General features: G+C 50.6%; 1 protein-coding gene and 1 long non-coding RNA gene across 2 annotated transcripts; both read right to left on the bottom strand.

Annotated features, from left to right (window-relative positions):
- Positions 1–35411: 35411 nt before the first annotated feature.
- LOC139038230 (uncharacterized) lies at positions 35412–42487 on the bottom strand. The gene is made up of 3 exons (XR_011491169.1): positions 42092–42487; positions 37989–38135; positions 35412–37578 (listed from the first exon to the last, which is right to left on the bottom strand). It is a non-coding gene; the product is annotated as an uncharacterized lncRNA (long non-coding RNA).
- Positions 42488–85842: 43355 nt separating this feature from the next.
- Positions 85843–125232, bottom strand: TENT4A (terminal nucleotidyltransferase 4A). Its single transcript, XM_020900305.2, has 13 exons — positions 124422–125232; positions 100087–100210; positions 99274–99320; positions 98298–98418; positions 97313–97420; positions 96082–96210; positions 93735–93948; positions 91755–91881; positions 90735–90835; positions 90017–90189; positions 89610–89768; positions 87101–87265; positions 85843–86451 (listed from the first exon to the last, which is right to left on the bottom strand). Exons 1-13 carry the CDS (start codon positions 125177–125179, stop codon positions 86257–86259), a joined length of 2421 nt encoding a protein of 806 aa, XP_020755964.2. The 5' UTR covers positions 125180–125232; the 3' UTR covers positions 85843–86256.
- Between the last annotated feature and the right edge of the window lie 18638 nt (positions 125233–143870).

Genomic DNA, 143870 nt, shown 5'->3' with positions numbered 1-143870 from the left:
AGCCTAGAGCTGGGGGGGTTGGGAGGGAAGCGGGAGTGGTGGCTGGGGGGGTGGGGGGGGGGTGGGGGGGGGTATGGGGGGGGTGGGAGGGGGAGGGGGTGACCCCTCTGGTCCCGGCTAGCTCTCCACGCCTTTTCCCCGCACGCACACGAGAGAGGACGTCGGTAGGGCCGTTCCAGGCTCCACCTACCAACAGCCTGCCCAAGGGGGGAGTCCCCTCCCGGGTGCCTGGCAGACTGGCATCACCACCAGATGGGAGACTGGCATCACCACCAGGATGGGAGGTGAGACGGGGGAGGCGGTGGTCATGACCTTGTGGCGAAACAGACAGCCGCCCTCCCCCGCCCCCCAGACCCCACGGGCTTCACATGGTACCTGGTAAGGTTCCAGCATGAAACCAAAAGAACAGTAATGTAACAGTAGTACATTTGCATGTGCACACGCACGCACATGCACACACACACACACGCATGCGCGCACGCACACACACACACACACACACAGCCTAACTTCGATGATCACGGGGATCAGAAACAGCACAGCCGTCCTGCGTGCCCGGCAAGAATGAGAAGCCGCAGGAGAGGAAGCAGCCAGCGCAGGCCCACCTGGTGATCCCTCCGCAGAAGTGGGTCAGCCCCGCGCAGGGGAGAGCGCGGCGTGGCCTCCGGCCTGAAAACAGCAGCGCCTCCACTGGAGCGGCCCCAGGCAGCCTCTCAGCCCTGCCGTGAAGGTCAGCGCTCCGGGCCGCAGGGGCCAAGGCCAGCCAGGCGGGTACGCCGCTGTCTTGGGCCCAGCCGGACGCCCGCCCCAGTAACGCATCTGCAGCTCGGTTCTTCGTTGTTCAGTCACTCTCCCTGTCCGGCTCTTTGCGACCCCATGGATTGCAGCATGCCAGGCTTCCCTGTCTTTCACCACCTCCGGGAGTTTGCTCAAACTCATGTCTATCGAGTCCGTGATGCCATCGAACCATCTCATCCTCTGTCATCTTGGTTCTACTTTTTCCTTTCTCCATGCGACAAAATTAAGTCTCAAAAAAAATCAACCCCTTGTGCTAGAGCCTGTATAAATGCCTCAAGCTTTGAAAGAGTGATGAACTTAGTCCCTCCCAATTCCAGTGGAGCAGAGAGCAGACACACACACTCACACACACACACTCACACATGTGCACACTACTCACACATATATAGACCCTTGCATGAACACACATTCTGACACACCTCGACATGTGCAACAGACATGCTTACACATATACATGTGGGTGTTCACCTACATGCACCCTAGAGAAACAGCCAGACAATAGCCAAGAAGTGGAGAAGATCTCCAAGAGCAGGAACCAGGCTGTAGATGAATCAAGGTGTCAGATGGATTAACTGCATTCTAGCATCGCTGTGCTCAAGAGCAGAGTTTCCCACAAAGCTTAGGTCCTGTGCATATTCTTGACTGGCTTTGCCCATCAAGAATGTCTCTGGCATACTCTCGTACCCAAGTCCTGAGAAACTGCTCTCTGTAGACCTCATTAGAGCCACTCCATATTCCAGACAGAATACAGAGGGAGACGTGCACCACATCAATATCACACCCTGACTCAGCCCCAGGGCTTCCAATTCCCTCAGCCTCTCCATCCAAAATTGCAAATTCCCTCTTGGGAGAATCTCACTGGCACTGCTGTCTGGCCCTAGTAAATCAGCAGCGGCTGTGGGCCAGGATCACACATCACAGACCCAGGGTGGACGTTGTGGCTGGACGGTGGCATGTGGGATTGAGCTTGCACTCAACAGAGCTTGCACAGTTGGGGGTTTGGGGGACAGACCCAGAAATTTAGACACCTCCTTACAACATTTGCTGTTGTTGTTCGGTCACTAAGTCATGTCTGACCTCACAGACTATATAGCCCACCAGGTTCCAGGGATTCTCCAGGTAAGAATACTGGAGTGGGTTGCCATTTCTTTCTCCAGGGGATCTTCCCAGACCAGGGATGGAACCTGCATCTCCTGCATTCACAGGCAAGTTATTTACCACTGGACATCAGGGAAGCTCTTCTTACAACCAACCATTGGTATTTCTGCAGGGTCTTTCCCATTACTTCTCTGAGGTCCTTGAGTCGCAGTCCTCACAACTTTTCCATGTTCTCCTGTCTCCTAGAAACCTTGGTGACATATCATCCTCATCATTTTGGAAGGAGGAAGAATACATAACAGTAGGGACGAGGCTCCATTCTTCAAGCCCTTGGCCCTGGGAACAGACAAGTAAATGGCAACACCTCTGTGATGAGGACACCAAAGTTCTCAGCCAGACGCCAGGAGAGCACAGAGAGATATGCCTGAGCAAGAGTCAGACAGGAGGCTCCCCAAAGGAGGCCAGGGCCAGCCGGTGCCCCAGAGAGCTCAGAGTCACTCAGCGGAAGGATGCATGAGCTCTATATTGGGTGGCAGAGGTGTATTGGTTAGCTATCACTGCGTAACAAATTCCCCCCAAACTTAGCAACTTAACATCACAAACATGTATTGTCTTTCGGTTTTCATGAGTTAGGAATCCAGGTGCAGGTAAGCTGAGTCTCCTCCATCAGGGTCTCTCACAGGCTATGGACCTCTCAAGGCTCAGCTGGGGATGATTTCCCCCACTCACGTGATTGCTGGAAGGATTCATTTCCTCCTGGGCTGCGGGTCGCAAGCTACACTCAGGTCCCGGCCACTCAGGCTCTTCCAACACGGCAGCTGTTCTCCTCAAAGCAGGAGATGAGAAGAGCCAGAGAGAACAAGACGGAAGTCATCCTCTTGGGAAGCCTGTCCTCCTGCACAGGGTCATCCAGCTGGAAAGAGGACTGAGTTGTGAGCAGCTGCACGGCTAGCCCTCAGGCTGAAGAAGCAGAAACAGTCCCTCACTCTGCAAAATTACTAAGATAGAATGTGAATCTAGTGATAAGTACTGCTATTATGAAGAATGTGGTACAGACAAGGATATATTTATTATTCATCACACACTAACTTATATTATTGAATTTAAACACCATTAATAAGATGCAGGAGCCATTTCCCAGCCTCCAAGATTCCTTACCATGTGCCTTAAATGTTATTCATAAATATCCTGAATTTAACATATGGAGAATAAAAGTTGAGCTTAATTCTTATCAAACAGATAGAAAAAGTGCAGACACGCTTTTCTGCAATTCAAAACCAGAGAGAAATCAGCAATTAATTTGGAAATAATGTTTGGTTCTGCAAAGGTGAAAGGCTGTACAATATGTGTTCTTGAAAAGTACATTTTCCCAAACTGATGCTTTATTTGTCGATAAAGCTGAGTTCAATGATACTCACCACTGGCTGTTTTAAGTCAAGTATAATCCGCTACAGTTTAATCAAATTATTATGGAAGCAAAAGATTAAAATATTAAGAATCACAATATGAATGGATTAAAAGCTCTTTCTACCTAATTATTCAAGAACTAACCAAATTTTTCTACATTATTTTCTCTATCATTCAGCCTCTCTTCAGCCTACTTCAATTATTTGCCAAAATCACTGTCAAAACTGGTAGTAAAGAGTGAAGCTAAGAATCAGAATTCAATTCAGGCTACTTTAACATAAAGTAGTTCTGTTTATGGTGCTTCAGATGAGATGGTAAAGATAGTGATTTAAACTGTGTTTATAAACTTATAAATTACAAATCTTTATTACTTCTAAACCCTGGCTTACACAATGTTTTTCTAATTCCACTGGAAAAGGAAAATGGTTTTTATGCAAAGCAAATGACCTCATATCTTGTTGAATCCCATATAAAAATAAGAGGTCTTCAACCCAGGAGACATAAAAAACAGATTAACACACTACTAAAAGCAAAAAATAATTCCAAGCAGTAGAAAAAAAAAGACCAAAGTTATAAAACAAATGGAGAGCTAAAAGAAATATTTGCAACTAACTTCAAACATAAGAGTTTATTTTCTTAACACATAATAAGTTCCAATAAATCTTTAAGAAAGAGGCTAACAGTGCAATAGGAGAAACTGGGTGCAGTATATAGCAAGAGAGTTTAAGGAATAAGAAATGTAAATGGCTCTAAAGCATGAAAAAATTCTCCAACTTGTACTTTCCAAAGCGTGGAGTCATCCTGGATCTTTCTCTGCCATGCCCCCATATCTAATATGTTAACGCTTCCTATTAGGGCTTCCCTGGTGGTTCAGACAGTAAAGAATCTGTCAGTAGAGAGATGGCATCATCGACTCAATGGACATGAGCTTGAGCAAACTCCGACCTCAGGTAGGGTTAGGGTTAGCTATCCAAGCAAACTCTTGAAAGACGGGGAAGCCTGGTGTGCTGCAGCCCATAGGGTCATAAAAAGCTGGACGCGACTTAGCAACTGAGCAGCAATAACGGTGCATCCTATTGGCTGTGCCTTCTGAGAAGATCCAGGACCTCACCCACTCCTCAGCACCTCACCTTTGCTTGGAGTCTTGTGAGTCCTCGCTGAACCCTCTGCTTTCACCCTGTTCTCTATGCCATTCTCCACAGGCAGGCAAGGTAACCCCTTTGAAACATAACCCTACATTGGTTTCCCACCTCAGGTCAAAGCCTGCAGTCCAGTGGCCCCGGAGCCCAGGCCTCTGGTCCCGTGAAACCTCTCTACCCTCCTTTCCTATTGCACTGCCCCCCTCTCCACCCATTCCGGCAGCACTGGCCTCCTTCTTCTCCAGCTCCCCAAAGATGACAGCCTCAGTGTTGCCTGTGATAATTAATTTTGTCTGTCAACCTGGCCAAGCCATGTACACAGAAGTGAAGTGAAGTCGCTCAGTCATGTCTGACTGTTTGTGACCCCGTGGACTATAGCCCACCAGGCTCCTCTGTCCATGGGATTTTCCAGGCAAGAGTACTGGAGTGGATTGTCATTCCCTTCTCCAGGGGATCTTCCTGACCCAGGGATCAAACCCAGGTCTCCCTCATTGTAAGCATACTCTTTTATGGTCTAAGTCACCAGGGAATGTCCATGGTGGGGGTTGGCGGGGGGTTGGGGGTGCTCATCCATTCAGCCGAATAGCTTAAAATAAAAATGGTACACAGATATTTGCTCAAACACCAGATTAGATGTGGTTGTGAAATTATTTTTTAGATGACATTAACCTTTAAGTCAATGGACTTAACATAAAACCAACTACTTTCCGTAGTTGGGGGGGTGAAAGTGAAAGCTGCTCAGCTGTGTCTGACTCTTTGAGACCCCATGGGTTGTAGCCCGCCAGGCTCCTCTGTCCGTATGATTTCCCAGGCAAGAATACTGGAGTGGGTTGCCATTTTCTTCTCCAGGAGATCTTTCCAACCCAGGGATTGAACCCACATCTCCTGCATTGCAGGCAGATTCTTAACCATCTGAGTCACCAGGGAACCACTGGCAGAGTGGGGGTTGGTGGGGGCGGTGGTCATCCAATCAGTTGAATACCTTAAAATAAAGATTGGGATCCCTAGAGGAAGAGAAAATTGATGCTTTCAGACTTGAGCTGGAACACTAAATCTTTCCTGGGTCTTCAGACTACCAGCCTACCCAGAAAGATTTTGGACTTAGCCCCCACAATTGTATGGGCCAATTCTTTTAAAAAAACATATCTCTTTCCCCTCCTCTTACTCTATGTATCTATAAAGGCATGTATAGAGAGATAGATAAAAGATATAGGTAGGTAGATAGATCCAGATAAATAGATAGACAGATAGGGAGATAGATGATGATAGATAGATCCTATTGCTTCTGTTTCTCTGGAGAACCATTACTAACACATTGCCCAGTAATGTGACTTCATTTCTCCCCTGAAGAGGTTGCATTCATGCCCCTCCCCTGGGAGTGTGTCTGTTTTGATCAACGGACTGTGAATTCTGAGTTTAGGTCATAAAAAGCCCTTCAGCTTCCACTTGGTGCTCTTGGAACACTCGCTCTCAGAATGCCCCCGTTCAGAAACTGCTCAGTAAGCCAGAAGAAGCCCCGCTGTCCAGGAGGAATGAAATGGGGACTCTGTGTGACAGTCCCAGCTGACCCGGCCTTCAAACCACCCCAGCCCGGGGCCAGCATGTGAGCAGAGGCCTCCGTGTGATCTCGGCTTCTGACCTCTAGTTAGACCTAGCTCTGCTCCCAGGTGAGGCCCCAGCACCACGGAGCAAGGGGGCATCCCCATGGTGGCCATCCCAGTCCCCGACCCACAGAACCCCCAGTGTAACCGAGTGACGCTCTGCTTGGTTTGGGTTGGTTATGCAGCAACTGATAGGCAGCGTGGGTGCCAAGCGTGGCTCCAAACTTTCACGCCTGCCGTGCCATCCTCCCGGAACTCCTCCTGGAAGCTCACCTGGCTCTCTTTCTCACCCCCATCACGGCTTTGCCCTAATGCCCACCACCGTCCCCATCAACACAACCCTGCACCCCGCACTATAGCTCCCTCCCTCGGTTTCTTTGACTTCACAGAACTTATTACCACCTGACATTTTCCTCTGCCGGTCTGCTCTGACTAAAATGTCCACTCTCTGAGAATCAGGTGGCATTTGGGGTTCATTCTGTTCCAGGCTGCGTAACTAGTGAATAGCAAGGTATCAGCAAACAGCAAGCACAGTCAACTAATATTAGCAGAAGGAGCAAGCAAATGAGCAAACCTCGCTTCAAGAGGCCCACAAATGGAGGGAGATCCAAGAGGGCGGGGATATATGTAGACGGAAGGCTGACTCATGTTGAGGTCTGACACAAAACAGCAAAATTCTGTAAAGCAATTATCCTTCAATTAAAAAATTAATAAATTTTAAAAAATAAGATGTAAGGATATAATATACAGCACAGGGAGTATACTCAACATTTTATAATAACTTTAAATGGAATTTAATCTATAAAAATATTACATCACTATGTTGTACACCTGAAGTCAATTAAAAATTTAATAAATTGTTAAAAATAAGATACAAGGATATAATATACAGCACAGGAAGTATAATCAACATTTTATAATAACTTTGAATGGATGGGATGGACAGGGAGGCGGGAGGGGGGATTGGGATGGAGAACACATGTAAATCCATGGCTGATTCATGTCAATGTATGACAAAAACCACTACAATATTGTAAAGTAATTAGCCTCCAAGTAATAAAAATAAATGGAAAAAAAATGGAATTTAATCTATAAAAATATTGCATCACTATGTTGTACACCTGAAATAATACCATAAATCAACTAATTTTAATTTAAAAAATAAAGAACATTTAATACAAAAAAGAAAAAGAGGGCCACAAATTAAAACTTGGCAGACATACAATTTTGTACATACTTGATTCACAAAAGCCTGACCGTCTGGTAGTGCACTGTGCTGGTAAACTCCTGGGGAAACAGGTCCTGTTGTACTTTGTTGGTGAAGAACAAACTGGTGTCATCTTTTCCAAGGATGATTTGCCAAGCCTTGAGGTACACATCAACTTTGACTCGGCAGACTGTTTTTAGAATATATCCTACAGAAATGCTCACACTCGCGTGAGATGGTATATCCTCATGGATTTTTATGGCAACGCTTGTTTGTATGAACAGACGGTTCAAAAACCAAATGTTCTTCAGTGTGAACTATTAAATAAATGTTAGTTCATTCCTGCTAAGAGACTTGAACTGAACTGAACTGAAGTCGCTCAGTCGTGTCCAACTCTTTGCGACCCCATGAACTGTGGCCTACCAGGCTCCTCCCTCCATGGGATTCTCCAGGCAAGAATACTGGAGTGGGTTGCCATTTCCTTCTCCAGGGGATCTTCCTGACTCAGGGATTGACCTCGGGTCTCCTGCATTGCAGCCAGACGCTTTAACCTCTGAGCCACTTAGGCCGATATAAAAGAGAATGTGGCAGCTCCATACTTAAACAGAACTTAGGTAGAAGAAGCTCCTAGATATATTGTTAGATATATGTTAAAGCACCTCCAGAACAGTATGTGTAGTAAGTCACCAGTTTAGTTATAACAGGCAGAATATTTCCCGAAGGATAGAAAAGAATTGAAATGCAGGCATGTCATGCGACTTGCATTTAGTATCAGCTGGAAAAAAATGAATATATTTCTAAAACAAAGATAAAATGCTGGAAATCAGAAAGCTTAAGAATATATACATAAACATATACACATATGTATACACATACACACATACATATATATGTGTGTGATCTACGTATATATATCTACAGAGAGATATGGAGATCTGAAACAGTTTGCTGTATACCAGCACAAAATTGTAAACAGTTAAACTTAAGCTTTTTAAAAAAGCTTGAAATACTTTCTCCCTTATCTTTTCTGCAAAAAGCAATCACTTGCTTCCCCTCTGCTTGTTTCAGAGACAGACAGGTGACACGTCTGGTGGACAAACAAGAGGAAGGGAGAACTTTGGCCATTGCTCCAGAGAAAAGCATCTGACGTACTGTTCAGAAATGCTCACAGCCATCCCAACCAGTGCCAAGGACTTAGTCAAACAGGAAATAAGCCATAAATGCTCTAGTAAAACTTGTAGCAACAGATGTAGCTGATAAGACTGAAGGAAATGTTCTCAATATAAAGAAATTACAGGACAAACTGCTATTTATCTTTGCACATCAGGTGATTTGTGGGTCATCACACTTACAGATGGGTACTTAAAACATGTAGAAATGACCAGGCAGAAGGCTGAACCAGAATATATATTCATGGATATTCCCTTTGTGGCTTTTCTTCATTAACACTGTTAAGCTGAATAAAGAAGATTCATTTAAAGCACATTACATTCAAGACATTTTAACAAAGTGGCCTAACTGTATCGAAGAGCAAAGATTGTTACTGTTCAGTTACTCATTCCTGTCTGACTCTCTGCGACCCCATGGACTGCAGCACACCAGGCTTCCCTGTCCATCACCATCTCCCAGAGCTTGCTCAAACTCATGTCCATTGACTCCAAGATGCCATCCAACCATCTCATCCTCTGCTGTCCCCTTCTCCTCCTGCCCTCAATCTTTCCCAGCATCAGGGTCTTTTCTAATGAAAAGCTCTTCACATCAGGTGGCCAAAGAATTGGAGTTTCAGCTTCAGCATCAGTCCTTCCAATGAATATTCAGGATTGTCCTTTAGGATTGACTGGTTGGATCTCCTTGCAGTCCAAGGAACTCTCAAGAGTTCTCCAACACCACAGTTCAAAAGCATCAATTCTTCAGTGCTCAGACCCTCTTTATTGTCCAAATCTCACATGCATACATGACTACTGGAAAAACCAAAGCTTTGACTAGACATACCTTTGTCAACAAAGTAATGTCTCTGCTTTTCAATAAGCTGTCTAGGTTGGTCATAGCTTGTCTTCCAAGGAGCAAAAGATATATTAGCTTTAAAAAAGAAACATGATACATTACTTAGTAACAAAATATTTTATGTCTTTCTCTTCCTCAGAAACCTTTCCAGGGTTAAGACAGTTAATGAGGACCATTCATGCAACTGGATTTAATCAACATCTGATCTGCATTTTTAGTCAAAATGAAAAAAAAAATCTACATTGAAAAATTTGCAAAAGTGTCATCTTCAGATGGAGTCCCATTCCATTCAGCATTCACTGAGCACACACCACCTAAAAAATGCTGTTCCTTGGATACCCCCTGTCTTTAAGCAGGTCTTAGGAGCAAACTCCTGGGCGGGTAATCCCAGTGCAAGCTCTGTGGATGCGGGACAAAGAAGGAAAAGAACCCAGGAGGCAAAGCTTTGTGGAGGTGCCAGTATCTGATCTATGCCTTGAAAAAAGAATGATGAAAAAATAAATACTCTTCCAGCAAGGGAGCCAGTCTGATGAGGCAGCATGGCTGACATGCCTAACTTCTAACCCCCAAGAATGGAGAACTGAAAATAATATTCTGACTGTGGAAAGTTGAACTGTGTCCTAAATCCTAGCATTCTGAATGAGACCTTATTTGGAAATAAGTGTGAAAGTGTTGGTCATGTCTGACTCTGCGAACCCTTGGACTGTAGCCCGCCAGGCTCCTCTGTCCATGAGATTCTCCAGGCAAGAATACTGGAGTGAGTTGCCCTTTCCTTCTCTAGGGAATCTTGCCAACCCAGGGCTTGAACCCACATCTCTTAAGTATCCTGCGCTGGCAGGCAGGTTCTTTACCACTAGCACCACCTGGGTCTTTACAAATGTGATGAAGTGAAGGATGATCTCTGAATGAAACCACCTTAGGTTTAAGGTGGGTTCAAAATTCACTGAACTGTGTCCTTGTAAGTATAAGGAGAGGGAGATTCCACACACAGAGACAGGGGCAGGGGAGTGGGTGGTAGCGAAGACCAAGGCAGAGGGTGGAGGGATGGGGCCACCAGCCAAGGAGAGAGCCGGCAGCTGCCCAAAGCTGGGGGAGACCTGGGCCAGATTCTCCCTTGGCACCTCCAGAAGGAACCAACCCTGCCCACACCTTGACGTTGAACTTCTGGCCTCCAGATGGCAAGAGAACCAGTGAATCCTGTTTTAAGCCACCGAGTTCGTGGTGATCTTTTAGAGCAGCCCAGGTGCCTGATGCCCTGCCCTTGTCTCCTGAGCTGGCTTACCCTCAGCATCAACCAGGGCCTGCCCTGGAGGGTGCTCCGGGAAGACTGGCTGAATCAGTGAGTCACGCGGGACAACACTAAAGAAAATGTCAAGGCAGACCGGGAGGGATCAGAGACACCCTTTGAGGTCGTTCTGCAAGCTGGAGGGGAATCAGGGGCTTTGGAGGAAGAGGATGACTTATCCAACAGGTGGGAGACGTTAGGCCAACAGCAGTGAGCGAGTTGGAAAGTAGGGAGTCGGGGCCAGCGACAGAGAGGAGGTGGAGGAGTTTTGAGCTAGGGTGACATCATGGCAATGGGTCCCAGAGCCCCTGAAACTACAGCTGACCAGGATGGACCGAGAAGGGAAGAGGGAGGAGGTGTCTGCAGGGGATTGCTAGATTTGGAAGCCTAGATCAAAGACTGGACCAGTTTCCTGGAAAGCAGAACCAAGACCAGGCTGAGAGATTCCTGGACTGGGGGAGTTGCAGGCCCAGGCCCAGGTGATGAGCGTGAGGGAAAGGGGAGAGGGGGGAAAGCCCCCGCAGGACGGGGCAGGATGGGGCCAGGCCTGCTGCTCTGCAGAGGGACAGTCACCTGGGGCTTCCATGGACAGGCTGGCCAGAGTGGTGGCTGGAAAGAGAGGAGGTTTCCCCAGGCCCCTTCCCTCCCCTGCTTGTCTTGGCCAGGGGCATCCCTGGGAACACGGGCCCCTGTGTTCCACAATGTGTCCCTGGTCCCCTCCAGCCTGCTGTGGTGACACCAGATCCCTCCCCCAGGATGCTTCTGGGCTGCAGGGTCACTCCAGAGTTAGGACGTGAGGGGTGGAGCTGAGGCGAGGGTCAGGCCCGCAAAAGAGCTGGAATCCGTGGTGGCGGCCCTGGGGTTGGAGGCAGCCTGGGCACTCCAGGAGCCCAGATCTGGGCAGGACACAGGGGGCCAGCGGAGGTGAGGTGGTGCAGAGACCGACAGGATAACATGATGCTCGTGCGTCCTACTCGCCTGAATAATTTTTATATCTTTGAGGCTCCACGGGTAACTTGACAATTAACTTGTCTGACCCATAGATTTCTAACATAAACAAATTTAATCACTGGATTTAAAAAAGCCAGAACTGTCTCAAATCCAGCGGTGGAATTGTGCAGCGATTTTTGTTTATTTAGCAAACATTGTAGAGCATTAGGGGCTCCCCAGGTGGCACCACCGGCAAAGAACCCACCTGCCAACGCAGGAATCATCAGAGACGTGGCTTCAATCCCTGGGTCGGGAAGATCCCCTAGAGGAGGGCATGGCAACCCAATCCAGTGTTCTTACCTGGAGAATCCCATGGACAGAGAAGCGTGGTGGGCTACAGTCCACGGGGTCACAGAGTCAGACACGACTGATGTGACTTAGTACACATAAAGCGTTAACTATGGGCCTGACTCTCCCCTATGGACACTGCAAATGTTAACTCATTGAATCCACATAACAAAGTTTTGGGGTAGAAATTATCGTTGTTCCCATTTCCCAGAGGAGAAAACTGAGGCACAGAGAGGTTGAGTGACAGGCCTGCAGGGCTCCATCCCTCCTGACTGCAAGGCTCATTGTCTCAGTCTTCAGTTACTGTGAGCTCTGTGCTTAAGGGGTGTTTTTATCTTACGAGCTTTCCACGGGAGTGAGATTAAAACACATGTGAGTCTCACGTCCCATCTGAGACAAAGGCCATCTGCTTCAATGTCTCCCCTTTTTCTTTCACCAGATGCTCAACCAGGAGCAGAGAGCTTGTTTACCCTCGGACCTTTAAGAGCTCATGATTAATAAGCCAAACAGCAAGCTTCCTGGCATCATCTGTGAATTCAGCTTCCCAGCCAGTCTTCAGGCTGAACCTGAACAAACATCACAATCGTGCCTTGGAGGAATCCAGAGCGGTCCTGTGTCAGGAATATCACAGGAGAGACCGCGGACCCCCTGCTCACTGTCAGCTCTGCCAGCTACCAGCCTGTGCCCTGGAAAGGCGTGTAACCTGCCCTGGGCCAAGCTGCTTGGTCCCCTCGTCTGCAAGACGGAGCAGACGCACACCTGCCCCTTAGGATCACTGAGCACCAAGCGGGTGAGAACATACAAAATGCTCAGAAGGCTGCTTAGTATGTAGCAGGCCCTTAGAGAAGCGTCGGATGCAATCACAGCATCCTCACAGGAGCCCCTCTGTAGGTCGGCAGGTCTGGACAGGTTCTGACGGTCAGCTGTGTGCTGTCATCCCAACCCCGACACCTGAAGTCACCTGTGTCTCCTCCTGCCCACTGTACCTTACGTCTTTGTTCCGACGCGATGGATCGAGCCCCGCAGCCACAGTTCACCCCCAAAAAGAACCTGGGTTCTGCTATTTCAGATTTCCGATCTCGACGGCCAGTGTGGGCTGGAGGACAGGCAGAGGAGGAAGTCCAAGGAGGGGAGGGTATTTGTCTCCCTGTCGACATATTCAGGCACCACCATCTCTGTGACCAGGATGCCAACTGGAGGCTCCCTGCTTCTTTCTCAGGGTCCCCACGCCCAGTAACGTGATGGATTCGTCTTTCCTAAGCGGTTCTGTCTCCACAGGTGACCACCCCTCCTGAGGTTCTCTGAGTCTTGACCAGGCAGGGGAGGGGGGTCTTATCAGCTTCTTGACACAAATGGAACACAAGCCCCAAAAGACCAAACGCTAGGGCCGGCACGGCACAGCACCCTCTCCCCGATGCTGCTGTCCTGCTCACATTTGCCGCTCACCTCGGATGCCTTATCCTATGGTCAGCAGCAATTTCTACCAGATGGCATATCGACAGACTAATAAAAACACATCACATAAGTGGAAAGAGCTGGCACCCCCTTCTGGGTATTCAGGCTGACATCGTGTGATTGGGCCATGCACAGACTCTGCTCAGAAAAGAGGGAAAGCACAAATTAAATATTTGTGTTAAAAATGGAATTGGTGAGACAAGATGAAGGGTTTCATGGCTTATATTCCCTCTGGGCTAAGCAAAACATCCCAGATTTTAAGGCATATAAGGATCTTCTGGAAATTGCTTTTTCCCAAACATTAATAAGAGTAAGGGGCATTCATTTGCTTATTGTTTCAAGGGAACTTCAGGCAAAAGACTTGGGAGCATAGACAAAAAAGATGGAGAGAGGAGAGTTTGGGAGGGTCTGCAAGAGTTAGAACAAGGGGTGGTCCTCTGGGCTGGGGTGAGGAACAGAAAAGAGGACATCTCTGGGATCCTACTCATTTGAGACCTTGAAGAACATTAAATGTGAGGGAATAAAGTGAAGAAAGTGTTCTTCTTCAAAGCTGCCTAAATCTTTTCCTATCATTTTAAAGAAGCCACAGAATTTATCTTTGGAAGAAATACGGGCCGTTCACTGGGTTTATGTGGGGGGTGGGGGTGGTAGGAGGAGGTTACTGTCTGTGTCTGCAGATCAGGAAAACTTCTGCTTTTGTAATTGCTATGGGCTGAGTGTTTGTGTCCCCTACATTCAAGTGTTGAAGCCTAATCCCCAGTGTGATCATAATTGGAGGCGGGACTTTTGGGAAGTGATTGGGTCATGAGGGTGGGGGCCCCATGAATGGGATTAGTGCCCTTATAAGAACAGACACAACAGAGGTAAGCTCTGTGTCTCTCACCCTCTGCCAGCTGCAACCAGGGACGTGGACACCAGGAGCTACACCCAAAAGGCTGTGGGGTGGGCAGCACTGCAGAAGAAAAGGCTCCTCTCCTTTGGGGGCAACTCTGAATTCAAGGCAAGCCAGCACTAGGAAAAGCCCATCAGGGTCCCTCCTGCAGGGTTTCAGAGTCTAAATTAACATGGAGACAAACAGACATAGCCCCCTCTGTTACTCACTTCCTCTATTTTTTATTTTCTGTCGGGGTACAGTTGATAAACTATATTGTGATAGCTTCCAGTGAACAGTGAAGGGGTTCAAGCCATACGCAGCCATGTATCCATTCTCCCCCAGACTCCCCTCCCATCCAGGCTGCCCCATAACATTGAACAGAGTTCCCTGCACTTACAGTAGGTCCTTGTTGGTGATCCATTTTAAATAGAGCTGGTGTACACGCCCATCCCAAACTCTCTCACTGTCCTTTCCTCTGGTGACTAGAAGCTCATTCTCTGTCTGTCGCTCTCTCCATCTTATAAGAAAGTTCATTCATAGCCTTTCTTTTAGATTCCTCATATAGGGGGTGTCATACCGTATTTCTTCTCTGTCTGACATGCTTCACTCGGTATGACACTCCAGATCTATCCATGTTACTGCAAATGGCATTATTTCATTCTTTTCACTGGCTGAGTAATATTCCATTGTGTTATTTTCTTGACTGTAAAATATATTTAACATCCAAGCCAGGCCCTAGCTGCTAAGAGTATGCAAGTATGAGAAAAAGTATGCTCCTAAAATCCTCCATGTGCCAAAGGAGGCTCTCAGTATACAACAGACGGACCCATCTCAGCGGCTCCGCTGTCCCTGCTGATGTCCTGGGTCACAGACGCCACCAGAGCTTCTAGGGGAACCTCCGCCTCCTCCTCAGCATGTCTTCACCGAGGCAGGGAGAGACAATAGGAGACAAAGAGTGTCAGAGTCTGGGAGCGCACGTTTGACACTTTGCAGGGTCACCTGAAGACTGGAACATCAAGGAGGATAAAAAAAAAATCCATCCAACCCGTGTACAGCTTGCAGAGAGAACTATTTTGGATCCCAAATGGACATTACGACACTCAGTGGAAATGAAGACAAGTCTCTTTCTCAAGTGAACTGATTCACTCCAAGATATATAAATATAGGACTCATGTACTATTTTAAACAAGCTATGAGATTTTTAAGCAAATATTCACACAGATATGTTTCATAGCTCTTGATTTTAATTTCTAAAGTACATGTGATTATAAAAACAGAAATATCCTTGTATTATTGTTCTGCACCAGGAAATTCCAAATGAGTGGGCGTTTTTATTAAAACATAAAAACACTAAATCTTGGGCTCCAACCCCTAAAATTCTGAATCAGTGTTCTAAGTAGAACCCAAGAATACACATTTCTAACACATTCACAGTAGATAGAGACCACACTTTAAGAACCAGTAATTTAAGCTTTTTTGCCTGGCTTAAAGCTGGGAATGGGAGTCTCATGAGGCTCACAATTTGGGGAACTGCTGAAAGATCACTTGGTTATGATCCTTGATTCTGTGTTTTCAATAGTTGATTTAAGGTAAGAGAACAACTTGTTACCTCCAAATGTATGCTTTTTAATCTAAAATAGCTCAAGGCAGTTTAGCCATACACATGTGTCAATAACTTTTAAAAAAATCAGTTTCCTGGTCTTCAAAGAGATGGGAATAACAGACCACTTTAACTGCCTCCTGAATTTGTATGCAGGTCAAGAAGCAACAGTTAGAACTGGACATGGAACAACAGACTGTTTCCAAATTGGGAAAGGAATATGTCAAGGCTGTATATTGTCACCCTGCTTATTTAACTTATATGCAGAGTACATCATAAGAAATGCCAGGCTGGATGAAGCACAAGCTGGAATCAAGATTGCCAGGAGAAATATCAGTAACCTCAGATATGCAGATGATATCACCCTTATGGCAGAAAGTGAAGAAGAACTAAAGAACCTCTTGATGAAAGTGAAAGAGGAGAGTGAAAAAGTTTCCTTAAAATTCAACATTCAGAAAACTAAGATCATAGCATCCGGTCCCATCACTTCATGGCAAATAAATGGGGAAACAATGGAAACAGTGACAGACTTTATTTTGGGGGACTCCAAAATCACTGCAGTTGGTGACTGAAGCCATGAAATTAAAAGAAAATTGCTCCTTGGAAGGAATGTTATGACCAACCTAGACAGCATATTAAAAAGCAGAGACATTACTTTGCCAACAAAGGTCTGTCTAGTCAAAGCTATGGTTTTTCCAGTAGTCATAAATGGATGGGAAAGTTGGACTGTAAAGAAAGCTGAGTGTGGAAGAATTGATGCTTTTGAACTGTGGTGTTGGAGAAGACTCTTGAGAGTCCCTTGGACTGCAAGGAGATCAAACCAGTCCATCCTAAAGGAAATCAGTCCTGAATATTCATTGGAAGGACTGATGCTGAAGCTTAAAGTCCAATACTTTGGCCACCTGATGGGAGGAACTGACTCATTAGAAAAGACCCTGATGCTGGGAAAGATTGAAGGCAGGAGGAGAAGGCGATGACAGAGGATGAGATGGTTGGATGGCATCACCCATTTGAGGACATGAGTTTGAGCAAGCGCCAGGAGTTGGTGATGGACAGGGAGGCCTGGCATGCTCCAGTCCATGGGGTCACAAAGAGTCAGATACAACTGAGCAACTGAACTGAACTGAAGTGTGCCAACAATGTATCTGTTAATATTCTTGCTCGTGGGCTGAAAGCTAGTGAGTGGTATTACTACACACCAGAGCTCTGCTGTTTTTTATGCAGTCCCTATGTTTTAATGTCACAAATAAAATTTTCATTAGCATGTAGGGCTGAGTACATTTGTAAAAGGAGAAAAGGAATAAATCCAATTTATTGGTATGTAGGGGAAAAAAAAGATAACCTTGCCTCTCATTTTCATCATAAGGAAAAATTCAAATCTTTTTACTCATCATTTGAATTTCCTGAAACTGCCATTTCCATTAAAGCACTAAGGAAAAAAAGAATAAGAAGTTTGGTGTGTTATGACCTCAGCGGCTTGGTACTTTCCAACCCAGAATGAATCTTCTCTGCAGGCTTTTCTGTTCCCAACCGTACAAGTTCACTAGGACCACTGTAACAAAGTGCCACAAACAGCGTTTGAGAACAGAATTCTATTTGCTCACAGCTCCAGAGGCCAGTGTGTGCCCAGCTGCCGAGTCACGCCTGACTCTGCAACCCATGGGCTGCAGCCCGCCAGACTCCTCTGTCCATGGGATCTCCCAGGCAAGAATACTGGAGCGGGCTGCCATTGCCTTCTCCGGGGGATCTTCCCAACCCAGGGATCGAACCCACGTCTCCATGTCTGCATCTCCTGCAGACAGATACCTTACCTCTGAGCCACCTGGGAAGCCCAGAGACCAGAAGTCTGAGATCCAGGTGTCAGCAGGTCGGTTCCATCTGAGATTTGAGGGAGTTTCTGATCCATGCCTCTCACCTACCACCCAGCAGCGTGTTGCATCTTCATCTTCTCAGGCTGCCATATGAAAAAAAACCACAGACAGGGCATCTTAAACGACAGACATTTATTTTCCCACAGATCTGGAGGCTAGAAGCCCATGATCAAGGTATCAGCACATTTAGCTTCTGGCTTCCAGACCACTGCCTTCTCTCTGTGTCTTCACAGGGCGGGAAGAGAGAACTGCAGTGTCTCTCCCTATTCTCATCAGGACAGCAGTCCTACCAGATTAAAGCAACCTCATTTAACCCTCATTACCTGCTTTTAGGGGGCTTCCCTGGGAGTTTAGCTGGTAAAGAATCCACCTGCAGTGCAGGAGACCCTGGTTCGATTCCTGGATCGGGAAGACCTGCTGGAGAAGGGACAGGCCACCCACGGCGGTATTCTTGGGCTTTGCTGGTGGCTCAGACAGTAAAGAATCGGCCTGCAATGTAGGAGTCCTGGGTTCAATCCCTGGGTTTGGAAGATACCCTGGAGAAGGAAAAGGCTACCCACTCCAGTATTCTGGCCTGGAGAATTCCATAGACTATGTAGTCCATGGGGTCGCAAAGAGTCAGACACGACTGAGTGACTTTCACTTTCACTTTTCACGTTTCCCTCCTTGTAGACCCCCATCTCCAAATACAGTAAGTGCCCTACACGCCCAGCTTCCCTGGAGGCTCAGACGGTAAAGAATCTGCCCGCAATGCAGGAGCCCTGGGTCCAGTCCTCGGGTAAGGAAGACCCCTTGGAGAAGGGAACGGCAACCCGCTCCAGCATTCTTGCCTGGAGAATCCCAAGGACAGAGGAGCCTGGTGGGCTACAGTCCATGAGGTCACAAAGAGCTGTACACGCCTGAGTGACTAACACTTTCACTTTCCCTACATACAAACAAGTTCGGTTTTGAAAGCACATCATAAGTCCAACAAGAGTACCCTATGTACCCAGCTGACACAATCAGCCACGTAGTACCATACTGAGATAGGTTTATAATATTTTTCACCCAAATAATCCATACACAGCAAACACAAAAATAAAGAAAGCATCTTTAACCTTACAGTACAGGACCTTGAGAAGTACAGTAGTACCGCACAGCAGCGGGCACGCAGGGGCTGGCATCCGTGAACAGGCAAGAAGAGTGACTGCCTGGGGAGGCAGAGGAGGGGGGGATGGCAGAGCTGAAGGGTCGTCAGCAACGGGAGACGCAGGGCCGGCTGCAGCGTCACTCACGCCTGACGCGGGGGACCGCACCTGTGCACCTTTGAGAGTTCACAGCTCGAAGGTCTGGGTGTAGGGGCTTACAGTGGAGTCACATTGAGGGGTAGGGCTTCCGTACATGGATATGAGGGAGACGCCGCTCAACTGAAACAGCCTTCTGTGACTTGCGTAAGCTCTCACCATCTCTGCCTGCACACTCCCGTTCATTCTCCCTCCCTGTCTGTGTCCACCTTCCTTTCATAAGGACTCCAGCCACGTGGGGTGAAGACCCCTCCCAGTGACCTCAGTGCCATGTGACCACCCACCAAGGCCCTATTTCCAAATGAAATCACATCCTGGGGTCCTGGGGACTAGGGCTGGATTTGGGGGGGAACCAGTACAACCCACAACATCGTGAGCTTGAGGCTGGCGCACGCGGTAACTCCCTTTCCCACCCTCAGACCCTTAGCCCCGCTGCTGCCCACCTGCCTAGAATTCCACCTTGCGCCGGTGGCTCCTACTCAGAAACCTTGGGCGGCTCTTAGAACATCCGGAATGAGCCGAGACCCTCAGCTGCGGCATCAGCGTTCCCTCTGGGGCCCCTCCAGAGGACAGGAGTCGGCACAGATGCCCCTCCCGCCACCCTGGGCGCCTCCACCGGACACGTGCCTGCGGAGCTCAGCCTGGCCCGACGCTCACATCCGCTGCCTCGGGAGGCTCACTGCCGGGGGCGTGTCGGTGGCCGCTTTGGGAAAACAGCAGATTGGCCTGGGATGGGGGGAGGGTGGGCGTTCAGGCCCCGGCCCCACCACCTGCCAGCCGTGGGCTCCGAGGGGCGGTGGAGGGGGCATCTCTCAGCCTCAGGGTCCTGGCCTGCCCCCCATTCCTGCCCTCACCCCCGAGCAGGACGCGCGGAAATGCTTAGGACTGTGCTCAGTGCCCCGCGAAGGGCGCCCGCCTCCCGAACACGCCGTGCACCTCCCGACCCCCACCAATGGCACCTCAGAGACCCTCTCCCGGCTGCCTGACCCGTCCCCCAGCAGCAGGGTCTACGCCCCCGGAGGCCTTCCGGGGTGACCCAGCCAACCAGCGCGTCCCCCATCATCACCCCTTAACACTACCCAGCTCTGCTTTCCTTCTCAGCATCTGGGGATGCATTATTTACTCTTTTTTTTTTAATTTATTTATTTTTAATTGGTGGATAGTTGCTTTACAATGTGTTGGTTTCTGCTGTACATCCAAGTGAATCAGCCGTAGGTGTATATATATATTTCCTCCCCTCTTGAACTTCCCTCCCCACCTCATCCTACCCCTCTAGGTTGTCATAGAGCATCGGGATTGAGCTCCCTGCATCATAAAGCAAATTCCCACTGGCTGCCTATTTTACAGTTGGGAAAGTATGGGATCATCTTATTTGCTCTTTACATGTCTGTGGTCGGTCTCCCCAGTGAAGTTTCAGGTTTCCTGAGATTTGGCGGCTTATCTGCAGCCCCCACCGCAGCCCGCTGGCACCCAGAAAGTTCAGGGCTGAACAAGCAGAGAAACGAACCAGGGCACCCTGACTCCATGACCCTCCGGCCTTGACTCTTCAGGGACGCAGCCCGGGTCTGACTCCAGGTCCGGTTACCCTGGCTCCCCTGAAGCCCTGTGATGTTCAGCCTCAGCACGTCCCAGGCAGCTCTCTTTCCTACCTGACGGCAGGCTGTGAGCTGAAATCTCTGATCTCGATTGCTTGGCTCATCAGGCCCTGGAAGGAGCGGGGAAGAGCCAGAAATGAGGCTGCCACGTGGCTTCCATGTTCCCAGCATCTCGTGTGGGGCCTACCCGACTCAGAAAGGAGTGGATGTCTGTGCTCCCTGCAGGGGCACCCCTATGGAGGACAGAGCTTAGTGGGAATTCCCTGGCGGTCCAGTGGTTACGAATCGGTGCTTTCACTCACCAGGGCTGAGTTTCGATCCCTGGTCAGGGAACTAAGATCCCGCATGGCATATGGCTTGGCCGCCAAATAAAGGCGGCAGAGCGTGGGCACTGCAGCAGGGCTCCCGGGGCCCCCGTGAGGTCACTCTGGTCCATGATGAGGTGGGGAGACCCTGACCCTAACCGTGGTCTTCCTATGCCCGCCCTGGTGTCTACCACCTTCCTACGAAAGGCATTTTTCCCGGCTAGTCACCCTGTTCACTCCACACAGTTCGAGTCATTGCTACGCTTTGCCTCCTGGTACCCAACCCAGGCACCCCTGGTACCCAACCCAGGCACCCCCGGCCTGCCAGTCCCACCGTGGGCCTCTTCCCTCCAGGTCTGGCTGAAGAGCCGCCTTCTACAACAACCTCACACACACGAACACACCACCTCCACCTTCACACCCCACAGCGTCCTGGCCACCTCCCATCCATGGATGGATGGCCTGCCGGCTGATGTCCGTGTCTCCTCTCCCCCAGGACCAGAAGCCCCGGAGACCTCACCAGGCTGCACAGCCAACAGGGATGCCAGCCACAAGGCGGGCCGGCTTCCTGCCCCGTGCCCAGGTTTCTGGATCATGGCAGCTGCTTGCCTGCAAGTTAAGATCACTCCCATCCTCCCAGTCCCTCCTGTCTGCGGGGTCATTCTCACCAGCGAGTCACACCTCAGGGAGGCTCCGAGTTCCATAGCCTGATGGGTGCACCTCCATGATGAATATGCAAAAGGCCTCGGGACTAATGAGCAGGCAGAGGGGGAGACTTCCCACGGCACGCAGGAAAGATGAATCAGCAGTTGCAGGCCTGCGGGTGCAGCCTCCGAGCATGTGTTCCACGCCCCCTCTGACCCCTCCGTTACTTCAGGGGCTCTGTAATTCATGTTGTGCCGCAGCTCGCAAACCTTCCCTTGACCTTCACGTACATCAGAGAACCATAAAACTCCCTTCGGAGAAGAAAAGGGGAAAGTGATTGAAACGCTTTTGCAGGAAGGGCTGAAAACCAGAAAGCTCCTGAATTAAACATAACGCAGGAACCATGCGGCCCTTCATCCTCCTTTCACTTGGGAACCATATCTTTACAAAAGGAAAAAAAAAAAAATGCTGGTTTGATTTCAAGAAGGTCATTTCCCAACTGGCTTTGACCAAAAATAAAGAGAGACCACTCTGCATTCATGTTTGTTTTACTTCAAGACATTGCAACTAAAGGCAGCCAGGATACACCTGGATGGAAGATTTATGCAATGCAGGAGACCTGGGTTTGATCCCTGGGCTGGGAAGATCCCCTGGAGAAGGGAAAGGCTACCCACGCCAGTGTTCTGGCCTGGAGAATTCCATGGACTGTATACTCCAGGGATGGCAGAGTCGGACACGACTGAGCGACTTTCACTCACTCATTCAAGCATCTCTTGGGGCTTCCCAGGTGGTGCTAGTCGTAAAGAATCCTCCCACCAGTGCAGGAGACTCAAGAGGCTGGGGTTCAATCCCTGGGTCAGGAAGATCCCCTGGAGAAGGGAATAGTGACCCACTCCAGTTTCTTGCCTGGAGAATCCCATGGACAAAGGAGCCTGGCAGGCTATGGTCCACGGAGTCGCAAACTTTCGGACATAGGTGAGCACAAGCATCTCTTGAGCAAGTATCTTAGAAGCCACGTAACAGGAGGTGTGTTATTCTTTCTGTATGATCCAAAAACACCTAGTCCGGGGTCCGCTCTCTCTGCCCTCTCTGCCCCTTCCTCTCTCCCAAGATCTTCTGTCCTGTGCACTGTTTCCCTCACCTAACTACTGTGTACCTCGCTTCCCCTTCCTCTCTGCTTCCCTTCTGACCATCCCTCTAGCCAGGACCAGCCGACTCCTCATTTGAAAATGTGTGAAGCGCTTCAGGCAGGCAGCAGCCCAGACCCGGCCCCCGCCCATGACCCTGCTGCCTGGGACCCGGACTTTCCCCTTCTGTCCCCCTCCCTCCCCCTCCTCCCCCTCCTCCCCCTCCTCCCCCTCCCTCCCCTTCCCTCCCCTTTCCTGAAGGCGTGCACTTCCCAACCCCCCCCACCTGGGACATGAACTTCTTGCCTGAGGACTGTAAGGTGAAAATGGACCAAGAACCAACAGATTCTTCTCCGAATGTTTGTTGTTGGTTGTTGTTTAGTTGTTCAGTCGTTTCTGACTCTTTGGGACCCCATGGAGGGTAACCCACCAGGCTTCTCTGTCCATGGGATTCTCCAGGCAAGAATACTGGGGTGGGTAGCCATTCCCTTTTCCAGGGGATCTTCCCAACCCAGGGATCGAACTCCTGTCCCCTGCATTGGCAGGCGGATTCTTTACCGCTGAGTCACCAAGGAAGCCCCTTCTCAAAATGCCCGTATTTCAGAGGAGTTAATTTAGAAGCAAAATGGGTCAAGCTTTAAAAAAGATGTAATACATTACAGAGGGCCACCAATTAAAACAAGAAGCTGAGAGACTGTAAAGCAGACGCAGGGAAGGCCGGTGGCTGATGGCGTAGCGGTCAGGCCCCTGCCGCAAGAACCCTTCACCCTGAGTGCACGGTTCTGGTGGAGCAGTCCTGACCACCAGCGGGGGCTGCTGCCTAGAACCCCCACCTCCGATCTCATAACGGCAGAGAAAGCCCGGAAGAAACCAGCTACACATGCGACCTTGTGAACGCCCCCCAGCTGTCTCTGTGAACCCAGATGCGTCAAACTGTACCGCACGCATCGTGACCCAAACTGTCCGTGGAGACGATGCTGAAAACGTGAGGCCTGAGCCAAAGCCTGCAGGTGGAGAGTTTGCGGGAGTAATTTCATCACCAAAAATGACCTGCTGCAGAGAGTGACGCTCTAGGGGCTGAAGAATGTCTGCCAGTGGACGCTGGAGTCTGTCCCTTCCTGCAGTTTTAAGGCCAGAGGACAGCGGCTATGCTTTTGTAATCAGGACACCAGGCCTCCTTCACTGAGCCTTTGTATTCAGCTGAGTTTTCATGGAGACTTGAAATGAGCTTTTTCATAAAATAAAAGCAATGCAGAATGGGAAAAAAAAAGAATTTCAAACCAGCGGCAGCAGAGAATAATCTCAGGGTGGGGCCTCTGCGTGGAGACTTTGAGACGGCACAGGTCACAGGTCACAGGCCCCGAGCCCTGCCAGGCTGTAGCTCCTATTTCTAATATCCGTGGTCTCCATCACTAGACTTCTGCTCCTTCACTCAGGCTCCCTGCTGCTACCCAAGTTCTGCCAAGAGTCCAAAAAGCAGTATCACTCATCAGCAGGTTATGATTCCCTTCTCCCTTCCAACCAGGTCCTCAAGGGCTCAGAATCCATATATTTGCTCCCCAGAGGAGAACGCACTTCTCCCCTGATACCTTCTTAAGGACAAAAGAAAATCATATCAGTGCATTTGTTGTTCTCTGTCCTTTTAAACCAATGTTAGCCTTTCAGTGACTCGGCAGGTGGCTCAGTGGGTAAAGAATCCACCTGCAATGCCGGAGATGCTGGTTCGATCTCTGGGTCAGGAAGATGCCCTGGAGAAGGGAATGGCAACCCACTCCAGTCCTCTGGACGGAGGAACCGGGTGGGAGACAGCCTCTGGGGTTGCAACTGAAGCGACTGACCACATATGAGCCGCTTTTCAACATCTGATTCTATCGTAACTCAGGAAAAGCAAACCAGCCCCTGAATGGGAAATGAGAAGTAGGTCCCGTGAGTCTAGATGTTTTGTGGAGACCTGCGCTTGGAGTCATGGCCACGTGCTGTTCTGTTGGTCACACTGTTTGAGGACAGGCAGCAGCTTGCCTCGCTGCATAGCTCCGCTTCCCAGCTGATCCTCAGATCCAAAAGCCAGGTTTTAAAGACGACGTTCCCTGTGTTGGGGGAGGGGGGAATGGCCTTTTAAAGTTCAGGGCTAACGCTGCCTTCAAGATAAATGTCTTTAGACTCTGTTCTTGGCAAATTGAACTTCTAAAATTCCTAAGACTGGCATTTCCCCTAGAAGAGCTTCATGTTACTTTATTGGCAGAGACAGAAGGATCCCAATGCCTAGGTGAGGCCCCCCTTACCCACCCTCTGGCCCCTCCCCCATCAACCGGACTCCGGGCACAGGACTCAGGGAAGGATGGGAAGGGGAGAGGGGAGCACAGGACACAGTTGAGACAGGAGCCGTCCGGAGCAGGAAGGGATCCCCACTGGAACACACAGCAGGGCTGACTCAGAGCAATAAAGGGGGCCTTGAATCTGAAAGGCAGGGGCTCCTGCCCTAAGCTCTACCTCAGAGAGGACGGACGAACATGTACACTCAGGCAGGGACTGAAAGTCCTCAAGGTGGCCGCTGCTTTGGGCTCACCGCCATCTAAATGAAAGATGTGGGCATTTCCTCTGAATCAAAATTGCCCAGCACCATATGCCATCTTCCAGCGGAGCCCGCTTTAATTGCCTCTTTTATAGAATCATCTTAAACGGATGCCCTTCCCACCTCCCTCCGCACTGGCCATTCTCCTGTAACAAAACAGCGCTGCCAATGCAAAGAAAATGCAAGTGAACTGCCACCAGTGTCCTGGGTTGTCTGTTTGCGGGAGGACAAGAAAGCAGTGCTCTTCTCCCTGAATAAGTAGTGACTTAGCAAACGTCTTTCTCGATCACAAACATTTGGGTGATTGCATGAAGGATGCAGAACAGCTATTTTTAACTAACAAATGAGAACCCTTGCGGCATCTGATTTTGGATGACTGCTCAGCCTTCGTGCCTGGAGCTGACTCTGTGAATGAAGGGAAATGCAGACAGGAATTTCTTTCTAGCCTGGCCCCTGTCAGCGACTATAACACACTCAGAGATAGCCAGTTCTGAGTCGCGGAGCCGTGGTCATTTGTCCCCCTTCCACGAGGTCGTCAGTTGAGGCAGCACTGCTATTGAAGAGCCCCCTACCCACCCACCTTGGTCCCCAGGTGACCTGGAAAGGGGAGTACATATTTGAGGGGACACTGTGTGGAGACAGCCAGAGCATCCACAGAAGGGACCCTGCAGGGGAGAAGGGGAAGGGCTAGGAGACCAGACTTCCTAGGAAAAAACCAACAATGAGCCTACGTAATGAGAAACTAGACCTTCAAAAGCTTTAACATAATTATCTGATGTTGCTTTAAAAACATAAATAGAGGGCATTGCTAGTGCTGAAAATAATGACAACCATTAGTCCCCAGAGGAAGCCCCCAGGTCAGCAGTTGTCCCAGAAAGCACTGTCAATACACAGCTCATGGCATCAGACAAATGCCTGGCTTCCTCCTTCCGGCTGCATGAAGCCTTTCTCCTTTGCGGAGGAAGCTTCAAGTCCTGGCCCTTTAGTCTCTTCACTGAAGCAAGAGGGACAAGATCAAGAACAGAAGGAACCAAGATCTAGGCTAAAAGAAACACTTTCCAGGATGAGTCCCCTGCTAAATTTCTCTTTTAAAATATTCAGACCACTTCAATGGCATAAGCTCTGTGATCTGCTAACTGCAGACCTAAGAAGAATGCCCTCTGGAATGTGGCAGGATATCTCTCCATGAGCTTCTGCTGTTTCTGCAAATGCTGATGACTCTTCTGGGTCAGTTGTCTGTTCTGCAGACTGGACGGCCTTGGAGGATGGAGGCGTGTCTCCCGCCAGAGAAAAGGACAGGTATGCCTAGTGCTTATTGTTAAAAATTCAGGTTCCCTAAGCTCAGCACTGCTCCCCTTTAATAACACAGCCGACTGTGCGTGCCGGTGTCACTGGGCCCTCTTTACATCCCTCTGTGGGAACTGGGGCTTAGGCATGAGCAAAAGTGCTGATATTCTGACAGTTGAAGAAGAAATTGTCCTTTTCTTTCTGATCCAAGGATTCTATGTCTTTTACTGGCACCCATAATGTTATAACAAACTAACATTTTAGCTTGCAAGTAGAGCCAATGCCAAAGAATGTTCAAATTACCACACAATTGCACTCATCTCACACTCTAGAAAGTAATGCTCAAAATTCTCCAAGCTAGGCTTCAACAGTACATGAACCGAGAACTTCCAGATGTTCAAGCTGGATTTAGAAAAGGCAGAGGAACAAGAGGCCAAATCGCGAACATCCATTGGATCATAGGAAAAGCAAGAGAGTTCCAGAAAAATATCTATTTCTGCTTTACTGTCTATGCCAAAGCCTTTGACCATGTGGATCACAATAAACTGTGGAAAATTCTCAAAGAGATGGGAATACCAGACCACCTGACCTTCCTCCTAAGAATCTGTATGCAGGTCAAGAAGCAACAGTTAGAACTGGACATGGAACAATGGACTGGTTCCAAATTGGGAAAGGAGTTCGGCAAGGCTGTATATTGTCACCCTGCTTATTTAACTTATATGCAGAGCACATCATGCAGAAATGCCAGCCTAGATGAAGCACAAGCTGGAATCAAGATTTCCAGGAGAAATATCAATAACCTCAGGTATGCAGATGACACCACACTTATGGCAGAAAGTGAAGAGGAACTGAAGAACCTCTTGATGAAAGTGAAAGAGGAGAGTGAAAAAACTGGCTTATAGCTCAACATTCAAAAAATGAAGATCATGGCATTACTTCATGGCAAATTGATGGGGAAACAATGAAAACAGTGACAGACCTGATTTTGGGGGGCTCCAAAATTGCTGTAGATGGTGACTGCAGCCATGAAATTAAAAAACGCTTACTCCTTGGAAGGAAAGCTATGACCAACCTGGACAGCATATTAAAAAGCAGAGAAATTATTTCAGTGACAAAGGTCTATCTAGTCAAAGCTATGGTTTTTTCCAGTGGTCATGTATGGATGTGAGAGTTGGACTATAAAGAAAGCTGAGTGCCAAAGAATTGATGCTTTTGAACTGTGGTGTTGGAGAAGACTCTTGAGAGTCCCTTGGACTGCAAGGAGATCCACCCAGTCAATTCTAAAGGAAATCAGTCCTCAATATTCACTGAAAGAACTGATACTGAAACTGAAGCTCCAATACTTTGGCCACCTGATGTGAAGAACCGACTCATTAGAAAAGACCGTGATACTGGGAAAGATTGAAGGTGGGAAGGGAAGGGGACGACAGAGGATGAGATGGTTGGATGGCATCACCAATTCAATGGAAATGAGTTTGAGCAAGCTCTGGGAGCTGGTGATGGACAGGGAAGCCTGGTGTGCTGCAGTCCACGGGGTCGCCAAGAGTCAGACACGACTGACTGTCTCACAAATTGAGCTGACTGAGAGAAAAATCTTGGGCCACAGCAGTGTGAGCTTGGACTCGGTAATGGATTGAGCAAAATGTATTCTTACCCCTGAATTTAGATGACTGTGGCTGACAGTTTTGGAGAATATCTCTCGGGTGTGTAAATAATGCTTCAGGCAGAGGCCACCGGTGGCCCTCCTTCAAATCTGTTTTCTCCTCTTTTCTACAGAAATAGAGTCAGGCATGGGATATCCAGAATAAAAGCTGCATTTTCCAGCCCCCTGTAGATAGGTGTGATCATGTGACTACAATTTGTCCAATGGGATGTAAGTGAAGTATTGAGATGCTTCCAGTAGCATTCCTTAGCAGAGTTGGTGCTCCACTGGGCACCTTTTCCAACCACTTTCTCCATCTTTTGGGTTTGACTATGGATGTCATAGATGATGCCACATCCTTGCTCCTGATAATGAAGACCATGTTTGGCAGCACGAAAAAGTAGGGGTCCAGATCTCCAATATCTTAAAGTATCGTTTACTTAAGAAAATTTACTTGTGAAATGGAAATGAATTTTGCTCAAGCTGTTACTGAGTCCAAGTTCATACTGCTGGAGCAAGAAACAGCAAGTTTATTTGGAAAGCCAGCAGTTTGAGAAGATGATGGACTACTGTCCCAAAGAACCATCCCATCTGAGTTAGAATTCAGACTTCTCTCATACTAAAAGGAGAGCGCTGTGGTTGGTTGTTGCAAACTTTTGGTGCTGGAGTCCTTTGTTCTCACAGCTCTCCACTGAGATGGAGTCAGTGTTCCTATAAACCTCCAACAAGACAAATGTCATTCTCTGTTCTGAAATTTTTTTATCTCTATACAAATGGAAAAGTGTTATACCTTTAAAGTTTCAAGCCTTGAAAATGGGCTGTTCTGTATATTTTGAGTGATAGGCAACATTCTTAACATCTAACAAAAGCAGAATAAAAAAAACAGTTAAAGTAAAAGAAACAGATGCAATATGGAATCAAATTTGTTGTTCCCTATTGGTGTACTCAAAGCCACCATCACTTTGAGCCGTGCTGACTCATCCCTAACTGATGCACCCAAAAGTGGATGCTCCAAGGAAAAGACCCAAACAATGGGTCTTTTGGCATCGAACTATAGATGCCATTCAGACTGACTCAGGTCCAACAGAGAGACATGCAATGTCTTCAAAAGCCCCCAGCCCTGGCACCTGCGCCATCTCTCTCCCAGTGCTCACCTGCCTTCTCGCTCCTCCACACCGAGGTCCCTGGACCCCCATGCCTCCCACTATAGGGTTCTCCCCACCCTGCTCCAGCTTCAGGTCCTCCTCCACAGAGACAGCCTCATCCCCATGAGATTTATTTCAGTGTCCCTTTCCAGAAGACTGGCTCCCAGTTTTGCATTGCTGCTTTGAAAGGGCCTAAAACTAAACCAATCTAGAACCCATTTGCATGGGTCTTTCGTTTGTGGCATGGGTCTTTCGTTTGTGGCATGACCCTTAGTAGTGGAAGGTGAAGTATCAGTCATACTTGGGTGGGAGACATGGGTTAGGGTGGAGGCCCCCCCAGTGCCTCTCAGAACCCCCACAAAGATAATTAGTAGGCAGCCCATGGCCAACATGGACAGGTACACAAAGGCCTGATGGATCAACCCCCACCCCAGCACAGTCACTCCACCTTGGGAAGTAAAATAGGCAATTAATCACCCAAAGGGAAAGTCTAGAGTCTTAGGAGTGAGTTTTATTAGATGATATCACACTGGTGACATCAGGGTGGGACCTGTCTTCTCATCTGCCCACTCACCCACATCACCTGAAGGTGAGGCCACTTTGCATTGAAATCCCCTCATTTATTCACTTGTTCGCTTAATGCACTCTTACTGAGGGCCTACCCTATGCCAGGCCCTGCTGCACGTGAGAAATGGAAGCTGAATTTAGCAGGAACCACAGCTGCATGCATGCAGAATCGAGACAGCCGGAACTCCCCCTGGCAGAGACTCAAACAGGATTATTTGGAGACCATTGTTTACATTGCAGCAAAGAAGGCAGGAGTGAAGGTGAACCCTAATTAACTCAGAGGAGAGATTTCTAAGACTAGTAGCTTAGACATGTCCTGTTCCAGGATGTACATGTAGCATATCCTATCATCTGTGACAACCTCCAAAACAAATCCGTTTCTGTGCTCTGCCGGCCAGGCAGAAACTCCCATCAAATCCTTGAAACAGCCAGCATTCCCAAGTGTCTGTCTGCTAACCAGCCAATCAGAAGATCAAAAATGGTCCATCCGTATGTTTTTATACTTACAGTTTCATAATGCATCAGCTATGAATGCTTTAGGCTGCAAACTAGAGACAGATTCAGTCAACCATGCTGTTCAAAAATAGAAATTTATGGTGAGAGCTGAATTAGGTTGTAGTTGAGCTGATGGCATTGTGCCAGGGTCGGCTTCCTGTGAGGTTCTGTGGTTATGTAAGGTCATACACATGATAGATGGAAATTTCTGTACTATCTTTGCAACTTCTTGTGAGTCTCGTGTGTGTTAGTCACTCAGTTGTGTCCGATTCTTTGTGATTCTAAGGACTGTAGCCCACCAGGCTCCTCTGTCCATGGAATTCTCCAGGCAAGAATACTGGAGTGGTTTGCCATGCCCTTCTCCAGAGATTGAACTCAGGTTTCCTGCATTGCAGGCGGATTCTTTACCATCTGAGCCGTCAGGGAAGTCCCTTGTGAGTCCTAGACCATTTCAAAATAAATGATGTTTTTGAAAAAGCTTTCATCATACTCACAATGAGAAAGCCAGAGGTCACCAGTTGGCTGATGTGGGTTCAGATGTTTCACAATACTGTCGATGACTGTGGCCCTTTCTACCTTATTTCCCCACCTGCAGTTCTTGGCCCTTTGTCCCCTCCCTGCGGTCCTGTGGATACTGCATAGCGGCTGCAGCTCCGGCTGCAATCAGCTGTACAGCTAAGAAGGCTGAAGGAGAAGAGCCAAGCACATGTGCTGTCTCTGTCAAGAAAGCAAGGACTTGAAAATGTGCCCATCAATTGTCTGACTCTCTCCCCTTGAAATGTGAAGCCTCATCCCCTCCCTTGCATTCAGGCCAGACTTAGTGGCTCACTCTGCCTGAAAACTGTGGGACTTCCCACGTGGTGCTAGTGGTAAAGAATCTGCCTGCCAGTGCAGGCGACGTCAGAGACCCGGGTTCGATCCCTGCGTGGGGAAGATCTCCCGGAGAAGGGAATGGCGACCCACTCCAGCATTCTTGCCTGGAGAATTCCTTGGACAGAGGAGCCTCTGCAGGCTATAGGGCCACAGAGTCGGACACGACTGAGCAAGTCAGCACGCAGTATGTGAACAGAGTAGAAGGCACAGCGGGAGGACGGTGGAGGCAGCCTTCCCGCTGCCCCAGGGCGCCCCACAATCCCACCTCCTGACTTTCGTGCCCCTGCACAGTCCCCTCCCCGACTTGCTTCTAACCCCAGAACACGCAAAGGTGAAGAAGGTCAGCGCTGTGCTTTTGATACACAGGATGTTGGCTTCTGTCTGGCTAGAAGACTCTCACTGGCCCCTCTCCCCATGACTTTGATAAAGTGACCTGGCTATGAGGCCCACAGGGTAAAGGATGAGGGGCCCAGAGCCAACCACCAGTGAAAAGCTCAGTCTTGTTGACTGAACTTGGAAGCTCCTTCCCCATCCAGCCTGAAACCCAGGCTGGATGACACCCTGACTGCAGCCTCCCAAGAGACCTTGAGACGGGGGAACCCACCGAGAGTCCTGACCCAGAGAAGCTGGGAGATGAGGAGTGTGTTTTCCTAAGCTGCTACATTAGGGGAATTTGTTACAGACCGACACGTAATAGTACAGCACTGCTACGGGCCTGCGAAGCCAGGTCATTAAATGGGTAGTCTCTCTCTCTCTCTCTCCCTTCTCCCCACCTCTCCCACTCCCTGACTCACCTTGCCTGCTCTGGGGGAAGCCAGGCGCCATGTCCTAAAGACCCTGTAGAAGAAGCCCAGGGGCAGGGCACGGAAGCCTCCAGCCAGCGGCCAGCACCAACTTGAGAATTAGACCCCTGGATCCTACAGCCCCAGCAAGTCCTCAGGGAACCACAGCCCTGGTCAGCATCAGGGCTGAAAGCTCTCAAGAGATCCTCAGTCAGAACCCCCACCACCCTCACCCCACACCCCGCCCAGCCACTCTCAGATTCCCTCCCCGCAGAAACTGGAAGAATAACGCCCATCGTCACGCATGCCACCATGGTGTCGGGCGAGTTATCAGGCAGGAATGATGACTAATACAAGTCCACGGGCCGGAACCGGGTCTCATGCCCACAGTCACTGGCAAAGAGGAGTGGGGTGACAATGGCTAGCTTAAGCCAGTCACGGTCCTTTTCCTGGGACCAGCCTTCCCACAGACCAAGGGTCTTCACCCATTTCAGATTGGGGTTTTATTAGCAGAGGAGAAGTAAGAGGCAGCAGGGAGAAATGGCTTTTGATAGACAAAAACTGTCTACCTGACACATGCAAGTGCTTACTTGAGGGTTAAAGATACAGCTTTAGACACAAATTTGCCCAATAAACTTTAAAAAAATAAAAACAGAACTCAACAACAAATTCTGGAGGAAGATAAACTTGAGGGGAAAAAAAAGGAGCTTCTGAATTAGGAAGATAAGTTAGAACCATACTCTCCTCCCTAGCTACCACCCCATCCAAGGCACCATGGAAATACATTCCCTTAAATAAAGTTTAAGAAGGAAGGCTATGACAAACCTGGACAGCATATTAAAAAGCTGAGACATCACTTTGCTGACAAAGGTCCGTAAAATCAAAGCTATGGTTTTTCCAGTGTCATGTATGGATGTGAGAGTTGGACTATAAAGAAAGCTGAGAGCACAAAAATTGATGTTTTTGAACTGTGGTTCTGGAGAAGACTCTTAAGAGTCCCTTGGACTGCAAGGAGATCAAACCAGCCCATCCTAAAGGAAATCAACTCTGAATATTCATTGGAAGGACTGATGCTGAAGCTGAAGCTCCAATACCTTGGCCACTTGATGCAAAGAGCTGACTCATTGGAAAAGACCCTGTTGCTGGGAAAGATTGAAGGCAGGAGGCGAAGGGGACAACAGAGGATGAGATGGTTGGATGGCATCACTGACTCGATGAACATGAGTTTGAGCGAGTTCTGGGAATCAGTGAAGGATGGGGGAGCCTGGCGTCCTACAGTCCATGGGGTAGCAAAGAGCTGGACTCGACTGAGCTTCTGAACAAGAGCAAGAGCAAAATTAAGTTGGTGACATCACTTGGGAGCCTCACCCAGCAGACTAAAACGCGAGCCCATCCTAACGGGGTGTCTTGGTTGTTAATAAACATGCCTCTGTTTGCCACGACTGACTCAGGACCCCAAAAAGCCAGAGTGAAAGGAAAGTGAATCTGCAGAGAGGCCCCCAGGGCACAGTAGGACTCCCCCACTCCGCTCAAGCCACTTGGTGAAAGGCATGAAATAAAACATAAGAGTCATCATTTATAAGGTGAAGAATTGTAGCACCTGAGTTTCAATGAATAGGCTTCTCGTAGACTTTTATATGACAATCTTGGTCACCAAGGCTACAGACAGCTTGGAAAGAGAATGAGGGGAAAAGCTTTCTTTTTCTGAAGCCTGGCTGGCGGGGCGCTAGAACAATGGAAAGAGGCTGAAGTGAGAGACCCCAAGTCTCAGCCCAAACGTGCTTGGAGGATTCAGCTTCAGGGACTGTTCACATCAACTGTTGCCGCATCAGCGATCAAGAGCCCAAGGTCATAGCCAATGTCAGTGAAGAATGTACTTCCAGGCACATTTATTAAAATCCCTCGTCACCCCTCCTCACTCACTGCCTTCATCCAAGCCCCTGTGAATATGAACACACTCCGAATTCCTTCACCAGAGACCAACTCCTCTGACTTTTCGCAGCTTTAAGAATATGCATCGAATGCAAGTCATACAAATGCTTACTTGAGGATTAAAGATACAGGTTTAGCTACACAGTCACCCAATAAACATAGTTTGGGTTCACAAGCATGTTTTTAAGCCTTCTTTATGAAAAAAAAGAAAATCTTTCTTTAAAAACCAAGTTATTTGGTAATGAAAATTATTTTTCAAAAGTTGATAGTATGGTATGATATTTTTTAAAGGCAATTATTTAAAAGGGAGGAAAAATAAAAATCAACCAGCAGAGAACAGATTTAATAAAGTATCTAAAAGCTGAGCTCTTGTATTTGCTGCTGATCCTAACCCCTTATTCCTAAGAGAAATGAACACTCGGGGACCACTTTTCAGAAAAGTCTTTCTGAACAGTCATTTTGCTGGAGGGTCTGTGTTCATTTCAAGCCAGTGACAGTCATAAAACCTCCCCCCACCCTGAGGACCTTGCAGGGCAGGACATAGCTCAGCAGGACCGCAGGCAGTGCATTTAATCATTGCCAACTGCAGCCACGCTAAACCTGCTAAGACTAGTAGCTTTAGGAGCGCAAATGTCAGGCTGTGAAAATCCCCAGCTCCCAGAACAAGAGGATTAAATATTTCTTATGCTTTTATCAGCTCTAATTAATAGTGGCTCTTAGCTTCAGTGATTAAGAGTCTTAACACATGAAGAATCTTCATTAGGCAGGAAAGTCAAAACGCTTTTCTTTCAATCCACCCTGAGCCAGCCAGACTCTACCAAGCTGCGTGCATGCAAAGGCACTTCAGTCATGCGCAACTCTCTATGACCCCATGGCCCGGAGCCCACCAGGATCCTCTGTCCATGGGATTCTCCAGGCAAGAGTACTGGAGGACGGTGCCCTTGCCTACTCCTGGGGGTCTTCCTGACCCGGGGATTGAACTGACGTCTCTTCTGTCTCCTGCACTGGCAGGCGGGTTCTTTACCACTAGTGCCACCTATCAAGGTGAGCTGCACTGAAATCATAAGGAGATTCAACATACTTTGGCGAAGGCCCCCTTCACCCCCGGCCACCAGTGTGGTGGCTGCTGGAGCTTCTAGAGCTGAGTTGATGCTGCTGGTCACTCCAATGACTCCCAGAGGCCCTTATACAAGGAAAATATCTCCTTACCACAGAAGGGACCTGGGTCATGAGCAGACATCCAAAACAAGATGAGTGACATCGCTTGGGTCATCTGCGAGACCAGAGATCCTCCTTAGAATGCAGGAGCCTGGAGGACTCCTCTGGGAAGGAATAAATGGCACTCTTGTGGTCTTAGGACATTAACAAGCTTTCTGAGCTGTTTTTTTTTTTAAACATGCATTTAAGTGTTGCCAATTTTCAATTATCTCTGCTAATGCTGGTGAGGAGAGGCATAGATAATTCAAAATTGTAGATGCTAAAGGTTGCTTGTATTCGGCCTGGAAAGTCAACTTGCAGTGACATTCTTAGGAGTTTTTAAAACTTTTTATTGGAATATAGCTGATCGACAAAGTTGAGTTAGTTTCCGCAGTACAGCAAACTGAATCAGTTATGCATACACACATATCCCCTCTTTTTTAAGATTCCCTTCCCATTTAGGTCCCCACAGAGCACTGAGTATCAGGTTCTCGTTCATTAGTCACCTGTTTTATACACAGCGGTGTGTATACGTCAATCCCAATCTCCCAGTTCACCCGCTCCCCCACCCCCTCTTGGTGTCCACTCTTTTGTTCTCTGTATCTGTGACTCTATATCTGCTTTGCAAATAAGTTTATTTGTACTCTCTCTCTAGATTCCCCACATAAGTGATATTATATGCTGTCTTTTTCATACTTCACTCAGTAGGACAGTCCCTAGATCTATCCACGTCACAGCAAATGGCACTATTCATTCTTTTCATGGCTAAGTAGTATTCCATTGGGCACATGTGCCACATCTTCTTGTCCGTCCTTCTGTCGATGGACATTTATGTTGCAGTGACATTTGAATGTCACTGAGCTCTTCATCCTGAGCAGGTCAGCGATCCTGATATGATGGCAAAACCCTCGCTGGAGGAGGACAGCCTGCTGCCTTGCAGTCCTCAGCTGAGCCCCACAGCCTGGCCGTGGACCACACTGTCCGGACACATTGTAAGCGCTGCTCTGCACATCTGCCCTCTTCTCCCCGTGTCCTTCCCTCTGCACCCTCTCTTCCCAGCAACCCTCACCCTCTGCCCGCAGAGGTTCGGAGACCTTCAACAAGTGGCTTCCATTCTCCGAGTTTCCCTGTGTCATCTGTGAATAAGGGAATGGTTGTAAAACCATTCTCAAAAGTCATTTTCAACTCTGAGGATGGTGTGATTCCATGTGGTGCTAAGGAGTTTGTGTTTCACATGTCCAGAAGCTTCCCTTGCTCTGCAGCTGAGAAAAAGAGCCTCCCAGGGAACAATATGAGACATTCAAGATGCCAAGAAGGTTTTCAGTAATTTAGAGACAAGACATAGGGTACAGTCAAGACAGGTGCAACGCCAAAGTCAAATGGTCAGATTTCTCTTCATGTCACAAACGGATGTAATCACACAAAGCATTGAGAAATCTAAGAAACAGCTAACCATGGTGTTTCAGAATTCTTCAGTGAAAGTGAATCCAACTGTACCCTTCTCAGAAGGAAGGAATAATTCGGTCCTTTAGCTTTCTCTACATGGTGTCTTGCTCGGTCCATTCTTCTCAGCCCGTCATGCAGAGACTTGCTCACGGCCATAAGCGTCTTTGGTCTCACTTAACGGCACCTCTGTCATTGTGCTCTTACGTCTGAGCCCCAGTAAATTGATTTTTAGGTCGAGCATACTATCACACGTAAAACGTTAGAGAAGGATGCTTAGAGGAAACAGTGCCTCTGGGGCTCTAGCAATTCGTAAATGAGATTTCACAACATCCCTTTGAAGAAAATCTTCTAGCAGCCGAACAGCCCAGGGACCACTTATGGAGAAAGCGGCAGGTGAGAAGTTGAGAGTGTTCCAGGGGGTCCAGGGGCCCACACAAGGCTGCATCCCACAGCATCTTCATCAGGTGATGATGTGGAAGCAGCTCTGTCTATCTCAAGGGATCCTGAAAGACAGTCTCTGAAGGCTATCTTTTGTACAAATGTGGGAAGTCAAGTTCAGACTGACATAGCACGCTGAAGTGTCTCCTGCCAGGTCTTCGCTTAACAAAGACTCACAGGCAAGCACGCATCACCAGCACTCAGTACCCGGCAGGTACGATCAGTGCAGAAGCCAAGAGGCCGATTAAATACCCTCTCCCTGGTGGCTCAGATGGTAAAGAATCCGCCTGCCATGCAGGAGACCCAGGTTCAATCCCTGGGTCGGGAAGCTCCCCTGGAGAAGGGAATGGTCAGCCCACTCCAGCACTCTTGCCTGGGGAATCCCAGGGACAGAGGAGGCTGGCGGGCCACAGTCCTGGTGGCAAAGATTGACATGACCGAGCGACTAACACAAATATGATAAAGGAAATTAAGTGACACTGACGAGCAAACTTGACTCATTAAAAGGGAGGAGCAGCCAGTTGCGAAAAGAAAAGGAAACGGTCAGCTTTCCTCTTCTCAAAGCTTAAAGCTTCTGCTCATAATCGGCTTCATCTTTCCCTGACTCTTGGCAGCCGACCTTGACAGCAGCTGTTGGTAGGAAAAGTTATATGTTGATGTCCCTGGAATGCTGCCATAAATACCAGGACTTCTGGAGAGTGACAGAGACCCAAGACCAACTAGCCAAAGCCACAGAAGGGCCACATCTGCTCAGCTAAGTGGGAAATCTATGGTGCATTTCCAGTGAATCCAGAGAGGCAAACCATGCCGTCAGGACACACTCCCCATCCTTCCTGCCTCACAGCCTTGCTGTCCCTTCCATTCTGTGTGTCGGTCTCTCTGTTTGCAGTGAAACAGCATCCATGCAGGTGGGAAGATTGCTCTGACAGCCCAGCCTACATGCCTGGGTCACGTTTCTAGGTTAAGGGCTACCCCTGCCCATCCAACCCCAGGAAGCTAGACAGAGGCTCCAGTGAGTCTGGCTTTGATAGAATACCTACCCAGAGTGAACACTGTGGATGCTGTCATTTTATTTTTCCAGGTTATCATGCAGTCAGCACAATACTGGAGAGAGGGGGGGTGACTTCCAGTCCCACAGGTTATGTGGGTTAGGATGAGGATTCCCCAAGGAAGGAATTCCAGGTGGACTAAAGCAAGAAATTAAAAGACCATTAAATTAATAGCAGCCACGAAATTAAAAGATGCTTGCTCCTTGGAAGAAAAGTTATGACCAACCTAGACATCATATTAAAAAGCAGAGGCATTTTTTTGCCAACCAAGGTCTGTCTAGTCAAAGTTATGGCTTTTCCATGTATGGATGTGAGAGCTGGACCATAAAGAAAGCTGAGCACTGAAGAATTGATGCTTTTGAACTGTGGTGTTGGAGAAGACTCTTGAGAGTCCCTTGGACAGCAAGGAGATCCAACCACTCATTCTAAAGGAAATCAGTCCTCAATATTCATTGGAAGGACTGATGCCGAAGCTAAAACTCCAATACTTTGGCCACCTGATGTAAAGAACCAGCTCATTGGAAAAGACCCTGATGCTGGGCAAGATTGAAGGCAGGCGGAGAAGGGGATGACAGAGGATGAGACGGTTGGATGGCATCACCGACACAATGGAATGAGTTTGAGCAAGCTTCGGGAGTTGGTGATGGACAGGGAGGCCTGGCGTGCTGCAGTCAATGGGGTCGCAAAGAATCAGACACAACTGAGCAACTGAACTGAACTGAAAGCAAGAAGGAGCTTCAGGGTGGGTGTTGCTGGCCTCCAGAGACAGTGAGAATGGACCCAGATGAGTCAGGGACAATACTCGTTGCATTCAGCATGGGAAAGAACTGACCTGGAGAGACGAGCTCTAGAAACTCGTCAGAATCAATGAGGGAAGATGTGGAACAGGGGCTTTCACCAGCATGAGCATCAGTGTATAGGGTGGTGCTGGCTGAGCTCTAGCACACAGGTCTTCTAATCAACTTGCCACAAACACACGCAGAGACACACAGAGGCACCCTTAGACACAGACACACAGCCGGGGTCAGAATGGAACAGCTGTGCCTTGAAATGTCAGTGGCTTAGCACAACAAGAATTTATTTCTTACTCAAGTAGGCAGAAGGAGAAGGCAATGGCACCCCACTCCACTACTCTTGCCTGGAGAATCCCAGGGACGGGGGAGCCTAGTGGGCTGCCGTCTATGCGGTCACACAGAGTTGGATACGACTGAAGCGACTCAGCATCAGCGGCACGTAGGCAGAAGACTCCAGAAGCTTCAATCGAGTAATTTTGCTTTGTTCATAATCCCCGATCACCAAGGCAAGGAAACAGTGACTGAGGAGGAGCGCTGATGCTGACGTGCTTCACGTGGAAGAGATGCTTGCTGAACTGCAAGGGGGCTAGGAACATAGGGGCCCATAGATAGCCAGTGAGCAGGGTCTCTACTGTGGAGTTCCCGAGCTTGTTCTGTGCTCCCAAGCAAGGATATGATGGTTCATTTTACCCGTCAACTTTTCTGACCCAAGGTGCCCAGATATTCTGGAGATTTCTCTGAGAGTGTTTATTGGATGAAATTAACATTTAAATCAGGGGACATTGAGTAAAAGCAGATTGCCATCCATAATGTAGACAGGTCTCATCCAATCAGCTGAAGGCCTGACTAGAACAAAGACAGACCTCACCCCAGCAAGGAGGGAATTTTGCCAGCAGATGGCCTGTGAACGTGAACAGCTGAACCACCACATTCCCCTGATTCTCCAGGAAATCCACAATCATGTGGCCAAATTTCTGAATAAAAATCACACCATTGGTTCTGTGTCTCTGGAGTATACTGACTGATACTCAGACGAAGGACAAAAAGGCAATTTTGAGAAGCACCTTTGCTAGAAGTATTCTCATAAGAGCAGAAGAAGTAAGAGCAAATTTTTCCGAAGCTCTCCCTCAAGATGTGGGTAGCATCTTTCTCAAAATCAAGAGCCTGACAATGAGCAGCCTTTCATTTCCTCGCTTGTATCCATCTCGCTGTCACGAGTTAAATGAATCCTGGACCACTTGAGTGAGTCCAGCACATCAGTCCAGTCTATACTTCAGGCACCATCTTTGGGTCATTTTTTTTCAGCACTCCACACTAAACAAATTGACCAGTGTCTTATCTTATGCTTTTTCAAAGAAAAAAAAATCTTTGATACAAAATTCTTCTCTTTTTAGCCCTCTTCCCACACTCTATTTGTCTAGTTGCATAAAAAGAAATAGTTGATGCCAAGTGAATTTCCTTAAATGGGGACATTAATTTATTCTGCATATACACCAACCCAGCTCTAAGAAAGGAAAAGTTGCTACTCTGATTTAATTGCAGGGATCATCACCAAAAACATCAAACCAAAACTAACCCTGGTCTTATCTGATACATGAAATGGCCAAGAATCCTCTGAAATTCAGGAGATTCTAGACAATAAGGAACACCTGCTGCCAGGACCCAGAGTTTCTTGTTCAGCCAGTTTGCAATGACCCTGTGGCATCCTATGGTGAGCAGATAATAACACCAAGCCTGAAGACAGCTTTGACTCCATTTCTTTAAAAACTAGGAATAAAACTACCATATGGCCCAGCAATCCCACTACTAGGTATACAGCCTGAACGTGAAAGTCGCTCAGTTGTGTCCAACTCTTTGCAACCCCATGGACTATATGGTCCATGGAATTCTCCAAGCCAGAATCCTGGAGTGGGTAGCCTTTCCCTTCTCCAGGGGATCTTCCTAACCCAGGGATCGAACCCAACATACCCTGAGAAAACCATAATTCAAAAAGACACAGGTAGCCCAATGTTCATTGCAGCACTCCTTACAATAGCCAGGACGTGGAAGCACCCTAGATGTCCACAGACAGATGAATGGATAAAAAAGATGTGGTACATACATACAATGGAGTACTCCTCAGTCATAAAGAGGAATGACTCTGAGCCAGTTCTAGAGAGGTGGGTGAAGCTAGAAGCTATTTTACAGAGTGAAGTAATTCAGAAAGAGAAAAACAAATATATAGTAACGCATATGACAGAAGACTACATGGCTGGATGGCATCACTGACTCGATGGACATGAGTTTGAGTAAACTCCCAGAGTTGGTGATGGACAGGGAGGCCTGGCGTGCTGCGATTCATGGGGTCACAAAAAGTCAGACACGACTGAGCGACTGAACTGAACTGAACTGATAGAATCTAGAAAAATGGTACTAATGAACCTCTTTGCAGGGCAGGAATAGAGATGCAGACAGAAAACAGACTTGTGGGCACAGGAGTGGGGGGAGGGGGGAGGGACAAGCTGGAAGAGTAACGTTGAAACATACGTCAGCACGTGTGAAACAGACAGACAGTGGGAGGCTGCTGCGTAACACGGGGAGATCAGCCCTCTGCTCTGTGACAACCTAAAGGGCTGGGACGGGCGGGCGGCGGGGAGGCCGGGACGGGGGCGAGGGGGGCGGCGGGGAGGATGGGATGGGGTGAGGGGATTGGGAGGTTCAAGAGCGAGGAGATATATGTATATTTATGGTGGATTCATGCTGTTGTAAGGCAGAAATCAACACAACATTGTAAAGCAATTATCCTCCAACTTAAAAAAAGAAAAAGAAAAAAAAGATAGCTTTGACTTCTATCCTGGCCCATCAAGGCTCAGGTTCCCCATCTTTACATAAACATAAGACAAAATTTTTCTCCAGTTGCTCATAAGGATGGGTGTAAGCAGCGACAAAGCACTCAGTATATGCAAAGTGTCTTACATCACATAACACGAAGTCGATAAGCAAAGTCGTCCCAGAGAATGAGCACCTTCACTAACGAGAACCTGCTTTTTACTTGCAGCCGTCCTCTTCCAACTGAGGACCCTGGTGTTTTGCAAAGGCTGCCTGTGGCCCTCTTCTGTTATTACAGCTGAATGCCTTCAGAAACCCTTCTGTGCCACTAAAAATAAAACCCTCGTAGGACCCAGAAGAACCACTGCCAATTCGCTAGAGCCAAATTTGGGATTTTTTTTTACAGGAGTGCCTATAAAATCATCTATAAATAGAAAAGTCTTTCCTGTTATTTTTAATTACTGCGTTTTCATGCAAACACACTCTGCTCACCAGGATTGGAGAATCGTGTGCGGGGCTCACAGCCTGGGTCCCACAGATCAGCAGAGGGCCCTCTCTTCCTGCCAGGGAAGATCCAGGGCAGGAGGAGAAGACAGCAGCAGAGGATGCGATGCTTGGATGGCATCACCGACTCGATGGACATGAACTTGGGCAAACTCCGGGAGAGGGTGATGGACAGGGAGGCCTGGCGTGCTGCAGTCCGTGGGGTCGCAAAGAATCGGACACGACTGAATGACTGAGGAACAGCATCAGCTCCCTTCCGATGGGAAGCCTGGCTCCAGCTACAGGAATCCTGGGGATGGGGGAGGCGTGGACGTGCCCCCAAGTGACCTCGGCTGTTTCTCATTCTGGGTCCCGAAGCTGCCTTTGGAGGCTTCCCAGAGTGTTTCCAGCCCTTTAAATCATGTGCGGATTTCTAGAAATCGAGTGGAGACTTACTGTGCGCGTGTGTAAGGTGACTGTGGACCACAAAGCGCTTCTCTGTAGCCGGTGGAGGGCACATGCATGACAGGCACCAGCTGGATGCCCCAGCTCCAGAGTCGGTTGGCAGACTGGGGTCTGAAAGGGGGTGAGTGGGCCCAGCCCCTGAGAGCCGGGGAGGGGTCTCCTGCTCTACCCCAGCCCCCCAGGCAGAGGGCTGGCTCCCACCTCGTCTGTCCAGGCTCAGGAAGGACGGGCATTGAGACCTGCATGGGATGCCAAGGTCTGGGGGAGTCCTGCTGGGTCCCCTGGGGCTGCCTGGAGACCTCACGTGCTGCAGGAAATAAGCCCACCTCAGGCAGGCGGGGGAGTCAGGCCCGAGGACTCCCTTCTGCTCACTGTTGTGAACCCAGCGAACCCAGCCCCCGTGGCTCCATCCTCCGATGGGAACGGGGTCCAGTCGCCCCAGCCAGCCGGCCAGCAATTGCACAGAGCGCCATCCGTGCCCCCTGCTTCCTGCTGGGTCACTAACGCCCAACGCCCTGAGGGGCAGGAACCGCTGGTCCAGCAGCAGCTACCCTGCCAGGTGTGGCCATGGGAGCCAAAGCTGTTTCTTCACTCCTTCTGAGCCTCAGTTTCCTCATCTGTAAAATGGGGAGGGAAGGAAGCATATCTACCAGAAGGGGCTTGTGGGGACTAAGTTATGTAAGGTGCTGGAACAGATCCTGATACCTGGTTGATTCTGGGTTTTGTTCTGGAGGCTGTGGGATTGCAGTTCTTGCATCTCTATCTGCCCTCTAATGGATGAGAATGAGAGGGCTTGTGGAAGCTTCCAGATGGGAGGGACTGGCCGTGGGGAAAACCCGGGTCTTGCTCCAGTGAGTAAACCTTTAATCCAATTTTCTGCTGACGGGTGGGGCTGTGGTCCCTCCCTGTAGTTTGGTCTGAGGCGGCTCAGTCCTGGAGTCTGCAGCCTCCATGGCAGGGCTACCATATGGTACCCTCTATGGTAGGGCTAATGGCAAGCTCCTCCAAGAGGACTTACACCACATGCCATGCCTCCTGGGACAGCTGCTGCTAATGCCCCTGAGCCCGAGGAGGGCCACTGTCAATCCATGCCTCCACAGGAGACTCCCAAATGCTCACAGGCAAGTCTGTCTCAGTCTCTTGTGGGGTCACTGATGCTTGGAAAGACTGAAGGCAGGAGGAGAAGGGGACGACAGAGGATAAGACAGTTGGATGGCATCACTGACTCAATGGACATGAGTTTGAACAAACTCTGGGAGATGGTGAAGGACAGGGAAGCCTAGCATGCTGCAGTCCATGGGGTTGCAAAGAGTGAGACGTGACTTAGCAATTGATCAACAAAAAGTCAGTCCTATGTAAGTGTTTAACTAATATAGTCATTAGGATACAAATTAAAATAATAGTGACTATCATGGATCCATAGTATTGTTTGATCTACATAAACCTTATGAATCTACTCTAATCAACTATGCCCTATCCATTATGTTTTCATTTTCACTGCAGCATTAATTATAACAGCTGAGATGTGGAAGCACTCTAAGTGTCCATCAGTGGATGAGTGGATAGAGAAGGTGCAATATGTATGTACAACAGGATATTATTCAGCCATAAAAAGGGAAGTAAATCTTACCATTTGAAACAGGGGTGACATTGAGAGCACTGTGATAAGTGAAATAATTTGGTTTGGCCAAAACCTGAGCAAACTTTTTGGCCAACCCAATAAGTCAAAAAGAGAAAAACAAGTACCATATGAACTCATTTATAAGGGGAATCTAAACAAGCAAAAATCTCAACCTCGTAGATACACAGAGAATAGACTGGTGGTTGCCAGAGTGGGGCTTGGGGGGTGTGCAACATGGACAATGGTGGTCAAAAGATCCAAAGTTCCTGTTATAAGAGAAGTAAGTCCCAGGGGTGGAATGTGCATCATGGTGACTGTGGTTAGTAAGACTGTAAGGCATGTTAGAACACTGCTGAGAGAGTAGCTCCTACAAGTTCTCACCGTAAAACCATGTGTGAAGACCCTGGTAGCTCAGGCAGTAAAGAATCCGCCTACAATGCCAGAGACCTAGGATGGATCCCTGGGTCGGGAAGATCCCCTGGAGAAGGACATGGCAACCCCCTCCAGTATTCTTGCCTGGGGAATCCCATGGACGGGGGAGCCTGGCGGGCTACAGTCTGCGGGGTTGCAAAGAGTCGGACGTGACTGAGTGACTAACACACAAATGTGCGGAGACAGGCGTTACCTAGGCTTATTGGGGTGATCAGTTCACAATAAACAGGTATCAAATCACTATGTTCCACACCTGAAACTAATACAGTGTTACATGTCAAATTGTACCGCAATTAGAAATCAAGTCCTGTTCTGATAGAAATGAGAGGTCAGAGCCTCGACAAAATATAAACGTGTAGACACGTGCATCCCTGTTTACACAGTAAACGTTAAATAACTTTCAAGTATGATGATTCACTTCATTTGTTCCCAGGATGGTGATTTTGTCATTTCCCTGTCTATCTCACAAGAAACAGGTAACCAAGAGATTCACTGGTTTGTGCGATAAAAGACCTACCAACCATGAATGTTTCCACTCTCACGCCTGGGGCCATGTGGCTCAAAGAAGACTCACTCTGGTTCTCTGCCAGTGGGGAGGGGGAGCTAGCCTGGCCACCAGCTCAAAATAAATATTCTGACTAAGATTAACTCTGCAGCCCAGCATTTTCTTCCAAAGTTTGTACTGCAGAAAGAACATTGGTCAGGGGGGAAAAAAGGAACAGACAGGAAAAGAAAAAACGGGTCACCAAACAATGATGTTCATGTCTGGGTGACATAAAAACATAACTCAAAGGAAGACCGATGAGTAGAATTTCTTAAACGTTATGGGCCAGCTGCTCCCAGGTTTGTGTGTTGTCTGCTTCAGTTCAGTTCAGTTCAGTTCAGTCGCTCAGTCGTGTCCGACTCTTTGCGACCCCATGGACCGCAGCACGCCAGGCCTCCCTGTCCATCACCAACTCTCAGAGTTTACTCAGACTCATGTCCATCGAGTCAGTGATGCCATCCAGCCATCTCATCCTCTGTCGTCCCCTTTTTCTCCTGCCCTCAATCTTTCCCAGCATCAGGGTCTTTTCAAATGAGTCAGCTCTTCATATCAGGTGGCAAAGTATTGGAGCTTCAGCTTCAACATCAGTCCTTCCAATGAACACCCAGGACCAATTTTCTTTAGGATGGACTGGTTGGATCTCCTTGCAGTCCAAGGGACTCTCAAGAGTCTTCTCCAACACCACAGTTCAAAAGCATCAATTCTTCAGTGCTCATCTTTATTCACAGTCCAACTCTCACATCCATACATGACTACTGGAAAAACCATAGTCTTGACTAGACGGACTAGTTGTCTGCTTAGATGAGAAGAAAAACGCTGCGCAGTCCCATTTGGAGTTGTTGCTTTTGTTGTTGCTGAGTCGTGTCCCCTTTAGAGTGCTGACCAGTCATTTTACAAAAAGCAAAATTCTTCTCTGAATCAGTCACGGGTGACTCTGCTGGAGCGACAGACGCCTTCCTCGGGTTGTCATCTCCCTGCTCTCTTTTTCCAGGGTGAGCTGTTGCAGGAGCGTGTCCTCCTCTGTAAAGCCGTGGGTCAGCACAGCCTGGGACCTGCCCACCTGAGCAGGCAGAGGTGCCACCACTCAGACCATGTGACCTTGAGCAGGTCAGTGAACTCCCAGCCCCCCAGCGACAGAGTCAGGGCCTTTCTCATGCATTTGCTGTGAGGGTTCATTGAACTGATGCTGAGAAGCAGCCCAGATAGTCCCAGAACCACAGTGAGTTTACTCCGTTATTAGCTGCTGTAATCGTGGTTACTGCCAAAACACACCATCTGACCATCAGGTATTCAGTCTTGGCTTGCCTGGGTTGCATGAGCCGAGTAAATAGACCAGGCTGTTCCAATTAAGGCTTCAAAGCTTAAAGAGGGAGACGTAGGTCGCTAATCAAAAGTAAAAGTGTTCCCTAAACAAAAGATGAATTTACTTTCCATTTTTGACGATGTACATGTTAGAACTCTCAAGGTGCACAGGGTATGATTTCTTACCCCTTCTGTGATTAGGTTATAAAAGACACAGATTTCTTTCTCCATAGCCTCCTCTGCTCTGTCTCAGCCTGCGCGCCTTAATGAAGCGAGCTGCCGTGGGGCAGAGGACCAGAGCAGGGAGCAGACTCCAGCCAACGGTCAGCATGGGAGGGTCCAAGACCCACAAGCCAAGAAGGGTCCGACTGCTGCCAACAGCCTCCAAGTGAGCGTGGCAGCCGGTCCATCCCCAGCGGAGCCTTCAGATGACCACAGACCCCGGGTCAGTGCCAGGACTTCAGCCTCGGGGACCACACGAAACATGTAGCCACCTGCACTCCGCCCACACGCCTGACCACACAGACCGTGAGACGAGATGACCATGTGCTAAGGTTGGGGTGACCTGTTACACAGCAGAGATAACTGAGACTCTGGCTAAGCTGCTGCCATGTCAAAAATAAGTAATGCAATCTTCAGGGAAAAGTGAATCAGTGCTAAGGATTTATTTTAACATGGCTAACTTGATTCTCCATAGCAGTATTTGACACCAAAGGAGAATGGAGGGAATGTTTGTAAAGTAATGAGGGGAAGAAAAGGTGAGCCTAGAACAGTAAATCCAGTTAGATGCTGCTCAAGCAACAACACTGTAAAACAATTAAAAAAAACTTAACAAAATATACAACTGCTGATTTTGTTGTATGCAAATTACACTTCAATAAAGATATTTTTAAAGAACTGAAAAATAATAATAAATGTGTTTGAGGGAATGTTAAAAGTAAGCTGGGTCAAGAATGTGATTTTGTACGAAGTCAGCAAACAATCCAGTCCATCGTCTGTTTTAAGATCCCCTGGAGAAAGGCATGACAACCCACTCCAGTATTCTTGCCTGGAAAATCTCATGAACAGAGGAGCCTGGTGAGTTATAGTCCATGGGGCCGCAAAGAGTCAGACATGAGTGAGCAAGTAACACTTCCACTTCATAGGCTGACAATAGCTCTTACATTTTAAGAGGATTTTAAGAGTCAAACAACGATTAGTATTTCAGGGCATGTGAAAATTACATGAAATTGAAACCTAAAAATAAGGTTTCATTAGCACACAGCCGCACCCAATCTTTTACTCCTTGTCTGTGGGGGTTTTCAAATTATTTTTAATTGACAAATAAAATTATAAAATATTTAAAGTACAGAATGTGATGATTTCATGTACGAATACACTATAAAAGGATTCTTCCTGCCGTCTAGAGTAACAGCAGCAAAGTTGAGAAGAAAAAAGATCATCAGCTTCAAAAAACGAAAAATACTGACTTTCTGGCTCCTTATGCAAAAGTCCGCTGACCCCTGATTTGTCCCTTCTCAACCTGATTCTTAATTTTCCTTTATCCATCTTGCCAACAATTCCATACACCGAAAGGCTGAAGGGTAGACTCGAGAGACGCAGGTTTGAGGTGGGAACACTGCGCAATACCAGTTTCCAAAAAAGACATTCAAGCAAACTCATGAACCGCACTCACTTAACTTCTCAGAAAAACTGATTTCCAGTGGAAGCCAGAAAGGGAAATATTAAGCTATAAATTTTTCTGAGAAAGAAAAAAACATGGACTAAAAGGGACTTCCTTCCTCTACCCTCACCTGTTCTAGGAGTATTTCAGATTTTTAATCTCTTCCATCCAGGTATATACTCATGAAATCTCAGCAAGAGCCACGGTCAAATGTAAAATTTTTAAAAAACATAAAAACGTTCCTTGGATTTGTTATATATTTTTCAAGCCCAGTACCTAGAGGGTTGTTTTGATTTTTCTTTCAGTTTGAATTATTGACATCACTCTTCTAAAAGAATATGATCTCCTGCTTTCCTTACTTCAAAACATCCTCTGGAGGAACCACACATGACAAGACAAGCTCTTTATCGTCAGGCTGATTTACATAAAAAATATACAGCGTGCATGTGTTGTGTTTTTTTTTTTAATGAATTACTTTATTTGCTTTGGCTGTGCTGGGTCTTTGCTGCTGTGTGTGGGCTTGCTCCAGCCGTGGGCTTGCTCTGGCTGTGTCTTGCTCTGGCTGTGGCTTTCTCCAGCCGTGGCTTGCTCCGGCTGTGGGCTTGCTCCGGCTGTGGGCTTGCTCCGGCCGTGGCTTGCTCCGGCCGTGGGCTTGCTCCGGCCGTGGGCTTGCTCCGGCCGTGGCTTGCTCCGGCCGTGGGCTTGCTCCGGCCGTGGGCTTGCTCCGGCCGTGGGCTTGCTCCGGCCGTGGCTTGCTCCGGCCGTGGGCTTGCTCCAACTGTGGGCTTGCTCCAGCCGTGGCTTGCTCCGGCCGTGGCTTGCTCCGGCCGTGGGCTTGCTCCGGCCGTGGGCTTGCTCCGGCCGTGGGCTTGCTCTGGCCGTGGGCTTGCTCCGGCCGTGGGCTTGCTCTGGCTGTGGGCTTGCTCCGGCCGTGGGCTTGCTCTGGCCGTGGGCTTGCTTCGACCATGGCTTGCTCCGGCCGTGGGCTTGCTCCGGCCGTGGCTTGCTCTGGCTGTGGGCTTGCTCCGGCTGTGGGCTTGCTCTGGCCGTGGCAGTGGCTCCTCCTGCTGCCCAGCAGGTGTTCCAGGGCGCTCCAACTGCAGTAGTGGCCACACGCGGGCTTAAGTGCTCCGCAGCGTGTGGGATCTTCCCAGTCCAGGGATCGAACCCGTGTCTCCTGCGTTGGTGGGTGGATTCTTAACCACCGGAGCACCAGGGAAGTCCCACGGGTGTTTTTATACACTGTTTTCCACAGAGTGTGTTGTTTGTGTCACTGCAAACTCCTAGGTCTCTGAACTGCATGAGGAAGGAATGATTCCTACCATAACCTCCAAGAGTCTGCATTCACACAATGTATCTTGTGGACAAGGATGTCGTGGCCGGAGGCTCTTGTGGGTGACGGGTAGAACCACAGGCAATATGCACTCGACAACTATCCGTCTCTGAAGGACAGGAGTCGGCAGCCTGGAGGGCGAGGGGACGAGTGGGGACAGGACAAGCACGGGACGCCCCGGGGGTGACAGGTACCAGGGGTCAGGCCTGCATCTGTCGCCCAGCCCCGGTGGGAAAAGCTGGCAGATTCCAGCGGGCTGGATTGGGGTGGTGGGGAGGGAGGTCTAGAAGGAGGGGGCATATGTATACCTGCGGCTGATTCATGCTGAGATGTGGCAGAAACCAACACCACACTGTAAAGCAATTATCCTCCAATTAAAAATAAACACATTTTTTTAAAAAACAAGTGGGCTGGGGTCAGCCTATCACATAGCAGAACACGACTGGGAGGCAAATAAGAAGAATCTAGTCCTTCCCTCATAGCTCAGTTAGTAAAAAATCTGCCTGCAATGCAGGAGACCTGGGTTCAACCCCTGGGTCAGGAAGATCCTCTGGAGAAGGAAATGGGAACCCACTGCAGTATTTTTGCCTGGAGAATCCCATGGGCAGAGGAGCCTGGCAGGCTCAGTCCACAGGGTCGCAAGAGTCAGACACGACTGAGCAACTAAACCACCACCAGTCCTTCCAACTGGGGCAGAGCAGCTGGTGAGGGACTGGGGTAGGAGTAGGAAACCTAAACATGTCATTTCAGGTCTTCCTGGGTTTCCCATTCAAGCTGGGAACACGATGCTGAGGGGACCAGCGAGCAGGTATAGTTATTCCAGCTCACAGCAGGTAAGTAAGGTTGGAAAAGCTGATGTACTTCCTGCCTGATAAACAATGTCCAAGGACTCAAAAGCTGGAGGGGCCAGGGACATGGAGCTTTCTGCTGGGCATCACATTTTAAATGTGATAAAAAACCAATTCACAGGAAAGTAGTAGATCAAAGAGGTGGACTAAATGAGGTACGACTCTCTCCCCTTGCCCTTGCCCCACATACTTAGAAATGACAAAGGAAAAACACGTCTCAAAACAGATCAAATTCACTACACCTACAACATGAGAAAGAAACACAGCTTCAAGGGACAAAGCCACTCCTCTTTTTATATTGTTACATCAGCTCACTCTAATTATCCTGATACAAAACTGACTTGAAAGAGAATTCTTGAAATTCAAAAAAGCAATAAAATCTAAAATACATAGCACTGTTTTAGTAACTGGATGGCGAGAGGTAAGAAAACTGATATTCAAAACTAGAAGATGAGTCAGCATTATCTCATGGCGAGATACTTGGTAAAATTCTTAGCTTTCAGTTTTTGGAAGTCAGATCACAAGCCAGAGGATCTTGTAGTTCTGAAGATGAAGATGATCAGAGAGCGTTAATGGAGAGTCGTGGCAATAGCTTCACTTGGAAAGCAATTACAAGAAAGAGATGAGTTCAGAAGAGGAGGGGCTGGTGTCCTCATGGTAATCGTAGGAAATAGAGCCCAGAAATCCCCAGCCTTGCATGATTGGAATGGAAAGACCTTGGCGCGCTGAACACTGCTTGGATGAAGGTGACCCGACTTGTATCAGATTGCTCATCAGCAAAAAGCAGAACTTTCTGGTGCTAAATCACTGAAATGTTGCGCTATTTATTACAGCAGCTAGCATGAATTACCCCCAAGACAATTTTGTATGTACTATCGCAAGCAATTAGAAAGTCTAATAGGGGAGAAAAGATCCCAGTCACAATAACAGTAGGGGAAAAAACCCCTAGATATGCCTCTAACAAGAAATATGCAAGAGCAGGACTTCCCTGGTGGTGCAGTGAGTAGAAATCTGCCTGCCAATGCAGGGAACAGGGGTTCAATCCCGGACTCAGGAAGATTCCACGTGCCTGGGGCAGGGAGGAAACCCTCAAGCACCATCTGAGGGGGGAAATGGCAATGTTTATGCTTTATTATAAAGTCTCTGTATGGTTTTTTTTAATTATACAGAGAAATTTTACATGTATTTATGTTTTAGTAAACTTTATATTTTAGAACACCAAAATGAGTGGGAAGGGCAGTGAGTTTCTATTACCTCCCCTCATCCCCACACATTCACAGGCTTCTGCACTTTCAACATCCCCACCAGAGGGCACATTTGTTCCAACTGATGGATTCACCCCCACACCTCATAATCATGCAAAGTCCCAGGTTTGAATCAAAGTTCACTCTTGTGTTGTACAATCCGTGAAGAAGTTAAGTGAAAGTTGTCCTGCTATGTCCAACTCTTGATGACCCCATGGACTGCAGCCCGCCGGGCTCCTCTGCCCATGGGATTCTCCAGGCAAGAATATTGGGTGGGCTGCCACGCCCTCCTCCAGGGGATCTTCCTGACGCAGGGATCAAACCAGTGTCTCTTAAGTGTCCTGCATTGGCAGATGGGTTCTTTACCACTAGCGCCACCTGGGAAACCCTTTATTATTATTGTGCAATCACAAAGGACAAAGTGGCTGAAATTCTGTAACTGTGCTTTCATCTTTCTTGTTAAATACTAACAGCTCATTATTTCCTGGACACCAAACTAGGGTGAAAGTGAAAGTGAAATTGAAGTTGCTCAGTCGTGTCTGACTCTTTGCAACCCCATGGACTGTGGCCTATCAGACTCCTCTGTCCTTGGGGACTCTCCAGACAAGAATACTGGAGTGGGTTGCCATGCCCTCCTCCAGAAGACCTTCCCGACCCAGGGATTGAACTCGGGTCTCCCGCACTGTAGGCAGATGCTTTACCATCTGAGCCACGAGGGAAGTAATAAGTCCTAAAATGAGGGTAGGTCACCCAACCTCAGTTACTTTTCAGACTTCATCTGCATCTTTCCGGCACCCTACCTGCAAACGTGAGATACTTTTCTATCAGCACACAGCGCGCCTGGTCCTGTTCACTCTGCGTCGCTGGCTGAGGCAGCTGCTTAGGTCCAGCCCCTGTGTTTTCCACCACCAGGAGGCTAAGCCAGCACACATTTGCGAAGCTGTAGACTCGTTTTCTCTGCCCAGCAGCCGTTTTCTCAGACCCCTTACCTCTCAATGTGCCATGCTGTTTCCATCACCCAGCCTCTTCACTCAAATCCCGCCTAACACACCTGGTCACGACACGCACACCCTCCTTTGGGACACCACCCGTGTAGCACAATAGCAAACCCCGAGACATCCCTCCGAAAGCTGGTCTTGGGGCACCTTGCACCACGTACGGTGTCTGCGTGTCTCCGTCTTACACGTCAAGGCAAACACAGCTGTGCGGTCAGCTCCCCCGGGCTGATGACAGGGTTAAAGCAGAAGCTGGGGGAAAGCTCGAGGCTGTGTTCCATTCCCAAACCTCTCACGCTTGATATGATTCGAACCTTTCCAGCACATCCTGCTTCCTGCTTCCCTCAGGGCACAGGACAGTCTGCATCCTAACGAGATGCCCCAAGGAGATGAAAACAATAACTCTAATAATCCTGCAACTCTAGAACCCAGGTGAATAGATAACGCTTCACCTCTGTAGTTCTCAGGCTCTTAAAAACTTTCTAAAGGAGAGCTCTTACCCCAGAAACACAGCTTTAATGTTCCCCACTGGTGGCTCAGGCGGTAAAGAATCTGCCTGCAATGAGGGAGACCTGGGCTCGATCCCTGGGTTGGGAAGAACCCCGGGAGGATGGCATGGCAACCCACTCCAGTATTCTCGCCTGGAGAACTCCATGGGCAGAGGAGCCTGGCGGGCTACAGTCCATGGCGTCGCAAAGAGTCAGACATGACTGAGCGACTACGCACAGCACAGCACTGTTTAAAAGAAGCAAACTTGTTTTGAAATAAACACATATGTACATCATACATGTGCCTGTATCCTAGTTAATGTCAAGATGTTTCAAAGGAACTTTTTGGAAAAAAAAAAGTTTTATAGCACATGAATATTTGGCAACCTTTACCTAGAAAGTATTTAGCACCCACGATGCTTGCATAACGGCTTCCCTGGTGGCTCAGATGGCGAAGAATCTGCCTGCAATGATGAAGACCTGGATTCCATCCCTGGGCCAAGAAGATCCACTGGAGAAGGGACTGGCTAACCATCCCAGTTTTCTTGCCTGGAAAATTCCATGGACAAAGGAGCCTGGTGGGCTATGGCCCATGGGGTCGCAAAGAGTCGTACATGACTGAACGACTAACACAATGCTTGCATAATGAGCAAGAAAAATTTCCAAAGTTGCATTAACAAAAGCTGCCTCTGGGAAGTCACCCAACAATTATTTCCTATTATATTATGACTGTGGAGAGTCTGCTGAATTCAGAACACTTAAGGTGAATGAGGCTTGTGCTATGAGCATATGCTTCGCCTTCTTAAATAAATCTACTTCTAAAATGTTGATACAAAAAAGTTATTATACATTTATCAAATGAAGTATGAAGGTTACCACTCAACAATATTCTGATGCAAATTATTTTCTAAATCATACAGTCATTCCCTGATTTGTGTTTTGCACATACTTTGGGGTTTTATTGGGAAAGGAAATATCTTACTTTAGAAGAGAATTTAAACTGTATTCTCTAACTTTAATGCTTAAAACTCCTATGTAAAAGAGTTATTTCCAGACTGTAAAAATGACAACAACTTCAGATATTCAGGTTCTTCTATTCAAACAGACCAGTCCTATAGTCACCCTCACCTATCCTGAGATGCCCACAACTAAGCTGTGCTAGGGTGACGGCGCCCTCTTGAGGCTGTTACGGAGAACTAACTTTAGGTCAGTTCAACATCTCCGGGATCTTTAGAAGCATCATGGATTGCGACTGGAACAATAAATTAGACAGAGATTTTGTTTCCTCTTCTGTTACTGCTTAAACCCAAGGTATTTCCATCTAAGGCAATCATTTAATCACATTTTCATACTCTAGGGAGAATAATTTTTCCTTTCCTCTCTACTTATGAATGAAAATATGAAAATGACTAATTATGCTTGGAATCTGCATTGAGGTAAAAAAAAAATTAGAAAATCATTATACACTTTTCTAATATGTTAGAAATTTTCAATTGGTTATACATTTGAAGTGAAATCAAACAGCACCAATAACTGCTAGCCCTTGATTCTCCCCTAAGAAACTCCTTCCAAGAAACTTCACAAATTACATTCCCTAAGCACCAGGATTTCAACTTTGTGAATGGTTATTAAATCATTGATCACCCCTTTTGTTTACACACTGTTTCATTTGTTATTTATTGCAGAAAATGTCTTATTTTCTAACATTTGAATGCTTCATATGTTAGCCAGAATTGAGTAGGTTATCACGCCATAATAAGCTAACCTGGAAATCTCATGGGCTTTATATGCAAAGGTTCGTTTGCCTCCCTCACAAAGCCTTCTGTGATTTTGGCCACTTTATACGGACTCTTACTCTGAACAGTAACTCCGAGATCCAGGCAAATTGCTTCTTAGAGCTGCATCATCTGAGCCCCCTGGTTTCTAGTTCAGTGCATCAGTGAAGAGAAGTGTAGGCTCATAAACCCTCCCTCAAAGGGCCTAAAGGTCTAGAAGTGATCCTTCATAATTCTGGCCCATTGCCCAGACCTTGCCTCATGGACCCACCTAGCCCCAAGGGGCTGGGAAATGTGGCTATCATAAGGATAATCCCAGAACAGTAAATGTCTTTGCCACATATTTCAAAAGTTTTCTAGCTTGATATTTTTGAGGAGCAAGTGGATCTAGCCCAGAATTTCAACCCACTTGTACCATGACCCATGAGAAAATGCAACCTTAATCAGTTGTTAACTTCTGTGTTCCTTGAATAAATACAGAAACAGAGAGGGAAAAGCAGCTTCCTTTGAAACCAAGTCCTAGAAAAGTAATGCTTGGTACCACTTCTCAGATAAAGAGATCATTCTGGACATGTGAAGCCAGGGGCAACCCAGAGGAAAAGCAACAGGCTTTAACAATCCAGCAGGCGGGAACCCCAACAGTGCTTCATGAACTGCAAACAGTGTAACAGACTCATGAACAGAGAGGAGCGAAAGCCAAGAGTCGGATGGCTCAGCCTCTTCCAGGCTCAGTGGAGAAACAGCACCTCCTAGTGATGCTTCCTCAGAAAACTGGCCGTTCCCTTAAAAATACGGGAGCTCCGATCTTGGCTTCATAGCAGTGTTTGAACTCTAATATGTTTCTGGGCGATTTAGGTCGCTTCCAGAAGAACCGGTGAACTGTGATCTTACCTAACTGTCCATCAGAGATGCTTTTCTAAGTAACTTTCGGAGCTAATTGGTGCCACTAAAAAAAAGCTGCCGTGAAACCATGTGAGAATCTGTACTGTCGAGATACTCCACAAGGGAGCCAAAAGCAGGGCAGAGGACGGAAGGGAGGTGATGGGTGATGCAGAAAGCATAGTTCGTGGGGATGGCTCGGAAGAAAACTGCTCATGTCCAGACCTGGATGGTGTCAAGTGAAAGTGCTAGTCGCTCAGTCGTGTCCGATTCTTTGAGATCCTGCGGAGTCCAGCCTCTGTCCATGGGATTCTCCAGGCCAGAATTCTGGAGTGGGTAGCCATTCCATTCTCCAGGGGACCTTCTGGACCCAGGGATAGAACCCGGGTCTCCTGCATTGCAGGTGGATTCTTTACCATCTGAGCCACCAGGAAAGCCCCCCAAACAGTGAGCAAATAGAAGTATAATGGAGTGAGTGTGAAGCTTTACCTCCTGGGGGTTTACATGAGACATGAAATGAGTTCTTATTTCCTTCTTTCTTGCAGCTTTTGTAGACATGCACACACACTCGCACACAAACACACACTACTCGGGAGAGTGGGCATGTGTTTGGGAATAAAAAACTGAATTCCACTTCCTGTCTGGTGATCCTGAGTGCAGGATCTACCAGTGTATCCAGCCAGGGCAGGGGAAGGTTGGAAAGGAGTAGAGGAGAGGCAGAAGCAAGGGGGGATGTAAACATGAAGGACGTTAACTCTGGCCCAATGTGGTGGGAAGAACACATCAGAGAGATGGAAAAATGAGTCAAGGTCCCAACACCTCCAGGGGCAGGAAAATGAGGGGAGAGTCCTTTCATCAGAGGCTGCCTCCTGCTGGGAAGAGGCTGTATCCCCCTGGGCTCATTCAAGCCAGGCAGCTGTGAGGGACAGACTAGATTCCCAGCAAACAGGACTAGTCCCTGGTGCTGGTGGAGCCAAGAAAGCAACAGGGGCAAAGAAAAGAAATGAAAAGAAAAACAGGTCAAGTATTAAGCATAATTGCAGTCACATCAGTGGACTAAACCCTCCACTGAAAAGGCAGAGATGATCAGAATGACAAGCTGGGTCCAACTCTATACTGTCCACAACAGACACCATTTAGACTTAAAGATGCAGATCAAAAGTAAAAAGAGGATCATATATATGCCATGAAAACAATAACCATAAAAGAGCTCAAGAGGTTATGGTAATATGAGACAAAATAGACTTTAAGATGAGATATATTAGTGGAGCCAAAGAAGGATGTTTCATAAAGACGTCAGTTCATTAGAAAGATGCAGCAATTAATAACAAAGCCCCAAAATGGTTGAAGCAAAAACTGTCAGAGTTGAAAGAAAAAACAGACAATTCTACAATTATAATTGGAGATTTCAATACTTCTTTCAGTAACTGATAAAAAAATTTTTTAAACAAAAATTCAGCAGATTATAGAACTGAATAGTGCCATCAATAATACAGGATAGAATAGAATAAACAGAAAGCAGAATGCATATCCTTTTGGAAAATATATGATTTCATTTCAAGGATAGACCATAACCTAGGTAATGAACTAATTTCAGCAATTTAAAAAGATTGAAACTATACAAAACTTTTTCTCCAAACACAATGAAATTAGAAATCAACATACAAAATGTGGGAAGTCCCCAAACTTTTAGAAATTACACAACAAATACTACATCTCCAGGAGGCCAAAGAAAAAAATCACGAAAGAAAATGAAAATATCTTGAACTGAATGAAAATAATGGATGTAAAACTCCTTAAAGAAAAAGCTACAAACCAAATACAGCAACACACAAAAGGAATCGTATACTACAACCAAGTGGGGCTTGTTTCAGGAGTGCAAGAATAGTCTGCCATTTGAAAATCACTTAATGTGTTACTAGCAAACCTTATTAAGAGAACAAAGAACAAAAACATGGTCATCTCAATTCATGCTGAAAGAAAATTTTAGAAAAATTTCAACACCATCCATAGTACAAACTCTAAAAACTAGGAATACAAGGGAACTTCCTCAGTTTGGTAAGGAGAACCTACAGAAGCCTACAGTTAACAAGGTAGATAAAGATACCTAATTCTGAAGACTGAATGCTCCCCCCATAAGGTCAAGAATGAGGCAACAAGATCTGCTCTCACCATTTGCCATCAGTGTTGTACTGGATATTCTGCCTAGTCCTGAAAGGCAAGAAAAGAAAATTAAATGCATATTGGGAAAAAAGTAAAATTGTCTTTATTCTCAAGAGAAGCTGATCTTCTGTGTAGGCAATTCCAAGAAATCTTAAAAAAAAAAAAAAAACTACTAGATCTCATAAATGAGTTTAACAAGGTCACAGAACACAAGATCAATATATACAAATCAACTGTATTTCTATATACTGGTCACAAACAATAAAAAGTGAAATTAAGAAAACAACACTTCTAGTCAGTTCTTCTAGCTAATTCAATAGCATCAAAAAAAGAATAAGATCTGTGTCTCTTTTTCTGTCTTGCATATAGAGTTATCATTACCATCTTTCTAAATTCCATATATATGCATTAGTATACTGTATTGGTGTTTATCTTTCTGGCTTACTTCACTCTGTATAACGGGCTCCAGTTTTATCCATCTCATTAGAACTGATTCAAATGTATTCTTTTTAATGGCTGAGTAATATTCCATTGTGTATATGTACCATAGCTTCCTTATCCATTCGCCTGCTGATGGGCATCTAGGTTGCTTCCATGTCCTGGCTATTATAAACAGTGCTGCGATGAACATTGGGGTGCACGTGTCTCTTTCAGATCTGATTTCCTTGGTGTGTATGCCCAGGAGTGGGATTGCTGGGTCATATGGCAGTTCTATTTCCAGTTTTTTAAGGAATCTCCACACTGTTCTCCATAGTGGCTGTACTAGTTTGCATTCCCACCAGCAGTGTAAGAGGGTTCCCTTTTCTCCACACCCTCTCCAGCATTTATTGCTTGTAGACTTTTGGATAGCAGCCATCCTGACTGGCGTGTAATGGTACCTCATTGTGGTTTTGATTTGCATTTCTCTGATAATGAGTGATGTTGAGCATCTTTTCATGTGTTTGTTAGCCATCTGTATGTCTTCCTTGGAGAAATGTCTGTTTAGATCTTTGACCCATTTTTTGAAATTTAAAAACAGGAGCAGAAGAACTGTACATTGAGAACTACAAAACACTGTGGACAGAAATTAAAGATCTAAGTATATGTAAAAATATATCCTTTTCATGGATTGAAAGGCTTAATACTGTGAATATGGCAGAGGAACCAGAGATCAAATGGCCAACATCTGTTGGATCATCGAAAAAGCAAGAGAGTTCCAGAACAAACATCTACTTCTGCTTTATTGACTACGTCAAAGCCTTTGACTGTGTGGATCCCAACAAACTGTGGAAAATTCTTCAAGAGATGGGAATACCAGACCACCTGACCTGCCTCCTGAGAAACCTGTATGGACATCAAGAAGCAACAGTTAGAACTGGACATGGAACAACAGACTGGTTCCAAATTGGGAAAGGAGTACGTCAAGGGTATATATATTGTCACCCTGCTTATTTAACTTATATGCAGAGTATATCATGTGAAATGCCAGGCTGGATGAAGCATAAGCTGGAATCAAGATTGCCGGGAGAAATATCAATAACCTCAGATTCACAGATGACATCACCCTTATGGCAGAAAGTGAAGAAGAACTAAAGAGCCTCTTGATGAAAGTGAAAGAGGAAAATGAAAAAGCTGGCTTAAAACCCAACTGCCAAAAAACTAAGATCATGGCATCCAATCCCGTCACTTCATGGCAAATAGACGGAGAAACAATGCAAACAGTGACAGACTTTCTTTTCTTGGGCTCCAAAATCACTGCAGATGGTGACTGCAGCCATGAAATTAAAAGAAGCTTGCTCCTCGGAAGAAAAGCTATGACCAACCTAGACAGCATATTAAAAAGCAGAGAGAACTGATGGCAATATTTCCCAAAATAACTTACAAGTACAAAGTCACACCTATAAAAATTTCACCAGGATTTTTTTCAGAACTAGAAAAAAAGATAAGAAAAATCCTTGGTGACCTTAAGTTAGGCAAAGTTTTTTTAGATATGACACTAACATCATCTTTGAAAGAAAAAATGATAAATTGAACTTCATCAAAATTAAGAACTTTTACTCTTTTTAGAGCATATCAATAAGAAAATAAAAAGATGAGCCACAAACTGAGAGAAAATATTTGCAAATCACATATCTGATAAAGGATTTTTTCAGACTATATAAAGAACTATTTCAACTTGATAATATGATAAGTAGCCCAATTAAAAACGGGCAAAGGTTTGAGTAACTATTTCACTGAAGATAACATACACCATTAGTCATTAGAGAGGTCAAAATCACAATGAGACACTACATATAATCACTAGAATGATTGTAATCACTCAGTCATGTCTGACTCTTTGAGACCCCATGGACTGTAGAACCAGGCTCCTCTGCCCATGGAATTTTCCAGGCAAGAATACTGGAGTGGGTCGCATTTCCTTCTCCAGGAGATCTTCTCCAGGAGACCCAGAGATCAAACCTGAATCTCTTATGTCTCCTGCATTAGCAGTTCCTCCAGGAAACTCAAAACAGGCAAGTCTATCAATGAGCACTCACACCCCTTTAGACCTGCGGACCTCCGGCTCATAGTTCATGAGTAAGATCCATGTGAATCTGTAAGCCTAACCATCATTTACAAAGTTCCCTTTGATATTTTCTCTGGGATTCTGGAGGGCTTCCCGGGTGTCTCAGTGGTAAAGAATCTCCTGTCAATGCAGGAGATGCAGGAGACTCAGGTTTGATACCTGGGTTGGGAAGATCCCCTGGAGATGAGAGTGGCAACCCACTCCAGCGTTCTTGGCTGGACAGAGGACCTGGTGGGCCATACATCCATGGGGTCACAAAGAGTCTGACACAACTGAGCACAGACAAGCAAGCAAGCAGGGATCCTGGAGACTCTTTTACAAAGATGCTCTTAGTGGCCTTATTAGCAGTCCAGCATAAGGGTGGCCACTGTGGTGCCCTTCACTACTGTTCTGTTGAGACGATCTCTGTAACCAAAGAGCTGACAATCAGGTAAGGAAGGTGACATTTATTTAAAGGGTAATGTATTCTCAATGCTCTGTGTGTATTAATTCAATGGAAATGGTAAGAAAAGGAGCAGCTGGCATTATTGAGTGATCAGTGCATTCCAAGTGCTGTGTACATGTTAATTAATTACATAATGGTTTGTTAACCCTAACAAAATTTATTGAAGTCGCTACCGAGATCTGGTCCACTTGACAAACAGGAAAAGTTGACTTGTCCTAGGTACTAGCTTGTGAGAGTAGATGCAGGGATCTGTACTTAGGAAATCTGAATCTGGAACTCATCCTTATAACCACTAAAACACATAACCCTCTTGACGCTATTGTTGTTTTTCAGTCGCTAAGTTGTGTTCGACTCTTTGTGACCCCGTGGACTGTGGCATCCCAGGCTCCTCTGTTCTCCACTATCTCCCAGAGTTTGCTCAGATTCATGTCCATTGAGTCGGTGATGCCATCCAACCATCTCATCATCTGTTGTCCTCTTCTCCTCCTGCCTTCAATCTTTCCCAGCATTAGGGTCTTTTCCAATGAGTTGACTCCTCTTATCAGGTGGCCAAAGTATCAGAGCTTCAACTTCAGTATTAGTCCTTCCAATGAATATTCAGGGATGGTTTCCTTTAGGATTGACTGATTTGATCTCCTTGCAGTCAAGGGTAGATAGGATTTTTCCCCGTGACTACAGTGACAGCAAGTTTGATACATAAATTCTGCCATGTGCTTCAGGAGCAAAAAAGTGGGAGCAATGTCCGCCAATAGGGCAATCGGAAGATATTGTGATGTGGGGTCATTCACGCCAAACGTGAGAGATCTCAGTAAAGGAATCATTTTTGTCTAGTTGGATGGCATGTGCAAAGGACTGGAGATGAAGTCTCAGCACTTGGAACTCCCTCAGTGACCTACAACTGCCTTCCGGTCATAGGGGAGAGCATTCCATGAGCACTTACTCCTCCAATCTTCATAAATTGCACAGACCAAAAGCTCAAACCCCAGGATGTCTCTGGTGATCCAGTGGCTAAGACTCTGAGCTCCCAATGCAGGGGGCCTGAGTTCAATCCCCATCAGGGAACTAGATCCCACATGCTGCAACTAAGAGTTCACACGCCGCAACTCAGGTTCCCGCATGCTGCAATGAAGATCAAAGATCCTGTGTGTTGCAATTAGGACACGGTGCAGCCAAACTAATTAATTGATTAAGAAAAAAAAGCTCCAAAACCTAGTCACATCCCTCCTCCATCTCCATGCCTTAAAAGGAAGAACTCCAAAAGGAGATAACTCCAGGCAGTGATCAAAGGGCACAACCCTGATGGGATACTTCAGCCATGTCATGACTTTACAGTGATGTGGAGAATCTTCCACTTCAGGCCCCAATATGAGATAGAGGACTTAAAAGTTCAGAATGATGTCATAATTCTTATAAAGCTAGTTTCAAAGTTTCCAGTCTTTTAAGGACTATTCAGCTTCACAAAGAAAAAAAAATCCTAGTCTGTGACCACTGAAAATGCCTCCAATGCAGTAGTTTTGCAAGTGAAATTATGGAATCTCAGGAATAAGGCAGAGTGTAGAGTGTACTGATCTGTAATCAAGTCACCAAACTATGGAAAGTCAAACCTTGTGCCCTAAACTTCCACTTCTAATTAGGATATGGTAGGTCATAGCCAATGCTCCTGCTCTTAACACTTTTCTTTTAAGGGATAAGAAATTAAAAGATGCTTGCTTCTTGGAAGAAAAGCTCTGACCAACATAGACAGCATATTAAAAAGCAGAGATCTCACTTTGCTGACAAATGTCCCTATTGTCAAAGCTATGGTTTTTCCAGTAGTCATGTATGGACGTGAAAGCTGGACCATAAAGAAGGCTGAGAACCAAAGAATTGATGCTGGAGAAGACTCTTGAGAGTCCCTTGGACTGCAAGGAGATCAAACCACCCAATCCTAAAGGAAATCAACCCTGAATACTCATTGGAAGGACTGATGCTGAAGCTGAAGCTCCAATATTTTGGTCACCTGATGAGAAAAGCTGACTCATTGGAAAAGACCATGATGCTGGGAAAGATTGAGGGCAGGAGGAGAAGGGGGCAACAGAGGATGAGATGGTGGGATGGCATCACTGACTCAATGGACAAGAGTTTGAGCAAACTCCAGGAAATAGTGAAGGACAGGGAAGCCCGGCATGCTATAGTTCATGGAGTCACAAAGAGTTGGACACAACTTTGTGACAAAATAACAAGTTGCAAAAATCATTTTAAAGCATTCAAGAGCTGTGGAATTAATGAGGACTAAATGAACTAAAATTCCAGAGAGAGAAAAGTAGGTGACTGATACCCATTTTTCCCTAGAGGCATCTTCCAGTTCTAGATATAAGCCTGATGATCAGACTTAGGCCAGATAGAGGATATGACTGGGGAGAGAGAAACAGAGAAACTCTTGGAGGTGGTGTAGGACAAGGACCTGAAATGCATGGATGATTTCACCCACGAGACGCTTGCTCACCTTTTGGGCCAAGTGGTCAGGGGAGTAGAACCTAAAGAGCTAAGTAGAAAGATTTTGAAAGAAAGAGTAAAATTTCCAACAGTGTCTCGAGGGGTTTAGGATCAAAGATCTTCTAAGGCAAAGGACTTAAAAAGAAAACAGACAGAAGATGAAAGCTTATGGTGAGTTGACAGCAGGAACTATAGCTACCTGTCCAACTTGAGTTATCGCTAGAGGCTGAGAATCAAGGTTCAGCCGCTGGCAAAAATCTACTGCTGGGAAACAGGAAAATCAGCAAAAGATTTTTGACATTCAAGAGGGACAAAATTAGAGCCTGGAGGGCTCCACACACATAGCCATTCTCTCCATCTAGACATCTGTCAAATCATGACGGATCACACTCGATCTGCCTCTGCGCGAGGGTGGAACATCTCTGCTTCCTCGGTTCCGACGCACTGTGGGCGCCTTTGAGAAGCTTAAGTTCAGCCCTCTGCACTCTCGACGGCCTCGCTCTCAGCCCCGTGTGTGCTCAGTTGTGTCTGACTTCTGTGGCCCCCGGGACTACAGCCCTCCAGGCTCCTCTGTCCCTGGAGTTTTCCAGGCAGGAATACTGAAGCAGGTTGCCCATTCCTACTCCAAGAGATCCTCCCAGCCCAGGAATCCAACTCACATCTCTTTGCATTGGCAGGCGGATTCTTTGCCACTTTGCCACCTGGGAAACCCTGACACAGCTCAAAATCTGATTAGATTTTGGTAACTGAGGACCTCTCGCAATCTACTTTGACAGTATTTTAGAAATTTCTTCCTTTGATACCAACATGCATTTGGAGAGCCCTTTGCACTTCATCAGTTACATTCACCGTCTCATTTCTCCGGGAGGTATTATTAACTCTGTCGGATGAGTAAGGAAATGCGGACTAGAAGAGGTATGATGGAACTCATGCAGGTCAGCGGTGTCCAACAGCTGAAAATCTCCCTCAGTGGCAGGGGCAAAACCTGCAGAGTGTGTGCACGACCAGGGCCTGAGTAGCTCCTCCGCCATGGGGTCCTTCCCGGACGCCGGGACTGCACCAGGGCCTTGGTCTCCATCCAGCAGGATCAGCTCACAAACGGCAAGTGTGTTTCTTTATTCTCTTCCAGTTCATGGAGCCTGCTTCTCTTCCACGCAGCCTGAGTGTCCTGCCAGCCTTTGGGATTACTGGGCGAATGGATGGTCTCTGTGCATCTTAGGTCAAATCTTTGGCACAAGAACCTAACTGGAAGCAAGGGCTCGTAGGCTGGATTCCATCCCTTGTCCTACGGGATCATAAGGTCTATCAGGTGAACTGACGGCATGTCTACCCAGGGTTACCTGGGACACTAAAGACAAAGACGGTGAACAGAAATTGGTCTCTGCCCAAGTGGGATTTAGAAAGTTTTCTAAAGAGTTAGTCTTGAATTGAGTAGACTTATGGATTTGGTAGGGCTCCTCTGGTGGCTCAGTGGGTAAAGAATCCGCCAGCAATGCAGGTTCCCTGGGTTCAATCCCTGGGTCGGGAAGATCCCCTGGATCTTCTTCACTAGAAGAAATGGCAACCCACTCCAGCATCCTTGCCTGGAGAATCCCATGGACAGAACACCTGGCGGGCTACAGTCCATGGGGTCACACACACACAACTGAAGCAAGTGAGCACGAACCCATGCAAGGATCTGGTACCTGGGCTGTAGGGTCATCAGGAGATTAAACCAAGAGACAAAATTGAGGAAGGTTTGGATCTCACACATAAGAAGAAAACTCGGGTAAAATCGCTTTAAAGAGAAAAGTAGTTTACTTATAAAGATTTGCAAAGCATCCTAGATATGTTAATACAAAGACTGTCTCATTAATTTTAAAAACAATACAAGATCAGATATAAAAAAAGAAGTTATCCCCATAGATAAAGAAGTACTTTAAAAAAACATAAGAGGATGCCTCAGGCAACCCTGTGTCAAATTTTAACACTGATCAAATATAAAAATAAAAATTTACTCAGGAATAATTAAAATACTTAAATAATCCAGGAAAGTTCCATAACAAAAAAACAAGTGACTAAAGCTTGATGGTTTTGCAGCGAAGTTCATTCACTTAAACAAGTATTTATTAACTCCTGCCATAGGCCACTTCTATACTGGATACTAGAGACAGAGCAATAAGCAAAATAAAATCCCTAGTCTTGTATCATTTATAACACATTCATGGGAGACAAGGTAAAAAGGAATGGATGCACACCACAGCAGGTGGCTATAAAGCTTAGAAGGAAAGCAGACATCATGGAGGGGAGGGGCGTGGATGCTGAAAGAACCTCGAATCTCAGCCTTCCGGGACTATTTGCAGGTTGACCCCCATTCACTCACTAGATGAAGTGACAGAGGGAGCCGTGTGGGTGTCTGAGGGAAGGAGTTTCTGTGTTATTATCTAAAAACAACAAGGATCCCAATATTACCCAACTGTTCCAGACCACAGGCAAAAGTGGAAGTCTGCTCAATTCATATGAGGCCCACATGACACCAAAAGCTGATAAAGGGGATTCTAAAGAGAAAACAAAACACAGGAGAACCTCGCTATAAACGCGGTAGCGCAGGCAGCAGGGCCAAGCGCTGTGGGAGGCCACGTGGATGAGCGGGGACTGGTCCCTGGGTGCGTCTCAGTGAAACCGACCCTGAGGAAATACAGCCTGACACCCTCTGGACTGGGAAAGTCGCCACTCAGAGTGACACATGGGCAACTGGGTGACTTAAGTTTCAATGAAAAGGGAAAGATTGTTGATTACTGAATCCTGATTGAAGGATTATAGAGGTCATTGATAGCCAGGACATGGAAGCAACCTAAATGTCCATCCACAGAGGAATGGATGACAAAGACATGGTCCACATATGATGAAATCTCAGCCATAAAAAGAATGAAATAACGCCGTTCGCAGCAACATGGATGGCCCTAGAGGTGATCATACCAAGCAAAGCAAGTCAGGCAGAGACAAATATTGTATGATATCACTTTCGTGTGGACTCTTAAACACTGACACAAATGAACTTCCTTATAGAACAGAAACAGGCTCACAAATGTCGAAAACAAACCTTTAGTTACCAAAGAGGAAAAAAAGGGGAGAGGTAAATTAGGAGTTTGAAATTAAAATATATACACTCCTATTTATAAAACAGATAACCAACAAGGACCTACACTACATAGCACAGGGGACCTACTCCATATCTTGTAACAGCTTCTAATGGAAAGGAACCTGAAGAAGAATATATACATATATATATTATATATAGCGTACATTATACATGGGCTTCCCTCGTAGCTCAGCAGTAAAGAACCGGCCTGCAATGCAGGAACCACAGGAGACGTGGGTTCAATCCAGGGTCAGAGTCAGGAGGATCCCCTGGAGGAGGGCATGGCAACCCAATCCAGTGTTCCTGCCTGGAGAATCCCATGGACAGAGAAGCCTGGCGGGCTACAGTTCATGGGGGTCGCCAAGAGTTGGACACAACTGAGCGTGCACACACATATGTACATTATATATTTGTATGTTATGTACACATATATGCAACTGAATAACTTTGTGGCACACCTAAATGCTGTAAATCAACCGTACTTCAACTGAAATAGAAAAAAAAAAGGAACACTACATGCAGTATTACCCACAGCAGTTGGCAATGGGGCCAAAACAAAACAAGCTCCACTCTTGAGTCTAACTAGGTTTCCTCACTCTTCCTGTTTTCAACAGGTGACTGAGGATTATACAGTAAAAGTCTCTCCACTTTACCTAACGCAGCCTGGAAGATTTCTAGAAAACAGAGTCATTAGCTTTAACTCTACGGTCTTCAGAATTCATCTTCAATCCCTAGTGTCATTTTTCAAAAGGCAAGATTTAGCTTGGGCGGGAGGCATAGTCGGAGAGGTGGGGTTGCCCTCTGGCACTGTAAGATGCGCGTCCGTACCCATCTGCATCCCAGCAGTGCAATTTATCTTCCACTTTCGCCCCATCTCACCCGTCACTTCAGACTCCATCCCATTCATCCCCAGGTCAGGAGGAGTAGGAAGGAGCCAAAGCAATGGCACGGTTACTCCTTGCTCAATACAAACTCCATCCACCCACTTTTTAGGTAATAAAACTGTGGCCAAGCACATCTTTAAAGACAAGCAAAAAAAAAAAAAAAAAAAAATAAAGACAAGCAACTCGGTCAAATCTGAGGGTGATGATCATTCTTCATTCTGCAATCTGCGTCAAAATCAAACCAGTTTCTTGTGTGTTCATTTCCTATACAATCTTCCTAAATGTCCAGACCAGCTTTTCGAGTTTAAATGGAACAAATCCAAGGTAATACTATCTGTTAAAAGTTAGAGATGAATACAAGAATGTTCCTAGCAGCTTTAAAATAGCTGCAAACTGGAAACAACCCAAATGTACATCAAGACAAAGGCTAGTCCGACAATGTGTGCATGCTCAGTCATGTCCAACTCTTCGCAATCCTGTAGACTGCAGCCCACCAGGCTCCTCTGTCCATGGGATTCTCCAGGCAAGAATACTGGAGTGGGTAGCCATGCCCTCCTCCAGGGGATCTTCCCCACACAGAGATCAAACTAGCATCTCCTGAATCTCCTGTATTGGCAGGTGGATTCTTTACCACCTCTGCCACCCGGGGAGAGAGTCAGACAATGGAGTGTGGCATAATGTGTTTGTCAGTTCAGGCTAATAACAGAATACTGTAGACCGGGGCTCTTACCCAGCAAACATTTGTTTCTCACAGTTCAGGGGGCTAGCAGTCCGAGATCTACATGCCAACAGGTCCGGTGCCTGGTGAGAGCCCACCTCCTGGTTGGCAGATGGCTGACTCTCCCTGTGTCCTCACAGGGTGGAGAGAGAGATAGCTCTGGGCCCCTCATCTCCTTACAGGGGTACTAACCCCTTTCGTGAGGGCTCCACCCTTACCACCTCATCACCCCCAGAGGCCCTACCTCCTCATGCCACCCCGTGGGGAATTTAGGCTCTGACATATGAATTCTGGAAGGACACAAATGTGGCCTGCCATTTCAGTAGACAAAGGATGTCTCAGTCATCAACGATTGCAGCGTCCCCCACGGTGAGCCCTGAGGGGACTCAGGATGGAAACATGGAATGTCAGCCCACTAACAGCCATCAGACTGCAGCCACCCCTTGGGGAGGCTCTGGATGAGAAAGCACAGGATACTGGCCTCCGGGAACATATCAAAGGAATGACTTCAGTGAGCCCAGACTCTTGCATCTTTCCATACACAGAAGAGTGCTAAGTTCCTTGAGATGTCTGATTTTCTTTAATTAACAATATTCTTTTGCCATTCCAAGTACCTGGTCTTTGTTGCAAAAACTCTTATATATCCTGGCTCCCCCTTCACCTCCTCAGAGCAGTAGTCTTGGGGTTAGTTGAGATGCTGCCTCCTGGGCTTGAAGTTCTAAGAATGTCTACTGAATGAAACATAACTCTCAACTTTTAGGTTGTGCCACAGACACAGTCTGTAGCACATCGTGATGACGAAGACTGATGATTGACAGCTGCAACAACGTGGATGAACCTCAAAGACACAGTAAGCGAAAGAAGCCATACAGTTAAAATCTGTTGTATGGTGCCACTGAGGTCAAGTTCAAGAGCTGGCAAAGCTCATCTAAGGTGATAGAGGTCAGGACAGACAGAGGGGCCTAGTGAAGGAAGGGAAGGATGAGGAGGAATTTCTCCAGGGGCTGGCAGAGTTGAGTTTTGTTCTGGCCACTGGATAGGGACAGGGACCCGGTGGGTGTGAGAAAATTCATGGACTGAATGCCGGATGAGAAGGGAAATAAGAAACAGTGCATAAAGGAACTCCCCAGGAGTTTAGACACTCCCCTGCAGGCAGGGGAGGTTGGAGGCAGAGATAGCACAGCCAAGATTACAGTGCCATTCAGGGAAGCCCCGGGGCCTCGAGCACTCCTAGGATCCCCACAGCGCTTGAACGTCAGGGTCATAAAACACTGAGGCTAGCAGAGCCCGGGGGCTTCCCTGGTGGTTCAGATGGTGAAGAATCCGCCTGCAGTGCAGGAGACCTGGGTTCGATCCCTGGGTTGGGAAGAGCCCCTGGAGGAGAGCGTGCAACCCACTCCAGTATTCTCGCCTGGAGAACGCCGTGGACAGAGGAGCCTGGTGGGCTACAGTCCTTGGGTCAGAGTTGGACAAAACTGAGCAACTATCAGTCACTCACAGCAGATTCAGATCACAGGAGCCAAGATTCTTGGTTTGCAGATTGAAATCTGGGTCCGAGGCGTGGATCAGTGAATGTTATCTGGGAAAGAAAAGCCTTGGATCCGTGGGCGCCACCTCAGAAACGGCAAGAGAGCTTTGACACGTTGACCCCCAGGCTCAGCCCCACCCAAGTCCTGGTCTTCGGCAATGGGGCCTTGCAGCAGTCGCTTCACAGAGTACCCCAGCAAGTGTGATGTGTCAGGGTTGAACACAGAGGCATCACATTCTTACAGCCTTAACTTAGGTTCGGTTCAGATCCACCTGCTGGCCCCGTGCAGAGCCCAGAAGCAATGGGCCCAGGGCAGGTGTTTTGTTGGGGTGAGTGTAGTTGGAAGCGGAAGAACCCCACCCATATGAAGGCCCTGCATTCAGAGACTCCCCAGGTAGGGGGACGGGGTGGGGTGCCATCACCCCAGCCCCACCGGGCCTGGAGCAAGAGGAAACCCTTTCTGCTCTGTGCCCACGGTTTCCTGCCACCTCACATCCAGAGCACGCCACTTACATAACCCCAGGAGCTGTTTTCTTTAAAGTTCAAAGTCAGAGTGGATCTGGCCCAGGAGGAAATTCCGGATAAATTCGTGGAGATTGCAGAGGCGAGGCGCCAAGGCAGCTGTGCTGTGGAAGCCGACACCCGGCATTCCCAGACTGGAGATTCTTACCCGGATATCCGACGTCAGCCAAAAATAAGCTGTCAGGCAGCCTCTGGGCCGTTTCCACTGCTCCCAGGATGGAAGGATGGGTGTTGCCCCCGCAGGGCACATCTCCGAGATTTCCCATCACACTCAACCTGGAGAGATTCTGGGGCCAGGGAAGCTGCACTAGGTCATCCCTGGACCGGCTCAGGGTTCTCTCCCTGGAGGGTGTTAGGGGCTCTCCCGTGAGACTGCTGTGGAATCTGGCCTCTGGGTTCAGCTGAAGACCCCTTGGGAGTCCCCGCAGAACCTGCTTGCTCCTGGGGTCCTGCAAGCACCCCCACTCCTCCAGGAACACCGCCCCTGACAGGGGCCCAGGATCCTCACCAGCCCTTGTGTGGAGCCAGGGGCGAGGGGGCCTGGAGGAGCTACCCAGTGCCTTCCGGCTCATCCTCCCTAGAAAAGGAGGGGTGTGTGAGACAGTGTGGCTTTGCCTCTCGGCCGTCTCTTTGCAGACCCCATCCAGATGACCTCAGGGGGTAAGGGCTCCCGTGATTCTGCCAGTCCAGCCCCAGCAAACCCCATACTGGGGGTGGTCATTAGAAAAACCAAAGCCTGCTGACTGCATGATGAAAGGAAAAATGGGCTCTTGTTGGTGAAATTACAGGTGTTCACCTGCTTGAGGATCTTCTCTAAAGCTTCCCCACCTCCCACCCCCCATCTCCCACCCCCATTATGTCCTTTTCACAGGTAGAGACAGTGACCCTTCACATAGCCCTCCTCTCACAGTCACCCCGGAAACCACTCTACTTGGCCTGGGCCCTGAGGGTTAAAAATTAACAACCATTATCCCTTTAAGGGCTTCCTTGATGGCTCAGTGGTACAGAAACTACCTGCAATGCAGGAGCCGCAGGAGACAGGAGTTCAATTCCTGGGTCGGGAAGATCCCCTGGAGAAGGGCATAGCAGCCCACTCCAGTATTCTTGCCTGGAGAATCCCATGGACAGAGGAGCCTGGTGGGTTACAGTCCACGGGATCACAGAGTCAGACACAAGTGAACGGACTTAGTATGCACGCACCCATCCCTTTAGCACTTGAGCTAAAAAAAAAAAAAAGAAACAGTTAAAAGTCTCCACAACTACCTCATCGCTATTGTTTAGTCACTAAGTTGTGTCCAACTCTTTTGCGACCCCGTGGACTATAGCCCACCAGGCCCTTCTGTCCATGGGATTTTCCAGGTAAGAATACTGGGTGGGTTGCCATTTCCTCCTCCAGGGGATCTTCCTGACCCAGGGACTGAACCCAGGTCTTCTGCATTGGGAGGCAGATTCTTTACCACTGAGCCACCTGGGAAGTCCCCCACCACCACTGCCTCATTAGCTGATCCTCAATTATAAGGCACCCAAAATACTTGCCTTCAGTTCCAGTTTATTTAAATGGAGGGAAAATTTTCATTAAATTCTAAACTAAGTTATTTCCAAAGCCTTTTTAAAATTAAGCATTTGCTACCTAGACTTCTTAAGATACACATTTGTTTGTCAAACTTCATGCTAAAATACAGATTCACACAAAACTGGGCTGCAACTACTGACTCTGTAAAATGATTTATATTATAGTTTCTCTCCCTAGGGTGTGTGATTTCTTATGCAATTAAAAATAAAGATTTTTTTTCTATATTCACATTGACGTAATAGAACCTCTATGTAAATCATTGGAGAATACCCTGTTGAAATTTTTGCATATATGAAGCAGCATCTTGATCCAAAAACAGATCTATAAATCACTGACAAGACTATACTCAGATGGATATTAAGATAATGGAAAAGGAACCTTCCAGTAATGAATGCCACCATATCAGGGGCTTGTATCATCGAAATGAACTTAGTCTAACGGACAGAATCTTTTACGGGTGGGTTTTTATCCACTGGACACATAACTGCTGAGCACACATTTTTATTCCACAAACACCTGTGTTTTTCTGGTACCTGCTGGCTCCTCCCTACCGTTTCCCCATCTGTGCGCCCGGCTCCTCAACCCCATCCCGCAGGCGTTTCTGTGTAGACCTGTGAACACACCACTTGCTCACCACCTGCTGATTTCCACTCCTGCGGCCCCCGCACCTCAGCTCCGTGCCCTTCTCCGCAGCATTTGTCACTGCTGGGGACTCTCTCTTCCTGCGGCCGGGGCTCCTGGCTCCTTCCTCTCTGACCCTCCCCCAAACAAGAGTAGCTCACTACCTGGAGACCCCAGCCCATCCCTTTCACCCTGAAAGTCCATCCTCATTCATGCCCCCAGCTTCCTCCATTACCAAGACCCTCCATCTCTCCTGGACCATGCTCCTCACTCCGCCTGGGAATACCCACCCCCTCCCCAGCTCTCTCCCAGGCGCCTCCCTCACACCCATGGCGTGGCCAGACTCAGCTCAGATGTGCCAGGAAATCTCGGAACGAGATTGGAGCTAAAGCTCCAATCCTTTGTCCACCTGACTCTTTGGAAAAGACCTTGGTGCTAGGAAAAATTGAGGGCAAAAGGAGAAGGGGGAGACAGAGGATAAGACAGAGACAGATAGTTTCACCGACTCAATGGACATGAGTGTAAGCAAACGCAAGGAGACAGTGGAGGACAGGGAAGCCTGGTGTGCTGCAGTGCACGGGGTCGCAGAGTCAGGACAGGACTGGACTGAGCGACAGCATTTTAATCCCTTCTGCAAAGTGCCCTTCCCCTTGCGGGTAACATGAGTAGGTTCTGAGGATCAGGACATGCGTAGCTGTTATGGTCTGAATCATATCCCCTCCCCCAAATCAAGGGTTGAACCCTAACCTCCAGATCCTCAGAACGTGAATTTATTTGGAAATAGAGTCGCTGCAGATGAAACTGATTGGATGAGGTCAGGCTGGAGCTGGACAGGCCCAAATCTGATGCGTGTCCTTATCAAACAAAAAAGTTGTCAGACACAGGGACCTGAAGAGAAGGAGGCACCTCATGGACACGAAGGCAGACATCCAGGCGATGCTCGGAGCCGAAGGGCTCCAGCAGACGGCCAGCAGCTGGAGAGGGGCCTGGACCAGAGAGGAACTCACCCTGGCCACCCCGGGATCCCGGCCTTCCAGCCCCCAAAACTGGGAGATGAAGCTCTGGGTCCAGGCCACCCGGTCTGCGATGCTTCGTCACACCTGCCCCAGGAAACGGACACAGCACCTTCGGGCCGTTCCCCAGCCCAGCGCCCCGTGGGCAGCCCAAGCCACCAGCCCAGGGTGAACTGGGGCAGATGACCACCTTGCCCCCCACCCTCCAGATTTTACCCCCCCACAAGCTGAGAAGCAGGGGCTCTGCTTCTCCAGCATCACAACCCACAGACTGGGCTCTGACTGCCGCCCGGACCCCGCCCAGTTTAACCCCCTGTGGTCTGTACCTGTGAAGTGATGGCTGGGCTTGTAACATGATAGAACCTCGGAAGGCTCCTTCTTTGGGTGGAGAAGCAGCTCTCACTCACCCAGGTCCCACGATTAGAACCTTGAACAGCAATGACACGGGTAGGGAAAAGGACACCTGCTTCATGATTTCCACAGCTTCTCTAGCTTTTGTTTTCCCCACATCAGTTGTAGATTTTTATAATCAAAGTGGAATAAATATAAAGGTAACATAAGAACATCTCTGACGCTGTGAACACAAAATTTACTCTCCGCTAAGGCAGGGATTCTTAATATTAGTGATAACTAGAGTAGGTTTTGAGTTCACAGAGACTAAGACTTTACTGTATTTTTGTAGTTCATTAGGGTAAGCTGGAAGGAATCTGCGGCATCTACATGAAGTGTGGCCAAAAAAAATTATTCCCTTTTGTATATCATCGTGTGTTTACAATGAAATACAACATATGGAGATAATACTGAGTTTGTGTAGTTTCCAAACAGAACCCTTTACAATGTTTGTAATAGGAAGTGTGAGCAGATTTCTTTAAACCTAACTTTTTATATCTAGCTGTGTGCCTGAAATGGGTGTGTGAAAGTGAATGAAAGTTGCTCAGTCGTGTCTGATTCTTTGCGACCCCATGGACTGTAGAGTCCATGGAATTCTCCAGGCCAGAATACTGGAGTGGGTAGCCTTTCCCTCTCTCCAGGGGACCTTCCCAACCCAGGGATCAAACCCAGGTCTTCTGCATTGCAGATGGATTCTTTACCATTTGAGTCACAAGGGAAGCCCCGAAATGGGTGTGTGATCCCTAATTAAGACATTTTAGCCATGATGTCTTCAAATTCTTGCTGACCCCGTGGGTGGGAGACTCTGTCAACACAGCTGGGAAACAGAGCACGGGAACCTGCCCATCCACCCTTCAAATGACGACCACACCTGAAATAAAGGTCGGTGAGAGTGTTAGTTGCTCAGTCGTGTCTGACTCTTCGTGACCCCATGGACATAGCCCAACAGGCTCCTCTGTCCATGGGATTCTCCAGGCAGAACACTGGAGTGGGTTGCCATTCCCTTCTCCAGGGGATCTTCCTGACCCAGGGATCAAACCCGGGTCTCCTGCATTGCAGGCAGATTCTTTATCATCTGAGCCACCACGGAAAGACAAAACTAGGAACCTGACAAGTCTTTCTCCCCCTTCACTGACAAGTGTCACAGATTGCCCCCGTGATGACGATGGTGATCAGGGAGTCCAGAAGTGAGGAAGTGAGGATTTCATGGGGACAAGGCTGCTCTGTCCACCCAGGTTCCTGCTTGGTTAGGACTGTTCCTGAAGCTGCTTTCCAGCCACCATGAAGACACATCTCCCTGCAACCAGGGACAGAAGCATGATGGGAGTCCCGGGGGTGTGGGACTCTCAGGAGCCTCAGGGGGTTGGGACCCCCAGGAACCCCTCCTACCCCCTCCCAAACAGAGCCCTGGGGCTGGGCACCAGCCTGGTGGACGTCTGCAACTCATCCCGTGTTTGGGATGAGCTCATAGCCCAGGGGCACACTGGACCCACGGACCCCACTCTGCCCTCGGTCATCCAAGGAGCCCCCCGGCCAAGGGGACCGGGGTCCCCAGCGTGCCAGGTACTTTGGCCACAGGGGAGGAGGCTTAAAAGAAGCTCAGCTCAAAGGGTCAGGCTACACTCACTCCCCGACTGACAGTTAAGCCCTCTCCCCCAGCTCTCCTCCTAGGTCACCTTCCCAAACGCCCGGTGTCCCCCAGGAACCTGGGTGTTGCGCCCACCTTTGTCCTGAACTGGGTGAGGGAGAATGAGCTCCCCCGCCCAGGGTTATGGGAGAGGCTAGGAGTCCCGCCTACCCCGATTTGTGACTTTGATACCATCACCAACAACAGGGAGAAGCTGGACATACGTGAAGGAAAAGAGCTTTCAGTTGTCTGCTTCGAACTCAAACGACTCTGGGATGAGCTGGGTTTCTGAGAATGAAAAGCAGGACTTTCTGGAATCCCTCTGGTGGACGTGGAGGGGGGCCGAGTCCTCTGGGGAGGGGGGACCTGGCCCCACCTCTGAGGGGAGGGGGGCCCAGGTATTCGGGAAGAGGGCCGCCAACCTGCCCCAGGACCTAACTAGGCAGAGGAGGGTCACGGTCCTGGAAGGAAATGCAGGGAGAGTAGGAAGCCCTTCTTCCGTAAATGGTACTGATGAACCTATTTGCAGAGCAGAAACAGACACAGACTGGAAAAAAATATGGACACCAAGCGGGGAAGAAGAGGTGGGATGAGTGGGGAGACTGGGATTGACAGAAATACACTACTGATCCTTGTATAACGCAGATAACTAATGAGAACCTGCTACATAGCACGGGGACTGACTCTCCTCAATGCTCAGCGGCGACCTAAACGGGAAGGAAATCCAAAAAAGAGGGGATATATGTGTACATGGGCTTCCCCGGTGGCTCAGCAGTAAAGAATCTCCCTGCTGAGGAAGGAGATGTGGGTTCGATCCCTGGTTTGGGAAGATCCCCTGGAGAAGGGAATGGCAGGCAACCCACTCCAGTACTCTTGCCTGGAGAATCCCATGGATGGAGGAGCCTGGTGGGCTATACAGCCCATGTGGTCACAAAGAGCTGGACACGACTTCCCGCCTAAACAACAATACGTATACATGGAGCTGATTCACTTTGCTGTAGGGCAGAGATGACCACAACGCGGAAAAGCAACTGGGGAAAGTTTCTCCCACCAGCCTGGGCTCTGCGTGTCCATTAGAAGAGTGTTTTCCACCCTTGCTGTTCTCAGAACAGAACTTGGCCTCAGCCGAACTACCCGTGGAGTCACCAGCCCACCCCCTCCCACCCTCCCCTGGCAGGCGGGGGCCATGAGCAGCCCCTCCCCTGGGGCTGCGGGGCCAGCCCCGTCCCCGAGGTGGGGGCGGCAGCTCCAGGGACCTCGTCTACCCGCACTGTCCACGGGCCCCCAGGACCAGGCCCCTGCCCCGCGGGCCAGCGTCCGCTCCCCGGAGAGGCCTCTTCTCTCCCGCAGGAGATGCTCTCCCTAACCCTCTGCTCCCAGCCAAGTGCTGCTGTCCCAGCTGTAGCTTCCCCCCGCCCCAGACCTCCCAGCACGTCCTTGGGGACCTGACCACAGCAAGACCACCGACCCCAGGCCCCACACGGCGGCAGGTCTGCAGGGACAGAGGAAGTCTGACTGCAGCGAGTCGGGGCGCATCCCCTGGGCGGGGCGGCAGGAATGGCCTGGGCCCTTCTGCACGGTCACTCCCGGCAGGGGACGTCACCCGTCTCTCTGGTTTTCAACAGCACTTTTCTAAAACCTGGGCACGAGGTTTCTTTTCAGATACTGACTGACCTCGCAGGCCTCCTAAGGGGCCACCCTCCCTTGTACACTGCCATCCTGCCCCGCGGTAACTGCAGGGGGCCTGCGCCTCGGGCAGAGGGACGGCGGGGGTCCCGGGCGGGGAGGGGGTGCGGCGGGGGTCCCCGGAGGGGAGCGGGTCCCCTCGCTGCTCCGCGGGGCGCGGGCCGCAGACAGCGCTCCTCAGAGGCCTGAGAAGAAGCCCCCAGAGAAGGGGGGCAGAGGGCGATGCCCACCCCAGAGCCCGGTCACCGCACAGCAGTCTCTCCACAGGCAGGGGCAGCAGACGGCAGGAGGCCTGGACCAGAGACTCTCCAGTAGACACGGTCACCCGGGAACGGGAGATGGGAGGGGTGGGATGGGGTGATGTGGGGTGGGGATTGGGTGTGGGGTGGGGATGGTGTAGGGTGTGGATGGGGTGTGGATGGGGTGTGGGGTGGGGATGGGGTGGTGTGGGGTGGGGATTGGGTGTGGGTTGTCGGTGGAGGGTGTGTGGGGTGTGGATGGGGTGTGGGGTGTGGATGGCGTGGGGTGTGGATGGGGTGGGGATGGGGTGTGGGGTGGGGATGGGGTGTGGGGTGTGGATGGGGTGTGGGGTGTGGATGGCGTGGGGTGTGGATGGCGTAGGGTGTGGATGGGGTGTGGATGGGGTGTGGATGGGGTGGGGATGGGGTGTGGGGTGTGGGGATGGGGTGTGGGGTGGGGATGGGGTGTAGATGGGGTGGGGATGGGATGTGGATGGGGTGTGGATGGGGAGTGGGGTGGGGATGGGGTGTGGGGTGTGGATGGCGTAGGGTGTGGATGGGGGGTGGGTGTGGATGGGGTGTGGGGTGTGGATGGGGTGTAGATGGGGTGGGGATGGGATGTGGATGGGGTGTGGATGGGGGGTGGGGTGTGGATGGGGTGTGGATGAGGTGTGGGGAATGGATGGGATGTGGATGGGGTGTGGATGGGGGGTGGGGGGTGGATGGGGTGTGGATGAGGTGTGGGGTGGGGATGGGGTGATGTGGGGTGGGGATGGGGTGTGGATGGGGTGTGGATGGAGTGTGGATGGGGTGTGGGGGTGCGGGGGTGTGGGGTGTGGATGGTGTAGGGTGTGGATGGGGTGTGGGTGGGGATGGGGTGTGGGGTGTGGATGGGGTGTAGATGGGGTGGGGATGGGGTGGGGATGGGGTGAGGATGGGGTGTGGGGTGGGGATGGGGTGTGGGGTGTGGATGGGGTGTGGGGTGTGGATGGCGTGGGGTGTGGATGGGGTGTGGATGGGGTGTGGGGTGGGGATGGGGTGTGGTGTGGATGGGGTGTGGGGTGGGGATGGGGTATGGATGGGGTGTGGGGTGCGGATGGGGTGTGGGGTGTGGATGGGGTGTAGATGGGGTGGGGATGGGATGTGGATGGGATGTGGATGGGATGTGGATGGGGTGTGGGGTGTGGATGGGGGGTGGGGTGGGGTGTGGATGGGGGGTGGGGTGTGGATGGGGTGTGGATGAGGTGTGGGGAATGGATGGGATGTGGGTGGGGTGTGAGGTGTGGGGAGGCGGCAGGGAGGAGTGCCGTGGGGTGGGGGTCCGGGTCGTCCCCAGTTATGTAGCTTCACTTGTGGCCCACCCCTTTGCCCAGCGCTGACTGCAGCCTGGCTGTCAAAGAACCAAACGAAGCCTCAGGACAGGTGGCACTGCAGTGAGAAGTTGCAGCTCCAAGGAGGACCTGACATTCTTTTGAATCCTAGTGTGTATGTAGACTACAGTTTTCCTACAAAATGTACCTGGAATCTTACTATTTCCTGCTGCATTTTTTCACATAAAAACATTTTTTTAAAAAAATTCACCTAAGCTTTGCTCTTTGCTCCTGACTTCTTTGCCCCTATGGCTTCCCATGTAGCTCAGTTGGTAAAGAATCTGCCTGCAATGCAGGAGACCAGGGTTTGATCCCCGGGTCGGGAAGATCCCCTGAAGAAGGGAATGGCCACCCACTCCAGTATTCTTTGCCTGGAGAGTCCTCATGGACAAAGGAGCCTGGCGGGCAAGAGTCGGACATGACTCAGCACTCTTTTTCTTTGCCCATGGAACAACAGAAGAATGCGCACCCACCCATAAACCAGCGAGATCTCAGCAGAGGATTTCAGGGTGTCCAGAGTGGCACTGAGCCAGTGAAGGACACACACAAGCCCTTTAACTCTCTCTCTCTCACACACACACACACACACGCCTCAGAAAGCTCACAATCTCCTAAGAAGGTAAATTTGAAAAAGTCAAACAGCAACACAGAAGAAAATACTACTTTCTTGTGTGTGCGTGCACATGTTAGTCGCTCGGTCGTCTCTGGCTCTTGCAGCCCCATGGACTGTAGCCCGCCAGGCTCCTCTCTCCATGGGGGTTTTCCAGGCAAGAACACTGGAGTGGGTTGCCATGCCCTTCTCCAGGGGATCTTCCCAACCCAGGGATGGAACCCAGGTCTCCTGCACTGCAGGCGGATTCTTTCCTCTCTGAGCCACCAGAGGAGCCCCTACCTTCGGATCACAGTATAGTACGTATCAGAAAGAAAGGTGCCAGGCTGAGCAGTGACGATCCTGGGAGCAGCACGGAGGGGAAAGGCAGCCCTTGACCCTCTGGGAAGTTTTGACGGGAGGGGGCCCCTCTGGACATGGACCTAGGAGCGGCTCCCAACCATGGCTGACACTGTCCTGCCCCTGTGCCCGAGAGGGACCCAGAACACCAACGGGAGGCCAGGGGAGTCAGGACCCCCTCCGTGGGGAAGGACCCCTGCCCGGCACCAGATCTACTGTCTTCTATACCTTCACCGCCAGGTGGAAATTCCGGACCTGAGGAAGCAGGGAAGCCAAGAAAACCTCCCAACCGATCTTTGTTTTACACCCGAAACAGCATTCAGCACTTAGCCTGTGACCACGTAGTTATCAGCTCCAGCCAGTGAGACCAATGCTCAAAGGCCAAGCCCTTTGGAGCCCACCTTGGTGCCAGCTTGTTTTGAAAGCTGCAGAGGATGCTGGTCTGGCCCCAGGAACCCCAGGAAGGAGCTGCACTCAGGCCCACGTCCCACCCTCCTCGTCTGAGGCCGTTCTCCTCCTCTCCGGGCTCCAGAGCTGGGCTTCAGATGATGGTCCAGACCATCACGGGTGTGAGAAGGATGTGGCTTGTGAGCCACCGGCGTTCTGCTTTTTAAAGAAATAGAGCAGGAGAGAGTAGAACAGAACAGACCCCACGTATGAGAGCGGGCAGTGTTTCATCTAACATGTAGTACATGGTGGCAAAGGAACCTTGTTCCTTTCAGCGAGGTGGTCGCAGGAATGGGACACAGGACGCTTTGGGCCATGGTTCTCACCCCTGGCCTCATGGGAGAATCCCATGGCTTAAAGCCAGTGGGCAGAGGCTCCGTCTACACGGTTAATGCCAATCTCTGCAGGTGGGGCCCTGGCATCATCTCCTTCGAGATGCCCAGCAAAGGTGTTTGAATCACTTTGTCCAGAGCAGTGACGCTAAAGTGGGCACCCTTGGCCACCCACAAGAAGGAATCATCGCAAAAGATGCGTCAAGTGTCACAGGACTTCCCGAAGGATAAATGCTCCCTGAGAAGGCCATGGAGAGATTTGGAGAATGGGTGGGAGCTGCCATTCAGAGCGGTTAGGGGCCAGATAGGGTCCCTGCCAGGGCCACGTGGGAGCTGAGACCACCGCTGGGAGCACTTGGATGCCTGAACGCCCGACAGCACGGCTCGTGTCTGTCGGATCCAGTAACTAACCACGTGAGCGTGTGTGTTTATCATATCCAGGGAGACAGAAGCGGGGGTCTGACAGAGGACAAGCAGAACCCAGCAAAGGCTGGGCCACACCTCCTGTCTGTTTACCGCCTGGGGAAGGAGCAGGCCAGGCCGTGTCTGCCAGGGGAGGTGGAGTGTGAACGTGAGCTGTGTTGCGGGGGTTGAGACCCTCATCTCTGGGGAGGGGGCAAGGAGCCCTGAGGCCACGGGAAGTTGCCTCCCACTCAGTCCACTCCTGTTAAATGACTCTGGCCGAGTTCCCTGACCTCTATGCCTCCCCCAACTCACCAGGGGGATGCAAGACACCTGTGCCCGGTGTGGACACAGGCTCAGCCACAGTGCTGGTGGTGTCATGGGTATCGCACAGGCCCAGTAAGTGCCTGGAGCCTCAGCCTCATCTCTGCGGGCCCCTGCCCGGCCTCGGCTGCCCCCCCAACCCCACTCCCGTGATCCTCATCCTCGGAGCAGTGAGGGACCGCCCATCTTACCAGGAGGGCCTGTGCCCGTGAGAAAGCAGGTGCAGGAGAAGACCAGGGAGTCAGGGAGGAGCCAGGACCAGAGGTTGGGAGGAGCACGCTTTTCTAGCATCACCTTTATGAAGGTCAGCATCTTACAGTACAAACACTGGCAGAGAAAACCACGTCCAGGTGGTCTGCACATAACCGGGTGAACACATCCACCCAGGTGGCCCCCGACACCAGGAGGAAGGCGAAGGGGTTCAGCCTGAGTTCAGCAGTTTCTCCTCGAGGAGCTGCAGGCTGGCCCGCAGAGGCCGGGATGCCCGCTGAGCAGCTTCCCTGCAGGCGGAACTCACCTCTCCTCCTAAGAGCCCATTACCACCAGGTCCATCCGGTTCATCCGCCTTGCTCCAGAGTTCATCCTGCCGCTGCTTAGCCGCTCAGTCCTGTCCGGCTCTTTGCAACCCCCTGGACTGTAGCCCACCAAGCTCCTCTGTCCATGGGGATTCTCCAGGCAAGAATACTGGAGTGCGTTGCCATGCCCTCTCCTGACCCAGGAATCTTCCTGACTCAGGGAGGGATCAAACCCAGGTCTCCCGCGTTGCAAGTGGAGTCTTTACCCTCTGAGCCAGGGAAGCCCCAGAATTCACCTTGGGGCCTTTGAATCACGAATTGGTCCTTCTCCAGGACCCAGGGATCCTGGAAGATGGACAGTGAAGGACACCACCAGGGGTGGCCTAGGGCTTCCTCATCATTACTGGGGGACTGCCCCATCCCCACGGAGCCATGGAAACGCAATAAAGAAACCTTTTCTTGAGCAGCTCGTAGACAGTGGGAGTTAGCCCCGGGTGTGAGGTCTTTGGGACTGTGTGTGTTTCATGGTAGCCAGTATCCCTTTTAAGTCAGCTTCCTTTGGTCATCTAAATCACTTAAGGATTGGCAGGAGCTTTGCAAATTCTAAAGTGTAAGGATATAAGCATCTCAGCCTCCTCAAAGCTTCATCAGATCATCACACGGTGAATATAGGCAGTATTTCATAATGATTTTCAGTGGAGTGGGCTTCCCTGGTGGCTCAGATGGTGAACAATCTACTTGCAATGCAGAAGACCTGGGTTCTGTACCTGGGTCGGGAAGATTCCTGGGTTGGGAGGAAAGCGTGGAAACCCAGTCTATGTAAGCTATACAAATACTGAAGTATAATGTTGTGTGTGTGTGGCAGTCACTCAGTCGTGCCTGACTCTGTCAACCCTGTGGACTGTAGCCTGCCAGGCTCCTGTGTCCTTGGGATTCTCCGGGCAATACTGGAGTGGGTTGCCATGCGCTCCTCCAAGAGATCTTCCCAACCCAGGGATGGAACCCAGGACTCCTGCATTGCAGGCAGATGCTTTACCATCTGAGCCACCAGGGAAGCCAAGGTGTATACCTGTATACCTGCAATTAATATGTCAACTCTACTTTAAAAAAATAAAATTCTAAAAAACCCATCACAGTGTGACAAACAAAAACATACACTTGCTTCTGGATTACCAACGCCACTGACCCCGTGCACACAGGCAGCTTGGGGCCCAGGTAAAAGGTCCCTCGAATGGGGCTAAGACAGGGCACTTGAGATCCCAAAGCAACTCAGAGATGAAATCCTGGAGCTCCGGCTGTGGGTGTGGGGCACGGGGGTGTCTGGAAGCCTGTGCATCTGTGCTGACCAGCCCGAGACAACGTGGTGAGCCAACAGAGGGTCAAACTGAGGCCGTGGAGCTGGGCCGCGGGGGCGGCAGGCTGAGGGGCCCCTCCAGACAGCTGATGCCGGCATGCCACGTCCCAGTAGGATGCAGGGCCCCGCCATACAGTACTGGCACCCTCTCGCTGTCCCTGAGCCCGCCCCCCCCCCCACCGAGGCCCAGCTTACACTTGAGACCACAGTCTCTACAGCCCACACCCCAGGCTCCCAGCATGGCTCACCTACTGAGCCTGTGCCCCCCCCGGAGGCCTCGGGTATCTGGAATCACGCTGTCCAAGCTGGTGCAGACAGTGCTGTGGGCAAAGACCCACTTCTGCCCCCGAGTCTTCCAAGTGGCCCTACGGCTCCACCTGCGAGCCATCCCTAGATCCTAAACCCAGCAGCGGTCCTCTCAGCTGAACCACCCAACGCCTTCCTCCAGTCCACCCTCCAGAGGTGGCCACAGAGTCAGGGGGACCCTCCCTCTGCCCCTCCGGCCAGCTGCTGTACCCCCACCCAGGCCGCCTCCTGGGTCCCCAATGCACCCAGTCCCCAGGCCCAAGGCTACCCCAGGCACTCTGTTCAGAAAAATGCACCCATCATCTCCAGTGTTCTCGCCCGGAGGGGCCCCCGGGCAGAGGACCCTGGTGGGGTCACACGGAGCGGGACACGACTGCAGAGGCTTGGCACACACTCTGCACCCCCAGCCTTGGCTCCCTTCTTCACTGAGGTCGTGGGCCATCAGCTGCCCTCGGAGGCTTTCTGCGACCTCATGGCAATGGGGGTGCCTGAGGAGCCAGGCCTGGCGTCTGCAGACTCCGGCTCAGAGCGTCTTCGCAAGAAGCCTCCTGGAGAAGGACGTGAAGGCACGCTGGGCCCATAACACCAGCCCCACAGCGCCGAGCTCCACACACGGCGACTCTGGGGCATCTGGCTAGAGGCCTCGCAGCCGAGCCCAGTGGCTCAGTAACTCAGGGGAGTGGGAGTTTTCATAAATTTCCTTATACGTTCTAATCTAAATGTAAGCTACATTTTAAGCCATGCTATGATTTTCGGTGGTTTCAAACACACTATTTTGAAGTTGTATAATGTTGACCCAAGAGAGAGGTGGAACAAAGGATTCTGATGGGAAGTTAAGCGCCATGTGACATCGGCTTGTCAGAAACGACACATGAAGAGCATCAATAAACGGCTCTGACACATCCTGTCACCTAGCCTAGGATGGGGTTCACTCTCCCACGCCCAGCCTGCAACCTCACCAGGTTCCAAGTTCATGAACCAATGACAACATGATCGCTGGCTGTCTGGCCTTGGTCAAGGCAAGAACGAAACCCGCAGAGGGCAGCCCGCCCCCGCCTTGAAAGGAAAAGGCATACACACAAACACAGCCACCACCTGGTTTCCAAAGTTTATTAAAAATCAAAGAATAGAAAAACTTTACATAAAAATATGTCAATTTTAGCTTCCACATTGTTGTCCACGCACAAAAAAAACCGAAACATGATATATCTTGTTGTCAGCCTGCGGCATGTGGCCACAGGGAGCCAGGCCAATTCATTCGTTCACCGTGTGGGCTGGAGCCTGGCGCCCCAGTCTGGGACTGCGTCCCGGGCCCACCCGCGGTGCTCCCAGTCCCCGCCGTGTTTCTTTAGTGGAGGGTTACAGTCAATATTGCTAATGCGGAGAGATTAGTACAGGCCTACGTATCAGTTTTTATAAATAATTCTTTATCAATAGGTTCACAATTTAAATATCTTTAAATATTTTTGATAACCTTGGATCATCACAAACCGCAGAAAAACTGTGCTACTCGGCTCGGGCGCCCCAGGGAACCCGCAGGCACGTCAGCCCCTCTCCGCACAGGCAGGCCAGGCCTGCCTTCTGGGGCCCGCGGACACGGCGGGGTGTGTGTGGCGCTCAGAACCCTCAAGGACGCCCCGCTTCTGCACGTGCCGGGTCACAGCAGTAAGCTTCCCGTCCCGTTTCTCACTAGTGGACTTCAAAGACCATCCCGCCTGTAGTGTAGCAGGGTCAGAACCCTGTCTTAAAAATGGGAGCCGGACAACCCAGGAGAGGCGCCCACCTCCCGGACACCTGCGACGCTCAGGAAACCCAGGGTGAGGCAGGGTGGCTGCGTCAGTGTTCGGGATGGGTAACAGAGACAGTGGTTGTCGTGGCAGAACACACTTGCATAGGATGCTTCTGGGGTCGGGCGCCGGCCACTCGGGCCCGACACTGGACTGTGCCCTCCTGCGATGTGTTAAACCCCCCCCACGGCGCGCCAAGCAGCTCAAGTACTTCTCCTATAGTTGCTCTTAACAGAACGAATGCATACCGCTACAGATTCCACAATGGAATCAACCTAACTCCTTTCTCCACATTCCTAAAAGTGGGTACCATTGTCTGTGCTTGCCAGACCCGTCATGACAGGCTGCGTGACTAAACCTGCAGCGGTTCACAGTTCACGCTTGTTTAAGATCTTACCATGTGACAACCTTTTTTCCCTGTAGAAAGTTGTACTCTGGCACTTTAAATGCTGGGTCTGTTGTCTACAGTTTAAAAGAACCAAACCCAAAACATTAAAACTCCAAGGTCAGAGCAGGACCACAGACAGGCCGGACGGCAGAGCCGGCAGGCAGCTGGTCAGAATGTTTAGGAGCCGAACCCCTCAGGGAGCCCACTGGGGGACTCGGCTCCTTCACCGCAGGCTGAGAGGCCTCACGTCTGACCTGAAGAAGGAACATAAAAATAACCCAAGCCCCTCATTCGTGGTGTTCACAACGACGTCATCAACCAGCCGACACGATGAACCCAACTTAGAAAATGCAACTCGGGAAAGGATCTAAGCTTGTTTAAAAAAATTCCCTCCTCCCTTCAATATAACTTATGTGAAAATATGAAATTAAATAAAAAATATCTGAGTTATTGCACAAATCATAAGTTTTCAATATTTACATAGAAAAACAGTTCTGAAATTCAAAACAAAATGTGAGGGCAGTAAAACAATGATGACCTCCCTACAAATACTGGGGTTCGCACTCCACTGCTCCGACAATGTGAAATGAAAGTACCCAACCCGCAGGGCAGCACGGTGCCGAGGCGGCCCGACCCCAGCCAGCCCCCGGGTCCCGTGCAGACCCGCTCCGGCCCTGCAGGCGGCGCCTGGGAGGCAGCAGACAGCGTCCACGTCTAAGGCTTCACAGACGACACAGGGAGCTGCTCTTGACGATGTGGCCACACACAGGGCATGCAGCGTGGCTGGCCGGGCCTGGTCTCCGGGCCGGGCCCCGTGGCCGCCCCTGCTGTCTGCGAGGCGGGCCGGCGGCCGCCGGAGCATTACCTGCTGAGGCTGACGGGCAGGCTGTCCCTGGTGTGCGTGTGTTTTTTCCTCCTCCAGCCGGTGCGGTTGTACTGGTGGTGGCCCCTGTTGCCCACGGGAGGCCGTGCGCCACCCGTGCCCGCTGAGCCGTAGCTGCCGCCTTGGCCGTGGCCGTGCGAGCCCTTCATGGACAGCTTCATGCCACTGTGCTGCTGCGGAGACCCAGAGGGGCGGCTCGAGGCCGGCCTGCACGGACGCCACCGCAGCCCCACTCCCCCGTGGGCCGGGAGCCCGGACCCCGGCCACAGCTCTGCCCAACCGCCCGGCCTTTCTTCTGAACCGTGTTTCTAACGTGTAGGGAAGACTCAGAGCGGCCCCACGGCAGTGGGCCCATGTCCCCCAGGGCCCCGGGCGCCAGAAAGCCCAGCCCAGTGCGGCCAACACCCCCGCCCAGGGCGCCGGCAGCAAGACCGGGCGCAGTGCAGTGGTGTGAGGGGCGACGCCGTGTGCGGCGTCATCATTCCTGCTTCATCGTTTGCTTCCTGAGAACAAAAGCTTACCGCGCGAATTAACAGAAAAATGGGAGTGAGATATTCTTCAGTTCGAACTTTTATGCTAACAAATTCAATTAAAAAAAAAAAGATGCTTACAGGTGAATTAAACTATACTAAATTTTAAAATAATTTAACACTTATAAAGCTTTGCTTGTTACAGAGAAAGCAAACATGAAGCTGAATGATCAAACTGCCCCTGGAGAACAAAGAACGTGTGTGGACTCCCTCTGGGGCGGAGAAGGAGCTCAGGGCGGGCTGGCCGCCAGCGTGCGGGGGGGGGACCAGCGCCTGGGCCATGGGGTCGTACCTTGTGATACAGGTGGGGGCTGGAGAGCGGGTTGGGGGACGCAGAAGGGATGGCCGGGGAGGACACATGGTGGACGGCCTTCAGCGCCGGGGCGGCTTCGACGCCCGCCTGTCTACAGGGCACGGGGGCCACGCCAAGCGTCGGGGCAGGAATAGTAAACCTGGTCTAGGGGAGAGAACCAGAAACGGCATGAGTGCCCACGCAACACAGCTCTTACCAGGAGCCCCAAGAAGGGCGCTCACAACCGACTCCTCAGTGGGTCTGCCTGCAGCCTCACAACAGGCCCCTCAGTCTGTGTCTGACTACAACCTCACAACCGGCCCCTCAGTCTGTGTCTGCCTGCAGCCTCACAACAGGCCCCTCAGTCTGTGTCTGACTACAACCTCACAACCGGCCCCTCAGTCTGTGTCTGCCTGCAGCCTCACAACAGGCCCCTCAGTCTGTGTCTGCCCGCAGCCTCACAACAGGCCCCTCAGTCTGTGTCTGCCCGCAGCCTCACAACAGGCCCCTCAGTCTGTGTCTGCCTGCAGCCTCACAACAGGCCCCTCAGTCTGTGTCTGACTACAACCTCACAACCGGCCCCTCAGTCTGTGTCTGCCTGCAGCCTCACAACAGTCTGCTCTGAAGCACAATGACAACGTAAAGGATGTCCAGTCACCCAAGCCATAAGGTTTTGGTGACCAAAAACTTCAAGAGAACTACAATTATCAGAGAAACTGTCCGCTGGGTCTCCAGGTAGCACCCTGGGCCGAGCAGTGTGAGAGGCCCCAGGCCAGGTGGACTGAGGGCCTGCAGATGGACGGCCCCCACCTCTGCCCCCCCCACTTCCGCACCACCTTCCCATCAGGGCAGAGGCGCTGGCTCGGGAGCCCCTCCCCTGCTCTTCCAGACCCTCGCTGCTCTCACCTTAGAGCTGCCCGCATTCGCCCCTGAGACCTCAGGAGGGCGGCTGTGGCCTCCTGAGCAACAGCTGTGGCAGGAGCCGGCCTCAGGGAAGGCAGCCCTCCCTCACGCTTCCCCCCACCCGGGACCTCCCTTCAGCGGGGGCTCTGTGCCCCCAGGGGTGCAGAGAGGAGCCCAGTCCTGGGGTCTTTGACAGCTTCGTGCCCTGGCTGTGACGTCTCACTGCATCCTGATGAGGGAGACTTCACCACAGCGGGGCGCTCAAGAGACTGAGCACGTGGAAGCTTCCAAGCGGGACTTCCCGCAGTGACTCCACTGGAAGTGACATTCGCAGTGTGGCAGTAAAATGACAAAATGGGCTTTGAGCTTTTTGTCTTAAACCTTGAATGACGACTTCTCAGGTTGCCCAGTGGTTCAGACTCCACGCTCCCAATATAGGGGGCCCAGGTTCAATCCTTGGTCAGGGAGCTAGATCCCACATGCCACAACTAAGACCCAGGGCAGCCAAGTGAAATAAACAAACATGCTTTAAAAAAAAAAAAAAAACTTGAGTGGCCTTACCTTTTGCCTCACTATCTGTGCAGGTGACAGAGCGGACCAGAGGCAGCACGTGGTCCTGACGCCACCCAGGAGGTGCAGCGCGGGGAGCGCCTGCACACGGCTCTGGAGGGAGCCAGGCCCGAGGAGAGGTCAAAGCCAAGTCAGTCTGTGGCAGTTCTCGTCCACATGCAGGTACTGCCTCCGTGTTCCTCACTTATTAATGTGCCAGGAAAAGATTCCTGGGGGGCTGTGCTGATGGCCACCACTGTGCATCCCATGCCTGCTGCCTCCACACCCCCTTAGCCTGGGGTGTGTCCTGAAAACGCCCCACCTGTGTGGGGAGCCCAGCAACGCAGAGACACGTGGGGACAAGCAGGAATCCCCATCACCTTCTGCTCAGATTACAACTGCTTGTGAAAGCCGACTCTACTTCAGAAGTGCGTTAATGTGATGAGTTTCATACATATGGAGTTGATGTATATTTGGGAAGAAGCTACAAATCTAAAACACCAAAAATTACCTCTAAAAATCTATCTTTTAGACTAATTTTGTCTCAATTTTTTGAAAAAGGACATACTATTATAGAAGAAAGTCTATAAGAGTATGTAGTGAATAACGTGGAGAAGTCAGTGTTCGTATCAAATCTGAAAACAGTGCAAACAACGGGATTCTTTGAGGAAATCAGGGATGGCATCCTTCTCGGCTGAGGGACAGCACCAAGGGCCCTCTCAGCATCATCCCAGGATGGTGGCCTCCTGCTGAGCATCGTCACTTGCAGAAAGACCATGTGAACCTTGTCAAGAGCCAGCTCTGGGCCCAGACACCCAGAGTCCCCTCGTGCAAACACGGCATATGCTGAAGCTCAAGAACACGGACTTCTATAGAATGACAGGACCACATTCTATCAACCCACCAAGGATGAGAATGTCCTATAGGACAGACATGTCTGTTCCAAGAACTTCTAAGGGTTCTCTCTCTAATCTAACGTGTCAGTCAATCCTACCATGCCCAGCACCTCAGACCTGGTCCCAGGCTGTCACTGGGAAGGGCCCAGCCAGCTGTGTACCTGGGTGTTCGTTGTCATGACCAACGTCCTGGACGTGGCGGACTGAGGTTTGCCACTCGGCATGGGCAGGGCGGCAGGCAGGCTGGCCAGCAGAGGGGTGGGCGCCTGGAGGCTGAACTGGTACACGCTGGGTGTCGTACAGGGCGGTGTGTCCGAATCCTGGGGGAGGAAGAGAGGAGGGCTGCACTCGAGGCTCATGCCCCTCGGAACAATAGGAGCGGCCAGGGGTGAGTCCCAGGGGGTCCCAGCATCAGCTGCCCCCTCTGCCCAGGCCTCCTCCCTGTCAGGTCAAAACTGAAGAACATCACAGAATCACAACTGAGACGCCCAGACTGCTGGTCTCATCTCCACGTAAGTTTGTACACCACGACCCACAGCAGCCCCAGGGCTCAGAGGGGGCCACTCACGATGTCGCTGCCGGAGAGCGAGGACACGGAGGAGGCAGACGAGCCGGACGACCGGAGCTGGGGGCCGGGCAGGGACAGGGTAAGGCGTGGGCCGAAGGGAGACTCAGGGTCTCGTCGAGGAGGCTGGTCCCCCTCGCACACGCCCATCCGCTCTGCGATCTTGATCCTGTTGTCTGTGGGAGGAAGGTGAGCTGTCACACACTTCAGCCCAAGGTCCCACTGTGCCTCTAACACTGCGCATGAGGCTGACAAAGCCAATTCCTAATTTCACTTCATTTCAATTAATATTTTAAGTCACATTTCAGCTATTGGAACACTTAACTATGTTCAAAACAACATGGATGTATAGTTTCAACTCTGCATTACACAAAACGTGATCCTGATGTGCTTTAGGTATAAACACACACAGCACTTTGGAGGACACGGTACAAGAAACTCAGTAATTTTGGATGTTGACTACCTGTTCAAATGATAATATTTTGAGTGCGAAGTTGAATAAAACAGACTACTAAAACTAATTTCACCTGCTTCCTTCCACTTACAGTGCAGTTCCTGGGAACTTCAGAACTGCCATGTGTGGACAGCACTGGCCTAAACCTTACAGCTTTAAACTCTTACAGGAAACGAGTTGCTTTCTTAGTGTGAACGGTTACTAAAAGCAGACACTCCTGCGCGAGCGTGTCAGGACATGCAGAGCCACGGGCGGGTGGCCTCTCACCGGGGTCTGGCGCCGCGTGGACCCTGCTGCCCCACTTCTCCTTGATCCACGTCCGGTAGTCGATCACCTCCTGGGTCACCTTGATGATCCTCCCTAGGGTGCTGCGGAAGGGCAAGGGCACGCGGGCGTGAGCGCAGCACAGAGCGTGCCGGGGAGCCGGCCACACTATCCAGGGGCCGCCTTACATCCTAACACAGAGCTCTGCTAAAGCAAAAGTGGGAAAAGCGAAGGTAATCTTACAACTGACTTCTGCTGTTTGAACCCAAAAGCCACACGGTACAGAAAAAGTGGGAGCATGGATGCAGAAGTCCTGGAACCTCCATCTGTCCACTAAGGACTGCTGTAAGTCCACGCCAGGTAGGGAAGCCTGCCCCCAGTCCCAATGACCACAGGGGCCCCGTTTCCCACCACACAGGGGAGACTGAGTGCCCAAAGCTTTGCCCACAAACACCCAGGGACGGAGGCCACAGAGCCCTGTGCCCCCACCACCGTGCTGGCCTCCAAGTCCACGTCCTCCATAACCTCTGAGGACGGAGGTACCAGCCCAGCTTCAGCAACCTCCTGCGATAGTCACCCCTGCCTCTCACTTGCCCTCAGCTCCTCCCTCCATCCCAGCCCACCTCCACAGGCGCATGATCTGCGGTCAGGAAGAAAGACTTCTCACCAGTAAAAGCGCACACCAGAAAAGTGAGTGCTCAAAACGGGGCACAAAAGACAGGTGTGCAGGGAGAGGGGCTGGGGGCGGGACGCATCCCTCAGGGCTGGACACTCACCTCTTGAGGGCAGCCGGAGAAAAAAACATCACACTCTACAGCTTTAAAAGCCAAAATTGACCTCCCCAAAACTAATACCCTGGGAAAATCCTAGCTCTCTAAATGAAAATCTTTCACCTCTTGACCACCAGGACCACCCTGAACTCCCAAAAGGCATTCCTTTCCCAGCATTCTCAGGTTCTCCTAAAACAGGGCGGCACACTCCGTGAAGACAAATGACAGGGGCCACGGCCCCCAGGAAGGATACCTTTCCGAGTCTCTGTTGGGGTAGGACCGGGCGAGTGGCGACACAGCATGGCTGAGGACAATGTAGGCATAGTCGAACACCTGCTTCACCTGCATGGCCCCGTAGGAGCTCCGGCCCACGTCGTTCCCTGAGACAGAGAGCCATCATCAGAGATGCAACCTCTCACATTTGCAGACAGCAAATGAAACGAAGCGCCACCGGGGTCATTAAGGGAGCCCGGGTAAGGGGCGGCCTTTGCTGGAGCAGCAGACTGTCCACGTTCAGTTCACACGTGATTCATTCCTCGAGTTCAGGTTGGGAGGTTTTCTAGGAAACATATCCTTAAGCACCAAAATTTTCTCTTTTCCAGGTTTAATCATGTAACCGCTCTGTAACTGTGTGGGTTTTCCTTTTTCAATTACATTTCAGCAAACACTGAAGACAAAGGAACTGCCGGCCACTTAGCTGACCCAACGCAGACACGCCAGGGCTGGAGGCCTGTCCTGGGAGGAGGGAGATGCACCACTGAGAAAGTGCCACACAGACCACGCAGACCACAGAGGAGAGTTTCAGAAGACTTTTAAGAAATAAATTTCATACCCCAGGAGCCACAAAACAAAAACCATAAATCTAAGGGTGTTGAAAAATATATGCAGGAGCTAAACACTAAAAAAACACCAAATATAATGCAAGAGACAAATGGCTTCCCAGGTGCCGCTAGTGTTGAACAACCTGTCAGCCAATAGAGGAGATAAAAGAGATGCGGGTTTGATCCCTGGGTCAGGAAGATCCCCTGAAGGAGGGCATGGCAACCCACTCCAGTATTCTTGCCCAGAGAACCCCATGGATGGAGGGGCCTGGCAGGTTACAGTCCATAGAGTCAGAAGGAGTCAGACACGACTGAAACGACTTAGCGTGCACACACACACACAGAGAAATAATAAAAAATACCAAATACAGATGCAAGAGACAGAAGTACAACATGTCAGCAAAGAAAGGCTTCCCTGACCTCAGAGGACCTTACAAAACCAGGGGAGACAGTGCGGCGGGCGGACAGACGAAGGGCACAAGCTCACACAGAAAGCCACGAAGGGGCACTGCACCCGGCACCGGCCACCTCGCCACCTGGCCTGTCGCCTGTCTGCCTCTGATTGTATCACCCACCATAAGAGCAGTGTGTCACCCAATAAGCCCTCCATAAACGCCTGTGGGACTGACCAGTAACCCTCTGTTTAACCTCAGCCATCACTAGAGAAAAGTACAGTAAGTGAAAAGGGACATGGCTGGCCTTATCAGGCGGGCAGAGATCTCAAAGACGGTCAGCAGAGGTGTGGGAAACACACCCTAAGCTGCCAGGCTCTGCAAGGCAGCCAGCCTCACACCGGAACCTCCCTCCACACACAGGAGAGGAGTCTCAGGTTTACTGTCAAGTAAAACCACAAGCGGCAAAGCTGTCTGTATTATGTGATGTCATCCAATTAACTGGAGCAGGAGATGGCAACCGTTCCAGTATCCTTGCCTGGAGAACCCTGTGAACAGGGGAGCCTGGTGGGCTGCAGTCCATGGGGTCGCAAAGAGCTGAAGACGACCGAGCACACACCCAGTTAATAGGGAAGCGACACTCGATGTCAACACCCACATGCGGGAACCCGGAGAGGCACGCACAGAAGGGGGGCAGGCTATGGCACGCTTCACTCTCCTGTGCGACGGACTCCTGGGAAACAGATGGCTTATGACGGACAGGGAATACATCTCTATTCAGAAAAAATGGAATTTTTTTTCTTAATTCACACGTTCTACATTTTTCTGATTATAGAAAGTAAACGAAGTTGCAACTTTACAGTAAGTTATTTAGAAGTATTAACAAGGAATTCTGACGTGCCACCCCTGACCCGGTAGAGCAGCAGGACCCTACATGAGATCCAGTGCCTGCCCGGCTGGCATCGGCGGCCGGAGCCCAGAGCCTGCAGCTGGGGACCCACGCAGAGCAAGGGTCCTTACCAGGCAGCAGGGGGTCCTCAATGCACAGCATCGACGGTCTGTATCCGCTGGTCATGGCTTTCATGATCTCCTCTTTGGCGATATAGGCACCTCCTTCTTTTATTCTAATACCAGTTTTCAAGTAATTAAAATTTCTTCCGTAGAGTTCAAAAAATTCCACGAGCAGCATCCCTAGGTTCTCGTCCGCTCTCCGGGCGTCGATTCTCGGATGCAGCTGTGAAAGTGAGGCACCCCAGTTTGTATGGATTCTGGGCACTGGAGACACCACGCACGTGGCGGGGTCAGACGGCCGGCCCAGGACGCAGTCAGGGGCCCTCGTCCACCCACCACCCTGGCAGCCAGGAGGCACCAGTAGAGCCTGGATCACTTGTCAACCAAGAGTGCTCAAGAGGAAGAAAATCTTCTCATCTGAATCTTTAAATTATACTTCAATCCTATGAAATTCAGAAGCCACAGAGACATCTGTTTAATCCCAAATTCCCAAATACTGGTAAGTGAGCAGACCATATTCTGTACAATTCGGAGTCACCTAGATGGTGGAGGCAGTTTTCTAGATTCTAGTACTAATTTCGTTATTCTGAAGTGCAACCAGCAGGGGGCAGTGTGAGACCGAAGCGTATCACTGTGCTATGAATGAAAGGACTAATCCTAACTGTGAATAGTCACCAGCTCTGCACCAGTATTTACAGCAAACTCACCTCACTGCCTGGCAAACAGCTTAGCATCAGCCTCAGCCTCAGCTCCACTCCACCTGTTCCTGCAGCAGCTAACGGATTTATTCTGAAGCTGAGCCCCTGTATACTGACCCTCCCGAGTGTCACTAAAAGGCTCAGGAATCTGAGTGCATGGCCCACTGTGACGGCCTTGAGCCGTGAATTTAAACAAGTTTAAAGAAAGCAAACATTCAACTTGCCGGTCCTGCCAGCGCCCCGCGGGCGCATGCAGCCATCCCGGACCAAGCAGACAGCACCGCCTGCGTTGCTGGACAGTGACGGTCGGGAAGAGGACCATCGAGTCCAAGTCCCGGCAGAAGCACGGCGGGTGCAAGCGCTCACAGCACAGTGTCCGTGGAGGAAGCGTGGCTCCTCCAGGCTGCAGGCGTGTCCAGGCTCAGGAGACCTCACGCAGGCTCAGCGCTGCTGCTGTCTGGCCTTCTCCCTCCTCTGTCTTCCTGCCTGAGCGTTATCCAGGGCAAGCAAGTGAGCCACGACCTCTGTGAGCCCGGCATGGATCAGACGATGCAGCGGACACAGGGCGGAGGTGGGAAGGGCCGGGCACCCAGGGGGGTGGAGCTGACAGTGGCCGCCCCGCCCAGGCCTGGGTGGCCTCCGCAGGGTCACTGAACCGGGCACCAGGAGAGTGGGCAGTAGTCACACTGCAAGGCTGCCAGGACAGTTCAGGAGAGTGGGAGAAAATAAATTAAGGACGCAGCTCACGCTTTCATGCTTAGTTCTAAAAAAAAAAAAAAAAAAGGTCTGACACCTCGGGCAGAAGGGCTCTAAGGGCAGCGTGAGGGAGGCGCAGTGAGGACACGGCAGAGAGCGCCCCACCTGCCCACGGGGCCTCCCCAGAGGCGCGCCGAGGAGACCCCAGGGTGCAGGGCGCTGGGCCCAGCCGCTCCACCGTCAGCAGTGCCAACGGAGCCGAGACAGATGGCCCGAGTCTCGACACAAAACCCTCAGTGCCACCACAGACAGAGCAGAGCAGCAGCGCCGTGCGGCCAGAACACAGCAGAGGGCTGACGAGTGCAACGGCACGGCCGTGCCTCGATTCACGCAGAGACCACACGTTAAAACGCGGCGTGAGGACAGGTCGTCAGCGTGGCACAGCGTGCAACACTCGGCTGGGTTTTCTGACAGGTGTTTCCACGCTACTCAACAAAATATGGGCAACAGACAAAGAAAAATACCGGCTTCTCATCACCCAGGGAAAAGCTTTTTTTTTTTTTTTTTTACCATGTTTGAGACTCAACTTTTTTTCTGAGACAAATTTTTCAGTATAAATGACAGTCAAGAACCAAGGAAAGGTTTTCACTGTCTTTCAAGGCATAAAATTTCTCTAAACATAATGGTTCTTCAGGGTTAGGTCAATATATACCTGATTGATAAAATGAGATAAACCCTCTATCAGTTACAACAGACACAAAAAAAACAGGTGCAAAGGAAAAAAGTATTGATCAAAGCAGTTTCATCATCAAGATTAGAAGTCAGTTTCTACTACATCAAAACAGAGCTGTGCAGGGACAGCAAGGAGCTGGAAGCCGAGAAGCACCCAGTCAGAACACCAGGGAACAATGAGGCCCACGACAGCCTCAAAGTCAAGAGTTCCTGAGACAAAGCACACTCACCTGCAGAAAGCTAATGGCCATTAAAATGAGGCTGTACGAGCTAATCCCGCCTGTAAAAACTTCGTTCAGGTCCCTCTGCAGGAGGAACTGTTTCAGTACTAAAATCAAGTAAGGCAGCAACGAATATTTCTGCAAATTCCAAAAGAAAGACAGCATCTGGTTAGTTACCATGGCTTTGAAGAGTCCGCACTGGGCAGACTCCACGTGCAGACAGGAAGCTCACTTCCTCGTCCTGCTCCTTGGGACGCTCAAGGCCAGGCCTCCTTACCCCACAGGGGCCTGAGAAGAGATCCATGAGGGGGGCTCACTAGGGCCCTCCTGGGGGCCCCTCCTCAGATTATGGTTTAGCACAGCTGAGGCAGGGGGCCTGCATGGAGACCCCAGGCCCAGGGGCGTGGGGAATGAACAGGTGCTTCCTCCAAGTCTCTGCCCGCTCTCAGGCGCTGAGCACAGGGCTCTGTGGGTGCAGCTGTGGGCGAGGGAAGGTCCCAGAACCAGTGGACAAAACGCCCACACTCAAGAGGCACCCATGAGACAAGCGAGGGTTGGGCAGCTCATGACGAGGCAGGAGGCCAGCAGGATGCAGGACAAGGGTGGAGAGCAAGGCGTGGGAACAAGGAGCCGTGGGGCAAGCGGCGCTGAGAAGGGGCGCAGGGGCCCGGCTGCCTTCGCTGGGCTTCAGCGCTGCTGCGGCAGAAGGGACTGAGAACAAGCCTGCCTGCAGAGCGAGAGGCTCCCGAGGAGCAAGGCCTCAAACTGGGAGCAGAGGCAGGGTCCAGACAACGCAGCTCTCTGAACAGGGAGGGACGCACCGTTCAACTGCACCACACGCCTGGTCAGAGTCCAGAGTCCCTCAGCTCAAGGAACGCCTTCCATCCTGAGGCACTGAGACGGCCGCCCCCACCCCCCTCCCCAAGAGAGAGCAAACCTAGGCTCCACTGTGATGTACTCAACTTGCAAATCAAGCACAAGGAGCTGCAGGGATGGTCCCTGTGTCATAACTAGAAAGATCTCTGTAATGATGTGCAAATATCTAAATTAGGAAAAGGAAGGCAAAGCTGCGAAACAGCCATGTAACTTCAAAGAAATAACACTCTAAGGTAAATCCACCTGTAACCGTCTTTCTCATTAAAGATTATCATCAGTTTAACGGTTTCAACATTTATAAGGGAAAGGTCAGTCAACTTAACAAGCCCCTTATCTGCACCATGCTAACTTGCGCTGACAGCACCTTCATGTAATTCTTGATGAACTCTGCTGCCCGCACCCCGGTCTCCATGTTAAAGCTGATGTCGACTTTAACTTCCGTCTCCTGGTCTGTGAGTTTTATAATTGGTACCTGCAAAGATTTAATTTAGGAAACTTGCTTTAACAGGCAACATTGTTTATGGTCAGGTATCAAAATGTTTCCCAAGTTATACAGAGGGTTTTCTCCTTAAACACAAAAGGAGTTTAGACACACATACCCCATGCTCCTATGAGTATGAACCCCGATGCTGGGAACTAGTAGTAACACTGCCAAACTCACATTCTGAGGGCTGCTCAGGACAGTCAGGCTGAGCCCCCTCGGCTGCTCTGCATGTAAACACCGTTGCCTGCTCAGAGGCCAGCAGCCACCCGGCACCAGGGACAGAGCCACGGAGGGGGCGTGGCCGGAGGGGCGGGGCCAAGACTGAGGAGCATCAGGGAGCAGGCCACTGACACAGGGCTCCTGGGCTGTGCAGAGCTCTGGGCTTGGACAGACCCTGACATACACAACAGAGAGGCCTGATCATCCACCTTCTGCCTGAGGGAAGTATGTTTTTTCATATGTGGAAATTTCTGGAACAGGAGTTTTTCTTTCTGAAGTGTAACTTGGCAAACAGTAACTTTTTCTACGTAATGAACACCACGGTTTGATCACTGGGCTCCACTCTCCACAGAGGGCAGCCTCTGAGTGTGCCCTGCCTCGGGTATGATCATCCCCTCCTTGCACGGCTTCACAAAGGACGACCTAGTTGTGTATTCTAGTGCAGGAGGAGTTCAGTGTTTGCAGTACAATGTGTACTTCAGACGGCCTCTAAACATATCGTCAGCTAGAAACCCTAACTACAAAACAACACAAGCACATTCACACAAGAAGTGGAGTGGTCTTCAAACAGAACCAGTACCCGCTGTGAACCACGTCAGCTAATCCCACAGGCTGCTCGGGCGGGGCGCCCAGCAGCGGCACTCACCGTCGCCTTGTCCAGGACCTTGATGGAGCCCGGCTCGGCCACATTGTGCTTCCGCAGGGCCTGCTCCAGCAGCTGCAGCGGGGGGCGCTCCCACTTCCCGAAGACCACTAGGTCGATGTCACTGGACAGGAGAGAAGCGAGCGTGAACCCGCCCCCGGTCTGCACGGTAACACGCCGGCTGCAGGCCCGCAGTGCTTCCAGGGGCAACAGCACCCCACCAGGCCCTCCCTCTCAGTGAGAGAAAATGAAGTCTGTGAACTGCCTGTAACACGGGTGGAGAGCAGATGCTGACCGAGTCGTGGGGACCACAGAAGCCTGGTCCTCCCGTCTGCGTGGCCCTGGACGCCCGGACACCTGCGGTGGACCCAGCTCCCCATCGGCCTTGCCAATGCCACCCCAAAACTCCTGAGGCTACAGTCTCTTTAGTCTCTGAGGATTAAACTGGTTTAGCAGCATGTACGTTTTTAATAAAATGATGCACATAAAACTAGACATTAAAAAGCCCTTTATGAGGAAACTCTGGAGAATGATTCTAAAATGCAAACACCTGTTTGATGTTTTTCTATCAATTAAAAATCCTCACAAAATACTATTCAAATGTAACTTTGCTTGAAGTTTCATTAAAATGTAAAAGCAACTTTTCAAAAATATCCGAAGAGCTCAGACTGTTTCTGCTGCACTTACTCCGCAGCTCCCACCTTCCTCACGCCCCCTCCTCTCTCATCTTCTCTGCAGCCCATCCCAGTAAGTGCAAGAGGAAACAGGCAAAGCAATCAATGATCCTAACAGTAAATTCAATGTCTGCTTCCCGAAATTTGGCCCCAGTGCTCCTTGGTCTTTTCCTTTAGCTTACATTTTTCCAGCCTCAGATTTGCACACAAGGAACCTGCTTTCAGCCTTCAGCACGCACACAGACGCCGCCCCTCACCCCCAGCTTCGTCCACCACGCCCTCATCTGTGCGGAGTGGGTGCTCACCTGGTGGGAAGATAGAGGCCAGTGCTGAAGCTGCCAAATATCTGCACCTGCAACAGAAGGCGCGCGGCTCAGACCTGCCACTGCTCACTCGGCTCCTGCCTGGGGCCCCACTGACCAGCAGCATCCTCTCCAGCCTTAAGGTAAAAGCCTGCCCCAAAAGGAATTCTCCAAAACTCAGAATCAAAGGACAAAGCAGCTCCTGGCGGCACCCACAGCCACGCAGCACTGGTGCCCAGGCTGTGGACAGCACAGGGCTCTGTCCCAGGGCACCCAAGGGCAAGGATGAAACTGCTGCAGTGGGGGCAGGGGTGCCAGGGCACCAGAGGGCCTTCTCTCACTGACCCCCAGGTGCCCAGGGCCCATGGAGCACGCCTCCATGAGCACACATGGTTCACCCACTGGGGAAGTGGTTTGCGAGCAAACACTTCTAGGGTTCATGGAATGGAACCCTGCAATGCAGTGTGGTGCGGGAAGGGGTAACCTTATATTAGGGTAAACTACAAACAAGAAAAATAATCACAAGATTCCAAAAAAGAATTCTCCAAAGCAGATGGTCCTCACACTTGAAGATGTCAGAAGCTCAGAACCACTGGTGGGGGGGGGGGGGGGGTCGAGCTGAGCACAGAACCCTGCCCCCAACCCGAGTTCCCGGGGTCTCCCTCAGTGGGGCTGGCAGGGGCACGTGCGTCTCTAACAAGCTCCAGCTGAGGCCACCGCCCCGCCAGCACCACAGCGGGGCCGGCCTGCCGGCTCTGCACAGGCCCGCAGACATAGGGCGCCCACCGCACGGCGGTGCACAGCGCAGATACGCACATCAGCCGTTGGCCAGAGGTCCTTCACCACCGTCTCGATCCTTCTCACCACTTCTCTCCTCATGGCAGCTTCTTCAGGACAAGGGGACATGAAGTTATAAAAGTCAATTATTTCCTCATGCAGCCTAGTGGACAAAAGAGAAACACACCAGAGTCACCATTAGATGTAACCACACGCCTCGTTCTGAGATCAGCATGACACTAAAGCGTATCTCCGGCTAATTAAAACCCAGTTTCTTGTTTCCTCTGAGCGTACAGGATGAGGTGACCCCTCTGTGGGGATGCAATCCCACAGCACAGTTTAGCACCCCAGAGTAACAGGAGTGCATTTCACCAAAACTTTCGACTCATGTTTAAAGTCTTATCCAAAAGAAACATCTCAGTGACCTGACATTAAAAAACTGAGAAAATGCCATCCATCAAAGTTGAAGGGAGCTCCCAACGGAGGCGGAGCAGGGACCCCATTACCCAGGGGCCTTACCTCACGCGGGTGTGCTCCAGGCCCAGGGGCGCCCTCACTGTGGGGTCTGAGACAGGCCAGGCCAGGAGAAGACTCCTGACCTCAGGAGCCTGGCAGGCCCGAGTCTCAGCGGCCAGGTCTGCCTGACCCACTGAGACAACACCCCGGGTCAGCAACAAGGGCCCAGGCCACGACTCCGGAGCCAGGGACCAAGGTGTGAGGAACCCAAGTCAGTTCAGCCCTCCCCCACTCCACTGTTTCTAACAAAGATATAAAATAAAAAGCAGTGGCTTCAGGAGAGACCGGTGGGCTCTGAAAGCCACCTCACACCCCAGCCCCCAGAGTCACTTCTCTGCCAGTCCCCTGGGGGTGGCAACGTAGGGTCACTGTTCTGCTGGAAGGAAGGACATGCCACCCTCAGATACTTGGCAGGATTAAAGATAAGGGAGCAAATAACCTACTCCCAGAAATTATGTATCAAGTCAAATCTACCTGGTTCCATTCCAAGTTTGATTACTAGTAAGGAAAAGAAGATAAAGTGAAATTCGTTCAATAATAGTATCAACATCAAAAACAATACTACTATCAACATCAGCTCCACAGTGAGTCCACCTGAGAGCACGCACGACTTGACAGGACCACCTGGTGCCCAGCCAGGAAGGTGGGGCCAGACCGCTGACGTCTCGTCCCGCACCAACCGCAGCTCACGGCCCGCTGTGACCCTCACCCGCAGGGTCGCCTCCCTGCAGCCACCCACGCCTACAGTCCTAGCGCGCAGTCTACAAGCAAGTGAAGCCACTGAAAGCCCAGACGGGATGGAACAGGAGACAAACCCTCAACACCCTGTTCACAGCGCATCGGCGGCGTCAGCGAGGCCACCACTGACTTTTCAAACAAAACATCACCCCAAGCCTGCTACTGCTTAAGCCGTGAGTCCAGTTTTCAGTTAATCAGAAGAGGTAGTAAGTCATACCACACTGAAACGTAGTAATTTTACCAAAATAGCTATCAAATTCCCAAGACTTAGAAGGTAAAGCTCCTACCATCTCGACGATGCCTGGGAGCCAATGACATCCTGAGCCTTTTCCCCCACCCCTTCCAGGGGCTCAGATGGCACGTCGTGAGAGCCATGAGCCACAATTCCCCGAGCTCAGCATGGTCGTCAGCAGGACCAGACGCGCCAGGTGAGTGACCACACCAGGGACCCTCCTGCTAGCGAGGACGTCAGACCCCGCCCCCAGCGCCTGCTGGGAGGCCCACGCACCCCTGGGTCAGCCGTCTGTTGGTGAGCGGTCAGCACACCCAAGCACCAGGAGCACACGCTCCCCTGCGCCCAGCACTGTTGATAACAGAGCACAGAGGGGCAGAGATGCTGAGTGAGGACAGAGGCCTGGAGGAGCCAGGCAACTGGCCGGGAGACTTGGAAAAAGAGCAGCCGAGCCGATGTGGTCAAATCCAAGCTCACGTTCCACACACCCAACACGTGAAAGCATCAGGAGACAGGCACTCCAACCCCCCAGACGCCACTGCAGAGTGGAAAGGATGGCCATGTGAGACACACACCTCCGCTTCCCGGGGTCTGCCCTCCGGGCCGCACGTAACCAGCGGGGAGTCGGACGGCTGCTGACTTGCCTTGTCTTGTTCCGCCAGTGAGACGCACCAATGACATGCATGTCTGAGATACGGAATAAACCGCATCTATAATTTCACAACTGCTGTAGCACATGTTAGGAGGAGGACACTTGCTGGATCCTGCTGGCGGCCTGGCTGGACAAGGAGGCTCCGGTGCACCCTGGAGCTCTTCCTCTGGGCAGGCAGGGCCTCTCGAGCTGGTTACCGCTGTGGCTCTGGAATGGGAGGCCCCATCGGTTCGGAAAGACACGACAAGTCTGACAACCGTCTGGGCAGATTCAGAAAACCCTGCAGCTGGCTCCTCTGGCTCGGGCTCTTGGAGGAACCCTGAGAGGAAGGAAGCTCCGAGGGCAGGAGAGGGCTGGGGGCCAGGTAGAGCCACTAGACAGGGCCTGTGGGCGGGAGGAGCAGCGCCCCCGCACCCCACTAGGCAGGGGGATGACCGGAGTCCAGCTGGAGGACAGGGTGCCTGCTCACAGCCTGGTCTCAGGGCCAGCTTGTGGCAGGCACTCCATCAATACGTGTGGGATCAATCAAGTTTTGATCAAATAGTTTGCTGATGACCTCGTCACTAAAGACCTGGCCTTCCCTATACAACATCATCAAAAATGAGCATCCAGGTGTTTGACCCCTGCGCTGGATAACTCAATGTGTAAGCACAAGTCTTAAACGGTCAAGTAACCTAGAAAAGGTACACAGTCCTAATGAAAGAGCTGGGATGCTGCTATTCAATACGGACATGAGTTTGAGTAGGCTCCTGGAATTGGTGATGGACAGGGAAGCCTGGCATGCTGAAGTCCACGGGGTCGCAGAGTCGGACATGACTGAGCAACTGGCTGAGTGATATCACAAGAAGCATCATCACTCTGTGAAACGACCTATGATGGTCGGGACAGCACACTTTCACACCAGCATCGGACACACAGCAGGGCCTTCTGTCGATCACCGCTTCCGAGAGTGAACACGCACCTGCCTTCAGTTCTCCAAAGGGCTTTACAGAACAATGTCGAGGAAGAGGTTTGATCTTTTCTACTCAAGAATGAAAATGAGGATGGTTGCTCGTCTCATGCAGCAAAGCCTCTACAGAATCTCACAGCTGACAAGACCTCTGCATTAAAACCACACTCGAGTCTCATCAGCATACAATTTAGTCATCGTATCTCCCAGGGCCCACATCACCCATTCCCACATCTCTCAAGGAAATTTCTATGCTGTGACCATCATGGTGCGACGTCCTCTGTCATGAATCAGAGTAGCGGGATCACAAAACCAGCTGCAGCGACAATAACCTGAGGGCCCAGGTGCTTAAAAGATCACGGACCTCCTGCACTTACAGGTACCAGCGAGCCATGACAGAAGCCACAGGGACCTTCTGAGAGGTTAAGGGCGGTGCACCCACAGCCTTTCGCCCACCCCTTCCCCAGTCCTGGCACACTGGGGTCAGGGAACCATCACTCTGCGACTTTCCCTCTCTGCAAACAGAATCCTGACACAGTAGCTAAAAAAACAAGGAAGGCAGATTCCTGCCTCTTTCTACATTTGAAAATGTTAATACAGAGGCAGAGCTAAAGTTTCAAATGAAAATATCAAACAGAAAAAAAATCAAAAGGAGCCATCTCAGACTTCCAGACTCCAACACAAACACGACAAAGACTGAGACAGCAGAGGAATCACAAAGAAGTTCTATCCAAAAACACGTGGCGTGTAAACTGTCAGCTGCACGTGGCAGAAACAGGAAGGATTTGTTCAGAGAGACCAAGGCGCTCTCGGGCTGAACCTCACGCTCTGGGGTCAGCTGATCACAGGTCTGACTGAACGAAGGTTCCCTCACTGAGCCCGAAATACCTGGGCTCTGGCACACACGCACACTCCGTGTGCACGTAACTCAGGGAAAGGTCCAAGAGGCCACAAGCCAAGGCCACGGGGCTTCCTCCTCCGGTGATCAACAAGCTGGTAAGTGACCACCTCCTACTCTATAGACAGCTGGGTGCCACTAGAATTTTGGGTTTTTATTAGAATATACTCATCTATGTATACATTAAAAAGTGAAAAGGACTTCCTTGGTGTCCAGTGGTTAAGACTCTTAAGTTTCCACTGCAGGGGGCGTGGGTTTGGGTCCCTGATTCGGGAACAAAGATCCCGCATGCCACATGGTGTGGCCAAAAAATATTTTAAATTGCGTATAATTTAAAAAAATAATAATGTTTAAAAAGTTACAAGGAAAAAAGATGCATTTTAGAGGAAACACAACTGAGGAAGCACATACAAGTTCACCCATCAGTGTGCTCATTACACCACTAATTGTATTTAACATATGGAAATACTAAATACAACACAAAACGTGGAATAGGAAATGGCAACCCACTTCAGTATTCTTGCCTGGGAAATCCCATGGACAGAGAAGCCTGGCGGGCTACAGTCCTTGGGGTCGCCAAGAGTCAGACACAACTGAACAACAACTGTTAAAAGTAATTGTTATGGTTCTTGATATAATTTATACACATACATACTGCTACATTCACAAAACTCTGACTTAATAGCTCAACAAGACCCTGGTAAACAATGGTGCCTGATTAGAGCATTTTCCAAGTAACTGATGTAACTTGTAATTGGGCAAAGACTATTATTCTTCCATCATCATGAAAATGTACTCTTTCTTCCCCTAACATTTCAATGTGTCTAAAGTTGGGATGCGTCTTTCAATCAATGGCTGAGCATCAAACCAATTCAGAATTAAGTATTTTTTTTTTCACGGCACGTTTTCTTCACAGTACACCTCTAAGCTGGCTGATGAACAAAAAATTGTCTATATGAAGTTTATATTTCAATTTTAAATGGGTAGAGTTCAAGTAACAGCACCTCAGATCCAAAGGAACACGTGAATTAGAAGCTGGCCACAAGGCACTGTGGGGAGGCAGCAAGAGCCACAGAGGATCACGGGGTGTGACGCCTGACCGTGACTCTGCAGACACGAGGTGGAGAATCAACTCCCTAAACCTCCGCACAACACAGACCTCACCCTCAGCTGAGGAGACCCGGTGGTCCCTGCTGCCCACTGCAGGGCCTACAGGGGTCGCCCACGAGGAGCGGCGCCTGGGATGGCTGTGTGTGGGGGCGGCTCGAGCCTCTTGAGAGGTGCCGTCAGTTGGGACATGGTGGGCAAGTCTTGCTGGCAGGTGCTCAGGAGGAACTAGAGGGCAGCCTCATACCGTGTCTGAGAGGCGGGCTCTGACACACTCCAGCCCTGGCGACTGGCCATGCAGACCACACGCAGCTTCAGCAGTCAGGGTGGAAGAATCTCAAACTGACACAACACAACGGCGCAAGTCCTGAATTGATGCCCTGCCTGGCTATTTTAAGAAAGATGAAAATGGTGAGACCAGAGTTTTCAGTGAATTGTAATCAAGGAACTACTGGAAAACATCTGAAGCATTATTTTAAAATGTAGTTTTAATCTAAGTATCAGAAAATAAGGTTCACTGAAAAATGAGAAAAGACATTTCTTACAATCACTTTCTTGTAAGAGTTCAAACCCACTCAAAAGGTAATGACTTAAAAATTTTTAGTACCTTTAGTACCTTAATTAGTCAAATTAATTTTTGCACTTGTTTCAGTATCTGTTTTAGTAAATACTTGGTATATGGCTGCTGTACATACTTATGAAATCCAAGTCAATGAGCTTTTCAAAGAGCAGAAGACAGATTATTAAGTTAGGTACCGAACTGTGTCATTTCACAGCTAATACAGCTATTCACGAGAACAGATGCCCCATTCCAGGAGGAGGATTTTCGACTGCAGAAGCTGGGCTGGCAGGGTTACATGGCTTCCGACATTGTCTAAGTCTGAACCAGAGCCAGCAAGGGCTGGCTGGTTCTGAAGGGGGCGCCTGGCAGCAGCACCTCCCCAGCCCGGGGCCCTGGCACCCAGCCCCAGGCAGAGAGGCTCCTTCTCCCGCTGCCAGCGCGGCACAGTCTGTGGGCTGTTCCGTGGAGACATCTCTGCACTCAGACAAGAGGACAGGCAGATGCACTACAGCAGGTAGGAGACACGATTACACAAGGGACCAGAAGCGGGGACAATGAAATGTACTTAAAACAGTGTGGGCAGAAGCGGGGCAAACAGGAAGGCCAAGCTGATGCAGGTCTGCGAGGGGGAAGCACAGAGGGCCGCCTGCTCTCCTATATTTGAAGTCTCCATGGCTTTTTCTAAGGAAAGCCAGTCAGAGGTCAGACTTCATTCATCACTTCGCGGGAGAAGAAAAACCAGATGAATGAACACAACCTCCTCTAGCTCGGTTACAGGACATTTCAGCGCAAAAGCCCACGAGCGCGGTGCTCCTGGACATTCAGTCATCACCCCCCTTCCCCACCCCACAGTCCTGACACCCCAGCCCCCGCCCCCACGGCCCCCACTACTGCTGACCGTGAGTCACCCTGTTTCACACCCTCCATGAACCTGGTCAATTCCAAACGCCTGTGGAAAGCCAGGCTTTTTGATTACAGTGAAAAAGGCAAAAGAACTTACTAGAAACCCTCTTGCACTGTTCACATATTCTCATTCTCTCCCTCTCCTTTCCAGCTCCCCTCACAAGCCTTGATAATCAGTGGTTTCTCAGAAACCAGAGTGCCCTCCCGCAGCTCCACGATGCTCACGGTCTCCAGCTCCGCCACCGACAGGAGCTTGGTGAGAATATCTGCATGAACCACTGCAGTCCTAGAGGGGACTTTCGGGCCACATGAATGCTCTTGCAGCGAGAGCCCGAAGCCCGACTGCCCAAGGCACAGACAGGCCTGCGCCCCCCACAGCTGCGAAGCATGGGCTCTTGGACAGACAGACCAGCAGGGGATGACCAAATGACTTCTATTTTGGGGGAGTACAATCCTTTCTAAACACGGTTAGTGATTAATTAGAAATCATTTGTATTTATTTTTAAATAATTAAGACCAAACCCAACTGCTGAGACTGTGCTTTCTCTCATTGTGACCAGCAAGGGGCTACTCCCTTGTGGAGAACTGGCTCTTGGGTGCCTGGGCTGCAGTCATTGTGACTGACAATGACAATTAAGAGCAAACCCAAGCATACTGCACACACCAAGCAAAGGCCCTGGGGCCTCCGAGTGGCCCAAGAACCACCACCTCTTCCTCACAGAAACCTCTTCCTCACAGAAAAAAGAGGTCAAATACCAGAAGCTCTTAATTAACCATGGCAGAGGCAGTTAATTTTAAAAAGACCAATTACTATCTCTACCAACTATTTAGAAAACCGTGAACAAGGCCGCCAAAGGTTAACTTTTCAACCTAAGCTCCAAAGTGTAAGGAGATTGAAACCGCAAGGTCGAAAGCCCGTGTGCCTCCAGAGCACTCCTGCTCATCACCGAGCCAGGACTCCCACCGCTGGCCTGCGGGGCCGCACCTTGGCCGTGTTGCATCTGCCAGCACCTACCTGTGCACGGGGCTCCTGAGCGTGCCCCTGCAGGAAGCTGCGGGGCCTCCAGAGTGCAGAGAGAGGCCCTCTGGAGAAACTGCTGCCAGGGGAGGGTCCTGACTGCTGAGTGACTGGAGGAGGAGGATGTGGTGAGGGACGGGGAGCCCTGGAGCACCAGGCCAGGCCAAGGCCAACCCAGGACAAAAGAGGGCCAGGACAGAGGGCTCTGCAGCTCAGGAACCGTCCACTCAGTCACCCTGACCCATGCAAACTCAGCTCTTGGCAGAAGCAAGCTTTCGGACTCTCCTGGTGGTCCAGTGGTAAAGAATCTGCCTGCTGATGCAGGGGACACAGGTTTGACCCCTGGTCCAGGAAGATCCTACATGCTGCGGGGCAACTAAGCCTGCAGGCCACAATGACTGACGCCCAGGCACCCGAAAGCCAGTGCTCCACAAAGGAGCAGCCCCTCCTGGCCACAAAGAGAGAAAGCACACTCTCAGCAACGAAGATCCAGCATGGCAAAAAATAAAACTTTGTTTTTTTAAGAAAAGTAAGCTTTCTCTCCTGTCCTCTCCCGAGATCCACCCTGGGATGACTCAGACAGAACTGTGTGCAGCGATGTCCAAGCACCGGAGCTGCAGGGGAGCAGAGGTGCCGCTGGGCAGGTCGGGGAAGTGCCTCTTCACCCCGGCAGAGCAGACCCAGCCACACTGCATGCGCCGCGCCAAGCCAAGGCCCTGGGGCCTCCAAGTGGCACAAGAGCCACAACCATCTCCTCTTCCTCACAGAAGACAGCAAGAGGTCAGGTATCACAGCTCTTAATTAACCATGGCAGAGGCAGTTAATTTAAGGTGTGTCTTCTAAACCCACTTCGAGAACAGATAGGACATGCTGACATGGGTTTCTACACAGAGAACGCTGGTAAGATACCTGAGCGCTTCCCACAGACCAGGACGAAGCCAACTTCAGCATTTCACAGACATGCGAGCAGAGAGTCTGCTGGTTTTAACTGCTCAGAACCATCACTCTGCCAGGGTGCATCATGACCCGCCACAACCACCAGCTGGAGCAAGCCAGCAGGGAGCTCCCACTCACTAAGCAAGTCCTCAACTCGTCACGGGACACAAACGACCAGTGGGGCTCAGCCTCCTGACACGGGCCCTGAGGAGCCCACATGCCCTCCAGAACCCACAGTCTGGAGTAGCTCACAGCCACTGCCAGGGCAAAGGGTGCCAAGAAGGCCCCTGGCTGAGCCACACGCAACGGCTCAGGACGCCGGCTGAGCCAGCGGCTCACCCAGCCCTGCACGGCAGCCGCAGCACAGGCCCTTCAGGCCGCAGGGCTCAGAGGGAACCGCCCAGCCATGCTCCTGGCTCCAGGAGCTGGATCATTTCTCAGATGGAGACAGCTACATCTTCTGCCCTATTTCCAGATGTGCTCACACTCACAAAGGTAAGCTGGGTAATCTGGGCAGCAACCTGGTTAAGAGTCTGAAAAGAGGACTATTCTGAGAGACTGCACAATGCTGTGCACAGACAGCACGCTCACTAGTGTCTCCACATCGTCTTTGTTGCTGCTCAGCTGCTAAGTTGTGTTCAACTCACTCTTTGCGACCCCATGGACCGCAGCACGCCAGGCTTCCCTGTCCATCACCAACGCCCAGAGCTTGCTCAAACTCATCCCTCGAGTCAGTGATGCCATCCAACCATCTCATCTCTGTCGCCCCCTTCTCCTCCTGCCTTCAATCTTTCCCAGCATCAGAGTCTTTTCCAATGAGTCCACCCTTCCCATCAGGTAGCCAAAGTATTGGAGCTTCAGCATCAGTCCTTCCAGTGAATATTCAGGTCTGATTTCCTTTAGGATTGACTGGTTTGATCTCCATGCAGTCCTAGGGACTCTCAAGAGTCTTTTTCCAGCACCACAATTCGAAAGCATCAATTCTTTGGTGCTCAGCCTTCTTTATGGTGGAACTCTCACATCCGTACATGACTACTGGAAAAACCATAGCTTTGACTATATGGACCTTTGTCAGCAAAGTGATATCTCTGCTTTTTAATACACTGTCTAGGTTTGTCATAGCTTTTCTTCCAAGAGGCAAGCATCTTTTAATTTCACACCTCCAGTCACTGTACACAGTGATTGTGGAGCCCAAGAAAATAAAATCTACCACTGCTTCCCCTTTTTTGCCATGTATTTGCCATAAAGTGATGAGACAGGATGCCATTATAGTCTTTCAGGAAAGTATTATTTGATCAGGACTCAAACTCGCAGCCGTGCAGCTCATGATCCTGACCTTCAGCCACAGGCTGGGGAGTCATGCTCAGCAAGTCGCCCAACACACAGACACGGGCAGAAATATGCACGACAGGCCTTTATAAAAAGTGAAAAGTTGTATGTATCTACTCCTAGTTATCTGAGAAACAATGTACATCAATTCCATCCTTAAAAATTATTTAAAGGAGATTTTCGAGACAGGAGGAGCCATTTATCTAGAGTTAGATTTAAACAAACATACAAGATGACCCATTTGTGACACATTTAAAGCAGCATTAAAAAATAAGAGAGAACAGCAAAGTAGCATGGGTCGTTTCTTTTCCTTATTTCCCAAATTTCTTCAGTAAGTACTGTACTGCTTTTATAATCAAAGCCAAGAGAAAGCGTCCTCATGCAGGGTTAGTGACTGACTTTACTCCAAAGACCGAAGGCAGACACTGCTGAGCTTCACTCCTCTTCAGGCGGGCCGCCTTCAGCCAAACCCACACACGTGCTCCCTCTGGCTGGGCCCCTGCCCGCACCCTGGGGGCCCAGGGGCCTCCTCCTGAGCTCATCTCCAACATCGTGCAGCCCTAGATCTCTGGTTAAAGTACCCCCAGGTCACTGGCTTATTAGCAGAGAGACAGGGCTTCTAAGAAAGCCACCCTACAAGCCCAGAGCCACCTCTGCAGACATGGATGACTGACCAGAGGGGACCAGTGAGGAAGGGGATGTCCCCACCCCTGCCGGTCTTTCTGGTCAGCTCCTATCAACAGTGCTGCTGGCAGAGGGCTGTGCCCAGGGTGACTCTGAGGCTACATGCAGACGTCACATGTGTACTCTGTCATGTCTGGGTCTACGGGACCCCGTGGACTGCAGCCCACCAGGTTCCTGTGTCCATGGGATTTCCCAGGCAAGAGTATTGGAGAAGGTTGCCATTTCCTCTTCCAGAGGATCTTCCTGAGTTAGAAACTACTAAAATTCACTAACAACGTGATCATATCAGTGTTCTTACTATGCCGACGAGTAACTGGCACACACACCTGCCCACTGGGTCCAATCGCCTGTGACACGTCAGGAGCACGACCCTCAGAACCCCTCCCCCTCCTACGTTACAGATGATCAGAGGCTGGCACCCAGCCCGAGCCTCGCGTCCCACACAGAACCTGCTGGCGTGAACTCAAGGTTCACATGTCTCTGCTCATACTGCTGCAAGAGGCCCTGGAGCCTCCGCGCACCCTGCCTCCTGCGGACCCCCACCCAGCCGGCTGCTCTGTCCCTGGCCCCGACTGCTGGGCAGTGACGCCAGACGCCGTGTGCACCTCTCCCCAGAGAACGCTGTGTGCCGCACCTGATGGAGGGCATTGCCAACTACCATCCATACCCCTGGGACCCAGGGGGGCACTCAGTGAGCCTGAGCCTGCTTCAGACAGACCACAGACGTGACCACGTGGGCGCTCGTCACCGCCAGGCACCCGTGCGCTGCTGGCCACACGAGAGCCAAGTCTCCCCACACGCCTGTGTGTCAGCATTTCTGAAAGTCCACTGTAATTAAAGCCACTTAACTTCACGGTATCCAATATTTGTGTATACATCAAAGTCAAGCGTGGTCTATGATTCCAGAAGAATAAAAACATAAATTATCAAATGTTTACTTTTCATCCAATCTGCAAAAGGTCTCCACGTGTGTAGAGCAGGGAGTAAATCATCTGTTCCAGTTCTGCCTGGCATGACTGAGACATGTCCACCTCCTGAGTCTCAAGGCCGGACCCAGGGTTCTGGCTCAAGACACCAGCAAAAGCACATGCCAACCTCCGAAGGCCCCCCAGATGATTGGGAAAGTATTTTAAAGAAAAGGGGGACAACACGACAGTGCTGGAAAACTGGTAAAAACAGGCAGGGAGGACGGACAAAGCACAGAACTCACTGGACCCGAAGGTTTAAGTCGACACTGAAGACCAGAAAGCAGACGCGAGTCATCATCTGGCTCCTTACAGCCAACCCCGGCAGGGCAAGCTCTGACCCCGGCTACGGAGAGCGCCAGACAGAGGAAAGCAGGCCCTCATCTCGCGGAGCTGGGAGCAAAGCAGGCAACCAAAAGCAACCCGAAGCACGGCACGGCCTGCAGAGATTCCAAATGGTGGCCAAGGCCAACGTCACAGCTACTCCACGGCGTGGGGTCAGGGGCGGCCTCCCAACGAGCTGGTGCAAGAGCCACGACAGAGGGCAAGATGCACGCAGCCAGACGTTCACAGATCAGGGCAGCCCTGGAGGCAAAGGAAGAACCCGGCACCGCCTGGAGCACAGGGAGCCTGGGGCCGACACAGCACCAGCGAGGGCCGGCCACCCCTGGGCTGAGCTCAGAGCAGACGAGCGCCAGGCCTGGAGACCCTGAGTCCATGAAAGGACAGGAGCTGGGCCCCAAGAAGCCGAGCTCTTCGGGGACAGGCTTCAAGCCCCAAAAGGTGGTCCACAGACTCACCCCAAGACTCTCCTCTCCACCCAGGGGCCCACGGGTCCCAAAGGGCCCACCGAAGATACAGCAGCCCCTGTGGCCTGCAGCTGGCTGAAAAGGGAACATTCCAGGGGAGTGAGAGGGCTCGGACACCCTCACGCCGCATCCTCGGAGACTGCAACCCAGGACCACAGCAGAGCAAACCAAAAGGCAGAGACCAGGACGCCGAAGGTCATGAGGACAACCTGGTGCAGGAGTGGACGCCGGCTGGGGTCAGGAAAGCCCACTCCCGTGCCTCATGCTATGGAACACCTAGCTAAGACTGTGTCCATAAACACAGGGTGGAAAGAGGGTGAGGAGCATGGGGAGCCACTGCACCGACAGCCTTGGAAGAGCCAGTTTAAGGAGGGTGGACAGAGAGGAGAAAGAAAGAAGGCAGCTGTCCACGTGGAGAAGGTGCGAGACTCCCAGCGACAGGAAGATGAACCCAACAAACGCCCGGCCCCAAAAGTCAAGGCAAAGCCTGCTCTGCAGATGGCAGGGCGGCTGCAAAAAGGCCTGAGGTGGGGTCCATACCGCGGAAAGGACCAGGTAAGGATGGGAGGCAGGCTCGGACAGGCGGGCATCCAGAAGCAACCAGCGTCCCTGAGCGGAGCTCTGTCCTGCTTCAGATCTCTGAAAGCAGCTAGCGACGGTGGGCAGCAAACCAAGGTCACGATGCTGGCCCCTGGCAGGCTTCGGGGAGCACGCGCCCACGAGCTCTCCTGTACACCAGACGGGTGGACCCAGGCCCGCGGAGCGGCCAGGGACTGCGGACCAGGGGGATCAAGGGCTCAGAGCCCACAGGGCCAGCGCTCACATGTGGGGCAGCCCCACAAAGACACCCACCAGAACCTGGAAAGCTGGTGGCGTCCGGGGACAGCCTGGCGCCCAGCACAACATCTACGGAAGTACAGAACCAAGGCTGAGCGACTGCAGACTGCAGGGTCGGGGCAGGAGGGCGGGACCCCTGCCGGTCTGGGCCTCTGTTTCCCCCCAGGAAACACAGGGCTGCTGACAGCACCCCCACACAGCGTCACTGTGAGGATTCAACAAGTCCACAGTGTTCAGAACAGGGCCTGGCACTCAGAAGGAGCTCAATAAACGTAGGTAGTGATCACAGTGACGGAACAAGACACCAACGCCTAAGGCACGGTGACAGACAACGGATCCTGTGTCAGGAACTGGAGATGAATGCGGGCCGTGTAGTGGCCCCGCAGATGGGCGCCTTATACGTCTCCGGGCGCTGCAAGCCCAGCACCTGCTTCCTGCACGGCCAGGTGACGGTGAGAGCCTTGTCCGGGCGTGCAGACTACCAACTCTGTGTCCGCACACAGTGGAGACAGAAGGCGGGAACGCAGCCCTCTTCCCAGGAGGGAGGGCACTCGTCCCATGATGAGGCCCCACCCGCCCTCGTCTAAGCCCACCACCCACAAAGACCCCACTTCCTGCCACCACCGCACTGTGGGCACGAGGGCTTCAGCAGCTGAGTCTGGCGGAGGCAACTCCCCAGCCAGGGCTCATGTCTCTATGTGACAGCAAGCAAACTGAAGGGATTGTATTAAAGCGTTTTACTCTGGGGCTTTCCTGGTGGCCCAGTGATGAAGAATCCACCTTCCAACACAGGGGACATGGGTTCGATCCCTGACCATTGAAGATCCCACGTGCCCGTGCTTCAGAGCAAAGATGCCCGCACACCACAACCACAAATCCCACGGACCACAGCCACGAAGCCAGCACTCTTAGAGCCCACAATGAGAAGCCCACATGCATCGCAACTAGAGGAGCCCCGCCAGCCACAACTAAAGAAAAATCCCGTAGCAACGAAGAGCCAGCACAGACAAAAATCAACGATTAAAAAAAGAAAACAAAGCTTTTCTTTACACTTACCCTCACAAGGTTTTCTTTATCTTTTTTATATTCTTAGTCTCCGCAAGAGCTCTTAGAAACTATTTTTCTATTTGATAGTGAATACTACTTTTGCTTTCAAGCAAAATTAATAATTCAGTAAACTGTATTTAAGGAGCACTGAAGTACGTCTGCTGATAATGCCACGTGTCCATCCAAACGGGCTTAGAGAGATGTCCACAGAAGCAGTCAACTGAGGGCCTGTGGTTACTTCCTGGTGGTAGGCTTGAGTGATTTTAAGCTTTCTACTTTTTACCAAAAAAACAAAGCACAAGTCTGTTTTATAAAAATACCGTTATTTAAGTCAGCCTATAGCACGCTCAGATTCAGCGGCTTGAGCCTCACGCCCTCTCCTCCTCCTGGACTGGCAGGGGCTTGGGAGGCCCATGACGATTAATAAATACCACAACACGCACTGAGGACCACTGCCATGCCAGCAGCAAAGGCCCGACTGCCCCGTCACGGAACCGTCTTCCCCAGAGCCGCCCTCTACTTTCTTCCCACCGGCTTACTCTAAAACCCATCCTGAGAGGCCAATTCTGCCAGCTTTCCTTCCCTCCAGCCCTTAACCTGTAACAGTGCTCACAGGCCCCGTTCTCTGGAACTTGGGCTCGGCTCTGTATCCTTATCTCTGTCCTTCATCTTGCACTGAGGTTTGCGTGTCAGTCCCTTGTAGTCAGTCTTCGAGAGAGACACCAACTCTTTAGACAGATTCATCATCCACTTTCTTTCAGGAGATAACCTTTAACAATACTTCGGAATCCCTTTGCATTTCACAAGCCAAGCAAAGTATCCTCTTTTCTATATTTCAGTCATTTCCAGAGTTACACTTCAAGTTTTTAACCTGTCTGCTTAAACTCAGAGGAGATGCCAGTAACAGAATACTCTCTGTGCTCTGCACCAAGGCTCCCCCTGACCGTTCACCACCTTCCTTCTTCTGGGCCTTCCCGAGGGCACCAACCCGTCCCCAGCAGGCAGTGGGGAAGAGGGGTTTCTTGTCCAGCAGGCCTGAGCTGAGGCGCTTGTGCTTTGGCTTTCTAGGGGCACCCTGGGCAAGACGCATCATCTACCAAGACTTCATCTGCTCTTCACAACGAGCTCCTGCCCAAGGACCTGGGAGGAAGCAGGATGCGAGCGAGGGCAGCCCCGGCACGAGGCGGCCAGAGGCACACGCTCACCAGCCCTGCTCTTCCATCTCTCGGCTGTCTTCCAGAAGAATCCAAGTCAACAGCTTGTCAAACCCTTCACTGTTCATAAACCCCAACTTCTAAGAACAATCCTGATGGCAGGAGTCCTGCTGCCTTCACCACGGCTTCCCCAGGCAGTTCCAGAATGCCTGGGGGACCTCAGCGGCCAGATGAGCAGCCCCAGCTCTGTCACTGGTCATCGGACCTTCAAAGTCCTGAGAGAGGGGAGGGCCCGGGTCCCCCTCCCCTAGTCTGCTCTCTCCAGGAAAGCGAAACAGCACATGACCCTCAACAGACACACCGCGGCCAGGTCTGCAGAGCTGCAAGCTCCAGCCCAGTCTCCAACCGTCTCCCTGGGGTCGGCGCCAGACTGACATTCCCACGGGCAGCACCTGTGGCCAGATCACGTCGCCCTGGCCAGGCTGTACTTTTCTGTCTACACAACAGGAGAAGGCGTACTTGTGTCGCAGGCCTGCTCTGAGGACTCAGGGAGAAACCTCATGCGGGGCGGCAGGGAGACCACCCAGCAGAAGAGGCTGGGATGCAGGAGCCCGCCACCCACCTGCTGGCACAGACACCCGGTCAGCAGGGTCCTCTGCCAGGAAGCCGGTTTACGCTTCGTGTGCTCCGCAGACAGCAGCCCTGGGAAAGGAATTCTACTAGCAACTCAGAAACACCGTTTCCGGGGCTTTCCAGTAGTAACCTGGTGAGCAGCGTGGCCTCTGCTGGTGTGAGGGTTTGGATTTATTTAGGCAGCAGTTACTGAATCAAGCACTGTGTTTTGAGTAAAAAATCTGAAATTACTGCAGTTCAGTGCTGTCCAACATAAGACTGTTTAAATTTTAACTTAAGCACGAAGAAAACCCAGCTCCTGAGTCCTGGGAGTGTCAGTGGCCCCCACACTGGCAGCACAGAACCAGGCCCCATCCTCACAAACGTCCTGTGGGTGGCGCGGCCCTAGTTCTGACCCGCTCGAACCCTCACCCCGTTTCCTGCACAACACACAGCTGTTGTTCAGTCGTGAGTCGTGACATGACCCAGAGCACGTGCTGAAGGCTGAACGAGCTCAGAGAAACAGCGTTTAACACCCGCTCCTCCTACTCAAGACAGGACCAAAATCCCAAAGGCTTCCAAGCAAGTTACACAGGGCAGCCCCCACACACCTGGTAAACACACAGAGGACCCTAGAAGCTCTGGGAAAACAGGAGGCTTAAACCTAGAGGATACAAGCCTCCGGGCACTGTTTAAATTTTTAAAAGCAGAAAAGTTTTGTTTGGGGTCAAAGGGAGAAAGCGTTTCCCGGCCTCGGTGGGGCTGCCCAGCTGAGCCCGCAGCCCGCCCAGCGCTCTGAGGCGTCTCTCCAACACAAAGGCTCTGGCCTGAGAGGGAACGCTGCCACTATCCGGCTGGCAACAAGAACCACCTAACTTTTGGTTTCGATTTCTCCAGAGAAGAGGGAGGAACGAAACCAGTGGCCTTCCTAATGCCCCCATGTGACAAGTCACCCCACGAGCCCACTCATCTTCACATGACAGGCCCGGCAAGGGAGCAGCCCCCCTCCACAGTGGGAAACTGAGGCTCAGAAGTCAGGACCGTCGAGGAAGCCAGTCACATCCAGACAGGAAAACCAGGCTACCCGAGATGGGGCTAACCTAGTGAGCACAAGGCCTCGCACACGCTTCCCCACGCAGCCATCACCATCACACAAATGGTCTGATTTTTCATTTCCCTTTAACTCCTCCACCCTAGCCATTCCTTCAGATTCCCAGGATTCCAGAAATGTTAAGATCATCTGAGATGCCTTAAGGGCTTCCCAGGTGGTGCCAGTGGTAAAGAACCAGCCCGCCAATGCAGGAGATATAAGAGACACCAGGTTCAATCCCTGGGTTGGAAAGATCCCCTGCAGGAGAGCATAGCAATTCACTCTAGTATTCTTTCCTGGAGAATGCCATGGACAGAGGAACCTGGTGGGCCACAGTCCATGGGGTTATAAAGAGTCAGACACAACTGATAGCACCCAAGCAAGCAAGCGAGTAATGTCAGTGCGATGGTATTTCTAGCGAAATCCCTTCCAAACGTGAAAAGATAGAAACTGCCTACAATCCACCTGTTATCACTTAAGAAATTCACTCTGATCTCCAACCACACAGAGCCGAAATGGTAATGCACAGCAGCTGACTTGGGAGTTAAAAGGAGCACAAACCCACAAGAGAAAGGCATGGTGCTGATAACCGAAGCCACTCCCTGCCAAGGGGAACCTCAGCGCCATCCACCTGTGAGTGTGGAGAAGGACAAACCTCCGCGCAGAACCGCACCAGGCCAGCGTGGGTCCAGCCTCCGCACCTCCTCCCCACAGCAAAGGGAGCCCAGGCCTCGGAAGCCCTGGTCACAGGACACCCACCGGGCACCAAGCTTTCTACCTCCTCGTGTTAGGTATTAATTCCATAATAAGACAGACCAGTTAAAAACTAAATGGAGATGCCTTTCTAACACCGAACAAAATTTTTGTTGAACATTCTGCTTTTTACATTCTGGGTTGCAAAGCGTAAACCTGACTTCACCACTTTTCAGGAAGGGAGGCAGCTACACTGTGATAGATTTTACTTCATTCTGCACTTAAATAGCCTCAGAATTAGCAATCAAATCTTCAGAAATTCTAAGACAAACAGTGGAAGTTATTTTTAGCATTTGGTTTATTTCAACTCTGCAGACTTACCACACCTGCCAGACTCTCTCTTCTTCTCTCTCACTCATTTGCTCACTCACCCACCAGACACTTACACAGCAGTGGCTAGAGTGTGCCTGGCGCTGGGAATGCAGGCTAGGACACAGCCCACCTTGCCCTGAAAGGACACAGGAGAGCCAACGCCAGTTCTCAAGAGCAGCAGTAACTCCACAGGAAGGGGGAGAGCCCTGAGGCGGGGCTTCTGAGCAAGGCACCAGTCCCCGGGCCTGGGCTGGGTCTTCTGCAAGCACGGAGGGACCTCGGGGTATCCAGAGGTCACCGGGCGAGTCACCGGCCACCCTCCCCCGGCACAGGAAGGGCACCTTCCCTAAGCGAGCCTAGGCAAGACACCTCACACACGGGACTTTTCCATCACTGAGATTTTCGTCTGTCCACGGCACTCACAAGAACTCCGCTCAGATGACATGTTTTAAGGACAGTCCACATAACAGAGGCGCAGTCAGGCACTCAGAGCTATGGCCACTCTGGCTGCCCGAGTTCAGTGATGACAACCAGACCAGAGGACAGACAATCTGCCAGAGTCATAGTGATGGGCTAGTGTCCAGTCAAAGGAGAGCAGTGCTGGAAAAGAAAAGCGCAGCCCGTGTTCCCAAGCAGACAGGTCTACCTACAAGAAAACACCTCCCAACCCCTACTGCAGAAGATCCAGAACCTGCGGTCATAAGGAAATGCTCATGGCTCCTGGGATCACGCTATATTACTGTAAGCCCTTAACACAGTCCCCTGGTGGGCCTGACCCAACTCCACGAGGCCTTAAAGCAGAAGGCTTCCTGCAGCTGGCAGAGACTGTCAGAGATTCAAAGCCTGGCAGGCCTGAAGACAGAAGGACCAGAAACAAAGACGCGGGTGGTTCAAAGGAGCTGAGAGAAGAGGCCCCAGCTGGCGGCCAGCAAGAAATCAGGGACCTCAGTCCTACAACCACGAGGGAGAATCACCCCATAACAGGAGTGAGCTCACAGAGGGCTCCTGAGCCCCAGCAGAGGATGCAATGGGCAACCCAGGACTTCAGCCCAGCGAGCGCCCGAGTGGAGAAGCCAGCCCCCAGCCCAACCTCCAACCCACAGAACCTGTGAGACAGTCAACGAGAGCGGCTGTTTGTTACACAGCAGCAGTAAGTACACTCACCTGAGACGTCTCATTTGCAGGGCACTGTGGGCGGGTGTCTCGGGCACCTGTCCCGACTATGGAGCCTGCCCACCTCCCCTTCCGGACGCCCGCAGCAGTCTTCTGAGCAGAGGAACCCTGACGGGCCGGCTGGAGCCCTTCGAGACAGGCCAGTGGCCGTTCCCAGCAGGCACTGTGGCTTCAAACGACCCGGGGGCTCCCTGGAGGGATTCAGTCAGCCCTCCTCCCACAGCCCGTGAGCCGATGTTCTGGCTGCGTCATCACAAACCAGGTTTCTGAACTCGAACATCACAGGTTTACTACAAGCCTGTTTACTACAACTCTTATTCCACAACCAAAAAAACCAAAGCTTAAACCAGAATGACCTTAATGACGGCATTTTTCAAGGATGACTGCTACCTCTCCTTCCATTCATTATGAACCCACTTAAAACAGGGACCAAGATTTTAAATTAAATGGTAAACAAAAGCAAAGTCTGACACTTTACTTTGACAAACAAATCTTCGATTATGAAATTTTTTTAACTTCATAACACTGAAGACTTAACTTTTAGGAGCACACGTCCCCACCACACGCTGTGTCTCAGCAGCCGGCCTTTGCGTGGCTTTTCCACCCCACCCTACCCTCCACATAGGAGCAGTCGAGAAGCCTTCTTTACAAAACCAGCCGAGGGCCCCCATCTCACAGGCCCCCTCGCCAGCCGGTGTAACCAGCTGCCGCCCCCACCCCCCGCCTCCTCCTTGGCAGCCCCTTCCCTGAGGGTCAGCCCATCCTGGTTTACCAGGGACCAGGCATCACTCTCCCTGAGCGTCGCAGCCAGCACCCTGAGTGCGATTTCCAATTTCACTCTGCAGAGAGACCAGCCGTGGTGCGAGGGGCAGGAACAGCTACGTGACTGGCTCGCAGGTGAGTGTCTGCGTGGGAGCGGATTTCATGAATGGTCCAGGCAGCAGCAAACGCCTGCCCAGCACATCACCCTTGCTGCCCTCCACAACCAAGGGCCTCTGGGGATGAACACTGGAAAAATACAAGGCCCAGGTGTGCCACCTTTCAAGGCAGATCTCCAAATAGCATTCCTGCGAATCCCAGCACATTCAGAGGACAACATCAGGATGAGACGAAGGCAGGAGAGTGGAGACAGCCCAGGGTCCACAGCAGTCGTGCTGGGCCTTCCCCTGTGCCCTCCCACCGGTCCCCTGAGGACGCGCCAGGGGAGGCCACTTGCTGGACCGCAGGCAGGGCCACAGGGGAGAGGCGAGGTCGTGATCTCCTCCAGGCGCTGACTCAGGAGAGCGGGGAGGGGAAAACAGGCCTGGGGCAGAATGAACCCAGGCCAAGCCCTGAGGGGACTGGCTGGACAGTCCTATGAATGACACCTGTCGGCGTCTCGTAGGCTCAGGCTGAGTGAATTCTCTTTGGGGGAATAGAAGACCTTTAAACATGAAATCTCAAGGGACCTGTGGGGAGGGTGCTGGGCGACTCCGCACACACGGGCAGGCCTGAGAGGGCAAATTCGGAACCAAGCCTGGGCAGGGCCCAATGGCAGGCCTCACCAGGCCTCCTCTCTCTCATCCCAGGACCTCCTTCCTGGGGGCCCACAGGGCATCAGGGAGACTGTGAGAGAGGAACTGGGGCCCACAATCTCACCTGCTATGCAGGACTTTTCTTTACCTTGAAACAGGTTTCTGAGGCTGACCCGGGCAAAGTAATAGAGCTCGGCGGGGTCAGAGGCGAGGGTCAGTGAAGCGGGGCAGGCAGAGGCCAGGTCACAGTGGCCCTGAGCCTGTCTGCCGCCCGCCTGCAGCTCCAGGTCAGCAACCCCAGCAGAGAGCACCCCTCCCACTGCCCACACGGTTTCCCAAAGACTTGAGATTCAACCAAACAGACTAAGAACTAGAGGCAATGGCAGCTGCAAAAGAAGCATTTGACGACCTCCACGCTGAGTTCTCACCCTCACTCCCATCTGCTTTCACCTGCTTTTTCTTCATCTTCCTCGAGGATGAAGACAGGCTGGCCATCTCTCAAGGCAGCCATCAGGCTGAGTTCCCAAGGGCAGAAAGCTCCCCACAAAAGAAGGGATGGTGCCGGCTGCTACAGGGGCTGCCAGGAAGAAGCCCAGTGGGGTTCCGTGGATGCCACTCAAACTCCCGCCACACCAGCAAGTGTGAACCATTTCTGGAGGGCTGCTGTCCTTCCAGAAATGCTGTCCAGAGACTACACAGGCTGAGCAACTTCTCATCAACAAGAGTTTTGTCTGCTGGGTGGACTAGCAGCTCTCTGATCTCAGTTCCTTCCCTTTCTAAGCCACAAGGAAGAGATCTTCTGGTGGCCTTCCTCATCACTCCAGAGAAGCTGGCGACCAGGAGCAAGTTCCAGACAGTTCTTTCTCCATACCCAAATGTGAGTTCCCAGAAGCCCAGCGGGCCCGCAGACATGACTGACCATCGGGGAGGCCTCCCTCCTCCGACCCCAGGCAAACCCGCCAGCTGGACCACTGCTGGGGTGCACTCCACCTCCTCTCTGCCCTTCTGAAGCGGCAGGCCACTAGGATTCAGATCAGGGAACCAGGCACGGGACACTCGCCCTTCCAGGCACAGGGTGGGCAATCCGAGCAGTCTTCTCCTCTAAGCAGGGATGGAAGAAAGTGGACAGACCCAGGCCCACCCACGGAGACTGTCAAGGAACGGGAGACAACAAAGAGGAAAAAACCCCACCTATTTAAGGGGCTGAAAGGCAGAACCCCTGGTGGCTTCGGAGCCCACTCTTCAGCTCTGCATCACGCAGAACTGAGCTCCAACGGGCTGGTGGGGGTGGAGGAGGCACGCCCCCGACAGCGGGAGCAGAGATCCCAGGCTGAGCCCGGAGTGGCAAGCAAGGTGTCCGCTCTGCCTCTAACCTAAGCGGGGCGAGGGAGATCCGTGGGGTGGGCCCTGACCAAACCTCACTAGGGAGGACGGCAGCCCCTGAGAGGGTGCCCCCGAGTCAGCGTCACAAGGATGTGTCCCACGCCGACCCCTCCCCGAGATGCCAGCACAGCACCTGGCAGGTCGTGGGCTCAAGAAAAGCGACAGCAACCCGTGTGCCCAAGCTTACTAGAAACTACAGGCGAGGACACCGCTTGCAGAGCCTGAGCAGGTCCCACAAGAGCATCACACCCGGAGCTCTACAGGTGAAGACCACACACCCTCCTGTTTTCCTAGGGCTCAGACACAGTCAATTCCGGGGAGGAGACAGGCTGGAAACCTACAGCCACCCCCCACCACCTCTGCGCAGAAAGTTCCACAAGTAACAACTGGAGGGAGAGAGGAAAAGGAGGTGGGACTCCTCCGTGGGGCTGAAGTACTAGCTCAAACTGAAAGTCGCTCAGTCGTGTCCGACTCTTTGCCACTCCGTAGACTATACAGTCCATGGGATTCTCCAGGCCAGAATACTGGAGTGGGCAGCCTTTCCCTTCTCCAGGGGATCTTCCCCACCCAGGGATCCAACCCAGGTCTCCAGCATGGTAGGTGATTCTTTACCAGCTGAGCCACCAGGGAAACTCAAGAATACTCGAAGTGTAGCCTATTCCTTCTCCAGTGGATCTTCCTGAGCCAGGAATCGAACCGGGGTCTCCTGCATGCAGGCAGACTCTTTACCGGCTGAAATACCAGAGAAGCCCTAACTCAAAAGGCTTCAGGAATTCCTGCAAGTAATTTGCTTCCAACCCACACCAGGTGAAACAAGTTGCAGAAAGAGCAGCTATTACTGTGTGTCACACATGCTTTAAAGTAGTATCAACTTAGGTTTCACAACACACTTAAGAGAATAAACAAACCGAAGAGATAAACAGTCAGTTACTCTCACAAATAACCCCAATACCAAGCAACTGTGGGATTTATAAAACTAATGTTTTACAACCATTAACACCCTGAAAGATCCTTAGGTGACCCCCAAATCAGCTCCCAACTGTACAAGAAAGTTTATAACTTAAATCCTAAAATGCTGAGAAAAAAAAAAAACCTGCCTATGGATACCTTGTTTTCAGGTGCTCAGAAAAGCACAGGGCTCGGTAAGTAGCACTCACACCTGAGACAGCCTCACCTGGGACAGCTCCCACACACACACCCACCTTCCTCACAGGTCCTGGCCTCTGTAATTGCTCTAACGGTAAAAGGAACTTCCAATCCCCATTAGGCTGATGTGGAAATACTTCCCCCCCCCCCCCCCAGCTAAGTCTTGGACTCTTTATTTTTTTTTCCATTTATTTTTATTAGCTGGAGGCTAACTACTTTACAGTGGAAGTACTTAAACAGAGATGACACTTCCAGAGAATAACCAGTTGCTACAAACGTTTTTTACTTTTTCTGAACATTACTAACATTAAAAAACCTGCAGATGACGCTATCTGGCAATTTCGGCACAAAATTAAACCACAATATGCAAGCCCCTTCACCAGAAAGTCGTTTCTAAATTCGCTGTTGGTTAAACTGTATCGCTACCGAAAAAATCTAGTCCTGTTCTAAATGGATTTCCGCGGGGGGTAAAAAAGTTAACATTTAACCAACATTTGCCTTCAACTCGATTCAAGTTCCCGACAATACTAAAAAGCTTCTGCAAGTTAACATAAAACACCCCTCTGCATTCCATTTGACAAAAGGTTCCTAACCTGGCGCGGCTGGGGTGGGGGGGGGGGGTAGTACTGGAAAGTATGCGACCTCCTTTCCAGTTCGTTTGCTAAGTGGCTTCAGTCAGGTCCGACTCTTTGCGACCCCATGGACTGTAGCCCGCCAAGCTCCTCTGTCCAGCAAGAATACTGGAATGGGTTGCTGTTTCCTTCTGCCCCTTTCCAGTTTAGCCAGCGTGAAAAGGAAAACACCTGCACGCGCAGAACGCCGCGGGCCCTTTCCTGCACCGTTAGTTCTAGAATCTCGACACACCGCCCATTTATACTTTGAATATGAAAATAAGAAACTAAACAGGCTCCTCGCAGAGTCGGACGTCGGCCTCCGACACCCACCTTCCAAACGACATGGGAGCCCCGGGTGGGGACGTTCGATCGCCCAAGGCGCAGCCCCGGGAGGCCCTCGTGGCCGAGACCGACCCCCGCCGCCCCGGCGCGCGCACTCACCCCTGGATGCCCGGGCTGTACGCGCGGCTCTTCCATGGCGTGCCGGGCCGCGGCGCCTGGGGCCCGGGGCCGCCCCCTCCGCTGAGAGCGGCCGCGCGGCTGCCGGACAGCAGGTAGTTGAGGCCGTACGTGCTGGCCTTGTTCTCGCGTTTCCGGCGGCCCGGGTGGAACTGGTGCTGCGGCGGCGGGGAGCCGGCGGGCGCGGGCCCGCGCGGCCCGGCGTGCCCATTGGGGGCGCTCGGGGGGCCGTCCGCGAAGTGGAAGAAGGCGCCGCCGCGGCCGCCGCCCGCCCGGCCGAGCGACGCGCTGCTGGAGGACGAGGAGGAGCAGCCGGGGCTCTCGGTGCCCGACTCGGCGTTGGACGAGGACGACGACGACGAGGACGAGGACGAGGACGACAGCGACGGCGATTTGTGCAGGCGCCGGGCGCCCTCGGCCGCGGGCCCGAGCGCCGTCAGCAACGCGGGGGGCAGTGCGGCCGCGCCGGGCGCGGGCGGCGGCGGAGGCGGCGGGGGCGACGCGGCGGGCAGCGCTGGCCCCCCCAAGCCGCCGCCGCCGCCGCCGCCCGGCCCGGCCGCCCCCGTCCCCGCCGCGGCCGCTGCCGCCGTGTCCAGCGCCGGCGAGTTGAGGCAGAAGTAGGGCGCGAAGCCCGAGCCGCCGCCGCGGCCCACGCCCTGCGAGGTCTCCCAGATCTGCATCCACAGGGCATTGGCCGGCCCCTTCTGCTCCGGCTGGATCCAGGCCACGCGCGGATCCATCCACGCGCCCGCCCCGCGGGCCCGCGCGCCCGCCCGCCCCGCCCCCGGGCCGCGCCGCGCCGCGCCGCGCACGGACGGACGGACGGACGGACGGGGGGACGGACGCACGGGCGGGCGGGCCTGCGCCGCGCCTCGGGCCGGCTCGCAGCGGCGGCGGCGGCTCCCGTCGGGGTCCCGGCTCGCGGCGGCGGTCTCTGAGGAGGCGGGGAGCGCCCCGGGCAGGCGGCGGCGGTGCTGCTAGGGCCTGTCAGGCTCCCTTCAGGCGGCGCGGGGGCCGCGGCGGCGGCGGCGTTCCACACGGGCTGGCGGCGGAGGCCATCGGAGGGGGGCGGGCCCAGGCGCCGCGCGGCCCGGGACCCGCGGGAGGGCGGCCGCCGCCGCGAGCCGAGCCCTCAGGCGAGCTCGCGCCGCTAGCTCCGCGTCCCTGCCAGCAGCAACGGCGGTGGCGGAGGCGGCGGCGAAAAGACACGCTCGGCGGCGACGGGGCGCGGGGGAAGGAGGGGGCGCCGCCGCCGCCTCCGCTCCAATGAGGGGCGGGGAGGGAGCCGGGTGGGGGGCGGGGGCGGGCGGGCGGGCAGGAAGCGCGGCCTCCCGTGCCCGGGCCCGGACGGCAGTGCGCACGCGCGGCCGATTTCAAATCCTCACTAGACACCGCCGCCTGGGTTACCGCGCCTGCGCGCTGGCGTTCCCTTCCATCTGTGGAGAGGGAGTGGGGGGAGGGAAGGAGATAGGGGCGGGGCACCGCGTCGGAAGGATACGAGACGGGGGAGGGGCTGGAAAGAGGGGGGCGCCGGCTTCGTAGGCCTTTCTGGACCAGACTGGGGCTGCGGCGGGGGCAGAGGGGGAAGCCGCGGGGCTATGCACCGCCCTCGGCCCCGTCTGCATCCGCCGGCCGCACCTCCCTCCACCACGCGCAGGCCGAGGCGTGGAGACATGCGTGTTGGGTGCCCGGCGGCCGCTAGTCCGCGCAGCGCATGCGCGGGAGCCTGAGTCCCGTGCCGCCTGTGGGGGACGTTTCCGCGTCCTCGCCCTCAGCAGGCCGGCCCGCCGGCCATACGTAGGGAGCTGACCGGCCCCTCGGCGGGGCGGTCGCTGCACCAGGGGCAGAATAGAGATGTCCCAAAGCCCCCCTCGGGTCCACCAGGGTCCCGCGGGCGGCTGGTCACGCCGCGGTCACCGGTGTCGGCGCCGCCCACGTGCTCGCCGGCGTCCTTGTGAGGAGCCGGTCCCACACCCTGCGGGGGGGGGGGGACCCTCATCTGCTCGTTTCCTCAGTCTTTTTCTTTTAATTTTTAATATTATAATTAAATACATCTAGGACCCCCCCCCCAATTTTAGGAGACATAAACAGAGCTAATAGTAATAAATCATAGCAAAAGTAATAAAGCATGAATCTCATAACGATGCAAACAATGCTATGGACTGCTGGGGTGGGCTAAGGTCAGCGTCCCTGTGAGGTAGGCATTGTTATCCTCATTTCGTTATCCTCATTTCATAGTTGAAGAGATAAATGTTAAGTCCTTTCTCACTCTCACACAAGACTTAGGTGTTAACATTGAATTTCTGTTGTGAGTGTAACGCCTAAAGCGCATACCCGTGGTGCTAAGCCTTCTCCTCTGAATTCAAAAACTGATATGAGTTGTAGATTTTTCATACCCCATCTTACTAACCAGGAATCGTTTTGAATATTCACAGCTTCTCTCTTCCACTGTTTCCAAAGGAAGATACACATCCCGCCTCACAGGCTTATTTTGTTTGTTTGTTTGCCGTTGTTATGCTTTTAAAAATGATTTCTAAGGGGAAAGAGGAAGCTCAAGCTTGCAGCTTAGCTCACTTGTGTGACTTCCCGAGGCCGGCCCGGCGGCGCTGCCCATCAGGGAAGCAGGCCGCGGTGACCTGGGATTTCTAAGCTGGTCCGGGGTCCGCAGGATTCATCAGCTACTCGCCCAGCCGTCTGCCCTGTGCGTTCCCGTGTCCACAGGGTGCTCTGAGCCCGCCGCTCTGACGCTGGCGGTGTTTGGCACACACCGCTGACCACACACGTTCGGTGAGGTCCAGAGCGAGTCTGCTTGTGCCAGGGGAGCTAAAACTGCCTGCCGGACCCGGCGGCCCCACCCGGCCTGGCCCGACCCGGGGAGGGCGTTCCTGGGCCAGGCGACTTCACTGGCCGAGCCAGGGCCCTGAGGCTGTTCGCCTCCTTCCAACCCCGCAGCCTGGACGCCTTTCCCGTCGGAACAAAGCAGATTTTAAATGGTCTCATAATTGTTGGTATCTCAGATGAGTAGACTGCGCTAAGTGCTTGACACTGGAAACCTACCAACAGGAAAAAGTCCGTGTATTGCATGCCAAGGTTTTTGGGTTGTTTTTTTTTTTTCCTTCCCTCAAATGATGTTACTTGATAAAAGTGGCTATTTGTGTTCAGACATTGCTCAGTACCTGTATATGGTACATGTGGAAATTATGATCAAGGATTAGAACATGTCCAGTTAAATAAACCACAGAAAATACACAAAACAAGTCAGTTGTTATTCTGGAACTCGTTGCTTCCACTGACTCAGGCCAAAGCCCTCGGACTCATCCCAGCCTCCTCTTTCCAGAGCCAATACACCCTCTAGGCTTCACCTGCCAACGGCCAAAAGCCTCATCCACCCCACCCTCCACCCACAGCCCCTTCAAACTTCCATGTGCTATGCTAAGTTGCTTCAGTTGTGTCCGACTCTGTGACCCCATGGACCACAGCCTGCCAGGTTCCTCTGTCCCCTGTCCACGGGATTCTCCAGGCAAGAATACTGGAGTGGGTTACCATGCCCTCCTCCAGGGGATCTTCCCAACCCAGTGGTCAAAGGGGGCATCTCGTGTGCCTCCTGCATTGGCAGGCCAGTTCTTTACGGCTAGTACCACCCGGGAAGCCCCAAGCTTCCATAGGTTTAACCTAAACAGTCCCTTCTAGCTGGCTTTCCCCAACCCATTCTTGCCCCCTTTGGCATTGTCTCCCCACAGCCACCCGAGTGAGCCTTAAAAAAGAGAAAGTGCTGATTTTAAATAAATTAGAATCATGACACTTTTCTGCTCCAAACCCTCTGGGGGCTCTGCTTCTCACTTAGCCGTACTATGACCTGCATGTCCCTGCCTTGTCTGGTCACCTAGCCTACTCCATCACAAGCAGTGGATACACCGCCTTTGCACTTACTGGTCCATCTGCCCGGGACGCTTCTACCCCAGACGTGCCTCCCGGCTCTCAGGTCTTAGGGAGGACTTCCAAGTGGCTCTGTTTAAACTGCAAACCTGACCCACAGCATTCTCTCCTTCCCTTCCTTGCTCTGTTTTTCTTAGCATTTATCTCCATTAGTTTCCTTGACCACATAACAAAATACCACAAACCAGATGGCTTGAAACAACGGAAATTCATTCTCTCACAATCCTAGAGGCTAAAAATCAGAAATCAAGGTGTCACCAGGGCCATGCCTTTCTTGGGGGGCTCTGGGGGAGAAACTTACTCTTCTGAAGTGTCTGTACCTGTGCTCAGTCGCGTCTCTTTGCGACCCCCAGGGACCGCAGCCCCCCAGGCTCAGCTGTCCATGGAATTTTCCAGACAAGAATGCCAGACAGGTTGCCACTTCCTACTCCAGGAGATCTTCCCAACCCAGGGATCAAACCCTTGTCCCTTGCATCTCCTGCATTGGCAGGCTAATTCTTTTCCACTGTGCCACCTAGATGTTGCTGGCAGTTCTGGGTGTTCCTCAGGCTGTGGATAAATCTCTCCAGCATTCCATGAAGTTTTCTCTGTGTGTCTTTTCCCTTCTTACAAAGACACCGTTTACCTTGGATTAGGGCTCACGCTTCACCTCATCTTAACTTGACTACCTCTGTGGTGACCCTGTCTTCAAATAAGGTCACATGCTACTAGTACCCAGGGGGAGAGCTTGACCAGATCTCTTTTTGAGGGGGAGGGGGCAGGGAACACAAATGAACCCACTATGCCATCCGATGTAAATTTTCTTTACGTTCGTTGCCATCTGTGTCCCCTCACCGCATAGGAATGTAAGCTCCACAAGGAGAAGAATTTCTGTCTGTCCTTCTCCCTGGTGGGGGCCAGCTTCGGGACTGTGTCTGGCACACGGTGGGCCCTTATTGAACTGGTGGGATGACCAGTAGTCACCTCACTGACCCAATGGGAATGAAAGCAGGCAGTCGCATTGCCGAGCTTCCAGGATCTATTACACAGCTTGTCATTGTTTACTTGTTTTCTACATTTTAAGCTCCCCCCCCCCCCCCCCCCCCGGCCAACCTTGACCTCCCACTCCGTCTTTGCTGTTTACCTCTAGCTAATCCCTCTTTGCCTGATTTCCTCAGCCACCAGTCAACTTCTTGTAATTATATCCAGATTTTGTTATTTATACATTTGATCATAAACCTCTTATGTGATTTAGAAGAAACATTTCCTTATGTAAATGAAGAAACAATACTGGGGCTTCCCTGGTGGTCAGTGGTTAAGAATTCACGTTGCAATGCAGGAGACCTGGGTTCCATCCCTGGTTGGGAAACTAAAATCCCACATGCCCTGGAGCAACTAAGCCCGCACACCAGAGCTGCTGAGCACGGGCGCTCTGAAGAGAGTCCATGTGCGGCAACAAAAGGTCTCGAATGACACAACTGAGACCCAATGCGGCCAAATAAAAATAAATAAATATTTTAAAAAAGAAAGAAAGAAATAGTACTGACAGCAAAATGCAGTCTCAGATGCCAGGGAGGGGGACATCTTTCTCTTTACTTAACTGACAAAGCATTTACCCTTCTTTGGCCAAAATCCACTCTCTGTCTTTCCTGATATTAAGGAGAGGTAATATTTGTGATTACATCACGGTTTTAGTGTTCTCCTGAGCAAATGGTTTCCAATGTGTGTTTCATGAATGATCTGTACCAAAATCAGACATGCTGGTCAAAATGCAGATGTCAGGGGCTCATTTTATCTACTGAATCTTTTTGGAAGTTAGGCCCAGGAATCAGTTTTTAAGTAAACTCCCTGGACAATTCTTAGTACAGTAAAGTTTGAAAACCTCTATCTAATTCAAGGTTCCTAACTCAGTTGCTCACAGGAACTAAATAGGTGATATAAGCAACTGACAAAAATCAGACTGTGCATGTGTTTGTATTAGTCAGCTGCTGCTGAGTAACAAACCACCCCCAAACTCAGTGGCCTAAAATAAGTGTTGAGTATTGCTCACAATTCTTCAGTGCTCACCTTTCTTTATGATCCAACTCTCACATCCCTACAGGACTACTGGAAAAACCATATATTTGACTATATGGACCTTTGTCAGCAAAGTGATGTCTCTGTTTTTTAATACAATGTCTAGGTTTGTCATAGCCTTCCCTCCAAGGAGCAAGGATCTTTTTGAGTTGTGTTGCTGGAGCAGGCTCTTAAGAGTCCCCTGGACTGCAAAGAGATCAAACCAGTCCATCCTAAAGGAAATCAACCCTGAATATTCATTGGAAGGACTCATGCTGAAGCTCCAATACTTTGGCCACCTGATATGAAGACCCAACTCATTGGAAAAGGACCCTGATGCTGGGAAATAATGAAGACAAAAGAAGAGGGTGAAGAGGATGAACTGATTAGATAGCATCACCGACTCAATGGACATGAGTTTGAGCAAACTCCTGGAGATAATAAAGGACAGGGAAGCCCGGCATGCTGCAGTCCATGGGGTTGCAAAGAGTCAGGCACAACTGAGCAACTGAACAACAACTGCAGCCAGCGATTCAGAACATGCTACCACACAGACAGAGCCAGACAGGAAGAGTCAGCGGGTACCTGTGGCTTGTGGATAATCTCTGGTCGCTGGGAAGCAGATAATACGATGAGGAAAAAAGAGAGAGAAGGCTAGAGCCACCTACCTGAGCTGTGCCTCAAGGATTCTTGTCCATGAAGACAGGTGTCCTTCAAAGAGCTCTGTTCCTACTGAGGTGGAGGCTGAACTTTCTGAAAGTTTCAAGCGCTGGGGCCACTACTTAAAGGAAATCTAGAATATATATGTATAATATATGTTTAATTGAATCACTTTGCTGTACAGCAGAAATTAACACATCATTGTAAATCTATTTAATAAATGTTTAAAAAAAGAGTAAACCTTGGGGGTGAGCATTTCTGTAAAATGAGTGATCATCTTCATCATTGATTATGGACATTTTCAAATTTATAAAACAGTAGCAAGAATGTATATAATGAAACCCTATATACTCATTACCCAGATTCAGTTATTATCAAGTCATGGTCAAATGTGTCCACCAACATCCTTACCCACTTTCTCTCCTTCCAAATATATTGAAGCAAATCCCAGATAATATTTCATCCATAAATATCTCAGTATGTATTTCTGAGTTATAAGCACTCTTGTTTTAAAACATAACTATGGTATTAATCACATCAATGTATTAGTGATAACATCTTACTTAATATCATCAAATATCTGATCCATAACCAATATCCGTTGTTGTTCAGTTGATAAGTTGTGTCCAACTCTTTGTGATTATGTTCAACTCTTTGTGACTCCCTTGGAGTGTAGTACGCCATGCTTCCCTGTCCCACTGTCTCCTGGAGTTTGCTTAAATTTGTGTCCTTTGAGTCAGTGATGCCATCCAACCATCTCATCCTCTGTCGTCCCCTTTTCCTCCTGCCCTCAATCTTTCCCAGCATCAGGGTCTTTTCCAATGAGTCTGTTCTTCACATCAAGTGGCCAAAGTATTGGAGCTTCAGCTTCAGCATCAGTTGACTTGTTTGATCTCTTTGCTGTCCAGGGCACTCTCAAGAGTCTTCTTGAGCACTGCAGTTCAAAAGCATCAATGTTTTCTTTATGGGCCTTCTTTATGGACCAACTCTCACATCTGTACATGACTACTGGATCATTGATATCTGATTATCTTATAAAATTTTAATTGGTTTTTTTTTCCCCATAAGCTCTATAATTGCAATGGTTGGTTTGAATCTTCCCAGGTTTTTAATCTGTGATTTCTCCCTCATCTTTTTCTCTTTTGGGGGTCAAGGGGGTGGCAATCTTTTGTTGAAAAATAAGGCTCCTTTGTCCCACAGTCTGTTTTGTGGTATCATTTGACATGTTCGTTGTCATCTCTATTTTCTTTTTTTCCCTTTTTTTAAAATCTTGACCCCACTTATTGATTTATTTATTTTTGCTTTTTGGCTGTGGCATGTAGGATCTTAGTTCCCCAACCAGGGATCAAACCTGTGCTCCCTGCAGTGGAAGCGTGGAGTCTTAACCCTTGGACCTGCAAGGAAGTCTCCTCTGTTTTCTGTAAACTGGTCTGTTGGATCTAGACTCTCAGTTGAATTCAGGGTTGGCCTTTTCTGAGAAGTGTGACAACCGTGGAGATGGGTCTGTGTCCTCAAGCACCTTTGGTGTGAGCATCACCAAAGACCCTCCACCCTGTTCCTCCAGGGCAGGGGTCACCACGTTTCAGCAGCACAGCCATCCCAAGACGTCCCTATCTAACCTGAGATGCAGGAGATGCCATGCAGACAGACTGTCTGGTCTAACTCCTCACCGCCCCAGATGAGGGGACAGGGAAGTCAGCCAACAGAGGGAGGGAGAGATGTGCAGAGGAAGGATGTTCTAGACCTGGGGAGAGAAACATCCCTGCGGACAGGAGCGCCACACTCCCCGACTCCAGGTCCAGGGGTGGCCACAGAAATCTCGCCTGAGGCTGGCACTGTAGACCGAGGCCCGGCCTGGGAAGGCCATATCCTACCCGACGGCATGTGAGATGCATCGGAGGCCCATGAGAAGATTCGCACTGAGGAGGACAGGATCTGAGTTGTTTAAGGCGACTCACTCTGCCTCAGAGGTCTTCTCTCATAGCTCAGTTGGTAAAGAATCTGCCTGCAATGCAGGAGACCCCATTTCGATTTTGGGGTCAGGAAGATCCCCTGGAGAAGGGATAGGCTGCTGCTGCTACTAAGTCACTTCAGTCGTGTCCAACTCTGCGACCCCATAGACGGCAGCCCACCAGGCTCCCCCGTCCCTGGGATTCTCCAGGCAAGAATGCTGGAGTGGGTTGCCATTTCCTTCTGCAATGCATGAAAGTGAAAAGTGAAAGTGAAGTCGCTCAGTCGTGTTCAACTGAGTTTGTGACCCCATGGACTGCAGGCTCCTCCGTCCAAGGGATTTTCCAGGCAAGAGTACTGGAGTGGGGTGCCATTGAAGGGACAGGCTACCCACTGCAGTATTCTCGGGCTTCGCTTGCGGCTCAGTTGATAAAGAATCTGCCTACCTTGCGGGAGACCTGGGTTTGATCCCTGGGTTGAGAAGATCCCCTGGAGAAGTGAAAGGCCACCCACTCCAGTATTCTGCGCTGGAGAATTCCATGGACTATATAGTCCATGGGGTCTCAAAGAGTCGGACAGGACTGAGTGACTTTCACTTTCACTCTGCCTCAGGAGATAGAATTGTGATGCACAAGGCTGGATGAGGGTGGTGATAGTGGCTGAGGACCCAGGGCCTGAGGAGAGAACTGGAAAGTCAGTAACGAGCACAGTGTTAGGTTTGCAAAGGAAAATTTAATTGAAGATAAACTTGTTCAGGTCAGGGGCTGTGCCTCTTGGAGGAAACACCCTCAGATCTCAGCGGCAGGCCATAGTGAGTTTGTCGCTCATTCATACTTGCGTCCGGCTGGGCCTGATGGGGCCTGGGTGTAGGCAGGGCGGGCATGTGAAGGTCCTTCAGGGATGCAGACTACCCCGTCCAGGGGTCCTGGCTTCCCTGGGCCCAGCAGGCTCCCCCGGTACCCTGCCGAGGACCAGCAGGGGAGGGAAGGAGCAGGATGATGGGTCCGGCAGGAGGTCTGGGGTCGGGCCTTGCATGGCCCACATCTGCAGCGGGCCGCCCAGCGGCCAGAACTCAGGCTCTCAGCCCCACCTAACCGGGGGAGTCTATAAAGTGTAGTCGAGCCGGGAGCCCAGCAGAAAGGAAATGTGTCTGGCAGACACATAGCACTGACGCTGCTGCGAGATGTTTGGGAGGTAAAATCATCGGGCCCCGCCGTAATTGATTCCACGTGGAGGAAGGGAAGAGGGAGGAGCCGGGAGATTCCAGCGAGGAGCCCGGGGCAGGACCCCCAGATAGAGGACACGCAGGAGCCCCCGCCTGGGCAAGCGGACCAGGGGCTCCTCTAAACACTGAGCGGTCACCACCACCACCAGCCGGACTCCGCATCCGGTCAAAGGAGAACCATAGATGCCAGCGGATGTAAATCTCCAACATAAACCGGCAACCTGAAGCTGAAACAGGAGGACTCTTGTTTGCAGGCCTCTCACTGTCGCCTCGCAGAGACTCCCTGGCTTCAGCATCTCTCCGGCTCCCTGGAGAAGCCTCCACAACCAGAAGCTCTTCCTGAGCGTCTGCGCGTTACATCCTAGAGTCTCAGACGCTTCCTGCAGCCCCGGCTGGGTCCCCCTCTGACAGAGGTCACCCGCAGCCAGGTCCAAACCCTTCTGCCACTGCCCGAGGCATCCGTAAGCCACTGCCCTGCGCAGCGAAGCTGTGCCAGGTACATGGACCCAGGCTCTTGTCTCAGGAGTTTGCTGAAACTTCCCTCTGCCTTAGCACTTGAATGGGACAGACAACCTGTTCTCAAAGACCAGTTTCCTTGGTTAGGAACAGGGCCTGCGGGAGCCCGTTCACCCTGCAATCACTCTCCTGTTTGTTTCCTGACTGTGGGGCCTCGGGCAAGCTGATTAAGCTGGGTGGCCCGAGTCTCCTTCTTTGGCAGAACAGTGACAATGATTCGAACTTATGCATAGGATGGCGCTAGTGGTGAAGAACCCGCCTGCCAATGCAGGAGACTTAAGAGATGCGGTTCGATCCCCAGTTTGGGAAGATCCCCTGGGGGAGGACATGTCTACCCACTACAGTATTCTTGCCTGGAGAATCCCATGGACAGAGGAGCCTGGCGGGCTACGGTCCACAGGGTCGCAAAGAGTAGGACACGGTTGAAGGGACTTAGCACACACACACGTGCATAGGGCTGTGTGAAGATTAAAAGAATCGATACCTGTGGAGTGCTTACCAGAGTGACGGGCACAGAGCACCTGTCCTACACGTATATTCGTGATGTTATTTCTCAGAGGTTCTTCTTAAAATACTTTATTTGTTTGGCTGTACTGGGTCTTAGTTGCCGGATGCAGGATTTTTTGTTGCAATGCACAGACTCTGGTCATGATGCCTGGGCTTAGCTGCTTTGCCATATGTGGGATCTTAGTTCCCCGACCAGGGATTAAACCCACTTCCCCTGCATTGCGAGGCAGACTCTTAACCCTGGATCACAAGGGAAGTCCCTCAGAGGTTCTTAGAGAAACTAGAATTTTCTTTACATCCTCAGTTTCCTAGTTTTTTCATGCTCTCAGTGGAAGGACACACTCAAGGGCCCTGCTTCCTGCTTTTTCGCTCTTGGTCAGGCTCCGACTTCCCTGGTGACAGAAGAGAATAGCTCACGGCTCCGCAGGTCTGATGAACTCATTCATTTTTCTATTTCTCTAATAGATCTTCATCCCTAGACAAACCCTCGGGGGGTCTGTTTTGTTCTGTTGTGCAAACCGAGCCCTTGGGCGCGTGGGCCAGAACATGCCTATTTCCAGTCGCTGCTGAACCATCACTCGGGTCAAGAACGTCCGTGAGTGACACTGAATGACCAGAGACAAGGGGCCTCAAGACCCTCAGACACGTGTCCCCCTTCACGGACCAGGGCGAGAGGATGCTGAGCCCAGGGCTGGAGGCAGTCTACATTCCCAACAGATCGCCCTGAGTAGAGGGAACTGGGAGGAGGGAGGGATCCAGACAGGGGACCAGTCTGGGGCCGTGGCCGTCCCGCCGAAGAGATGTGGATGCTGGTACCGTGGTGGTGGGTGGTGAGGGGGCCCGGGTGCAGTCTGAAGGCAGAATCATTCGGATTGACCGAGGACTGAGGCAGAGGGGAGAATAAAGGGACCCCAGGGTGGTGCCAGGGGGAACTGAGAGCCTTCCTCTCCCAGATGGAGACACAAGGCAGCGGGAAGCAGCTCTTTTGGAAACATTAGGTTTGCGATGTCCTGGCCTGACATCCCGGGGAGATACCCAGGAGGCAGCCGGCCACAGAAGTGGTGCATTTGGACGAGGAGCTGGTCTGGAGAGGCGCGTCTGGGAGGGAACCCTTCCCTGTTGGCATGGAGTGCGGGCAGTGAGCTCACCCGGGTGGGTGTGGGTGAGCAGAACAGACAAACGGAGACAGGACCAGCCTGATGGTGCGGGGCAAGCAGACCAGTCACCGTCTGTGTGAATCCACTGCGTGGCATTTTTCAACCCGTTTGAATGTCTGAGTGGAGTTAGGATGTGTGCTGTCATTTTTCAAGGCTCTGTTCAATAAAATAGCTGAGTAATTACTACACTCGGGGAACTGGCTGAAGTCCACTCAGGCCTAAAAATAGCGAGTTGACAGAGCTGTGGGTTCTTTTCTCACGACAGTGAGACCTTACAGGCCCAGCCAAGCAGCCCTGGAGTTGGAAGCAGGGCTGGACGCAGAGACTAGCTGGGGAGACATTGCTAGTGGATTCCACGCAGCCACAAGGGCAGATGGAGACGGGGCCAGGGTGGCCTTGTCCACCAAATCGGCTGTTTGCTGAGAAAAATCCTCATCCTCACGTTGCCTTCCTTCTGAATTTGAGCCAGGCCAGGCATCGCAAGTGTTGCTAGTGGTAAAGAACTCACCTGCCAATGCAGGGAGATGCAAGAGACGTTCGATCCCTGGGTTGGGCAGATCCCCTGGAGCGAGGAAATGGCAACCCACTCCAGTATTCTTGCCTGGAGAATCCCATGGACAGAGGAGCCTGGTGGGCTACAGTCCATGGGGCCACAAAGAGTCAGACATGACTGAGTGCACACACACACACACACACCCCCCACACAGGTCGATGGTTAGAGCCCCACCATGAGCATCAGCGACAGCAGAAAGCAGACAGTAGCTGGGAGAAACACAAAGATGTCATGTTCTCCAAAGCACCGGGCAGCCCCCCCAGAAGTGACCAAGTGATCGAGAGGGAACCTGTTTCTGAAACTTCAAGTCAGTACCTGATGCCACAGGGCTTCCTTAACAGACCGCTGGTTGTGATTAAGATGTGGGTGTTACCGCCAGCAAAGAAAAGATGAAAGCTTTCACTTTCCCTTGGCATTTGAAGGGAGTGGGTTCAGTTCAGTTCAGTTGCTCAGTCATGTCCGACTCTTTGCAACCCCATGGACTGCAGCACGCCAGGCCTCCCTGTCCATCACCAACTCCCAGAGTTTACTCAAACCCATGTCCATTGAGTCGGTGATGCCATCCAACCATCTCATCCTCTCTCATCCCCTTCTCCTCCCACCTTCAATCTTTCCCAGCATCAGGGTCTTTTCAAATGAATCAGCTCTTTGCATCAGGTGGCCAAAGTATTGGAGTTTCAGCTTCAACATCAGTCCTTCCAATGAATATTCAGGACTGATTACCTTTAGGATGGACTGGTTGGATCTCCATGCAGTCCAGGGGACTCTCAAGAGTCTTCTGAGTGGGTGGGGTCAGCAAGTCCCCTTGCAGGAAGGGGCTGGAAGGAGGGCGCTCCTGGGGGAATCTGTATGCGGCATTTGCCTGTCCTGGCCCAGATGCCTTGCTGGAGGCAGAGGTAGAAACAGGCCAGAAGCACCGAGACCACATCAGCCTTCCCGCCAGGGAGGGCGTGGGCGTTGTGTTTCAAAGAACACACTGGCCTGACACACGCTTCCTTTGGCCTACTCTGTGTAGTTTAACAGTTTAGAATACAAGTCGCAAGAATTCCCTGGCAGTCCAGTGGTTAGGACTCTGAGCTCTCACTGCCTGGGCCCAGGGTTCAATCCCTGCTCAGGGAACTAAGATCCCACAAGTCGAGCAGCATGGCCAAAAACTGAACTAAATTAAATTTTAAAATTGCTTCATTAGTCAGCTTTGCTCATGTATGCTGCAGTAACAACCCAGGGCCCCATCTCAACAGCTTCTAGGAATAACATGGGCAACACCTCCCCTGCACTATCTGCATCAGGCTTTCGCCATTCAGGGCCCCTCACAGGAGGAGCAGCCCCTCTCAGCCCCACGGCGAGGGAAAAGGGAGACCTAGCCAAGCCACAGGTGGCCCTCAGGGTTCTGCTGGGGTGTGGCGATGCTACACACCATGACATTCTACTGGCTGAAGCCATGCCTGAGGGAGAAGATGTGACGGGTGGACCTCTGATAGAGGACGGAGAACAACCAGGAGGAATGATGTTCCAGTAATCAGCTCCTGCAACACCTCTGGATGAAGGATGCTACCTTGCAGGTGCCAAGTCTCACCAGCGATCCACCCACTCACAGATGATGCCGCTGTGGTCCAAGCTGCTTCTGGGATTTTCAGGCTCTGGGCTAGTAAAGGGAAGGCTGTGTATTGCCTCAGTCTGGCTAAGTTTAAAAACAGCCACTAACAAGTCCATTTCTTTGTATCTTAAAAATATTTAAGACTCGTGGATGTTCTGACCTCAGGATGTCTGGATATAAGAAGCCACTTCAAACAGTGAAGACTTTGCTTTGTCTTCGTGGTTGTGTCTTTCTCGGTTCTTCTGTAAATAAATTCACGCCCTTGCATGTTCATGATGCAATTACTGCACAAACCTATGTGGAGTCCCTCCCACATGTCAGGTGCAGGATGGACAGCAGGGAACACTTTAGGGACCGTCTGTGTGACTCCTCCCATCAGAAAGTCAGAATGAGGGATTGGGTTCAAACGCCTACCTCAGTCCCAGGGAAGGTCCTGCCCCCATGAGCAAAAGGTCAAGGCTTGGAAGCAGGCACTAAAAGTTCTGGGCAGAAAGTCTCCATGGGACCAGCCATGGGCCAAGAACCATGAGCCAGCTCAGAGTGAGGTGACCTTGGTGACGTCCCGGTCTCCTGCCCCAGGCTGGGACAGGGAGACTGCCAACCTTCCCACCCTTCAACAGAGCTCAACAGGGTGTCCCGTACAGAGTTGTTCACTGACTAAAAGAGCCGACATTCAAGATCCTCCCAAACTGGACCTCAGTCTCCAGACCAGCCTTCCCCCAAACCACTCCCCCACTTGCTGGAGCCCGGGGTCTCAGAGTTCTTTGCTCACAGCCTCTGAGCCAAGCGAGCTACCAGCTTTCTCGTCTCTCTGGCCTGCGTTCAGGGTTTGTCGAGTATCTGAAAGTTTCTCTCAGCCTCCTCTTCGCCTCTCCCAGCGTAACCCGATCCTCCCAGCCCCGGGTGCAGCCAAAATCCTCGCAGGACTTTTCCTGGCCAGTGTGATGGAACTGGGAAGTGGAGACTGACAGTCATTCTGAACATCACCCAAGTAACTTGAAAAGGAGCGGTGGGCTTCTGCCATTGCCTGGAATGAAGTGACTCTGGTATCACTTGAGTATGGCCCTTTTACTAGATGCTCCAGGAGGCCCGCAGGATTCATCACAGCAGGAATCGTAGCTCCCGAGACGCTGAGCCCGCACCGGCCCCAGCTCCGCAGCTGGCCGGCAGGAGGCGCTCAATGCACGCGGGTGTGGCGTCCTTCCAGCGGCTCCTCCCCTTTATCCTGATTGACAGGGAGGGTACGGGGCCGTCTCACAGGGACCAGAGAGAACGCCAGCATCTCAGGGGAGGAAACACCCCTAAACGCAACTGGGTCCAGATCTTTTAAAAGAACCACAGAAGTTTCCAACAAGCAGCAGACAAGACATGGTTCATCTCCTGCTGCAGGCAGCAGAAAAAGGAATCTGAAGACAAGAAACACATTTGAATCTGTAAATATTTAAGAAGCAACCACCCCACGCCAGGGTGCCAGGCTCTGAGCTGCCGCTATCCAGAAGAACTCAACTTAGGGGACAAGAGAGAAACTTTTCCACGCTGGTTTGAAAACATAAGTCCTCACCAAGTAAAAGAGCTTCCCCAGAGGCTCAGCAGTAAAGAACCTGCCCTCAATGCAAGAGACTTATAGGAGACGCGTGTTTGATCCCTGGGTGGGGAAGATCCCCTGGAGAAGGAAATGGAAACCCACTCCAGCATTCTTGTCTGGAGAAGGCCATGGACAGAGGAGCCTGGTGGGCTATAGTCCACGGGGTCGCAGAGAGACACGACTAAGCAACGGAGCAAAAAAAAGTAAAAACCGTAAGATTGAAATGGGTCACTTGATCCGTCAAGTGGTGTTCAGTGAATTTAACACAATTGCTGACATGGATTATCTGGTGCTAAAAGTTCCCCAAAATGTCACTTAGAGGAAAAGTGAAGTGAAATTCACTCAGTCGTGTCTGACTCTTTGCGACCCCATGAACTAGCCCATGGCATTCTCCAGGCCAGAATACTGGAGTGGGTAGTCTTTCTCTTCTCCAGGTGAACTTCCCAACCCAGGGATCCAACCCAGGTCTCCCTCATTGCAGGTGTATTCTTTACCAGCTGAGCCACAAAGGAAGCCCAAGAATACTAGAGTAGGTTCAGTTCATTTCAGTTCAGTCACTCAGTCATGCCCAACTCTTTGCGACCCCATGAACCGCAGACCTCCCTGTCCATCACCAACTCCCGGAGTCCACCCAAACCCATGTCCATCGAGTCGATGATGCCATCCAACCATCTCATCCTCTGTCGTCCCCCTCTCCTCCTGCCCTCAATCTTTCCCAGCATCAGGGTCTTTTCCAATGAGTCAGCTCTTCGCATCAGGTGGCTGAAGTATTGGAGTTTCAGCTTCAACATCAGTCCTTCCAGTGAACACCGAGGACTGATCTTTAGGATGGACTGGTTGGACTAGAGTGGGTAGCCTATCCCTTTGCCAGGGGATCTTCCTGACTCAGGGATGAAACTGGGGTCTCCTGCATTGCAGGTGGATTCTTTACCAGATGAGCTATCAGGGAAGCCCAAAAGGAGATGTTCAATTTATTTTGTCTTTATCTTTGGCTCAATCAAATAATATTCCTAAAACTCACTTCCAGAAGGGAATGATATCACTTGTATGTGGAATCCAAAGGAAAAAAGATTTAAAAAGCCAACCCTGAATATTCATTGGAAGGACTTATGCTGACGCTAAAGCTCCAATACTTTGGCCACCTGATGCAAAGAGCTGACTCACTGGAAAAGACCCTGATGCTGGGAAAGATTGAAGGCAGGAGGAGAAGGGGGTGACCGAGGATGAGATGGTTGGATGGCATCACTGACTCAATGGACACGAATTTGAGCAGACTCTGGGAGATAGTGAAGGATGGAGAAGCCTGGTGTGCTGCAGTCCACGGGGTCACGAAGAGTGGGACACAACTGAGCGATTGAACAACAACAGCAACAAAAAGGACAAAAAGGAAATTATTTCCAAAGCAGAAGGAGACTCAGGGACACAAAAACAAATTTATGGTTACCAAAGGGGAAGCGGAAGAGGATCAGTTAGGAGATAGGGATTAACAGGTGACACTATTATATATAAGACCGGTAACCAACACGGACCTACTGTACAGCACAGGGGCCTCTGCTCAGTATCTTGTAATAACCTATAAGGGGAACGAATCTGAAGAATACGTATGTATAACTGAATCACTTTGCTGTGTACCTGAAACCAACACCACATTGTAGATCAACTACACTTCAATAAAAACTTTACAAATTATTTCCCTTCCTTTCGAAATGGTGGTTTAGTCACTAAGTTGTGTCCAACTCTTGTGATCGCATGGACCGCACCCGCCATGGGAACTTCTCTGTCCATGGGATTTTCCAGGCAAGAGTACTGGAGTGGGTTCCATGTGCTTTATAATGAAACCCTGCATTTTATCCTGCAGTTCACATGGGATCTTGGCTAAGTTGTTTCCCAAAGAACTGGCTCTTTCTCAGGACAATGGGCTAGGCTTGTTTTAGAGGCACAAATCACAGCGTGTGCTCTCCCCCAGACACACAACTGTTGGAGGAGGTGAGAGAAGCTTTCACCTTCTTTCTTAACCACTAACGTCTAAGAATGAGTTTGTATAATTAGAAGTGTTGTAGGAAATATATGCAGAAATCTCTGCAATTAGGTCATTACTTAACAAAGGCTTGTCTAGTAGCAGGTAGATGAATCCATTTCATTTCTAAACAATAAAATGACAAAACATTCCCCCGCTCCCCTGGGGAGTTAGAAAGTTTTGTTTCAAAAGCATCTTGTTTGCAAAATGCCTAAAGCAAAACAAACACGCTGTGGAGGCAAAGGCATTTCCAGAATGCAAGCATTTAATGTAGCTGTGAACAACTACTGCCCACACTGGCGCACCATTTATAGTTGCTAGTTAAAATTTCTGAAAGTTAGACATGTTTAAATTCAAGTCGAGACCACTCAGGACCCAGTCTCCTAGTGTCTAAAAGGTAATGTGTAATTTCATGGCAGAAAAATACTCATGGTAAACTTGGGCCCAATACTGGAAAATATCCTCCACATTTATGATTTTGTGTGTGTGAGAAAATAATTCCAGAGAAGAACGTGTATACTGTTTTCAACTGGTGGATCATGAAACATGAAACAACATTTCATTGGGTTAGTGTAATATTTTGAGAGTAATGATCAACCACAGTGAAGGCATGAACTATTCATAGAATACCTTTATCTGACTGTGAGTCACACTTAGACATCCCTCAACCAGTTGAATACATGTGTTTATTTCCACCATATAGGTCTGCTTTATATTATGCATCTACAGTGGAAACAAGTATATGCATTTATATCTCAAATTTAAAACAATGCATTTTGGGACTTCCCTGGTGGTTCAGTGGTTGAGAATCTGCCTTCCAATGCTGGGGACGCAAGTTCCCTCCCTGATCTGAAAACTAAGATCTCACATGCCAAGGGGCAACTAAACCCCTGTATCACAACTACTGCGCCCCCGTGCCGAAGCTAAGACCTGATGCAGTCAAAAAAAAAAAAAAACTTAATGCATTTGACTTGATTGTATGTAAACTGTGAGATAGGAAATCTGATTTAGTTTTTCCAAATAATTAGCCATCCAGTCCAATATTTCTCTGACTATTGTGATGTATGTTTCTAAAGTTTCTTTCTGTTCTGTTCATTATTCTGTCCATTCTTCAACCAGAAAAATACCATTTTAATTATTAGATTGTAAATTGGCATGTTTAATGTCCTATAAGGTGGGGGGGGGGGGCTGGATTCCTCTCCTAAATGTTAAGTTACTTTATAAGAAACAAATTATCTTGGATATTTCAATAAAGGTATTTATTGTTCCAGGTAAATCTTAGAATAACTTTGTCAAGGTCAAGAAAGACCCAATGGGATTCCATAAATTTAAATGTATTAAATTATATTACATTTTTAGATCTTACAAACTAATTCTATTAAATTGTATTAATATAAGAATAAATCTAAATCTTTCTACCCAGGAGAATGTTATGCCTATTCACTTACTCAACAGCTTCATGTCTTGAAGTAAAGTGCTAATAGTGACTCACAGTGACTCTGCACATTTTTATTTTTCAGCTACATGGCTTACAAGGTCTTCGTTCTCTGGTCAGGGACTGAACCCAGGCCATGGCAGTGGAAGTGCTAACCGCTGGACCACCAGGAAACTTCTGAACATTTACTTGTTTGTTTGGTTTTTTTTTGCCTTCTCTATTTATTTTTAAAATTTGTTTCCCAATTATTTTTATTAGT

The sequence above is a fragment of the Odocoileus virginianus genome, chromosome 14 (assembly GCF_023699985.2).
Source record: "Odocoileus virginianus isolate 20LAN1187 ecotype Illinois chromosome 14, Ovbor_1.2, whole genome shotgun sequence".
Taxonomy (NCBI): Eukaryota; Metazoa; Chordata; class Mammalia; order Artiodactyla; family Cervidae; genus Odocoileus; species Odocoileus virginianus.
Note: the sequence above shows the minus strand (reverse complement) of the source record. Positions and strands in the feature narration are given on the sequence as shown.

What these genes read in the sequence shown, in the direction of transcription:
- TENT4A (XM_020900305.2), bottom strand. Translation starts at nt 125,179, where the DNA reads ATGGATCCGCGCGTGGCCTGGATCCAGCCGGAGCAGAAGGGGCCGGCC. An exon ending in TCATCAAGAATTACATGAAG is followed by an intron (nt 96,211 to 97,312) that starts GTGCTGTCAGCG and finishes TGGAATTTGCAG; the next exon opens with AAATATTCGTTGCTGCCTTA. An exon ending in GCCCCCACCTGTATCACAAG is followed by an intron (nt 86,452 to 87,100) that starts GTACGACCCCAT and finishes GGGTCTCCGCAG; the next exon opens with CAGCACAGTGGCATGAAGCT.